The sequence below is a fragment of the Xenopus tropicalis genome, chromosome 8 (genome assembly GCF_000004195.4).
Source record: "Xenopus tropicalis strain Nigerian chromosome 8, UCB_Xtro_10.0, whole genome shotgun sequence".
Taxonomy (NCBI): domain Eukaryota; kingdom Metazoa; phylum Chordata; class Amphibia; order Anura; family Pipidae; genus Xenopus; species Xenopus tropicalis.
This window is the reverse complement of record NC_030684.2, coordinates 95,437,026-95,570,066: the sequence shown is the minus strand read 5'-3', so window position 1 is coordinate 95,570,066 and position 133,041 is coordinate 95,437,026. Positions and strand designations below refer to the sequence as shown.

Here is a 133,041-nt window from a genome sequence, read left to right as displayed (position 1 = left end):
ATGTCATGTGACTAAAGTTCTGGATAACAATGTTTTTCTTGGGATACACTGTAGATGCAATCACTTCCAGTGTGCCCATAACCACAAGGCCAATTTCAGAAATCATGGAGCCCCATACTACTTAGCAGAGAGCCCTTCTAGTGGGCCCCCTGAGCATTGTGCCCTGACAGTCAAAAGGGGCCTGCAAAAAAGAAAATTTGGCATTTAAAGTTATCAGAAGTAGCTTTTTGTCCACCCCTTAAATGGCTGCTCACTGCTTAGGTGGAGGGTGAATTTTTTGTTTGGGGAGGCTAAATATGGGCCGTACAATGACTGACCTAAAGCTAATGTGAGCCTTAGTGGATTCGCTGGTGTAAAAAATGAATCTCCCAACTACCTCTTGCGGTTCCCACAGACTCCCAGGAATACTGTGCAAACTACAGGAGGAAGAGGTTTTTTTTACCCTGAACTGCTTAGGATGTAAAAGTATCCACACCTGCACTTCTGTGAGGGGTTCTCCATCCATTTGTATTTGTGATCAGTTAGCTTAAATGGGTTCACCTTTAAATTAACTTTTAATATGATGTAGACATTGATATTCTGAGACATTTTGCAATTGGTCCTTTTATTTTTAATGGTTTTTCAGTTATTTAGCTTTTTCTTCAGCAGCTCTCCATTTGGTATTTCAGCAGCTATCTGGTTGCTAGGGTCTTATTTACCCTAGCAACCAGGTAGTGGTTTAAACAAGACATGGGAATATGAATTGTTAAGGTTATAGGAATAGATACGTAACAAAATATTACAATAATAATAAAACTGTAGCCTCACAGAGCAATACTTTTTGGCTGCCAGGGTCAGTGACCCCCATTTGAAAGCTGGAAAGAGGCAGAATAGAAAGGAAATTTTTTAAAGAACTATAAAAAAAAATGTAATTAGGAAAACCAAATGCAAAGTTGCTAGGCCATTCTATAATATACTAAAAGTTAACTTAAATGTGAACCACCCCTTTATATGTGTTTAAAGGACAAGGCAACTCAAAATATCATTTTTTTGTCTAATAAAAGAAACCAAAATTCTAAGCAGCTTTGCAATATACATTTATTACAAGTTTGTAATGGTTTTTGAGTTATTTGTATTTATAATTGCTATTAGAAGCAGTGTTTGCCTGTCCTTTTCTATTTTCTGACTTGGGGGCTCAGACTGTTGAAACATTGTAACACAAGGCTGCAGACTGACAGACCTGTATTGCTGGAGAAGTAAGTCCTTTGCAACATTGTTTAAAATGTAACAACCAGGAGTTCAGCAAATGCTGCTTTCAATAGCAATTACTTTAACAAATAACGTTTAAAGCGCTACAAATTTTTAATTATTTCATATTGAAAAGTTGCTTAGAATTATGTTTTCTTTCATTATGCAAAACATTATTGGGGTTGACATGCCCTTTAAGTTAGTTTTATAAAGAGAAAGGCAGTGGGTACTGACATCCCAGGCACATTATATACTGTACAGTGAAACACTGTCTGTATTTACAAAACACAGATAAGTGATAGGGATATTATAGATGTCAGGTGACAAAAAACTATTTAATTTCAGCTATTAGAACTGTATAGTACCTGTGTATTGTACCTGTGGGAGTGGGATGAAATCTGCAGCAAACGTGCAGAGTTGGTGAGGTTCTTAGGTAAAGTTACAGTCTGCAGATTCTTCTTTTCATTCTTCATTTCTGCGCTGCCTTCAGTTTGTAATATCTCCCGAGCCCTGTTTGCACCTGTGCCTTGATTTGTCGCTTTTACAGTCAAGAAAGCTGTGCTCTGATTGGAGAATCCACAAGAAAGATACAATCAGAGCACAGCCGATTACAGCAGAACCGGAGCTTTAAGTTGCCAAGCAGGTTTGGGGAGGCTTAGCCTCCCCTAGCCTTATTAAAAATCCACCTATGGCTCACTGTCACCTAAGGCAAGGTTCTCACTTTGTGTCATGGTGGTCCTGACTATGCCCATTACATCCAAAACATACCCCTGATAAGAACAAGCCACACCCACTGCATCACAAGCCCATCGCATTTTCAGACTGCAAATGATACTTTTGCATTTTTCAAGGCCACCCTCTGCAATGAAGTCCCTGACCCTGAAAAGCTACACCAGTTTTTTTGGTCAGTTGTGTCCTTAGAATTACTGCCTGGTCCAGTTGGTGGTAGTTCTAGGGTTCTACAGTACACATGTTCCTCATCAATGGGGTATAACATGCTCTCCATAACTTACTAGAAATATATATTGGTGGGGGCGTGGCCAAGACGCGGATGAGACTGGACGCGTGAGTGGAGCTCCGCTTCCTGAACCGCTAATAAACCGGCTATGACGGAAAGGAACCGGCGAATTTGGAGCGGTCCTCTTAAACTTAAATTAGCGATGCCTGGGAGAGGGAACAGAAAACCGTCCCAGCCCGACTTGACTCCTTTTTTGGCCAAAGCAAAACAGACGCTGCCTAAAACACAAGATGGCGCCGAAGCTGCTGAGCTTACTACACAGGAGAGTAATTCTGAACCGGAAGACACAGCAACAGTAAACCTGGTTCCAGTAACTGTAAGTGTTATGAAAAAGTTACTCTCTGACTTCAAAAGCTCACTGAATGCTGATATAAATGAATCCATCCATCTATTACGCACGGATGTGCAAAGTATTGGCCATAGAGTAAATAGCCTGGAACAAGCTGTAGATGAGGTGCGTGGCACCCAAAACCAATACTCTGACTGCTTAAATTCATTTAATAAGCAACTACTAGCCATGAAAGATAAAATGGCTGACATAGAGGATCGCACAAGACGGAATAACGTGCGCATAGAGGTATCCCGGAACAAATAAACCAAGAAGAGTTACCCTCATATTTTCATACTTTACTATCTACAGTATTGCCGAATCTCACTCCTACTGAAATTATGATTGATCGAATCCATAGGATTCCTAAACCAAAAAATCTCCCTGTGGACACTCCAAGGGACACGATTGTCAGAATCCATTTTTATACAACTAAGGACCTTCTACTTAACCATTTCAGGTCCAAAGCACAATTGCCTTCGCAATTTCAAAATTTACACATATACGCTGACTTATCAGCCCATACCCTGCTCCGCAGGAAAGAATTTTCAATGGCTACAAACATACTACGTAGCCATGGTATATTTTACAAATGGGGTTTCCCAGTAAAAACTAATTATTCTCAGGAATGGATCCCAACACTGGTTTTCAACCCCCAAAGAAACCATAGCGGCCCTAGAGGAATGGGGTTTGACAGACCTGCAAATGGATACCTCTACACCAAAAATACCTAAAAAAAGGCCGCTGGACTGGTCAACAGTTTCTCCTCGTAAAGATAAGCAACAGCAGAGACCAGCTCCAACTTGAGGAAACCTTTTAGCTTCTATTGTGCATTGTTTAACTAAAATGGGTAAACCTCTCTCATTAAAAGATAACCTGAACGATGTGATTTTAGTAACAGGGTTCAGGTAGCATTCTCGGTTTTATATAATATATAATTGTGCTTGGTTCCTAACCTTCCCTATCTGTTTGGTTATTTGGTTTTATCATTTATTTGGATAGGTATAGGTTGGGCCTAACTTGGATTTCTCCCCCCACTGGCTGGATTGTGCAGCTATAACACCAGCCTGATTTGGCTGTATAGAGCACCCGAGCAAGCCCTTAGTGCTGCAGTTGGGCAGTTATTTACCTGTTTAGTGTTTATTTTAAAGTCTCTTTCCTCTCCTTTCATTACTTTTCTATTCTTTTCTTGTTACTGTTTTAAGAGGTTAATTGTAACGCTAGATCTCTGAAATATTGTGGGGTTTTTTTCGGTTTCCCCCTTTTTTTTACCCCATACCACTTCTCCTGTCCTAATAGATATGCAACTTCACATAGTCTCAATAAACGTTAAAGGACTTAACAGCCCTGAGAAAAGGAAAACCGTGCCTAACTGGGCAAGAGATTCAAAAATCGATATCCTCTGCTTACAAGAAACCCATTTTAAAGCCTATGCACACACGGTGTTTAAATCCTCTCTCTATACCGAAGTTTACTATGCTAATGCTCCAGTTAAAAAAAATGGTGTTGCCATATTAATAAAAAATTTGATCCCGATTTCAGTTAAGGAAACATTTCAAGACCCTAATGGTAGATTTCTACTGTTAAACTTTGAACTATATACACATAAGTATTCCATTCTCAATATATATGCACCAAATGCTCACCAAGTTAAATTTGTAAATAAAGTGCTGAAATTACTCCCTGATGCTTTTCTAGATCACAGACAAGTAATAGTGGTAGGAGATTTTAATATAGCTCCAGACCCCTACTTAGATAAATCTCCAATCCCTAGAGGTCAAGCATTACGTACGCCTCTGAATTTGGCAACAGGTTTAAAGCAAGCGATCAAAAAATATGGCCTATACGATGCATGGAGAGCGGGTCACCCCGCTGAAAAAGATTTTACCTATTTCTCTCATGTACATTTATCCCACTCACGTATTGACTTGATTTTGTTAGATCCTTTTCTTTTACAAACCATGGACAAAGTGTATATAGGCATTGCCACCTGGACAGACCATGCCCCTGTGGGTTTACGTCTCAATTTATCAGCAGTTCCCTCTCCTAACATCGCATGGAAACTAAACAATTCAATTTTATCCAACCCAAAAAATTTAGAATACCTAACTAAACTCACTGAGGATTTTAAATCCTTTTACCCCTCATCGGATTACAGTCCTGACTTATTATGGTGTACTTATAAAGCTTTTATAAGAGGTCATATTATTTCCCTAACCTCCAAACAAAAAAAAAAGAAACAAAAAATACTATTTGATCTTAATACTCAACTTTCTAAAGAACTATCCCAACTCAAGAAAAAACCCACGGAGGCAAATTCCCAAAAGGTGACAATGCTAAAACGAAAAATAAATGACATAAATGCTGAAAAAATGGCGTTCCAACTTCTGATACTGAAGCAAAAATATTATTCAGATGATAATAAATGTGGAAGACTGCTGACCAATAAACTTAAAGAAGCAAGAGCAAAAACAAGAATAGAAGCTATCAAAACTAAAGATGGCAAGATATTAACTAACCCAACACAAACTGCACAAGAATTTGCTAATTATTATTCTACCCTTTATAATCTCAGCAAGGATTCACATACCCCTCAACCGACACAAACAAACATTGATAATTTCCTAGCCTCTTTATCTTTACCAACTCTTACGCAACAACATAAAGATTTTTTAAGCCAACCCTTTTCAGCAAATGAAGTCTTACAAGCAATTAAAATTCTGAAAAATAACAAGGCCCCTGGTCCTGACGGATTTACTAATAACTTTTACAAAAAACTAGTACCCAATATTTCCCCATTGTTTACACAATTGTTTAACAATTTAAGTACTAACCGCTCTCCTCGTCCAGAACTATTTCAAGCAACTATAACTACGATACCAAAACCAGGGAAGGATCCTAACTTAGTAACCAATTATAGGCCAATTTCCCTATTAAACTCAGACATAAAAATTTACGCAAAAATACTAGCCACTAGACTAAATCCTTTATTAAAGACACTAATAGTAAACAATCAGGTAGGGTTTGTCCCAACTAGGCAAGCCCCTGACAACACAAGGAAAATAATTAATATTGCCCTTCATGCCAACGCTAATAGAACACCCTGCCTGCTGCTATCATTAGACGCTGAAAAAGCGTTTGACCGAGTAGCTTGGCCCTATCTTAAAGCGGTCCTAATTAAATTTGGATTCCCGGATTTTTTCCTAAATAGTACTCTGGCCTTATACACCAAACCCTCCGCTAAAATAACTACAAACGGTTTCAACTCTGTCCCATTTTTTCTAACCAACGGAACCAGACAAGGTTGCCCACTTTCTCCACTAATATTTGCCCTTATTATGGAACCCTTAGCGGAAACCATACGTAATTCTCCACTGATCCAAGGATACACAATTGGCACCCATGTTTGCAAAACTTCACTATTTTGATGATGTCATTATCACAATGACAGACCCTATTAATTCCCTACCAGCCCTATTCCAAATACTTCAACAATTTTCTCTTATCTCTTACTATAAAATCAATACTACCAAAACAGAAGCTCTCCCGATATGGATATCAAATCATATCTTGGCAAAATTGAAGTCATTATACAAGTTTGAATGGCAGCAGTCTTCCATTAAATATTTGGGTATTCATGTCAGTTTTTCTGTGAAAAATTTGTTTAAAGACAATTTTACTCCCATGTTCTCCAAAATACAAAAACTCACCCAGGATTGGATGTATAAAGATATCTCATGGCTAGGACGACTAGCAGCAATTAAATGCAACCTGTTACCCAAAATTTTATATCTATTCAGAACTATACCAATTCATATTCTGGCTAAATTTTTCACATCACTACAAGGTCTACTAACCAAATTTATCTGGCAAAAACGGAAACCCAGAATAGCATATAGTTCTATGTCAAGCTCAAAAAGGAATGGCGGCTTAGCATTGCCCAACTTTAAAAAGTATTACCAGGCCTGTCATCTTAATTTTCTGCAACGATTTTTTGACACAAACAATCCTCCTCAATGGATATCTCAAGAGCTCTCAGTCATATCTACTACAGGTATTCCAATTGTTTCTGCCATCTGGATCCCACCCAAACTTCGACAGGGGAAACAAAATTATCTACCTGCTACAGAAGCTTCACTTAAAATTTGGGACTCCTTAATCCATAATGATAATTTGAAGAACGGTCTTTACTCTCATTTCCCTATAATTGGGTTTCAACACTTAATAGATAATTTGAACTTAAATGTATGGATGCAAACAAATATTATTACCTTCGCAAACCTGTTCCAAAAAGGCGTATACCAGCCCTTTTCCTATTTACGGAGCAAATTCAAAGCCCCGAATACTACATTCTTCACCTACTTACAACTCTCTAGTTACTTAAGATCCAACTCGTTACCGAAACTTAAAGCTTTTTCAATAGACCAAGAAAGACTTTTTACCCTACTAAAACATCCCTCAAAAATTTCGCAATATTATGCTTTGGTTCTGGAAATGAACCCCCAAGAGACAAGTTCCTATATGAAAAAGTGGGAATCTGAAATCAACACAACAATAGATCCTATTGACTGGAATAAAGCCTTCTCCACCCTTTTTTCCTCAATCAGCTCAATCCGACTTCTGGAATCCAGTGTGAAGTTAATGTACAGATGGTACATGACCCCAGCAAAACTTTACAGAATTTTCCCGGCCACCGCATCTAACAAATGCTGGAGAAATTGCAACCAAACTGGAACGTTTATTCATATATGGTGGGACTGCCCTGAGATATCTCAGTTCTGGTTAACAATATTTCCCGTCTTATCAGAGCTATTCCAAGTCAACATCCCAATTTCTCCCAGACTGGCCCTCCTTAATCTAGATTTGGACCATATTTCCTGGAATAAAAAACGACTCCTAATACATATCTTAGCAGCATCTCGACTAATGAAAGCAAGAAATTGGAAATCGACGACGACTCCTTCACTAAAAGATGTAATATTAATTCTCAATAACCACAGCATATTGGAATACTTCAATGCTAGAAATAATCACATCTTACACAAGTACCACGCAAAATGGGATTTATGGAACAACAACAAGTATGCAGGGGAAAACCCAACTAGTAATTTTATTTGAAAAATGTTTCCGTTGTTAGGCCCTGAATGTAGCTAAATAATTTAAAAGCTAATTGTCGGTATGCTTTTTTCATATGCCGTGATAACCTCTTTCTTCCTCTCCCTTTCACTTTCTTTCTCACCTTTTTTTTTCCTTTATTATTTCTTTTCTGTTATCTACCTGTTAGAGCTTTTTAGTTGTAGATAGTTATAAAACTGGTGAAACCACAACTATTGTCAATTTACTTGTCCTAGGAATGATCCAACAATGTTTCTCCATATACTAGTGCTTTAGGCATTTATTGTATCTTTTTTTTTGTTACCTTTATATTACATATGGTACAATGTAAGACTATTGTAACATTATGGATGTTAATTTCATTTTATTCACCAATAAAAACATTTAATGATAAAAAAAAAGAAATATATATTGGTGCAAGTACCATCAGTGCCCACTCAATTTGTGTCAATTAGTACTTGCTTTTATAAATAAGCTCTGGGTTCTTTTAGTCATTGTGGAGGGGGAAGCTCAAGCCTTTTTTTATGTGTATTTTGGCTACATGTGCCTGCACCCGAGCGTATTCCATTCATTCGGGTGCAGGCACATGTAGGAGGCGTAGGGCGGTATTTTCAGCAATCGCTTTTCCGCTTGCTGAAAATATCCGCCCTACACCTCGTCTGGCATCAGCCTTAGCAGTTTTTAAATAATATAATGAATTGGAAACAACTTTGCCATCTGCTGGTAATTAAATATCCTGAGAAAAGGAAAATGATGTTGCTCTGATCAAAAATTGAAGTTAGTGTTCAGAGAAGAGTCATCTGACAATTCACCTGATATGTTAATAGGTTATACCGGCCTTAATTCATGACTTTACACACTTCCCATACATATATTATACAATTGGGCTTGGGGCTGAGAATCAGAAGACTGTACATCGTTTAGCATGCCTGCCGGGATGCAGAGAAAGATATCCAACAGTCACAGAGCTGGGATTTACAGTCATGGCCCAGTTTGTTGGAAATTTTTCCAGAAAATCAAGTATTTCAGAAAAGTATTGCAGTAACACATGTTTTACTATACACATGTTTATTCCCTTTGTGTGTATTGGAACAGAACAAAAAACGGAGGAAAAAAAGCAAATTGGACATAATGTCACACAAAACTCCAAAAATGGGCTGGACAAAATTATTGGCACCCTTAACTTAATATTTGGTTGCACACCCTTTGGAAAAAATAACTGAAATCCGTCGCTTCCTATAACCATCAATAAGCTTCTTACACCTCTCACCGGGAATTTTGGACCACTCTTCCTTTGCAATCTGCTCCAGGTCTCTCTTATTGGAGATTTTAAGCAATTTTAAGATCTCTCCACAGATGTTCAATGGGATTTAGATCTGGACTCATTGCTGGCCACTTCAGAACTCTCCAGTGCTTTGTTGCCATTCATCTCTGGGTGCTTTTTGACGTATGTTTGGGGTCATTGTCCTGCTAGATCTCGGATGCAAACCCAGCTTTCTGACACTGGGCTCTACAGTGCGACCCAAAATCCTTTGGTAATCCTCAGATTTCATGGTGCCTTGCACACATTCAAGGCACCCAGTGCCAGAGGCAGCAAAAAAAACCCAAACCATCATTGAACCTCCACCATATTTCACTGTAGGTACTGTGATCTTTTCTTTGTAGGCATCATTCCATTTTCAGTAAACAGTAGAATGATGTGCTTTACCAAAAAGCTCTATCTTGGTCTCATCTGTCCACAAGATGTTTTCCCAGAAGGATTGTGGCTTACTCAAGTACATTTTGGCAAACTGTAGTCTTGCTTTTTTTGTCTCTGTGTCAGCCAGTAGGGTCCTCCTGGGTCTCCTGCCATAGCGTTTCATTTCATTTAAATGTCGACGGATAGTTCACGCTGACACTGATGCTCACTGAGCCTGCAGGACAGCTTGAATTTCTTTGGAACTTGTTTGGAGCTGCTTATCCACCATCCGGACTATCCTGCGTTGCAACCTTTCATCAATTATTCTCTTCCGCCCACGCCCAGGAAGATTAGCTACAGTGCCATGGGTTGCAAAATTCTTGATAATGTTGCGCACTGTGGACAAAGGCAAATCTAGATCTCTGGAGATGGACTTGTAACCTTGAGATTGTTGATATTTTTCCACAATTTTGGTTCTCAAGTCCTCAGACTGTTCTCTTCTCCTCTTTCTGTTGTCCATGCTTAGTGTGGCACACGCAGACACACAATGCAAAGACTAAGTGAACTTCTCTCCTTTTTTATCTGCTTTCAGGTGTGATCTTTATATTGCCCTCATCTGTTACTTGCCCCAGGTGAGTTTAAAGGAGCATCACATGTTTGAAAAAACAATCTTATTTATCCACAATTTTGAAAGGGTGCCAATAATTTTGTCCAGCCCATTTTTGGAGTTTTGTGTGATGTTATGTCCAATTTGCTTTTTTTCCTCCCTTTTTTTTTTTTTGTTCTGTTCCAATACACACAAAGGGAATAAACACGTGTATAGCAAAACATGTGTTACTGCAATACTTTTCTGTGAGAAATACTTGATTTTCTGGAAAAATTTCTGGGGTGCCAACAATTTTGGCCATGACTGTATTTAGTGAGTCTCCATGATAGTAAAATGGTGCAGTATTCTTAATGGCACAATTTGGATTTACTGTCCTTGAGCAGCATATTTGTAGGGCTTCCAAAACTGCAGGAAGATGAAATAGAAATTGTCTGCTGGGCTACATTTTGGAGCCCCTAAATGTTAGTATGCAGGAAGTGGAGTGGTTCAGTTGCAATATCTCAGCCCAGTAGAAAATTGGCAATTTTAAAGCTGCAAGCCTGCTGCAATTATTACACCACAATAAGTGAGATTTACAAGAAGGCCAGCAATAAATGCACTATGATAATATTAAATCAATATTGTTTATGTTGTAAAAACCAGGGCTGTGGAGCGGAGGCAATTTTGGGTACCTGGAGTCGGGAAAAAAAATGAACCGACTCCTACTAAATTTAAATTGGAATAAAAAAAAAAAAATCAAGTTTAAATGTCCCAATTCACAAACAGTCATAATTAATTACTTCTCTGTTATAAGAATAAAGCCCAATGCAGAGCCAGTAGTTCTGTGGTTAAATGACATGTAGGTCTCCTTCCTTTCCTTCAATGAATGTATAAAATACATTAGCATATTAAAAACAGAGGAGTCGGAGTCGTGGAGTTGGAAGTATGAGAAACTGAGGAGTCGGAGAATTTATCTACCGACTCCACAACCCTGGTCAAAACACCATTGCCTTTATTTGGTGGATAAGGGTTCCTATTTATTTACTATTTCTTACACTCTAATGGTCTCTGATTCAGACTAGCAACCTACCAGTCAATAAAACGTATCGATACCCAGTATAACCGTCACTTTATCCACCAGTTTCACCTACTTTGAGACAGTTTGAGTAAATTTATCCATATCTGAGAAGTTTAATCTTCAACTTCTATTAACTACTTCTTGAAAAGCTGACGGAGATCTTCCTGCCTTATACCAAACCATGGGAAAAGGAACTTAATATCACCCTTACAGAGAAGACTTGGTCCTATAGGACTCTACTTCTCATAATTCCCTCAATGTTTTACTTTTGAAAACCTCAAGTTTTTTTTTCTCTCTGGCTATATTGATTGTATTGTTCTTTCTTGAGGATCACCAGGAATGTCGATACACTTAATATTTATTCTGTATTACCGAAAATGTTAATCAAATTACTTAAAACAAAACCCAAAAAAAACTTTTATTGATAAAATTTAAAAAAGAAATGGAAAAAACAATCTTGCAGTCTTGGCACACATTTAATACAGTCTTCAGGTCATACCATACTAGATGAAAAATATCAACTGGGGTCCTCCACTCAAAATCAGTTTTTGCCTTTCCAATATTCATTAAGTAAAACTCTCAATGGTTTTAAAGTTATTTTTACATAATTGCAACTGAAAGCAGTATTTATTCCACCCACTGCTAGTTCTGACCCTTAGAACAATGTAGAAGATTTCTGTTCTTTTTAAGATCTGTTAATCAGCTGGTTTCTGCTACATCGTTTTAAGAGTAAGAACCAGTGGTGTAAGGTTAATGTCAGACCAGGCGTATGGCATATATTTTCGGCAAGCTGAAAAACGCTTGCCGAAAATACCGCCATACGCCTCCTACCTGTGCCTGCACCCGAATGAATGGAATACGCTCGGGTGCAGGCACATGTAACCAAATCCGCATAAAAACGCGAGACTTTGCATTCTCTTGCACGCCATACGCCTGGTCTGACATTAGCCTAAAGAATACAATTAGACAGACAGATACTCCTTTTAAAAGCAATAACATGCACAAATAACATTAAAAAGTTTTAACATTTTCAATACATAGGAAAGTTGCTTAAAATGATTGTATAGGTACATTTTTTTTAATTATACAAAAACATTTATTTGGAGAAACCTGCAGCCTGTATGTAAAATTGGTGTGGAGGGAAAACAAAATCGGTGAATGTAAAATTGAGGTTTCACTGTATATAGTGCAGGGAGCATAACAATAATCTCTTTCCTAAGGGAAGAGGTTCAGTACCCAAAGTGTACATGTGTTTATGCATAGACATCAAAGTTTTAAATTTATTTTTGATCACTAGGTGGCGCTACACACTACTACTGCATCAAAATAGTGATAAGAAACATGCTGCTGCTCAACAAAAGAGGAACATGTTTGGTTTACTACAAGGGCAATGGTGCAAATTCCAGGGACAGAGCACGATAAACTCTCTCAAATTGCTTTATGGGCCAATATTGTACCATAAGCAACTAGCACCCAAAATCAAGCAGGGCAGTTTCCCAGTGCTCAGACATGGCACATAAATAACATTTAATAAGAAGATATTTGAAACAGTTCTAGAGATTTGTTGCCTGTTTTTTTTTTTGTTTTTTTAACCATGGAAGAAAATAGAGTTAGAAACCCTGCATCAGCTATTAGGCTAAACAAGATTTTGCTGGTCCTGGTTTTCATGAGGTTGAGGCAGGATGTTTTAGTTGGTGGTTACTCAATACTTGCCAAACAGTTTATAGTGGGCTACAGTAACTTACTTGTTTAGCAGGTGCTAAGACTGAGACTGACAACAGGGGTTGACAACATAGATTTCCCACAGGAATTCATTATTGCTAGAAAGCAGTATGCAAGAGAAACACAATGTTATCATTCATTTACACTTAGTATTTCTTTGGTTTGGCACAGTCCTATAATTCTTAATTTAGTCATGCAGTTATGCTTTAGGTTAAGTTACCTTTGCAGAGTGTTCTACTCTTTTTTCATCTGGGTCAAAGTGGAATCCAGCACTGTTAAATCAACAGTAATGGAAATATTATACTATATTTGCTGGTCCTTGAATGACTATGGAATTCTATCATTTGCTAATTGTTTGTATTATATATATATTTTTTTCAAATTAATCTGATTTATAGCTAATTAATAATTACAGCTAGTTTGGTTTGCCAAGAACCTTGGCATATTGCTATTAGGTTTTGAGTCATGGTACTTTATAAACCCTTTTCAGTGCCATGCTCTGTCTGGCATGAAAAAGGTTAAAAAGGATCCTTAATGTGCTTATGGTTTATAGCAGTGGTTCTCAACCTGTGGGTCGCACGACCCTTTCACAGGGGTCGCCTAAGACCATCGGAAAACTCATATTTCCGATGGTCTTAGGAATAATTTTATGGTTGGGGGTCACCACAACATGAGGAACTATATTAAAGGGTTGTGCAGCATTAGGAAGGTTGAGAACCACTGATTTATAGAAACAGAAAATGAATTGTAAATGCTTTGCCTAGCTATGGCAGACACAGGTGATGTCATGAGGGGACCGGACAGTAATGCAATTGTGAATGTTTCCATGCAGTCCCCTCCTTACATCACAAGAATCTTGCTACAGACAGAGCTTTTACAATTTAAGAGTATGGGAAACTGTTAGGCAGGAAAAGTAGTTTTGCCCACCATTATGCTCCCTGAGAGCACTGTGTGTACCACAGGCATAAAACTCATGATAGTGCATCCAAGCTATCTTCTGAACGTTTTTTTTCAGGCATTTAATGGTAAGAGAAGCACTGTTTCTTTTTCTTTCTTTCTAGGCTATTACCAAATTAAAGGGGTTGTTCCTCATTGCTTTTATCTGACCACACCCCAATTAGTATACAATGACATGCTTTTTTTTTTTTTTTAACTTGTAAAAAGATTTTTACGCTGACAGTTGGGTTTTTTTCAAAGATGTAAGCATGATTAAGAGAATGCAAGCAAACAACTGCATTTATTGCAAATATCACTATAAATTATTAATAGTATTTCTATTATTTCCATTAGAAAAATTCCAAATAAAGGTTCAGACTGCATGATACGTCTGTGTTTTTAAAGAACTACAAAAAGCATTCACAAGGGGCAGGCCTTGACAGGTTTAAAAACTAGGTATTTGGCATAAGGTCAGAGGCATTTTGGAAGAAAGTGCTTAGCACCTTATTAAAGGTCCAATAGAATATTTACCACAAAATTCTCTGAAGAGAACTGCAAAATCCTATACATGAAGGAGCTGTGGAATTTTCTTTCTGAGAATTCTATTGGAAAGTTTTTGGCAGAAAATAAGAAAAGCATACACTTAATGCCAGCAATTATTCAATATTAAAGGGCACATTGTTAAAATTATTTTAGTATGCGATTATGTATATTTATTTCCCATCTTATGTGAAGAGTGCAGCAGAAGCAAAATGTCCAGAAAGCAGATACACAAATATAAATCAAAATAAACAAAGCCTTACATAGCCAAGAACTGTGCATGTATACAGCATCTTGCCTAAAATACAAATCTCAGAATATGGTTCTTTACACAAAAAAAGGCTACAAGAATAATTCAGGCCAATTTGTTGACTATTTATCCTAAATCTTTAAAGCCAAACACTCTTTAAAATAACAAATATGAAGATTTTCAATCCCACAGCGGTATAAGAATAAAGAAACTTGTATATGTTTCTAAAGAAAACTTGAATCCTCGATTAGGCACTCTCTTCTTCCAGCATTTCTTGATTAAATAAAGATGACCTATAAAACAAAGAAAGGAATGGAAGCATAACCTAAATGAATGTGAATGTACTCATGATACTTTGATAGCTACTTAGCAAGAAGGCTTAAAGGAACAGTAACACCAAAAAATGAAAGTGTTTTAAAGTAATTAAAATATAATGCACTGTTGCCCTGCGCTGGTAAAACTGGTAAGTTTGCAACAGAAACGCTACTATAGTTTATATAAATGAGCTGCTATGTCAACACGGGGGCAGCCATTGAAGCTGGGAAAAAGGAGAAAAGACACAGGCACATAGCAGATAACAGATAAGCTTTATAGCATATAATGAGGTTTTATCTGTTATCTGCTAAGTAACCTGTGCCTATTCTCCTGTAAATGGCTGCCCCCGTGGCTACACAGAAGCTTTATTATATAAACTATAGTAGTCTTTCTAAGGAAAACACACCAGTTGTACCAGTGCAGGGCAGCATTACATTATATAGTAATTACTTTTATACACTTTCATTTTTTGGTGTTACTGTCCCTTTAAAATCTACCTCCCTTCTCTCAATTATAGGCACATTGTCATGAAATCTAGACAGCTGCTGGGCTCTCATCACCAAATGCCTGATGGAAAAAGATGTTTTATAGGAAAGCACATACTTCATTCATCAGAGTAAACTAGATAGGCTAATACTTTCAAGGGAATAAGCCACGATGAATAGAGATTACGCTATGAATAAAAATCTTGCAAAAACAAAAACATGCCATAGACTTAGTTTCCATCTAAACTTAGTGCATAGTTTAAGCCTTTGCGGCTCCTACTTTGAGCTCAGCCAACATTTTTAACATTAATTCGATATAATTGTGGAATCCTAAATCTGTTGCACATACAAACAGATTAAGTGTGCAAGGTTAAGTGTGCAAGGCAAAACCTAGCTCCAGAACATCACTAGATAAGAGAAAAGCTTATGATTAAAAATGCAAACAGTGGCAATTAGCTTTATTTTTTAAAACTACACACAACTAGAATGGACAGTTCATAAGACATATTGATGCAATAATTTATGGATATATGTGCAAAATGTTATTGCACGTACAAATCAAACATAATAATCCATGTCTTCCCTACCATACGTCCCTAAGTCTTACAGGCATGAAAAATTAATCTTACAAAGAATTTACTTACACAATAACATCCTGGTCCCAGAGGTCCATAACAGACACTGGGGCATGTGTATCTTTAGGGATAAGAGCCAGGAGCTGGGTATGATCCAGGACCTCCAGAGAATGGAACAGAGGGGCCTGGTCCCCACTGACCTGGAGGCACAGTTCCCCATGGCACTGATGGTAGGGCACCAGCACCTTGACCAGGAGATGCATATGGCGCACTTGCTGGATATGGCAAATTTGGTGGTGCTGGGTACTGCCCACCTTGTGAACCCCATGAGCCAGACGCCCAAGGACCAACAGGTGATGGACCTGATTGGCTATATGGAGCAGAAGGTCCAGGATAGGGCATACTGGGTGCAGGGTATGGACCACCAGGAGCAGGAGTAGGGCCAGAGGCACCAGCAGGGCTTGGATATTGTGATGGCGTTCCAGATGGTGCTGAAGGATAGGATGCAGCTGGATACTGCCCAGAAGGTGCTGTTGGGTATGGTCCTGTAGGTGCTCCTGGGTGCTGTCCAGGAGGAGCTCCTGGATAAGGCCCACAAGGAGCATTAGGTGCTGAAGGGTGCTGACCTCCTGGAGCTCCTGGGTAAGGTCCTGCAGGTCCAGATGGGGCATTCGGTGCTGCTGGGTACTGACCCGCGGGTGCTCCTGGATAGGGAGCAGCTGGTCCAATTGAGGCATTTGGCGCTGTGGGATAATGCCCAGCAGGTGCTCCTGGAAAAGGCCCAGTGGGACCAGATGGGGCATTTGGTGCTCCTGGGTAATTTCCAGCAGGAGTCCCTGGATAGGGTGCAGTAGGGCCTGATGGGGCATTTGGTGTGGCAGGCTGGGGCCCTGTAGGGAAACCTGGGTATATTCCTCCTGGAGCTTGTCCATATGGTGCATGAGATGGAGCAGCACCAGGAGCAGAAGGTGCAGGTCCTGAACCCGGAACAGAACTGGGGGTTGAACCCCAGGTATTAGACTCTGGCCAATTGCTTTGCTGCTGGGCAACTTTTGGGTTGCTTACATCTGGTTTCTTGGCAGGTTTAGTGTCCCCTAAAGCATCTGCCAACTGAGAAAAAACACACAGAAATATAAAGGTAAATGGCACAGAAGGGGGTGAAATATTGGCACCTGCATAAGAAACCATATTTATAGTAAAGCACCTCAATGCAATGTTCTTGAATCACTTTAATGTATTTCTGAATTATCAATGAGCTCTCTCAATAAAGAAGATACCACGTTTGCGGGGAGGGACTCCCAGGCAGTAAACAGTAAAAATCTATATATTTAAAACAGCATGCTGCGGTCAAATAAAATACTTATATGAAGTTCCTGTATATATATAGCCAAACTGGGAAATCTAATGCAAAGTAAAGTTTTTCACAAATAAGGAAGCCATCTGTTATTTTCATAAAAGAGCTTTAGAGGCCCAACAGTAATCCAGCACTGGGGTGCCCTATAGAGCAGTGGTCCCCAACCTTTTTTGCACAAGGGACCGGCTTCAAGCAAGACAATTTTTCCAAAGACCGGGGATGGGAGGGTGACACAACTAGTGCATAGTATATAATTTATTTGTTATATATATAGAAAATGTAAATGTAATTATTATGCACTTTATTATTAGTATTATTATTACATACAGCTTAATAAAGTGCTTTGGTCCTTGTCATGATCAGTAGAAAGCTTCCTGGGTGGCGCATAGCTGTTGTCATGGCTGTGTAACACATCAGGGAGTTGGGATCACAGGTAATTGGGACCAGAGGTGGCCGGTTCAGCACAGGCCACGGACCGGTGGTTGGGGACCCCTGCTATAGAGTATATTTCGGCCACTGTACTGGTGTCAGTAGTATTAATTTAAAAACTTCCACCATATCATGAAAGATTCAGTATGTCATGTTCAAAGGAAGGGGACTATAGGGCACGGAAACTAACTTATGCTCTGTAGTGATGAAGAAGTGGACTTACCGAAAAGTCATCATCTCCAGACATGGTTCTGAAAACCAAAAGGAAAACAGGATGAATTTCTTTTTATCTTTAAATATGAGAAACACGTCATTTGCTACACCCCATACTGCACAAATGAAGGAACAGCCAGGCTTTTACATGTACTGGCGGGTTACTCGCTCGGCACCAATCTGTTAGGGGCCCGGCCCAAAAGCAAAGAAATCAACGAGAGCGGAGGTGCGATCGAATCGCTTATTTCATGATAACTAGGCAACTCGCAGTGTTTGGACTCTAGCAGTTAATAAGTATGCGCCCCTCGCTGCGTACCCTGTCCTACCTGCCACTCGATTTACCTTCGCGTCCTGCTGGCTGCCGCGCCTCTCCCAGCACCAATTGCGTAGCTGCGTGCGTATGACGAACTTTAGGGGAAGGCGGGGCACTTGGGCTGCTACTGGCAAAATCAGGCACAACGCTCAGTACGTACGAGGGTGGACTCCTGGAATAAAAAGCACGGGTGCGGCCGTCAGTGGGCAACTGGGCACTCTGCGCGAAGAATAGCAAACTGCGTAGCAAAGTACGCGGCTCCAATTGAGCTGTTCAAGGTGCGGCCTTGCTGGCACCAAAAACCTTTTTAATAATAATGGTGCAATTAAATAGACAGTGGCAAATTAAATAGAGATTAGATTTACACAGACATATTAGCAGTGTCTTTGACAAAAATGGTAACCTGGAGCCTTTTTATTTTAGTTTTTAAGTAAGTTATAGACTTTTGACTGCTAGGGTCCAATTTAACCTAGCAACCAGTGGTTTGAAAGACAGGAATATAACTATAGAAGGGCCTAAATAGAAAGACAAGTAATAGAAAGTAACAATAACCAGAACTTTGCAGCCTCACAGAGCAATTGTTTTTTTGGCTGCAGTGACTCCCATTTGAAAGCTGGACAGAGTCAGAAGAAGGCGGCAAATAATTTATTGTATAACATACTAAATTAATCTGAAGCATTATTTATTCATCAGCACTTTCTGAACAGCTACACTACAAAGGGTTCTAGTGTGTTAGTAGTAGTAGGACACAGTAGGCTCTGCATTTGTGCTACCAGGGCGTTATAATACTTTTCCTCTGAGGATTCAGGGAATTTTGCAGCAGTGTATTATTACAATGTTCCTTCTAAGTAGTTGCGCTCTCTTCACTAGTTATGCGGCCCCCTCCGGTGCTGTAAATGGGGGTGGCAAATTCACTGGAGATCTTGAGCATAAAAAGCCCAAGAACCTTTTAATACAGTGGGGCATAACACAAAGCAGATCAACAACAGAACTAGTGTTATGAAAAATAAATTTTACCTTTATTTAGACCATGCACATTAAATAAAAAACCTAAATATAATGTTGCAAATGGGCACCTATCATAGGAAAATTGTTTCCCCATCTGAGGTAGGTGCTAATAAAGACTGCATTCCAGTTGGGGGAAATCATACTATTTTGCTCAAAAAACGCTTGCGTGAGAGCTATGCAGCCCACATTGGGAGGGAGCTCCCATGGTGGGTGGCTTTGTTGGGCTTCTGGTCAGGTCAGTGTGAACTGGGCTTATTACGGGCATTTGTGTCACCAAACGTGGTAAAGCAAGGCTCTATTATCCCGCACTTCCAGTGGGGAAAACAATTTTCCTAATATAGGTGCCCTCAAAACTGATTGCAGACTATTGTGAGATTACACTCTCCACCCAACAACCACAAGGGTTTACATATACACAAACCAAAGGTCTGTGGATTATATTAATGTTTTCTCTGAATTCCAGTAAGATTACTCATCAGCCTTAACAGATATTGCCAGCATTTTACGTAACATTACTCTGCTAGGGTGTTTTTGCATTGATGAGAAACTTTCCCTTAGGCGGAATTTTACCAGGGGTAGTACGCTTATAACTTTAAGAGGGAATTTCATGTTACAATAATAAAAATTACAATCTTTTACTCCAGAAAGAGAAGTCAAGAAAGTATGGGCAGAGCTGTCAACCAACCCCATGTCATGAGGGAGATAATAATCCATTCTTGTTTTAGGCCTGAATTCCTCTTCACACTAAATGATAACATGAAATAAAGTCTCAAAAAGGCCTGGAGTGGATCATTATCTCCCTCATGACATGGCGTGGTTGAGAGCCTCGTGTGAGGGCGACAGAGGGCCCCCAAACATGCTTGTTCTTTACATTATACATACCAGAGTCAAGAATATTTATTAGCAATAAAACAGTAATTAGCTCTAAACAGTCTGCTACAGTTAAGAAAATTAATGTAAACATCTGACTGGTTTTCTATGGATAAAGGCTCTTACAGACTGATACTGTATGTCTGATAATCACAGGAGCAGTGTGAAGCCTGTTTAGCTCTGCTCATTGCCTTCATGGAAGTTTACCCAGGATAATGCTCCCTGGGCTTAGAGCAAAAGTTATTCAGTGACTAGCGCAGAAATAGATTTCATGCAGAGATTGCTTAGGAAAAAAGTGCCATATAGGTACACCCTTTAGGAATTATAAGTGCGTTGTTTTAAAAGTAAAGAAGGTCCTAAAGTAAACAATCTATTTTAACAACCTAAAGATAATATGAGCGATAAGCACTTAGACACAGTTTACAAAGAATGTCTTTCCCTGTTATTTATTCATTGTCAGGTATTTTTATAGAGCTAGGGTTGCCACCTATCTGGTTTTGACCTGGACAGCCTGGATTTCGTAAGACCCCGGTGAAATGGAGCGTTTGCTCCGCTTCTCTCTCCCTGCGGTTTTCAGTCAGGCAGAGAGAAGCAGATCTGCTTTAATATGCATCGCCCTATAGCTGTATTGACAATCACAGCTTCTACCCACATGCAGCTACACGGAGCAGAAGTGGAGATCGGTCCAAAAACACAAAAGAGGTCATTTCAGGCCAATCTTGCTTCCATTCCGTGTAGCTGCTTGCACACCGAAGCTGTGATTGTCAGAGACAGGAATGAATATGATCCACTCCTAGTGCCGCTGGCCTTATAAAGGTTCTATATGGATTTTTATGGTGTGCATTTTCTTTCTAAATTAGACTGTTTACATAGCAAATAATTCACTCTACCATTTAAAATTTTGTTCTTGAAGCAACAAATGTATTTTTGTAGTTGTAATATTGGTGTGTAGGCGCCATCTCAGTACATTGTGCCTGAGTCTGAGCTTTCAGAAGAAGCCAGTGCTACACATTAGAACTGCTTTCAGATAACTTATTGATTCTCCTACTCCCATGTAACTGGAGGAGTCCGAAACCAGACTTGTACAGGGAGCTTCTATCTTGCTACCTTCCCATTGTTCTGCTGATCGGCTGCTGGGGGGGAGGGTGATATCACTCCAGATTGCAGCACAGCAGTAAAGTGTGACTGAAGTTTATCAGAGCTCAAGTCACATGGCTGTAGCACCATGAGAAATGAAGAATATGGTTAGCCCCATGTGAAATACTATAAATTAAATATAAAAAAATCTGTTTTCTTTTTGAAAAATTTATTTCAATGCAGGGTTCTGCTGGAGAAGCTCTATTAACTGATGTGTTTGAAAAACACATGTTTTACATGATAGTATTCCTTTAAGCTTAGGATTCCCAATGGTGTGGGAAAAACAGGACTTTTTGTAAATCTGCTGTATTGGGCAGAATACGTTTGTGCGCTTAAAGAGAAGGAAAGGTTCATGCACTATTGAGTACCCCCAAGTGATTGTAATCACCTAACTGATACACTGGGCCGTGCTCCTATTAGCAGAAAACTGCACCAGTCTGTTGTATATGCAAACAGGATCCTCTTCTTCCCTTCCCAGGGCTGATGCATGTGCATGTGCAGTAGAGTGAAAAAACTTTTCACTCTACTGCACAAGTGCACCAGCACAAAGAATGAAGCAGGAAGAGGATCGCTAGTTCACATTGGGCACTGGTCCTAAAGTTTGGCACCCACAAGTGATTGAACCTTCCATAACCCTAAAAAAATACATTTTTAAGAAGCAAAAATCCTGCATTACCATCCACAAATTAGCATAGTCGCATTTATACATAAAGATAAGAGCTACCATGCTGCTTGCCTTCTGTCAGGAATGATTCAAAGACTTTAGATACACAACAGTTGTTCTGGCCAAATAAAGATTAAAGTTTTGTGTTTAATGTTTATGAAGTATAGCATAAAGCAGCTCTTTAACGGAGGTGGTTAAACTCTGATGGTGGTTAAACTCTGATGGTTAAGGGCAGTAGCACATGAAGTTTCCTCTCAAGACAACTTCAGGGACATTGCAGCGACGCATATGCCATCCCACCGGCGATTTACATTCTAGCCGGTGGGATGGCATTGCGGGGAGATTAGTCACCCGCGTCAACGAAGATTTGTTGCGGGGCAACTAATCTCCCCGTCTGCCACTGCCCTAAACAATGGCATAACTGCAAAGGAAGCAGACCACGTGGTTGCGCGGGCGTGGGGACTTTCTCTGTAGGGAGGTCCTGCTGTTTACCTGTCACCCATGATAAATGTCATACCAGTCAAGTTTTCTCCTCTTTAGGGCTCTGGCACACGGGGAGATTAGTCGCCCACGACAAATCTCCCTTGTCACGGGCAACTAATCTCCCCGAACTACCATCCCACGGGCGAAAATGTAAGTCGCCGGTGGGATGGCACACGATGCGCAGGCGATTTCGGCACAATATTTTGTGGGATGCTACAAAATCTGATCTCTGCTGCTGTTATGTAAATCAGATGGTTTTATTCCTGTATCTACATCTGACAGTCAGTGTACTTAATGAGAAAAATAGTCTGTCAGACTCCATCAGATTTTATCTTGTCAGATGCAGACGCAGCATTCTATTTCAACAGGCGTGTTGTGTTGGATAGCATTTTTTTTCATAGCGTTTACACAATAGCGATCAGTCGCTTTATGCTTTGACAAATGCAAATTGAAAGATGCAATCTGTTGATCCGATACCATCCTTCAAAACCTCCCATGTAGTTTAGCCCTTAGCTACCATAGGCAACTAACCTCCCCAAAATGCCTTTCCACCAGCAACAACGTGAATTGCTGGTGGAAAGACATACTCATTGCTTAGTTTTTCCGAAGTCCCGCAAAGTTTTCCTCTGCAGGCAACTTCGGAAAACTCCACGGGAGATTTTGTAGGATTGTGTCGGATCGACAAAACGCATCCTACAAGTTCAATAGAGTCGCATGGGTCAAAATATAATAGGACTAATAGAAAAATCTGAAAGACTACATGAAAGACACCAGAGGATAGGATAGGGTGGCCACCTTTTGTGGTCGCTATCTCCAGGCAGGTGGGTGGGGCACGTTGTCACAGGGCTGGGGCTATGACTCAGAGAGTCCTGCCCAGGCAGAGAGTTTTGACATGGGCAGCCCTAATGCAGGAACAACACACACAAAACACAACCTTATCTGATCTGACTTTACATTACAGGCTATGGAGTTCAGATTTTGTAGGATCCTGCAAAATCTTGTGCTGCTGCATGGTGTTGCTTTCTGATGCATGACAAGATCAGATGAAATCTGCCGGACAAAATCTGATCAAAATCTCCTGTGGACTTTAGGCCTTAGGGCTCTGGCACACGGGGAGATTAGTCGCCTGCGGCAAAACTCCCTGTTCGCGGGCGACTAATCTCCCCGTGTGCCAGAGCCCTTAGACTTGGGCAGAAATGCAAGTATTGCGCAATGCTGCTCACCTGTTCCCTCCTCCCCTATCCAGGTAGTGACAGTTTTAGCCCCAGCTGGGTGTAGCTTGGTGAATCTATTATGCAAACAGTAGAGAAAACTCACTAGTTCTTCTATAACACAGGATATCTTACAGTGTCACTTACCTGTGTTACGCGTGTTAGCACAAGGTGATCTGATCTAATACACAATCTAGCGAGCACTCCCCACAGTTCAGGGTTCAGAGGCTCAGCCCCACCCTCTAGGGGAGACCAATATTCTTACAGGTAGAAGGTGCGGGCTGGGCTGCTGCAATAGTGCTTTGAGCAGCCTCAGTGACAGTACATGCTGATGGCACCCCTGCGTGACTTTTCCAGCATTCATCATATAGATTACTGGATTCTGTAATTCATCAACAAAGCCACATCACTAAATAACTTTTAGGTTTAGGGCTGTGGCACACGGGGGAGATTAGTCGCCCGCGACACATCTCCCTTGTCACGGGCAAGTAATCTCCCCGAAATGCCATCCCACCAACGAAAATGTAAATCGCCGGTGGGATGGCATACACGGCGCCAAAGTTGCCTTGAGAGAAAACTTCTGCGATTTCGGGAAATCCCGGCACCGCGTATGACATCCCACTGGTGATTTACATTTTCGCCGGTGGGATGGAATTTCGGGGAGCGACTAATGTCGCAGGTGACTAATCTCCCCATGTGTCACAGCCCTTAGTGTATAACTGTATGGGTGAAGACACACAGGGCTACTAGTAGCAGCTACTTTTTGTCTAAAATAGACAATGCTGATCATTTACTGATAATTGTCTCTGTGTGTTTTTACAGGGATAATTCTCAGTATTCTCTATGGCAGGTTATTTTCTGGCATTTGGTAGTCATGAAAAAGTAGCTGCTACAGGTAGCTCCATATGTCTTCAACCTAAAACAAGTCAGAAATATACAAATGCAATTATACAACCATTTTATCAGCTAAAAATGCTTATATATTTGTAGTACTGCTAGCCGCCCTACAGCATTTTTGTGTGTTAAACTAACACGTTTAAAACTGCACATTGTTTTCAGGCACAAACATAACAAATACAATAGTTACCACCAGGGGTAGGCAGAAGAGGCACCTGCATAGGGTGTAAGGTGGGGAAGCACTAGGCACATACCTCTTCTGCCTACTCTATTCCAGGCTTGACCCACCTCTGTTCAGCACTTTATATATCTCATTGTAAAATGAGTGGGTCCTAGGAGGCTGAAACTGATAAAAATGATCTTTACTCCATTGGACCATGCAGACTTATGTATAGTATTCAGCCCCTTTGGTATTTTAAGTGGGGTAAAACAAAAGGATGGAGGGATGCATCATATATATGCATCATATATATGTATATTCTGCAACATTTATATAGAAAAAAAACTCTTAAATAAAACCCCAGGCAGTCGTTGCTGGCAATAATGCTGTGGGGGAGGAGGGGTACCACTCTCTGCAGTCAGCACATGTGTGCATATGCATCGACTTGTCAGGGGCAGACATTGGTCTGGTGCTTAGGGCAGTGCCAGACCTAGATTCAGCCCTGAATTTAATGGTTGCATATATCCATACCTACTCTGTTTTGGTCAAACTTCTGAGACTCTGATTTTTAAGCAATAGCACTTTTTTTAAATAAGATGTGTAACAGGTTTGTGCACTTCAGAGAAATGTAGAGAGATGCAAAACAGGCAACACCCTTGTCAACTCACCCCAGTCTTTCAGAAGCCACCCAGTCTTGGCACCCATGTCCTGCTGCTTCCCATCATTTTTACTGAAATTTATTAAAACCCCTGAAACTAAAAGGCTTAAAGGGCATGTCAACCCCAAAAATAATGTTTTGCATAATGAAAGAAAACATAATTCTAAGCAACTTTCCAATATGAAATAATTAAAAATTTGTAGCGCTTTAATCGTTATTTGTAAATGTAATTGCTATTGAAAGCAGCATTTGCTGAACTCCTGGTTGTTACATTTTAAACAATGTTGCAAAGGTCTTGCTTCTCCAGCAATACAGGTCTGTCAGTCTGCAGCCTTGTGTTACATTGTTTCAACAGTCTGAGCCCCCACGGCAGAGAATAGAAAAGGACAGGCAAACACTGCTTCTAATAGCAATTACAAATACAAATAACTCAGAAACCATTACAAACTTGTAATAAATGTATATTGCAAAGCTGCTTAGAGTTTTGGTTTCTTTTATTAGGCAAAACATGATATTTTGAGTTGCCTTGTCCTTTAAAGGCATAGTTTACCTTCAAACTAACTTTCAGCATAATGTAGACATGGATATTGTAATTAGTCTTTTTTTTTATTGTTTGTGTTTATTTATTTAGCTTTTTGTTCAGCAGCTCTCCACTTTGGCATTTCAGCTAGTTCAGTTGACTTTAGCAACCAGCAATTGATTAAATAAAATTGTAGCCATACAGAGCAATAATTTTTTGGGTGCCAGGGTCCATGCCTCCCCCTTTCCATATAAAAACTGGAAACTATGAAAAAAATTAAGATGAAGGTTGTTTAGAATAAGCTATTCTATGTACTAAAGTTAACTTAAAGGTGAACACCCTCTTTAAATTCCTTGGCATGGCCGGGACACTACCTTAATAAGTTTACATCTCTGTATTTTGCAAATATGTTTTTCAATATCTTTTTTTTTCCTTCTTTGTTTTACGTTAGCTTTATGTTGGAACAAATATGAAAAGCTGTCATTTTTTGCAGAGGTGTCTTTTTCTTGTTCAGCTAAAGCACTGAGCTCTGAGAAAGTCTGTGGGATGCTTTCTGTACATGATGTAGGAGTTACAGCATGACCGTACATAGTCACTTTATCACTCACGTCAGAGGCAGACTTTACTCCCTGACAAAAAAGTGTAGTGTGCTACATTTAAAATGAATAAAGTGAAAAGAACTGGGATGGAAAAAGCACCTCATTGAGTGATGAAATGACTCCTAAAAAATAAGTAATGGTGTGGATCATTACTGTCTCTGTTCTGTAAACTTACCCAAAAGCAACCAAAATATAAGAAGAAGATAAGAAAAAAGCAACCAGAGTATGAGAAATCTGTGCTACAAGAATTTGAGGTCTTCTTGGGGATGTATTCATTCCACCATCTATTGTAGAGGCCCTAAAGAGTTGTCCTTGATTCCTCCCATCATAAAAAATATGATTTGTGAAGAACTCTATACGCCTCCTCCCCTTGGAGAATGCAGAGTTGCTAAAGGAGGGTTTATGGTTCAGATATTCTGAATTAATAGTTCTATGCCTATTTTCTTTTATTGCTGCCCCAGCTCATCTTACTATTATGTTTATGCACTGCTATAGTTTATTCTTACATCCTTAACAGAATAATTTACATTATAAATAAACCTTTGCGCCAAGTTTTCATTAACACTGGCTACTACCTAGTCGGGGTTATAGGTCCCATTTTCTGCCATTCTGGGTACCTGTATTTTAGAAAATTTAAAAAAGCACTAGAGGTGCAAATGAAATTTGCTTTCAGGGCATGCTTAGAAACATACATGGTTAGAGTGATGTGGATGTGATGTGGAAGTTAATGTATCATCAAGGAAAGACAATTGAGGCTTTGTACAAATTAGCATTTTCTGTTTATGTGCAATCAGACTTACCACTCATATTGAAGGTAGGTCTGCTTTGAGCCATGCTACAGAAATCAGGTCTGTTTAGTTTTGATTCTCTTTTTGTGTAATTGAATGCATGCTAACTTGCACTGGCATTCATGCTACTGGCAATAAATAGAGTTTGTCAGGACTTCTGGATTACTAGTAGCCAAACTTATAATAAGTCTAGCCAAGTTGTCTCTGGGATTTTAGGCCATTTATGAACTGCACTAAAAGAAAGCATAATGTATAACACTATAGAGTGTACATTATCCTCTCTTAGTGCAGTTCTTATATGGCCTAAAACATTATGGGCCTAATACATTATGGCCTAATACATTATGGGTTAATAGCAAGTTATTCTTTCTCACGTAATAATAGTCACTAAAGGTGGGCATACATGGGCTGACGCTAGCTGCCGATATCGGCCCTTAAGACTGATTCGGCAGCTTATCTGCCGTGTATTGGCACAAATAAGGGGCCTGCCGACCGACATCTGGCCTGAAATCGGACTGTTCTCAGGCAGGTTTGATTCTTCTGTCGGATTGACTCGTTGATGCTGTCCCCGAACCGACAGGTGAAATGATAAACACAGATCATCTGATTTCCACTTCCAACAAAGTCTGAGCAATATATCAGCGAGTTTATAGAAGGCAAGAATGGTGTAATCTGGAAATGAAAGACTACTCTGACACAGTGTTGCTTTATTAGGCCTAAATGAACCAGATCCTGCAGGCACTGACAAGCACCAACCAGAGCTCTGACTGGTTTACCTTTTCCTGTTTGTTTTTGCAACATACATTTAACCAGTTTTGTGTTTGGTGTTTGTATACATAGGTCAAATAAAAGATAACTATTATGGAAACTAAGGCTGTGCAGAGCAGCCTTGTGGTGATTCACATTATAGTGAATGGAAATCAATTTGTGTCATTTCCCCTAAAACTGCTATGCCTTTATGTGTCTTTACACATGTTAGGTGACAACCTTACCCACAAACAAAACCTGTCTAAAAAAAAAAAAGCCAGTAGTAGGGCAGGTTTGCATACAAGTTTATTAGTAGCTACATCTTTAAGGGTGTGTAATCACAAGGGATTGTCAATGTATTTGCCATGTGATACAGCCCAATCCTCTCCATGACGACAACCCAGGACTAAGAATAATGTTTTATGCACAAGACAAACAGGTTAAGCCATTTTTTAGTGCTGTTCTTGAACCTGATGTTTACAGACACATGCAAAAATTAGGCCAATTAATACATGTTTGCATCAAGCTAAATAAGCAGACCCATACAGTAAATGCATTAGGAACCATTTGCATGCATATAAACTTAATTCCAAATAAGTAGCCTTACATTTTGCACATCTTGGTACAACCTTTCCTTACAGAAAATTGCACAAGGTAAGAGTGTGGTGAAGGTGGGGTGACTGACTGGGGATAGCAACGGGGTTGCTGTAACAAAGCTTGTTACAAAATTCTTCTGGTCTTTGTGACTTATTTTAAAGAAAGTTACTGTAATTAAATGCCAAATACAACACAAAGCTGCAAAATATTACTGTGTTACAAGAAGAACCTGAATTACTGGGCTACTGATGAGTCTATTTTTACAGCTTAAGGGGTGGAGTGGGTAGTGGTTAAGGGATGGGTTAAAAAAAGGGATAGGGTAGATATAAGTTTAGGGGAAAGGAAGCATACCCTGCAACATTTCTCAGAAAATGGTATACAGGTATAGAATCTGTTATCCAAAAAACCTGGGATCTGTAATTTGGATCTCCATACCTTAAGTCTGCTAAATAGTTACCTTGAAGTACAAGGTACTGTTTAATTATTACAGAATTAGAATTATTCACTTAAATGGACTCTATGGGAGATGGGAGCCTATCTGTAATTCTGAACTTTCTGTATACTGGGTTTCCAGAAAAGACATCCCATTAAGTTAGTTATAAAAATATGATAGACAGGGCTGTGACAATCTGCACAAACCCCCTCATTAAAACGTGTTACATATCTCATAATATAGGTATGGGACCTGTTATCCAGAATGCTCGGCACCTGGGGTTTTCCAGATAAGGGATCTTTCCATAATGAGGATCTCCATAACTTAAGTCTGCTAAAAATAATTTAAATATTAAATAAACCCAATAGGCTTGTTTTGCCTCCAATAAGAATTAATTAACTTTAATTATCTTATTAAATAATCTTAGTTAGGATCAAGTACAAGGAACTGTTTTATAATTACAGAGAAAAAGAGAATCATTTTAAAAAATTAGAATTATTTACTTATAATGGTGTCTGCGGGAGATGGCCTTTCTGTAATTTGGAACTTTCTGGATAATGGGTTTCCAGATAAGGGATGCAATACCTCTATTAACACAGGGACTTTAACCAGCTGAACTTCCTGAAATCCCTATAGCCATATCACTTATTATGTTATTTATCACTGCTTCTTTCTATTTACATAAAATAAAACAAACAAAATAATGTAATGCTATACACCAGGGGTCCTCAAACTTTTTAAACAGGGGGCCAGTTCATGGTCCATCAGACTGTTGAGGGGGCCCAGACGATAGTCCTCAAAACTACGGCCTGCTCCAGCTCCCTGCTGCTTCCTCAAACTACGGCCCGCTTCCTCCCTCTCCCTGCTCCCCGTGGCACCCCCCCACTTCCTTCTCCACCGCTCCCCGCTGTGTCCTACCACTCCCCGCTGGTAGTAGCCAGGGGTGAGGATGCAGCAGGGGCTGGGTAAATTATCTTGGGAGACAGATCTGGCCCACGGCTGTAGTTTGAGGATCCCTGCTATACACCAACATCTCTAATTTAAGAGGTATTCAGAGACTTTGTAGTCAAGCATCCTACTCCCTCTACAGACAGAATATGGTTGAATCCCTTTGTTCAAGATTACTGATATATGAAAACATAGTTCAACATATCCTTGATACAAGTATGGGATCCATTACCCAGAAAGCTATGAATTACAGGAAGTCATTTTGACATTATACTGCCAATAGATTTGCCACGTTAGTGCCACCTAGAACAATATATTTATTCTGCAGAAAGTGTGCTTATAGCTGTATTTACATAGACCTTTCTGATAAAGCTTACTTAGTTTTTACATTTCCTTCTCCTTTAAAATCAAATCTTAATTTTTAAAAATGATTTCCCTTTTCTCTGTAATAATAAAGCAGTAGTTTGTACTTGATTCTAAATAAGCTGCTTGAATCCATATTAATGTTTAAATTATTTTTTTGTATAGAGATCCAAATTACAGCAAGACCCCTTATCTGGAAAGCCCCAGGTCCCAAGGTAACAGGACCTATACCTTTATATATCCTACTAAAAGCCACACAAAAAAAACTCAATTTTATTCCAGTTTAACACTGTTGGGAAATCTCTGCTCTTTCTCTGTTATTATAGACCAATACCAGTACTTTATGGCCAGTTTGGTTGATGTCTATGGACTGTACCCATATGAACCAGCAACCAACAAATATGGCAGTTGTATGAATTTAGATTTGCTGAGAATAATTGCTTTTTGGCACACAAGCAACATGCTCAAATGTTATAGGTAACAGAAGTGGAAGATTACTTTTATAAATAGTTCAGATTGCTTGCAAACAATTTATAATGTAACTTTCTATAACACAATTCTTATGTCAATCAGAAAACAAGTTCTGCTGTTATCTTCCAAAAACTAATTAAAACTGGACAATTTAATCCCAGAATATAATACAAATATATTACGCTGACTTATCTTTATCAGTCTGCTATAGCAAATGCACATGTTAAAGCTTGTAATTTTTTTTAGATCTATAGAAAACAAAAAGTGCTTTCCAATCCAATGTATAGATTATTAGAGATGGGATTGTCAGAAAGAAAAATGGCACAAGCCTGCTTTGCGGTGAAAGGAAATATGCCTGCATTTGCAATGGCTAGGTCTCTAAAGGTCACTGTTTCACAGGAAGAAAGGAAATTGTTATTATATTACTTACTCCATAAAAACAAGTGGAGCACTGGCAAGGCAGGAAGCTGATAATTTGATTTATCATCCTAAGGGAAGTGGTTCATAAATAAACAATTGCAGAGGCTATTAATCTTTCCTGTAAAACAACTGAAAGAGAAAGAAAATTCAATGAGTCTATAGAAGATGTCCTTTTCTTTCTGTATTTATTTGAAACAGACAACGGCTTGACATATCTGAAAGTAAAGCCTTCCAGCAGATGTGAATCTCTGGCTCCATTGATTCTTCTGTGTCCCTTGTATTCTCTTTAACTGTGCTTTATTTATGAAGCACCAAGTATTATTTTCTAGTGTTTGTACAAGTAGCAACCCAAACAAAAAATATATGAATCCACAGAGCAATGGTTAGACATGAGGGAGCCAAGAGCAACTAATGAAGACTGGGCCATTAATTTGAAAAACAGGAATACCCAGTTCCAGAATAATGAAGGTTTGGATCGAGTTAGTCTCCATAAAGAGAGACCACCTGCCATATGTGCATATATATTAATGATATATGTAAAAACAGTAGGGGAGCAGCGTAAACATAAAAAATGTTCGGGAGAGTGCCAAATAAGGGCTGCGGCTATTTGGTAGTCCCTATGTGGACTGGCAACCTACAGGAGTCTATGCTTGGCAGTACATCTGGTTTTTATGGAACCAAAAGCCTCCAAACCAGGAATTCAAAAATAAGCATCTGCTTTGAGGCCACTGGGAGCAACATACAAGGAGTTGGTAAGCAACATTTTACTCCTGAGCCACTGGTTGGAGATGACTGATCTAGAATTTACAGTTTTTACAAAACAAGTAGATATTTTACACTACATCCCTAATATCTGTGTTGCACTCCATGATATTCTATGATACCCAGCACCAAAGGGATGGTGTGAGGGTTGCAGTTTCACAACATCACAAAGGCTACAGACAGCCTATCCCTGATCTAAACTTTTTCAGGACTGCTTCTCCCAATAGCTAAAGAAAGACTAAAAGAAATGCAGTGTTTCCACTTTATAGAAATCATTTGGAGACATCTTGTCTGAGATAGGGCTTATGACGTAATGCCGATTTGCTTCCTCTCTGATGGACAACAGCTGCAACTCTTTTTAAATCATTAAACAAAGACATCATTCTTAAAAGCCACAATTGCTTAATAGGTTTGAATTCAGGAAAGAATTGCTCACTGGATCAATAAATCCATTGCTCAGGGAGAGAGAGCATTTCCTTCTTTTGAACGATAGGGTTTCATTTATAGATTACATTCCAGTCAAATTCAGTGAGCCTCATCCCTGAGAGTACATTTCTGTTGTGCATATAAAAACTATGGTAATAAATGTGATCAAGGCACCCTTTCAGTGCTCTTCACATGGAGCTGGTAGGTGGAATCATTTATCCTTTTACAAATACACATATGTTTTTTTTTTTTTTTCAAACAGTGTTGAAGATGCCCCTGCTACCTACTATTGACTTCAATGGGAAATGGCTGGCCTTTGGCCCGAAAATGTTGTTATACACAGACTAAAAACCCATTGCACCAGCAGTGACAGACAGCTAGCTTTCACTGATGCAAATGGAAGGTGGCAGGGGAAGTTTTAGGCACTTCTCTGCTATCAGCCAAACACCCAAAAATTATAGTTCACTGTGATAATGCATTGCCAAGGGGATATGCACTTTCTGAATGGATGATTTGTTGAGACCGTGCCCACTGTTTTGCACTAAGAAGTGCTAATACTAAGATCAGCCTGATCACTGATGAAACAAGATTTTTTTTTTGTGGTGGCATGGCCAAAATTGCACTCTTGTAGCCCAGAATAACCAACATTTTTATCTTACTAGTATAGGGCCTTAGGGCTGATCTGCATGTTCCAACAATGAGGTCTTCACTGAGCTCTTGATTTTTCATTCAGCATCCAGTGCAGGGCCCAGTGTCAAGAGAGGCCTTGTGGTCTTAAATGCCACAATGCATTATTACAGTCTGGATTTGGATCTCATTAGTGCACACACCAGCTGGCATGCAATATACTGTATAATACCAGCTCATGCAGTTGGATTTATGTAGAAGAGGTACATAAACACCATCTATATATTTATTTTTTTACACAGACATATATCACAGAATGAAAAGGAAGCCATGACAGTCTGTCAATTCTTGCTGGAACCAGTTTCCCTTTCCCCTATGCTCACAGTGTAATGCAAGCTTTTCCTCACCTTGTTCAATTTTGAAGTGAGACACTCTGGGACTTGGTGCACAGATTTTTTTGTTAAGCAGATTGTCCCAGAATCAGTCACTTTACAATGAAAAAAGTTGAGGGAAGGGTTGCATTTCACTTTGAGTGGGGTCGGAAACTGGTCTCATAAAACATATCATAAAAATATCATAGTATCCTTTAAAAAAATATATTTTTGGCTGTTCAGATAATATTTATGCATTTTTTTTTTTACAAATGTCTAACTGATTTAGCTATATGTTCCCTTTAAGCGTTGGTGTAGGACAGAGCTATAAAAATGTTTTTTAATGCTTTATATTTATATAATTAAATAAGCATTTTCTAGATATTGGGCTTATGATGAAGATAGTGATAATGGCAGTCTGTAGCTTAGCTGTTCTGCCCTCAGTTAAATAAATTCTACGTATCTGCCCTCTAAGGGCGATGGGATTGGGATAAAGAGTAAAACACCAGATGCTCTGTGCTATAAACTAGAGATGCACCAAATCCATAGTTAGGCTAAACCCTGACAAACATTAAGCTGACTAATGACAGAATGCAAAAACCAAATTTGCATGGTGACATAAGAGCAGCACTGTTTTATTCAGCACTTCAAAATTATTTGACATAAAGGGTTTGCATTTAGATTGACCAAGATATAATTTTGCAATAATATCCTAGGATCAGGTTCATCTTCATTTTAAAAGTTAATATATTTAGCATTAATGCACATATTCGTTTGAGATGTCTACATAATTATAGGCATGCCCCTCATCTAGTTTTTCCAGGTTCTACCAAATACTAGTGATGTGCGGGCCGGTCTGATATCCGCGGGACCCACGGGTTCGGGCAGACCTCGGCACATGACTTGTGGGACACGCTGTTCCACTCAACTCCCCGCCCTAACACTGCCAAGGTTAGACACAGGCCATATAAGCTTAGCCAAGAAATATATTAACCAAGGCTATAGCACTTGTGATGAATTTAATTGCAGCTAAGAAGACTTTTGTAATGATTATCCTCCCCTTTGTAAAATAATTGTAATTTTCCTTGTAATTTTTTGCAAAACTACTTTTTTCCCCATAAAGTGTGAATTTTCTTAGAGTTTATGTTTTTCAAATGTGTGCGGATGAGGTGTAAATTATAATCTATGCGAGGGAGTAAATATATTTTAGCCCAATTTATAAGCCCCTGAGGAAAACACAGGTGATGTTAGTACCTAGATAATTTGCACCAGCTTCTTTCTTATATAAACAACACAGGTATGGGACCTGTTATCCAGGGTTCTTTCCGTAATTTGGATCTCCATATTTTAGATTTACTAAAAAATAATTGAAACATTAAATAAACCCAACAGAATTGTTTTGCGTCCAGTATGTATTTAATATAATACTGTATGTATTTGTGTCCAGTATATATATCTTAGTTGGGATCAAGCACAAGGTACTGTTTTATTATTACAGAGAAAAAGGAAATCATTTTTAAAAATCAGATTAATATGGAGTCTTTGGTAGATGACCTTTCTGTAATTTAGAGCTTTCTGGATAACAGATCCCATGACTGTACAATAATTAAATTGGGTAATAAAATTTTGGTTTATCTACATTTACAGAAAAGTAGTTACAAAAAGCTATGGTAACTGCCAGTTACAAGGTTAATTGCCAGGAAACAGGTAAATCTGTTGAGATTGTTTATTTTGTTCTGCTTTGGAAAACTACATGTTATACACTGCTATAGTGTTGATGCATCAATATGTATAGAAACTGTGAATATTGGAAATTAAAGTGCATAGGTGTTGGAAAAGAACATTGTAATGGACAGTGCAAAATAGCGTCTTTAAAAGTCCGACTTGTACAACTGTCATTTGTAAACGGGTAACAGAGTCTTTCATGACGGTTATATTTGCTAACAAGGATGCCAGCATATATTTTGCATGTTCCTCTCTAAAAAAGGGGTTTTAATTTTGAGTAACATTAACTACCACTTGGGTAAATAACAGTGTGAAAATAAGGTAACAGGTACAAAGGATTAAGGGAAGACCGCTGTAAAGCAGAATTCCAACAAGGCTGAGAAATGTATTTAATAAACCCATTTGCTATTTCGGAAGCTGGCATTCACAGGCTTCCCTAGCAACGGGGTTGGGTTAAAAAATTAAAATAATATATACTCATACATCTTGTGTTCCTTGTTTATGAAAGTTCTAAAATTGTTTCATGTTCCGTTGTTCTGGTGCATCCACTCGGCGAACCCGCACTTTGGACTTATAGTGGTACTCCTTTAAATATAGTTTCATGGAAGAAGGGACAGGGAGAGCATCAATCCCATCATAATTTGTAGAAGTACAGATGGCTGCTCTGCATATATGCTGAAGGGTAAAGGGGAAAGTTCTATTTAAAGGGCTAGACAGGAGAGGTTCAAAAAACATACAAGAGCTTGGGTCTTTATAATGCTCTAACAAGCCAGTAACATTGGGAGCATGAAATACACATGGATCATGAGCATCAAAACTAAAGTTATGATTCCACTGTTCAATCCGAGCATGTAAAGAGCGACTGTAACGTCGGAAACTAACAGAAAATAAATAATCTTCCTGTGCCGAATCTCGAAGTAAAAAAGTGCCCTCTGGTTTTCCTTCCAAGAGAGCTTCAGCTGCATACCTATCCATTACTCCCCAATAACATGGATTGTTATTGATCTGAAACAGGTCTGGGACAAGACAATGGACATAGTCAATCTGGGTATGGTATTTAGGGGGAGTTTCTGCCTGAAAGCTCTCATCGTCTGTTTCCCACTTTGGCTTGTTCCTTTTTCTCGAACTGGAGCACAATGTGACAGCTTCATCGTCTGAATCAAGGTCACTGTCTTCCTTGCTGCTTCTAGACCCTTTGGTGCCAAGTGATTCTACATTGCCAATATTCACTTTACAAGGTGTGGCATGTCCATCTAACAAACAGTCCTCACCACCATCAGAATTCTTGTCTTTAACCTGGATTTCTTTGCCATCAAGATCTAAGCCATCATTGATTACCCACTCCCCCTTAGTCTGACTCACTGGTGCTGTGTGCCTTTTAATTAAATGCCATCGATAAGCCAGGTCTGACTTGGGGGGAAATGGGCATTTGTCTAGCATCAACTCACTTATATGAATTTTTCGTTTGGAAGACAGTGTAGAAGAGTGTCGATTGCTGCAAGTTTTAATAGGAAAACACTGTCCCACAGCATCCTGCAACTTTTGTTTCAAAGAACGCCCTAAAATTTTATGTCCACATGAGCGATCCAAGTCAAGTTCAATAGAAGAGCAGCTGTGCTTTCTTTCTTGGCTCTGAGTGGCACAATCCTCATCTTCTACCACATTTATGGTATCCCCATCAGACGAGTGTCCATTCTTATTCAACCAAGTAAGTTTCTTGCCACTCCAGACATACCCATCTTTTCTGTCTGCACTTCGACTGCGGCTACTCTTTGGTCTGACATCAAGCTCACCCAGTTTATCCTCAATATTTTCAGCCATAATTACCCAGGAGTTCTTCTCGTCTGATGTATGGGTAATTTGCTCTTCTGCTCTAGTTTCAGTAAGTGCACTGGAAAGAGAACATTCAGAATGTAATTGGATATGATACAATACATATAAACATATTTATAGGCTTTAACTTAATTTTTTTTTTTTTTTTTTTAACATTACTGTGTTTCTAATATATTAAAAAAAGGGCTCCATAGCCTCCATAGCATGAAGCTGCATTGAAAGACACAGCCTTGGCCTGAGTGCAGCTACACAGAGTGGAAATTTCCCCCCAAAACTATGAAAGCATGCATTTGTAGGCATATCTCCGCTCTGTGTAGCTACACTTCAGCGAGGCTGTGCCTTTTAGTGTAGCTACACGGTGCTGCAGATGAGAGCGGAGTCGCTTCTCTCCGCCTGCCTACCAAATGTCGACAGAGAGAAATAGTTCCACACATGACTGTGGTCTTAAAGGTAGAACAGTACAGTTTGGCAACCTAATCATGCCTCTGTATTGTCTCACATTGTGAGATGTAGAGTTTAGCTGGATGTCTTATACTGGCAAGTAATAAGACCTAAAAGACATCAGCTAAGGCTGATGCCACACGTGGGCGTAGGGTTGATTTTTTCGGCAAGCGGAAAAACGTTTGCCGAAAATTCAGCCCTACGCCATGTGTGGCATCAGCCTTAGTGACATTTACAACCTGACCCCTGCTAATCAAATGAACAAATGATGCAGCTGCACACTAATAAGACTTAGGTCACCCGAGACGCAGCCTTGGCTTCCCTGCGTCTGCGTTTTTTCTACAGGCAGAGAGAAGCCAATGTCTCTTTATTATAATTATCATCATTATTAACATGTATCTATAAAAAAAACTTATTCAGCAGCACTGTATGAATGGATGTATACAATAAAATACAGATCACATACAGAAAACAACCAATAACTGATACAAGAGGTAAAGTAGTCCTGCTTCATCTGCTATGTTTTTTATAACCCTTTAAGGTGGCCATACACATTCAGATTTTAGTCTTCTTCCAACAAACATTTGGATATTGGTTGAACGTTTAAATGCAATGATCTAAAACTAACATTCAGATTTAAATTGTAGGATAAAGCCCTTAAAATACATCAGAGGATGAAATAGCTGGCATACACCAATCATACGAAAGTGACCAAGGATATCGTCTGATACACAATACATGTGCAGATTTTATTGTCATCCGACCAAAATTTTCTAACCTGTCCAATCAACCGATTGCCATGGTATGAAAATTATCAGGACGATATACAATTTTATTGGTACGTGAATGGCCAGCTTTAGACCGATGACAGGCTTACTCAGAACACAATACAGTAAGGCAAGATTTGCTGATTCACCAGTCTCTGTACCCCCCTCAGTTTGACTCAGATATGGCCTTGGTTAAATATCTGATATGAGTACATTCTCACCTGGGACAAGCTAGAGTGAGGCAGATGAGTGAATATTTAGCAGATTACCGCTTAAAAATAGATACACCCTCCAGTCTTCTGTTCTGCTACAATGTCTTTGCAGCTCTGTTGGGCATTCCAATAATGAAGCCACTCATATCAGCAGACATGATAATAGAGGCAGCACAGATAACTATCTGATCACTGGGGAATACACCTATAAGAGCAGTACATTTTAGTTTTTCACTAAATGTAAAACAATGTGGAAATAAAGTGAATATTGTCTTTCAGCCTAATGAAATCAACACCCCAGCACAGTGGTGCAAATCCTCTGAAAGGAGAGAAAGCTCATGAAATATTAATAAGAGCTGAGCTCATTCATAAAAATGTCCTGAACCACAATCCATTATCAGCTTTCTAATAAACTGCTTTGGTGCCTCAGTTTTTAATCAACTAAGAGTTTTTATCTTTCTTTTTAGTCTTGCTTTTTTTGCTGACTGTGATATTTAGCTAAGAATGAACAAACCTGCTGATCCATTTGGCTTGTTCTATCACTACATTTATTGGATGTTACCCAGTTTATTACTGAAAGAGGAGAGACAGCCATTAGATTCCCCAGTCTGTGCCATTGTAAAGCTGGCAGGTAATTCTGGAATAGGTTAGGAAACAGCTGCTTAAAGGAGAAGGAAAGGCAAGGTCACTTGGGGGTGCCAAAATGTTAGGCACCCCCAAGTGACTTTAATCGCTTACCTTGTACCCCGGGCTGGTGCCCCTGTTAGGAGAAAACAGCACCAGCCCGGGGTAGCTGCAGCGCTTCCTCCTTCCTGCTTCCGTTTGCTGAAATGCCAGCGGTCGGCGCATTCTCGGTAGAGTGAAAAGCCGACTTTAATGTTTAAGTTCGGCTTTTCACACTACTGCGCATGCGCGCGCAGCGAATAACAAAGGAGGAAGCGATCGCTGCTACCCCGGGCTGGTGCTGTTTTCTGCAAACAGGGGCACCAGCCCGGGGTAAAAGGTAGGCGGTTAAAGTCACTTGGGGGTGCCTAACATTTTGGCACCCCCAAGTGACTTTTACTTTATTTCTCCTTTAAGCCAGGCTGGAAATCCTTATGTGGCAGTTTATTCAAGAAAATGGGAGAGGAAAAGATGAATTCTGTACCATAAAGAGAATTTGCTTGGACTAAAGAGTCACTTTTCATTATTGTGATGACTTTATGGATTTAAAGGGGCGGTTTGCCTTAAAATGAACTTGTTATGGAGCACTTAAAGGGCACCTCCCCTATATTGTTTCCTCAACCAGAGGTGCAGTGGATGTAAATTACCCTCCTACATCATGCACATGTGCATAGTGAGCACTCGCTCATTATATGCATGTATGTGCCCCAAGATGGCTGCCCGAACTAGGGGCTCCCTCATGGTGCTGGTAGCCCAGCGCTGGCAGGGGCAGTTTTATAAAAAAAAAACAAAAAAAAAAAAACTACTATTCTTTCCCCTATCTAGAGTGCATGCTCAATTAGCCTGCACCTCTGGTGGGGGAAACAATATAGGAGTGATAGATGTCCTTTAAAGGAGACATATTCTATAAAAATTAAGAATGTACTAGTGAATTATACTCCTCTAGATATAGAAGGATTGTGCTTAAAAAAGTTGTGTTTCAGACTGATTTATTAAAAAATTCCACCAAAACCCCACTAGCCCCGCCCATCTGTTCCACTTCCTGCTGGCTGAATTCTCTGGATGTGCAGGGGAGTTGGCGGCTCTCAGTACACTTTAGGATAGGAACTAATCAGCAGCTAGGCTGACCTGATAGGGAACTGAAGCCTGTCTTTGCTTGTGTAAGTGCAGGGCTGTGATTGGCTCTCCCCCTTCTACTGTGCTTCTGGCAGGGACCATTAGGACACGCCCACTCTTCATTTCAAACTCGGACAGAGAAGTGATAGGGTCTATAGGGAGCTCCAATAAAGGGGCCATTTTTACAGATAGGATTCATTTTTAGCCCAAAGTGAAACCAGCACCGTATATTATTCATAATTGCCTACAATATTAGGGTTTTTCCCATTTATCCAATATGTCTCCTTTAAACCCTTACACATAAACCAACACTTGTACAGCCCTGTAGACAGAAGCATTCTAAGAGAATCTGCAGTTATTTGTTTTTGTGTTTTTTAAATTATTGACTTTTTTTTTCAGCTGCAGCTTCCAGATTTAAAATATAAACTGCTGCCTTGTTGCTAGGGATTAACAGCCACAAAGCAGTCTAGAAACAAGAATGAAAGCTGAGATGCCGAATAACACGATTACCAATATGAAGACAGAGAACAGCAAAACAGAATCTAATTTTTGGTTCACAAAAACATCCTTATCCTATAAACTGGGAGCTTTTAATTATAACACCTGGAACCATAAAAAATGCCTAACCCTGGTATAGCTTATTAGACTAATGCCACACGGGCGTATTCTCGGCAAGCCGAACACGCCTCACTACTGTTAATTCGGCCTACCTTGTGCCCCGAATGAATGGAATATGCTCAGGTGCAGGCACATGTAGCCGATATTCGCCAAAAAACGTGAGATTTCATATTTTTGTCGGATATCAGCTACATGTGCCTGCACCCAAGTGTATTCCATTCATTCAGGCACAGGCACAAGGTAGGCCGAATTCACAGTAGCGGGGTGTATTCTCGGCAAGCCTTATTAAACCCACCTACATACCTCCAAGTTGGAACTGCTCTAATGCTTGATTTTGCAGATACATTTACCATAAACTGTGGCTACTGAAGCAGCGTCATGCAGCTGTGAAAACAGACTGAACAATTTGACTGAGGTTAAAGGAACAGTAACATCAAACAATGAGAGTTTTACTCCCTCAGCTTTCGGTAATAAGCTGGCCATACATATTTAGATTTTTAAAAGATCTTTTAGTTATCGTAGGATCAAGTTTATCCTGAAATGATTGTTTAAAAGTACCATTTGCCCAACAACAAAAACAAAGCTAGGAAAACTACCTGCTTGGTCCTGCATACAACTGGACAATGGGCAAATTTAATTTAACAACATAAATTTTCAAACCTGCACATGGGCAGTAACCCATAGCAACCAAAAAACAGTCAGTGACTGTTTTTTTTTCAGGCAAATGCAGGTTGAACTACAAAAGTAAACATTTGACTGGTTGCCATGGATTACTGCCCAGGGCAAACTTGCCCAGTATTTATAAATAAACCCCAGTATGAATAGAAAATGAATGTACTTTTGGTTTCTGCTGTTTATTTTCAGTTGTAGGGAGGATGGAGGATAAATATGATTGCTAATTATTCTAAAAACAAAAATACCAAAAGAAGAATTGAAAAGTTGCTTAAATCAGGACCATCTACATGTTAATGGCCCTTTAATAACTAAATTGGCCAAACATTTCTCCATTGATGCAATGCATGAGACAGAGGACACACATTTACTTCCTAGGCAAATTTATTGGTGCAATCTGATGCAATATGTGTGGCATCTAAGTGCAATCAATCCCTTGTATGGGAATTGGTCATCACATGGGCAGCTGGCAGTATTTAACTCTCTTATTTATTATACTGCTAACAAAGTACTACCCTCTTCTTAAATTACAATCAGCAAACACGAGGTCTATCGATTTCATGATAAGCGCCAAGTGAACTAGAAGACTCGCCAGCTCAGACATTATACTGAATGAAGTGTGGTGACTACTGATCACCTTAAGTAATACTCATCAATTAAAATAAGTACTCTCAGAAACTTTCTGCCTGCCAAAGAGCACATTTAATAGCTTCTGCATAATACATTCTCTCCTGAATATCTTCAGTCACATAAAAGTCCATCAGATTACATGGGGATATGCATGAAAACCCTGGTGCACATTTTGCATAATTTCATTTACTTCCAAACTTGTGGGGCACAGAATATGACTGGCAGTAAAAATTAATTTTCTCTTTATAACTGAACTGTAAACATTACAATTTTCTATGTAAGGATAATGATATCAGATAGTACGGTATTCATTGTATATATACTGTACATAGGCACCCTACATGTGTCAGGAATCTACTCCATTTGCAACCCTCCTGCTGCTGTTCTAGGTACCCACTGATGGCTGCAAGCTATTTAGAGGGTATGGTAACACATCCTTTATATACACTCCATCAGTTATAACATACAGGTATGGGATCTATTATCCAGAATACTTGGGAACTAGGGTTTTCCAGATAAAACGTTTTTCTGTATTTTGGATCTCCATACCTTAAAAGCTACTAAAAATATGTTTAAACATTTTATTTTGCTACCAATAACGTTTTATGCAGCTTCATTACCATCAAAAATAAGGTACTGTTATATTATTAACAGACAAAAACTGAATTATTAATAAATTAGAATTATTTGCATATAATGGACTCTATATATGGCCTTCCTGTAATTCAGAGCTTTCTGGATACTGTATTTCCAGATAAGGGATCCCTCTACTATATTGTAGTTCTATCATAGACATCAAAAAATACAAATTTTTGTTTCTAGCAAAGTGAAAGTTATGTTCTTAGCAGACTGTAAGTACAATAATAGCCCTGGGTATTGCCAGAGACACTTATAACACAATGACAATAAAATCCTAAGATCAAATAGTACACCTGATGTGTTATTTTCATTCAATTTTTGAAACTATGTATATTTTGATACAATAAGATGTAATGTTCATCTACCCACTGCCCTGCTGTATGGGTGGCTGCAATCAAGTCTTATCATGCCTGGGACACAAAGAACACTGCAGCTGGAGATGAGGATCTACATAAAAACAATAGCCGAACAGAAATGAAATTAAAAAGGCAAAGCAAATTGCAGCACAAAAGGACTGAGCCCAGCTGTGTTCCCAGGGAGCAGGGTAAAAAAGCCAACCCAGAAATGGACTTACTGACAGGCATGGGAGGGAGCCATTCCTTACCTTCCTTGGCAGCAGAACTGAACCTGGCAATCCCAAGCGATTCTATGAAGCCATAGAAACAAAGAAAGTCCTAATTGTGGCAGCAGAACGGGAGAAATAGGAGAAGTCAGCCGAGGCAGCAGCCATTTCCTGCCTGCACAACTACATTACCCAGACTCCGGCACTTCCCGGCATGCATGGCAGCGGCTCTGCTGCTTAACTCCTTAGTCACTCTCCGAGCTGCCGGCTCTGGTTTCTCTCAGCGCTTTCTGGTTCCACTGCAGCACAGTCAGGGTCAGGGGAGGAGCGGCCGGGGGGGTGTCTTTAAGGCAAGAAAGCAAGACATAATAAAAACCATCGGTTATAATATTGTTTCATCACTGGGGAGGGGTAGATATTAGCAACAGACGGAGTTTGTCAGCTGCACACAGTTTATTTGTGAGCAAAGGCGTATTAATCATGTCAATAGAAAATTCAATTATTCGTAGAGGTGCAAAATAATACCACATCCAATTTTATACATCAGTACATGTATGTTTACATACACACACAACAAAATACAGATACCAAGTGAATCATATGAATACATGATCTGGGTTTGACCCCATAAAGGAATTTTGGAATGTTGTAATGGAAGCCCTGGCCACCAAACTGGGTGCACCACAGATAGTTGATCCAGTGGTCCGCTTACTAGGAGTGGTTGATGACTGCCAAGAAGGCAGTTATTATGCACTGGACTTCATAACTTTCTGGAGGCAGCTAGTGTATGGAGCGCTCCAGCTTATTAAACTAACGTACAAAACAAGATGAGTCAAAGATAAGTCTGACAAGGCCTGGTGTGATCCAGACTTCCTGCAGCTGTAACCCTACCTCTACCTGTACCTTACTGTTATCTGCAACCACCAGTAACGATCTCCATCTGTCTGTATTACACTTTACCAATAAACTTCACTGTATCTGATTGTAAATATCTGTTGATTTGCTCTTCCTTACTTTGTATTGTTTTGTCTGTTTTTTGTTTTGTTAAACCAATAAATCTTACATTTGAAAAAAACAAACAATGCACAATATCTCAGTAGAGTGTGCACTACGGGAGATACAATATGTTGTAGGACTTTAGAGGCAAACAGTAGAAGAGAGACAAGACAGTAATTAGAGAGACAGGACGGGTCCAGCTTTGCCATTTTTTGTGTTAGTAGAGGTGAGAATCTGATTTCAGTTGGACTCTACTTTGTTTTTGTATGGTGCTTAGAGATGTCATCAGTTAAAATTGGCACTTACCCATGTAATTCCTATTAAATGATTCACTGAAACCTGTTAATTATAATAAATAAAGTACCCCTTGTTATGGTCATGGAAATCCTCGGGGACTTATAATATCCCCATATTTTACAACAGGGGGTACATTATTCAATATATATATAATACATTGGAAATCCAATTGTATATATGAAGGAGGAATGTGGTATGGTATAGTTTTGTTACCGAAGTTAAACAGGCTATGTACTTGCCCATTACTGATTATGCAGACATGCTGCGCCACTGGCTTACAATCTTGGCAGTCGTGACATCACAGAGCCAGTGGGGCAATTAAAGGCAATGTGGGATAGCACGCCGTGCTACAAAATCCAGACCTGTTGTGTGAAAATGCATCTAATGCAGTAAAATATTTACCAAAAATTTCAATTTATCGGTAGTTTCAAAACTTATGTCTAATTGGCTGCAATGGGTTATTAGAACAGGTGCACACTTATTCACTTTTTCACATTTATCATGCAGACTTTTGATCCAGTGACAGCTAAGCATCCCATGGAACCTGCATGGCTTCACTATCTTCACTGCTGCAAAAAGTTTTTGAACCACACACTGAAACATGCCCATCTCTACTAGTATCTATTCTGCATCTATGTAAATATAATATAGGGACTTGGATACTAAGAAGGTCCTGAAAAGCAGCAACATGTGCAAATCTGTCATTCTGCAACAAACTGCATCTTACTGACACCTACTGCAAATGTTGCAAGTAATCCTCATGTAGATGTAAGAGAATTGCAGTCTTGTATAGCAACACCTTTGGACCAATGCATGTACATTCATATACAGTATCTGAGCAAACACTAGTCTTGCACAATATAGTGTTTAGCAAGAGGTGGATCTTCCTCTTTGGCCTGCAAAACCATCTGTTAAACCAGGTGGATGTTCACTGAGCCTGGGTTCAACAAGACCCCAGTAAAACTGTTCTGCCCCAGAGGAACATTTACCTCTAGAGAAGTTGGGGAGCAGGGACCCTGTAAACAAGACTTTAGTCAAAGACAGGTTACTATTTATTATAGCACTTTCTAGGAAATTGATAGGTCTAGCTAGTAAGAGCAGCAGGGAGTAGCTCTCCCCTAGGCTCTGCTTGCCTAAGTACTAAGGGACCACAGTACTGACGAGGGAATCAGGCTTAGTATTAACTCCCTAATCCATGTCTGCTGTATGATATCCAGACTACATGAGGCATTAAAAACCCTAGTGACCAATAAACAGGTAAAACCAAATACTGCAATAAAGTGCTTGGATGTAGCAAACTTCTGTACTTTGGTACACATTAACAAATAACATATTTTACCAGTTAGCTTTATTACATGATTATTAATAGTTTAAAGTTACATAATCAAAAATAAAATTAGCATTTCTACTTAAAAGCAATATGGAGGGTAATAATGCAGGACGGTGTTGGAAAGATTTTTTTTAAAGTGATTTAATAGGGGTGTATTAATAATTTAAAGTCATGGCAAACAGGGAATTTGAGCATTTTGTAGGTACATGGGGGACAAGATTATTTCTTTTTAAGTTACAGATTCCCATCATTGCTTGAAAGTGATTCACTTTCACTTTGAATGGCGCGAGGTGTTATTTCAAGACTTTTGTCTCCATCCCATGGAACTTCGGCAATAAATGCTCAAAATCACCATGTTATCTATTACTGTTAAATGGTTTAGTCAGGGTAACTTACTTGGTTTCAAACTTCATACCGTATAATATAAGTACAGAAGTATGAAAAGATTTTGGTATCAGTCATCCCATTTTATTGGCCTAAGAATGCCTATAACAGCAAGTAGACTTCCAATCTGTAACTCTTAGCTAAACTGGTCTCCGGGTGACACCCCTCATACTATTTGCCACCTCATTTTCCCCCAGGCAAGAGGCCCACAGTGGTTGGTTCAACATTATATTATTCATCCTGGGAATCTAATAGCTTTGTTTTGACGCTTAACTTATCAAAATATTTATATGTACACACAATAAATGGTATAACACAATTTAGTGTGTTGGCAGAAAACATAAGAAGTCTTTCCGGTCAGTCTAGACTTTTTCAAAAGAGCTTACAGTTATATTTAATCTTGTGTAAACTTCAAGTGACTTAAAGGACAAGGAAAGGTTAATAGAAATTGAAAGTAAGTCTAAAGGCATCCTTTTTAAGTACTTACTGCATATCTAAATTCCCAGATCCCTGCTTGCTTCTCTGAGATATGGTGCTGGCAGCCTACAGCAGTGTGAAGACTACAGTGACATCACTGAAATCTCTCTCCCCTTCCTGTAGGTGCCAGCGGCAGCCTTCCTATTCTCTGAGCTGTGTGTAACTTGATCCTGTCTCCTGTTCTGAGCTACACATGCCCACCAGCCAATCAGAAGCGGATCTGCCAGAGGATGGGGGGAGGGAATGAAACACATGTGCAGTATGAAGCAAGGAGGGAAAGGAAGGGAGAAACTTTTTTAAAGATAGCTGCCTGTTCTAAAAAATGTGAAGTAAGTGTGACTGAGTAAATATTTGATTAGGTGAGCCAAAAGTGTAGCGTTTTTACTAAACAATAGGAGGACTATTGGGCAGTATGCTTTTTAAATTTTGACTTGCATTCTCCTTTAATGATCACACGCAATACATACTGGAGTATATTTACTTACCTTTGCCACACTTCATTCAACTACGTTTGTGGCGATTATGTCACACGTGGCCAAAAAAAACCACATTTTTTTATGGCCCCTAGTCTGCCCAGAAGCTCCATACATTTCACTGTGTGACATCATCATTCTAATAGAATCCCAGCCCTCCCAACATGCTGTATAACATATGATCAACCCACTGATATATGGATTAGTGGATTAGTACATGTAATGCATTTGAAAATCTTTGTATCTATCTTGTTACCATCAGTCTTCAGAGGAAGATGTGTTATCCCAAAGACAATAGTACAAGGATTTGTATAAAATTAATTCACAGCCACGTTTGTGATGTGGCCCTGCTGGTGGCAACCAGAGAAAATGCCTGGGAACCTCTGATGACATTGTAAGGAAAACTAGAAAGTAAATATTACTGTGGGCATCCATTAGATTCTCCTAAATTAGCCGATATATTGTCACTAAATGTTGAAAAATATTGCCCTTGTCTTCCCATAAAATACTGGACCAGATCTCAAAATAACCAAGTCTGTTTATTGGTAACTATGAGTGATAGCAGGTGTGGTCTCACTTTGCTATAAGAAAGTAGAAACCCCTGCCAGCACCAATACCCTTTTAGGGCCCCTTAACTTTCTGCTGCAGAACAGGAAACTCCACACATCACAATTAGGACCAGAGAAAACAAAAAATAAAAGATTACTTTTGGTCATTTTCACCAATTGTCTTTTTCTAAATTAAAGGGACAATTTCCCTTGAAACCTGGCCCAAGTTTGCATAAAAACTTTACTTTACAGTCAAACTGCAAGAGGTGACAGGTAAAGTCAGCAACCAGGAAAAAGTCTTCCTTCTCCCAGGTACAAATCAGAACTCTGAACAGAATTTATAAATTACTTCTGAAGCAATACTGGAAACTGAGGCTGGTGATGAGCATAGCCCACAACCAACACAAATGAAAAATCTATTTTTTTATGTTATCTAACAAATGCAGGAGATACGAGCAGAAGAAAACCATAAGCGGTCCTATGTCACTCTCACAAGGCGCCTGCGTGATGCGTCACCGCGCTTACGTCCAGGCGTGAGGGCAGTCTCGCGTGATGAGACTGTGGCGCCGGGATTTTGTGAAAGACAGGCGGCAAAGCGCTTGCAGTGAACGGCTTTGCGGAAGGTGTAAGTAGCGAATAGGGACTGCGTGCTGTGTTAGGAACATTGGCAAGGACTTGATTAGTGCTGCATGTACTTGTATTGGTTGGGCTCCCTGCTGTCAGTGAGCTGCAAGCTGTGGTAGGGATGGCGGGAGCTAGGGTTCCTTGCATGTTTCCCCCTACACAGCTTTCAGTACTGCTGCTTTTGTCACAGAAGTTTTAGTCCAGGTAAAGCTTACAAGGATTGGATGGGCTAGGTGAAGTTTATGCTGCTCCCTGCCTATCCTATCCTGAAATAAAACTTCTGTGGCAAAGCAAGTAGTAGAGAAAGCTGTGTGTCAGCTCACTGACAGCGGGGCTGCCCTGTAATTCTAGTGCAGAACATACAACCCACCTGCTTCAGGATGATTGTCTCCTCCCAATGGCGGGCCTGGTGTTTTAATGTTATTGAATTGAGACTCTGCTTTGTCCTTTTCCGTGTAACTATTATTTATGTATTAGTACTAATTTATGTATTAGTATTGTATATGTATTAGTCTTGGTTTTGCTATTTTACCGTGAGCATGATACCTGGGTGTCATCTGTTTACTAAACATAGTTAAATCTATCTCTAACTCATTGCTTATTGTTGGTGATATTTTGCACCAAAATGAATGCATCACTTTGAATATTAACCTGCAGTGCACCTAACTTGTCTCTTGTTATGCTAGCTAGCTGGGATTAGTTGCAAGGCACTTGCAGGTGGTTTCATGCAACTAATGTTTTCTATATAAATCTTGTCTTGTAAAATACAGCACTGATCTAATCTTTCCCAGTTAGAGGCACTATTAGACGCTGGACATGTTCAAAACTTGACATCCTACCCTATTCCTTTAGACCGTTTTGTGTTGTATTTTAAATAGATGTACATTTTTCACAGTTATGTGTTCCTTTTGGTGCTACACAGGTGTGTACATAGGAAATATCTACTTCTCTGCTTCCTGTAACACTGAGCCATAGAACTGAGTAGGGAAGCGTTAGGAGGCGCTTCCTCCATTAGTAAATTAAGCTTTTGTCCCACCCCTGTCTGCAGAGAACAGCAGTGCTCCTATTTCACAGGATCTTTGCAATGTAGAAATTTGCTAATATGGTCAGAAGAGTACTTTGAGCAATTTTACATTCTTGTAGATTGTAAGCTCTTTTGGACAGGGCTCTCTTCGCCGTTAAGACTTGCGCGAATTGTCGCGACTTTTTCGTAGCCGTTACGACTTGCTCGTATATTGTCGCAACTTTTTCGTATTGATCGCTCGTAAACGGCGGGCAAACCTTTCAGACTTTGCATGATTTTGGAAGCCTCCCATAGGACTCAATGGCTCTCTGCAGCTCAACCTGGCGCAAGGAAAGTCACGATTATTACGAAAAAAATGCATTCAGACGCTTTTCGGACGTTCGTGGATTAGAAAATGTGCCCCTTTGTGTTGAGCTTATATACAAAACTAAATTAAATAACAGATAAATCTTTCATGTGATGGAATTGGAATTACCACAAGTCCTCAACCCGGCCACTTGTATACTGGGCACCTTAGACACCCTGGTACCTAGGAAAAATACAAAACTACTAATGAGACTGTTATTCTTCTATGCTAAAAAAAACCATCGCCTTACACTGGATGGGCCCGACACCTCCATCCCTTCGCAAATGGATTAATCTGGTCAATTCGCAACTGGAACTGTACAAACTTACCTACCTCGCCATAGGCTGTCCGGCAAAATTTGAATATATTTGGTCCCCTTGGATAGACTCGCCAGCTACAACAGCACAATGACTGTTTACTCTCCAATCCCTCTCTTACTTTCCCTTTCTCTTACTTTTTCTTCTATTCCTTCATAGTTATAAAACTAATAAAAATAAGCTTTAATAAATAACAGATAAACCTACTCAAAAGAAATGTTTTCACATTCACAGTGTGTTATGAAATGTGAAATAAAGTAAAACTAAAGGCATATTGTTTGCTATATATATTAAAAAAAAAAAAGAAGGTTGTACATACAAATGTGATAATATACAGTTTTTTAAACACAAGACCTTTGGTGCTGGCTGTGATTTATTTCTTGTATGCTGCATTTCCATGCACAAGGTGGCTTCATGGTAGCTTCACCGAAAATAGATGCTGTTCTTGAACACACTCACACATACATTTTTTTTTTAGAAGATGCCAGCTATAAAGAAGAACATGCGATATGGCCATCCAGAGGGTCATACAGATGTATGTTTTGCTGAAAGTGGAAAGTAAGCATTATTTTTTTATATTTCTTTATTAGACAACAGCATACAGACTGTCTGAATAACACAATGGGGCTCATTACTCAACACTGGGCAAATTTGCCCATGAGCAGTAACCCATAGCAACCAATCAGCAATTGGCTTTTTGTAGCCAGCTATAGGCAGAACAATGAATGCAATTATTTGATTGATTGCAAATGGGCAAATTTGCCCAGTGTTGATAAATGACCCCCAATGCGTTATACAATTGGTGTTCTCTCTGAATGGGGCATAATAATGACTTAGAAGGGGCATTGGTTGACTGGGTTTCATAGCTATATCAGCATTGCTGTTGAAAATGATACAAATGTCTACTGTGCTGTTATTTGTTCATAATTGTGTTTTCTTTTTTCAGCTTTTTAGTAACTTGCGGCAGTGATGGAGACATACGGATTTGGGAAAGTTTAGATGATGATGATCCCAAGTCAATTAGTATTGGTGAAAAGGCTTATTCATTTGCTTTGAAAGTAAGCTCAGTTTATGTTAAATATCAATTTCCATCAATATCTGGTTATTTGCAGTCTCACTTTTAATGCCTTATATTTTATGCACTGCACTGGTTCAGTTATAGTTAGAGAAGTCTCCACCAGTCACCTATTCCTTGCATACAACATTAAATGAAATGTACCGTATATACTCGAATATAAGCCGAGTTTTTGAGCACTAAAAATGTGCTCAAAAACGTACCCTCGGCTTATACTCGAGTATATGGTATGGATGTGCCCGCGTACCTGCGCCCGCGCTGTCCCTATTCCAGCTTCCCAGAACCGCCATCCTAACTGTGCGCTCTCTTCAACTGTGCGCTCTCTTTTCCTGTGTGCCTTTCTGATCTGCTTGGCGCCGCAGTCGCGCCAGTGATGTTACGCGCCCCCTTCAGTTACTCGTGGCCTGATCTTAGACCTTGTAAGATCAGGCCACGAGTAACTGAAGGGGGCGCGTGACGTCACTGGCACGACTGCGGCGCCAAGCAGATCAGAAAGGCGCTAAGGAGAAGAGAGCGCACAGGTAGCAGGATGGCGGTTCTGGGAAGCTGGAAGAGGCAGAGAGTATGTTTTTTCCCATAGTTTCAAGTTATAATTATAAATTCATGGAGGGATATCAGTAGCCAATTTCAATAAAAAAAGAAAATCATTTGGAATAGAAACAGGAAGGAGTGGAAAATGGCAGGTACATAATCTGTGTTTCAGTACAAAAATACACAATTGCCATTGAGAAAAGTCACAGTGTAATGCTTGTACTGCTCAGTAAACCGCATTTAATTCCTTTGTGCCTACTGTAATAGTGGTTAGCCCTTTATATAAAAATAGTAATGGTCTGCATGTGATCTATACTCACTTGACTAATTGAGGTTTTGCCATAAAGCTATATAACTCATTCCCCTCCTATCCTTTCCTTTCTGGTCCTGGTCTGTGTTGCAAATGAGCAGATTAGCCTTAAATAGCTAAAAATATTGATCTGCAGATTGGTCCCACAATCATTGCATCTCATTAGTTATACGAACAAGTCATACTGGAGTACAGGCCCAATGTTTGCCCTGCCTATGTTATTTAAGGTCCATATAAGTCATTATGGTTGTTACAAGATGAGGCATGGGCATTTATATAAAGTTATATATATATATATATATAAAGTAGTGGTAAGAATTCAATATTTCTCTTGCGTCCTGGGGGACACAGGCACCATGGGGTTAAATCCCTCCCATCAGGAGGCAGGACACTGTATAATTTTGATTTCTCTCCCCTATATAACCTCTTCCCCCACCCAGGTACCTCAGTTTTTTTAGTGTCCTCGCAAACAGGAGGTTGGACAGAAGAGTCTCTAGGAGACACAACTTGAAAAGATCACTACGGTTCAGGGCTTAGCCCTAACACCCGGGGTGGTACCTGAGGCAGCCTAGGCTGCACTCGCTGCGTCAGCCCCCTACGCTGGACGGCTCCTTGAGCCTGCTGCCTAGAAAAGGCAATGTACCCGACGGCCGCCCCCCCTTACAACGGGGGCCCACGGCACAAACCCGGGATTACAGAGGAGCATGAGGTCCCCTCGAGTCTCCTCTAACCCTCCGCACCGATCACAGGTAGCGAGAGTGAACAGGGGTTTACAGCCCCTCCTCACACACGGGAGATCCCAACCTCTCCGGCAACCGCCCCTACACTCTCACACGGCAGAGGGAGCCCGGCGGGTAAATGGATCGTACGCGCCTTCCGCACCCTCAATAGCCGCACCGAGACTTCCGGCTGTACCGCCGGAAGTGCGCGCGGCTCACGTGACTTCCCCACATTCGCGCCCTCAGTCGGCTCCTCCCCTTCCGGCATCCGACAGAGCGCGCGCTCGCAGCTACGCTACACGGCAGTCCTGCTCCCAACGCAGACAGAACGCCACAGGTCTCTCGCCCTCCATCTCTCCTCTTCCCTCTACCAGGCACAGATACGGTAAAAGGGTCACTAAGCCAACATGGCTGAGGGGTCAGGGGATGCACTGTTCCTCAGAGGGGGGAAACAGGCGTCCAAAGTAACTTTCTTTGCATGTACTCAATGCAAGAAAAAGTTTAAGGTGGCACAAAAAGACCCAGTTTGTAAAGCTTGCACCACTGCTACCATGGATGCAGAGCAACCCACGCCACAATTAACAGACCAGGGGGAGAATGTACAGGCAGCACTACCCTCAACATCGGGCAATGTGGCTACAGAAGCCCCTGAGGCTCCAGCCTGGGCAGTTTCACTATCTAATTCCCTAGCTAATCTGCAGGGAATCCCACTATTAGCATCATCTCTGGATAAAATCCTAGACAAACTAGCATCACCTAATGTAGTTAAGAGCACATCTAAACGCAAGTGCCCATTACCTAACGACTCTACTGCACCCTCCTCACCTGAGTCCCACTCGGACCAGGAAGGGCTCAGCGAAGGGGAATTATCCCACTCCGCATCAGAGGGCGACTCTGCCTCAACCGCCCAGGACTCTGCCAGGTCACCAAATGACCTGATTGTGGCAGTCCTTCAGGCCCTTAACATTGAGGATACTGACAAGGGGGCTAAGACCTCTAAGGGTCTATTCCGCAGAACGGCCTCGCACGAAATAAATTTCCCAGCCCATGAACAACTCCAAGCCATCATCCAGGAGGAATGGAACCTCCCGGAACACAAGTTCCAAGTCACCCGAAAATTCTCAAAACTTTATCCCTTTCCAAAGGAGGATCTGGGAAAATGGAGCACCCCACCTCTAGTGGATGCTCCGGTATCGCGTTTGTCAAAAGCCACCGCCTTACCCGTTCCAGACGCATCTGCTTTTAAGGACGCCACCGACAAAAAACTGGAAGGCTTCCTTAAAGCTATCTTTACCTCTGCAGGTACAGCCTTTAGACCCATTCTTGCCATGGCATGGGTAAGTCGGGCTCTGGAAGTGTGGTCCGACGCCATCCTCACCGGTCTACAGAGCGAAACCGCCATCGAGGACGTTGAGTCCGTCGCACTACACATCCAAGAGGCGAGTTCCTTCCTCAGTGAGGCTTCACTGGACGCCCTGAAGCTGCTGGCCCGCACATCTGCTCTCTCAGTAGCCGCACGCCGCTCCCTGTGGCTTCGACTATGGTCGGCTGACCTTAGCTCAAAAAAGTCACTTACCTCTCTTCCCTTCAAAGGTTCCCGCCTTTTCGGCGAAGAACTAGAAAAAATTATCTCACAAGCAACGGGGGGCAAAAGTACACTGTTGCCCCAGCAAAAACCCAAGAGCAGACCCTCTACTACATCTTACAAGAGACAGCGCTTTTTTCGAGGCCAAGGTACGCGTTTCTCAAAAGGATCACCTCCATCCAGATCCTCCTCTTCTGCCAGAGGTGGGCCCACCTCCAGAGGCAGAACAACCTGGCAGTCTCGCAAGACATTTACCAAGAACTCTAACGAGAAGAGCTCCTCAGCATGACTGGCCGCACGACACTTGGCCAGACATTCAGGTCGGGGGACGTCTCAAACACTTCGCCACCACCTGGGCCGAACTCATAGACGACCCCTGGGTCATAGACACAATATCTTCCGGTTACAGGATAGAATTCCCTAGAACACCTCCACAGAGGTTCTTCATGTCTCGGGTTCCCATAGAACCCCCAAAACAAACCGCCTTCTTATCCATCGTACAGGAACTGGCAATGGCCGGAGTAATAACTCCGGTTCCCCCACTTCAAAGGTTCCAAGGGTTCTACTCGAACCTCTTCGTGGTCCCCAAGAAAGACTGCTCATACCGTCCTATCTTGGACCTCAAACTTCTCAACAAATGGGTGTACTACCGACGATTCAAGATGGAATCACTGAGATCGGTAATCCGGGCACTAGAACCCCGGGAGTTCCTGACATCCCTGGACATGAAGGACGCATACCTTCATGTCCCAATCCATCCTCTTCACCAAAGGTTCCTGCGATTTGCTTACCACAATCACCACTACCAGTTTGCGGCCCTCCCCTTCGGCCTATCATCGGCCCCACGTATCTTCACGAAAATAATGGCCACCATGGCAGCCTTTCTCCGAGTCCGTGGGGTGTATATCACTCCATACTTGGACGACCTCTTGATCAAGGCGCCCTCACTGCACCAGGCACAAGAGGACCTGGACCTGTCCATCCAGGTCCTTCAGAGCTTCGGCTGGACGATCAACATGACCAAGTCATGCCTTTTCCCATCACAACGAATTCAGTTCCTCGGGCTCCTTCTCGACACCCACCTAGGGAGAGTTCTCCTACCAGAGGAAAAGGTCCACAAGACTCACTTGCTGGTCCGACAACTCAGATCTATCCCCAAACCATCCCTCAGGTTTTGCATGAAGGTTTTGGGGGTCATGGTCGCTTCCACAGAAGCGGTCCCATTTGCACAATTCCATCTGAGGCCCCTTCAAAGGACCATTATCTCAGAGTGGCACAAACATCACCTTCTCAACCAGAGGATCTCCCTACCGACTCAGACGATCGACTCTCTGAATTGGTGGCTGACCCCACCTCACCTAACACAAGGAAGACCCTTTGCGGACCCGGACTGGCAAATCATCACAACCGATGCCAGTCTGTCGGGCTGGGGAGCCACCTTCCAGAATCTTTCAGCACAAGGCCTATGGACAACAGCGGAATCCAGACTGCCGATAAACATATTAGAGATCAGAGCCATTTTCAAAGCCCTGACCCACTGGGAAACCCGACTGACAGGACTAGCCATCAGAATCCAGTCCGACAACGCCACTGCTGTGGCGTACCTCAATCGCCAAGGGGGAACCAAGAGTGTGGCAGCAGGCGAAATCAGCAAGATCCTTCGCTGGGCAGAGAACAACGTCCCACAGATCTCCGCAGTCCACATTCCAGGCCTTCTGAACTGGGAAGCGGACTATCTCAGTCGCTACAGACTAGACCCGACGGAATGGGAACTGAATGCCGAGGTTTTCGACATCATAGCGAAACAATGGGGCAGACCAGACTTAGACTTAATGGCGTCTCGCCACAACAAAAAGGTTCCACTATTCATCTCCAAGACCAGGGACCATCTAGCAGCAGGGGTGGATGCCCTGACTGCACCGTGGGGGGTCCCGCTGGCCTACGCCTTTCCCCCCCTTGCCATGCTACCACGTCTCATCAAGAGGATGAGGAAGGAGAGCGGCACGTTCATCATAATCTCTCCAAATTGGCCACGGAGGTCGTGGTTCACAGACCTGGTAAATCTCTCCATCGATCCGCCCATGGCACTTCCTGTTCGGGCAGACTTGCTTCACCAAGGCCCAATCCTCCACCACAACCCTCAAATGTTCCATTTGATGGCGTGGCACTTGAGACCGCTATTCTGACCCGGAAAGGGTTTTCGATAGTAGTGGCTCAGACTATGATTAGGGCCAGGAAGGCGGTATCCTCCAAGGTATACCACAGAATCTAGAACCTCTTCATCCACTGGTGCGCACAAAAGCAAGTAGTTTATCAGAGTGCAAACGTTCCTCTGATCCTCCAATTCCTGCAAGATGGCCTGGACAAGGGCTTGAGCCTAGGGTCCCTTAAAGTCCAGGTATCAGCCTTGTCCATCTTACTACAGAAGAAATTGGCAAGGCTAGGAGACGTAAGAACATTCTTACAGGGAGTAAGAATGTCCCTGTCACCGGCCTGGAGACCCCCGGTGCCACCTTGGGACCTCAATCTCGTCTTGTCGGCACTCTTGGAGGCCCCCATTGAACCTATCCACACCATTGAGCTTCCCTGGCTTACCTGGAAAGTAGTCTTCCTCACGGCCATTTCTTCAGCAAGACGTGTTTCGGAACTAAGTGCACTGTCGTGCGACTCTCCTCACTTAATTTTCCACGAGGAAAAAGCAGTCCTGCGCACAGTTCCTTCCTTCCTACCGAAAGTGGTATCACCCTTTCACCTAAACGAGGAGATAGTTCTCCCTTCCTTCTGTAGCTCGCCCAAAAATCCCAAAGAAGCCAAACTACACAAACTAGATGTAGTTAGATCAATGAAAGTCTATGTAGACAGGACAGCTCACTTCCGCAAAACCAGGAATCTCTTCGTGATTCCGTCAGGCAGCCGTAAGGGCTGTTCGGCTTCAAAAGCCACAATTGCTCGCTGGATCAGGGAAACTGTTTGCCGGGCGTACATATCCCTGGGAAAAACACCCCCCTTCGGGATAAAAGCACATTCCACCAGAGCACTAGGGGCATCCTGGGCATGCAGGAACCGGGCTTCCGTGGAGCAGCTGTGCAAAGCGGCAACCTGGTCTTCCGCGCACACCTTTACAAAATTCTATCGCTTCGATACCTTCGCCTCGGCCGAGGAAGCCTTCGGGCGTAAAGTTCTGCAGTCGGTAGTTCAAAGCTAGACTGCAATAAATTCTAGTTCAGTTTCCTCCCTCCCAGGGGGGACGGCTTTGGTATGTCCCCATGGTGCCTGTGTCCCCCAGGACGCAAGAGAAAAGGGGATTTATACTTACCGTTACATCCTTTTCTCTTAGTCCTATAGGGGACACAGGCCACCCTCCCTGGAAACTTAGGGATCATGCATACCTTCTCACTCAGCTGTGTTATAGCTTATAGTTATTAAGTTAAGAGCACTGTTTGCTCGGTCTTGTTACATAACTGAGGTACCTGGGTGGGGGAAGAGGTTATATAGGGGAGAGAAATCAAAATTATACAGTGTCCTGCCTCCTGATGGGAGGGATTTAACCCCATGGTGCCTGTGTCCCCTATAGGACTAAGAGAAAAGGATGTAACGGTAAGTATAAATCCCCTTATTCCTGGTATTAGCAATGTAAATGCTATAATGCTGAGTAGGGGATTATCTAAATGTTCCGTCCTGCTTTTGTCTGTCCTGTTTTATGCCTGTTCCAACTTGCTCCTACCTGTCTCGCACTTGCCAGGCCAGTTGTTCCTATTCTTTGCCTTTTCCAGTCTCTCCTCATCTTTGCCAACTCCACCATGTCTAGTACCTTTCTTAGGCCACCACTGTCTAAAACACTCCTACCCTATACCTCATACCCTATATATATTTCTTAAGCTAGACAGGGGGCAATTTTTAGGATACTCAATTAAACCAAAGTGTGAGCACACTTTGTGTGCTGGCTCGCTCGCTCGCACCAGCCCTACTGGTGACACCCTAGGCTTATACTCGAGTCAATAGGTTTTTCCACTTTTCTTAGGTAAAATTAGGTACCTCTGCTTATATTCGGATCGGCTTATACTCGAGTATATACGGTAAACCCTAAATAATCTAAGCCCCCAATTTTGTGATTTTCATAAACTGTTTTTTCTAGTTTTAACGATATTTGTTTATCTATGGAATTTGTAACAACATTGCAATCAGTTGGTCATTGAAAATTAATTTAATGACAAAAGGAACATCTTGGGATATTGCACTGACCAGAGGTATGTCAGATAAATTCTTCTTTGATCACTAACTACATTTTTAAGCAGTGTAGTATTTTGGTATATGAATAGGACATGGACTGCATTGAATAGAGAAAAGTTATAAAAAGTAACAATAACAATAAAACTGTAGCATCACAGAGCAATAGTTTTTTGGCTGTCTGGGTCAGTGAACCCCATTTGAAAGATACAAAAAAATTGAAGAAGTAGGGAAATAATTAAAAACAAAACTATGAGAAATAAAAATAAATAATTAAGAACTATTAAAAAAGTTGCTTACTAAAAGTTAAATTAAATGTGAACCACGCCTTTAACATATATATATATATATATATATATATATATATATATATATTATAATATAAAACTTGCTCTGTTTTTAAGATAATGCTATGGGAATACTCAAGACCCAGGTTTTTCCAAAGAAGGATTTTTTCCTTAATTTTAAAAGCTGTACCTAAGTACATTAAATAAACCCAAAAAGGAAGTTTTGCAACTAGCATGAATTAATGCTGGCTTTGTTAGGATCAAGTTCAAGAATCTGCTAGTTTCTGGCTTAATGCTTTTTTTCTTTTGTAGAATGGAAAAGTAGTTACAGCTGCTTCTAACAATGCAATTCAGTTGCATACATTTCCGGATGGAGAACCAGATGGAATTCTGACCCGTTTTACAACCAATGCTAATCATGTTGTTTTCAACAATGATGGCACCAAAATAGCTGCAGGTTCTGGGTAGGTTTCATGAGCGCTAAATAAATCTATTTGGAATGTCACATATGTATTCTTATAATTGTAAAACATTTCCACGCCTTGAAATTTGAATTCATCGTAGGTTTAACCCATAGTATAATGTTGTAAAGTGGTAGAGCTGTGGGACCCATACATGGGTAAATTCTTATTTGCTGTCTAGTAACCTCTTTAAGTTGGGCCACAGATTGTGACCTGAACCCAAAAAGTGTAGACACTGATGTCTGAGGTATTGCATTTGTCCTTTTTTGTGTTTATGAGATTGTTATTATAATATGCCTCTCTTCAGGCTAAAATTTAGGATATGTCTGGTTGCTGCTAATCATACAGTCATGGCCATAATTGTTCCCACCCCAGAAATTTTTCCAGAAAATCAAGTATTTTTCACAGAAAAGTATTGCAGTTACACATGTTTTGCTATACACATGTTTATTCCCTTTGTGTGTTATGGAACAGAACAAAAAAGGGAGGAAAAAAAGCAAATTGGACATAATGTCACACAAAACTCCAAAAATGGGCTGGACAAAATTATTGGCACCCTTAACTTAATATTTGGTTGAACACCCTTTGGAAAAAATAACTGAAAACCGTCTCTTCCTATAACCATCAATAAGCTTCTTACACCTCTCACCTGGAATTTTGGACCACTTTTCCTTTGCAAACTGCTCCAGGTCTCTCTTATTGGAAGGGCGCCTTTTCCCAACAGCAATTTTAAGATCTCTCCACAGATGTTCAATGGGATTTAGATCTGGACACATTGCTGGCCACTTCAGAACTCTCCAGCGCTTTGTTGCAATCCATCTCTGGGTGCTTTTTGACGTATGTTTGGGGTCATTGTCCTGCTGGAAGAGCAAAGATCTCAGACACAAACCCAGCTTTCTGACACTGGGCTCTACAGTGCGACCCAAAATCCTTTGGTAATTCTCAGATTTTATGATGCCTTGCACACATTCAAGGCACCCAGTGCCAGAGGCAGCAAAACAACCCCAAAACATCATTGAACCTCCACCATATTTCTCTGTAGGTACTGTGTTCTTTTCTTAGGCCTCATTCCGTTTTCAGTAAACAGTAGAATGATGTGCTTTACCAAAAAGCTCTATCTTGGTCTCATCTGTCCACCAGACGTTTTCCCAGAAGGATTGTGGTTTATTCAAGTACATTTTGGCAAACTGTAGTCTTGCTTTTTTATGTCTCTGTGTCAGCAGTGGGATCCTCCTGGGTCTCCTGCCATAGCGTTTCATTTAAATGTCGACAGATAGTTGGCACTGACACTGATGCTCCCTGAGCCTGCAGGACAGCTTGAATTTCTTTGGAACTTGTTTGGGGCTTCTTATCCACCATCCGGGCTATCCTGCGTTGCAATCTTTCATCAATTTTTCTCTTCCGTCCACGCCCAGGAAGATTAGCTACAGTGCCATGGGTTGCAAACTTCTTGATAATGTTGCGCACTGTGGACAAAGGCAAATCTAGATCTCTGGAGATGGACTTGTGACCGTGAGATTGTTGATATTTTTCCACAATTTTGGTTCTCAAGTCCTCAGACTGTTCTCTTCTCCTCTTTCTGTTGTCCATGCTTAGTGTGGCACACGCAGACACACAATGCAAAGACTTTCCCTCCCTTTTTTGTTCTGTTCCAATACACACAAAGGGAATAAACATGTGTATAGCAAAACATGTGTTACTGCAATACTTTTCTGTAAGAAATACTTTATTTTCTGGAAAAATTTCTGGGGTGCCAACAATTTTGACCATGACTGTATATAAATAGATTGGATTACTTGTGAAATATCGCTGAATTTCCTGTACCTTTACTGCTGCTTCTGTGCTCACTGAAGCTTAAATCATCAGAAATAGTAGGCTACGTTCATACAAGGTACATTGATTGCAGAGACTGTGCTGCAGCCTTTTTATTAATATGTTCTGTGAGGTTTTAGAACACGTAAGCACATGAGCTAATTGTTTTCATTTTATTTTGTTTTTCTTTGATAATTTGTACTGCTCAAAACCTAACTTTCTTTGGTTTAAAAAAAAAAAAAAAACAACACCATGTGACCTGTGCTCTAAGGGCAGGGGTACACAGGGAGATTAGTCGCGCCCGCAATGCCATCCCACCGGCTAGAATGTAAATCGCCGGTGGGATGGCATACGCGGCGCCGCGATTTGTCGAAGTCGCCGAAGTTGCCTTGAGAGGGATGGCAGCCTTGGTGGGATGGCATTGTGGGGAGATAATTTTTACAAATATAAACAAGTGCAATTTTCAGTGTATGCTCCTCACTTCAGATACCTCGTGTCCCAGGCCAAATACAGTTCAATTAAATACTCCAAAGTGCCCTCTTTTGCTTTAGACTTAGTGATGAGGTCTTATGAGGAAAAAAAAATATATATAGTGTAATACTGTTATTCCTTCACAATGTGCACTCTCATGTGCTTTTTAACACCAGTGATGACTTTTACTTATATCACCCTTTTGTGCCCAGTTGTGATATCCCTTTCCAATTGCCAATCTACTTACAGTCTCCCTTGGGTTTATATGGCATACAGTTGGTTAACTTGTAGCTCACGACTCTCTGCTTTCCCATCTCTTAATTTCAGGCAGTGTTAGGAACCACTTCACATAAGTAAATTAGCAACTTTAGGTTAATTCCACGACTTTTCAGTTTCCCTTCCCCTTCTGTGCACTTACTGTGGGATAAATGCATACGCCATATGTGTAAAAACTTAAATACTTTAATACAAATAAAACTTCCCAATACACTCACAAACAGAGTATAGGATGCGCGCTGACGCGTTTCGCCACTTCCGGCTTCCTCCTGAGATCAGCGACTTATCTCCCCATATGTGACTGCCCTAAAACAAACTTCAGTTACTCTTCACTGCTGAGCTGCAAGTTGTAGTGCTAGCACCCCCCTTCCAGCAGCCGATCAGCAGAACAATGGGAAGGGAGTAAGATAGCAGCTCCCAGTAGATATCAGAATAGCACTCAATAGTAAGAAACCCAACTCTGGCTTGGGACTCTTCCAGTTACATGGGCATAGAAGTAACAATAGGTTACCTGAAAGCAGTTCCAATGTATAGTGCTGGCTCCTTCTGAAAGCTCAGACTCAGGCACAATGCACTGAGATGGCTGCCTACACACCAATATTCCAACTACAAAAATACATTTGTTGCTTCAAGAATAAAATTTTTTAAATGGTAAAGTGAATTATTTGCTATCTAAACAGTGTAATTTAGAAATAAAAAGTACACCATAAAAATCATGACAATATCCCTTTAAGTTTTAAATCAATTATCGAACAGACAAGTTTATTTACTTATTTGTTTTTTCTTTATTTAAAAGGGATTTCTTGGTAAAGGTATTGCAGGTGGAGGACAGCAGTCAGCAGAAAACTTTCCGAGGACACGGGGCACCTGTATTAAGCGTTTCATTCGACCCAAAGGATATCTACATAGTAATTATTTTTATTATTTTTTTTTTACCTGTACATCATACTAAAAGTTAACTCAAAGGTGAACAACCCCATATAATGACAGATAGATATTAGAATTCTGTAATTAATCTAATTTGTTAATCAGTAGTGTGATTTTAATTATTTTTTTTTTAGTTTATTGAGGCATATTCTTCCTCAAAAAGTTTGGGGCTATAACAAGGTAAAAATAGGCAAGATTTTGCTTTATAGAAAGTATGGATGTCTGTTGCTACAAGGTACAAGCTGTGAAAAGAACGCAAAGAGGTAGAAATAAAATTATGTAATCCGCATTTGTTAAATTATTTTCGTGCCAGTGCCATAAATTTGCTAGTGTTGTCTGTTTTTTCCTTTTACAAGGCATCTGCAAGTTGTGATGGATCAGTCAGGATCTGGAAGATCACAGATCAGGTATGACTAAGGCTTACAAATGTATTAAATGGTACGCAGTGGTAAATGGTTACTTCTAGCCTGTTTTTACTTTAACTTTTTAACTATAAGACTTCATTCGTCAATTGCTATTACAAAAGAACTTGTGTGCCCCTTTCTTTGTGCTAGTGCAAAAAGTTTTGCTTTCAAGAATTACTTAAAATAGGTTTGATTGTATTGAGATTTGCAGCTTCTGTAAAGCCATTTGGTGGCAAATGAGAATAAAATAGGGGGAAATTGTTTTATTTTTTTTCCTGGCTTTTTCTTCTCTAGACCTGTGAAGCAGTCCTGCCTCTATTAGAGAAGTGCAATGATGTCTTTAGCGCAAAGTCTATATGTCGTCTAGCTTGGCAAACCAAAAGTGGAAAGGTAGGCAATTGGATATTTGCACTTTAATTGTTACCAACTGTAAATAAACAAGGCAATGTTAATTTAAATAATGTATGTATGTATAACTTTATTTATAAAGCGCTACTTATGTACGCAGCGCTGTACAGTAGAATACATTAATATGCACGGGTATTAAAATAGATAAATACAAAGTATTACAATAAGCACAAATAAATACAAGATACAGTTGCAATAAGTTAAGAGTCAAAGACACAAGAGGATGGAGGTCCTATCAGTCTCTCACTCAAATTACTTGTTAATTGCTAAGATAATTTGGACCCCAGCAAACCAGCTGCTAAAACTCCAAACTGGAGAGCTGCTGAACAAAAAGTGAAATAATTAAAAAGAATATAAATAAAAAATGAAGACCAATTGCAAATTAGAATAATATTCTCTACATCATACTAAAAGTTAACTCAGAGGTGGACAACCCCTTAAATGCCACCCGTGTTTACAGATTTTAAGCCTTCGTCCATAAAAATTTGAACCAGAGGGTGCTAATAGGTTCTTATTATATTTTTTATACTTATTCTTATGTCTTATGATGGATTACCATCTATGGGAGTTTTGCTGATGACTTGCTCTACCCTGATTGAATTGCTCAGTATTTTAAATTCCTAAATATTTTAAACCTTTACTTATGGTCTTACACTTGTATAAGGTTGGAAGAGAGAGATTCAGGTAGTAAGTAAATAGAGAATTCACACTTGTTTCTGAATTTACTTTTTACAGTGTAAAAATGGTTAGGCACCTAAAAAGCTAAATGTTACATGTTTCATAATGTCTGCCAGTCCTTTTCTTTTCTGCCTTAAATACATTGTACAGAAAGCAGAATGGCATTTAAGAAAGCTCTAAACTTGCCTTGATAATTTTGGTGGAAGAACAAACAAAAGACAAGCTGCCCTGGAATGTAACTTACATCAGTTTTAAGATTTTTTATAAAATGTTCTTTGCCTGATGCTATAACCATATGTCATATGTGATTTGTATTTAGTGTATGAAAGAATAGTTGCTGTTTTCTTAATTCGAATGTCCTTTTGTCTCCTTACAGTTTCTTGCTATTCCTGTTGGAAAAACAGTTCACCTTTATGAGAGAGACAGTTTAAAGAATAGCTGTACCTTGTCAGATGACTTTATAACACAGGTAAAAAAAAATAAAAATCATGATATAGATTTAAAAGCATCATTATCTTAGGATGGTGCATATTTTTCATAATGTGAGTTTTGCTTTCACACTTTCATTACTTGTCCCTTAAAAATCCTGAACAAGTAAAGGTGGCCATACACGAGCAGATCCGCTCGCTTGGCGATGTCGCCAAGCGAGCGGATCTTCCCCCGATATCCCCACCTACGGGTGGGCGATATCGGGGAGCATTTAGGTTAAAAAAAAAATAATCCGATCGTTTGGCCCTGGGGCCAAACGATCGGATTATGTGGGCGGCAATGGGGCAGTCAGATCGGGGACCGCATCAACGAGCCGATGCGGTCCCCGATCCGACCAGATTTTCTAACCTGGCCGATCGAGATCTGGCCAATTTCAGGCCAGATATCGGTCGGCCAGGCCGCTCTGCTCTCCCCATACACGGGCCGATTAGCTGCCGAATCGGTCCAAGGGACCGATATCGGCAGCTATAGTCGGCCCGTGCATGGCCACCTTTAGAGTTCGCCTCTGGAGGAATATTTTCTCAGATAAGATGTCCTGACATGAATCGCATCGATTCCATTTTTGGTTTGCTTTGACATCAGAAAAACTTGCCTACAGTAACAGATCATTCTTCTCTTGTCCTTCCAGTAGTCAGGACATAATAAGTATTCTGTCTCTGAAATTTTACTATTTACACTAAACTAAAGCATTGTTTGGCTCATTTGACTTTAGATCAATTTAAATTTTACTAATTACACTAAACTAAAGCATTGTTTGGCTCATTTGACTTTAGATCAATTTTACTCTTTTCCTGCCTACTAGAATGAAAATTTTTCAATTACCTTATTATAGAGTGGTATTGAATTTGTGTATTGCATCAAGAGTAAACACTCTACATACTCAATCCCCTTATTAAAGGGTAAGTGTACACAGTGAATTTTTATGTCAGCCATGCTTTATTTTATTTATTTTTTAAATATTAGCTAAGTAAACTTTTGGCCATTGGGTTTATTCTCCCAAATGTGGCTTTGCAGACTATCATTGACTAGACATTTCTATTCAGGTAAATGATAGGCTGTTCTGATTCATTTAGGCACTTCACCAATAGCTTAGAAACACCAGCAGGCAATGTCTCATGCCGTGGACCTTAAAGCAGTGGGGCAACCATTGGCCAGTAATGACAGAACATGAAATAATCTTAAAGTAAAATAGCAAGTACTGTGTTCATTTGGTGTTATGAATGGCAATAGGGTGTGTGTGTGTATTATAGCCTATATCTGTGTCATTACACCACCTCTCTCCCTTCCCCACTCGGTGAGTAAGGTTTACTCAATCCTTTCCCTTGATTTACTCTCCCTAAAGCAGGGGTGGGCAAACTATGGCCCGCGGGCCACGTCCGGCCCATTGGTCTTTTTAATCCGGACCGCCTAGGATTGGTGTGTCTCGCTTTTCCTAACAGAGACCGCAGTCTGCAATTATCTGTCTTTCGGAAAATTCCGACTCCGCAAGTCTCATCACAACAGACTTGGTGTCAAGACTGCATGTAAGTGCAGCGACGCAAAACCTAGGGGACTGACGAGCAGAGACGGCGCTGGCTGGCCCGTCTGTCAAATTTTAAAAATGAACATGAGGTTTAAACTAGCTTTTTAAAAAATTTACTACTTTTAAGGACTTCACTTTCATGTTCCAAAAATAATGTAAATGAAACAACCAAGGAAAAAATATGTAACTGTATGCAAAGTAGTGGGTTTACAATTCACTGCACAATTGCAGCCATTGGCAGGTCACATTCTCGTCTGGGATTGTTTGCCCTGTGAACAATCATTGTGTCCCCTCTGGTGTACCTACTTCTTTTTTCAGGTACACACACTGCCCATCCACCTTTCATTTGTTCTTAGGCAGAGGTCCCCAAAATATTAGGGCTCTAGCACATGAGGGAGATTAGTCGCCCGCGACAAATCTCCCTTGTTGCGGGCGACTAATCACCAGGATATGACATCCCACCAGCGAAAATGTAAATCGCCAGTGGGATGGCATATACCAGTCGCCTGCAACAAGGGAGATTTGCCAGAGCCCTTATATGTGTACATACATATATATATATATATATACATATATATATATATATATATATATATATGCATAAAAAAATAATAAATAAAATAATAAATAAACTAAACTGTTTTATTTTTTTAAGAACAGCTACAGAACAGATACATTTTAGTATTTTCTCACAGCCTCTGTTCAGTAGTTGATTCCTGCATTAGCACCATGTTCTGTACTCTGTTTTAATTTATGGATCTATGTCTTTCAGTACTGTTAATTATCTTTATTTCTCCTAGCCCGTCAACATTGTGGCTTGGTCTCCATGTGCACAATACCTGGTGGCTGGAAGTGTGGATGGTTGTATTGTGGCCTGGAATGTAGCAACCAAAGCATGTTTGGAAAGGTAATTTAGTGTTTCTTTCCTTGGTATGATAAGTTCAAAAGTTCTATAGGGTGCTATCCTGTCCGCTCAGGGGTTTTACTTTCTTCACATCTTGACTCTTCCTATCCTGTGACTACTGGGTAACTTGTTCTTTAATACATTTTATTTTTATTTTTGCCACAGAATTAAACATGAAAAAGGTTACACGATTTGTGGTCTTGCCTGGCATCCACATATGTCACAGGTTGCCTATACAGACAATGAAGGGAACCTTGGGCTGCTGGAAGATGTCTGTCAAGGAGAGGGAAAACAGCCCAGTGCCAAAGTATTTATTTTTTCTGTTTTGTATTGCAAGCTCAGCTTAACATTTATACTTGTGCAACTGGGTGTCTTGAAACTCATAGCTGCAATAAAATGCAGATGTTCCTTACTGAATCACAAGATATTTCCTTACTTCTGTGCACAGATTTACATAGAATGCAAAGGTCTCAGAAAATAAAAATATTGATTAAAATGTTTCCATGTAGTTTAAAGCAATGGTTTTGTTGTGTTAATGAGCAGTGGTGGTATAAGCCTTCTTATCCTAAACAAATGTAAAGCTTTATCAGTTATACTGTTGGTAATGTTCTGTCTACTTGTACTTACTATTTCTGCATCTAAAATATGTCCAATTTTTGTAGATTTCGAGTTCGGATACCAAAGATTATGATGAACTCTTTGATGGTGATGGTGATGATGAAGATTTTCTTAATGGAGACATGATTGGTCATGAAGGAGCCATAAATGATGAAGATGATGATAATTTCACAGCCTTAACTGGGCGCCAGCGAAACCGAGGAGCACTATTTGATGATGATGATAACTCATCAGGTAGAAAACAACTGATGGGTGTTCAGTCAGAATTTTTTTTTTTTAAGATTTTAAAAAAGACATAAGAGCATAAGTGCAGATAAATTGATTACCTTTCTACAGTATATAACATTTTATATATAACATTTTACATTTTTAACAGCTGCAATTTCAATACAATTTCTGTATACTTGCTAATATTTATTTCTGTGTATCCTTTTTCTTTTACTAGATGTTCCTTCTCTAAAACCCACTGGTAATGAAAATCCAGAAGTGGAGGATGATCAAACCAGTAGTGTACAAAACTTTACATCAGTTGCTTCAGTGAAGTCTTCTTATAATGGCCCAATGCCCACACTTCAACAAAAGCCTTTCCAGTCTGGCTCTACCCCTGTACACCTTATGCACAGATTCATGGTAAATTTCAGATATCTTGATCACAAAATTTGGACAGGTTACTTTAAAGGAGAAGGAAAGGCAAAAACTAAGTAAGCTTTATCAGATAGGTCTATGTAAATACAGCCATAAGCACTTACAGAAACGCTGCCAAAAGTTCCCTGTCAAAAGATTAGTTGTGTCTGTTTTCCTCTGCCAGAGACACGCAGCTCTTTGCTTTCTGCTCTTTCCTGCCCCCCTCTCCCTCAAGAATGCTAAGAACTCACTCCCCCCCTCAGGAATGTGGATCTGAGCCAATCAGCAGGAAGCTTACTCAGTCTTACAGACTGAGCATGTTCACTTGGTCTCTGTGTTTGTGCAGGAGTGAGGCTTTATGGGAACTTTCTTTACACAGCTCAGCGTTTTTTCTTCCTGTTTGGCTTCTGATCATCTGAACGGGAGAAATATGGGGAGACTTAAGGGCACTATTGAGACAACTGAAGGTATGCCTGCAGCTTGAGATTAACACTTTATTAGCCTTTTCTTCTCCTTTAAGCCATAGGATTTAAAACCATCTAATGGAAGCATGAAGCTGTTTAATCTTTTTGGTGCTTCTGAGCACTTTTACTGATAGCTTATGTTTTTAAAAAAGGCTTAAAATAAAGTAATTTTCTTACTGATATAACCTATTCATGTACTCAGCAGCTCTGTTTTCTTGCTGACTGGAGTTAAGCTAATATGCAGATGGTTTTTCCATTAAGGTGCCACTCTTTTTCTTGGATTTTAGCACTTCTGGCGGAAAGTTGCTTTTCCAGAGCTAAATATGCAGGCACCAATATGTGGGTCATTGAATTAATACTGAGAAGACCAGACAGTTTGATTTTGGAGACTTCGAGAGCTGTGCTAAACTTTGTTGATGAACTATCCCCATTCAAACTACTTATCCATCACAAGAATATAAAACCTTGCTTTTGGTTCCCCTGAACCATAGCTTTTAAAGGCACCCTTATAAAACATTTTATTTTTCCTGTCTCATGGGGCAGATTTCAGTCTGAAAACACTTGTGTGCATTTAAGACAGTAAACAGTGACAGCTAAGTGCCATTGATATCACTGCCTACAGACATTGGGTGATATTGATACTATCTCTTCTTTACTCTTGAAAGCGCTGTGTGTGACCTTGGAATTAAGTAATTTAAATGGAAAAATGTAATGTTTTTATTATTAGATTTTTTTCTGCCATTCTAGGAAACAACAAATGCCAAGTGTGACTTTGGCCTTAAACAGAGTAGTACCTCTACAGACTGAAAGCTGGTCTGAGCATATAGAAGTCGAATGCATGTAAGAGAAGTCCAGCTGCTGTGTTTCAGGCAGTTAGGCTGCTATGTAGGCAGGTCCCATTTAAGCAGGATAAAACACATTTTTGTAATTTGGAATAGAAAGGCTTTTGTATGTGTAACATTTGTTGGTCACCTGAAAGAAATCTAATATTGAAAATAAATGTATGTCTTTTTAAAAAAACAACTGTTAATCTCTCCTAGGTTTGGAACTCTGTTGGTGTTATCCGATGTTATAATGATGAACAAGATAATGCAATTGATGTGGAATTTCATGACACTTCCATACATCATGCCATTCACCTGACAAACACACTAAACCATACCTTAGCTGATGTCTCTCAGGAAGCAGTACTCCTTGCTTGTGAGAGCACAGAGGAACTAGCCAGGTAGGTCATTATTAGCAGTAAAGTACCAGCTTATGACAATGCAAAAGTAAATTTAACTTTAAAAGTGGAGTTACATTTTGTGGCAAGCCATATTTAAGAATTTCCATTTTAATGCAGCAAACTGCAGTGTTTGCACTTCAGCTCCTGGGACACTAGTAAGGAGTGGATTGTGGACATGCCAAAGGGTGAAAACATTCAAGCCATTTGCCTTGGACAAGGTTGGGTGGCGTGTGCTACAAATGCACTCTTACTTCGTATATTCTCAGTCGGAGGAGTTCAGAAGGAGATGCTCAGTCTTTTTGGCCCTGTTGTCTGCATGGCAGGTCATGGTGATCAGCTGATTGTCGTTTATCAAAGAGGTTAGTCCAGTATTTAAATTTACTTTATAAGGTCCTAGTAATGGTTTACACACCCTTTTTATCTTCTAGAATTTTGTATGCACTATAATGGGATGTATGGCTATTTAAACATATATATATATATATATATATCAAAATAAAACAGCCAGCACCAAGGGTCTTTGTGTTTCAAAAAATCTCTCGTGTATTAAAATTGCATGTACAACCGACGTCGGTTGTACATGCAATTTTAATACACGAGAGATTTTTTGAAACACAAAGACCCTTGGTGCTGGCTGTTTTATTTTGATATTTATATGATATCCCGTGCACAGGGGCAACTGCAGAGCAGCAGATTTTGGAGTGTGGTGCTGTCGTGTGGACTGTTTTATATATATATATATATATATATATATATATATATATATATATATATATATATATATATATATGTATAATATATCTAGCTTAAGAAGCCAGCACTCACCTTAAATCTGTGTATTTCGCCTGGGTGCAGTCCCCGAAGATATGAAGTAAATACGTTCCAAGGATTATGTACCGCTTACACAGGACTTAAAGTTCATTTTGATATTTTTATTCATGTGAACAAACCACTAAAGTTTCGGCTGTGCCACCAGCCTTCATCAAAGTTTGATAAAGGCTGGTGTCACAGCCGAAACGTTAGTGGTTTGTTCACATGAGTAAAAATATCAAAACGAACTTTAAATCCTGTGTGAGCGGTACCTAATCCTTGGAACGTGTGTATATATAAGTATGACTTATTGCCACTTACCTTGTGCAAAATAGTTAATTTATCTTAGTAACAGTACATGGGGGAAAAAGTAGGAATATTGCAGTAAGTTGCAATATAGGTGATGCTGTACTATCAATCATGTAAATTCAAGTTGTCATTTCTCCAAAAGTTAACATGCGCCATGTATTCCTCAGAGAAAATAGACTAATAGTGTTCATTCTGAGAAAAGGAATTTTTGCCTCTCCTAAATTATGTTATACTCACATACATCTTATATGTGATGTAGCACATTATTTTACCTCCAATCTTATATGGTTCCCCTTTCCATAAAAGGAATGCTTCCATTGTGGTCTTATACATCTATACTATCTCTGGCCCAACATAATACAGACCTGCACCCTGTTATCCTTACTATTCAAAATCTTTCCAAGTCCAGTATTCCAGTTCAGCTACCTCATTCAAGCAGGCTATCACTCCTGTGCTCCTGTTGTAGCACTAATTGCATGTAGACATCATATAAGGTAATGGAGGACACCTGACACTGCAGGGCTTTGCTGCAATTAGTGTTTAATAGTGTGTTCCACTACATGTTTCGGGCAAAGCCCTTTTTCAAGTGAACAACATAATAATCTGAACAAAAAAAAAATTTAAGTGGTTACAAGACCCAAGTCCAACCTCCCCCATCACCGCATTGGTTCCAAGCAGTCCAAAGGGAGGGGTTACTGCTCCAGGGTACTCAGGAGCCTGACCCCAAGGAAACTTTTTGTATTGCTGGCGGAACCTTCTTTAAAATTTCTAATGTCCCCCTTATGTTCCTTTATCCTGGTCTTGACAGGTCTATTAGCATTGATAACCCTGGGGTTATGGAAGCTTTTTACAGTTAACAGGTTATTCCTGTCCGTTGGCTTTCTAAACAGGCCTGTGGAAATCTGACCATTCTCAATGGTAAGTAGCACATCAAGGAAGTTTACTACTTCTGGTCAGATTTCCACAGGCCTGTTTAGAAAGCCAACGGACTCCAATAAGACTCTAGCCTTATATTAAGCTTGCTGCAAAGTAGAACATTTCTTAAGACCCAGATAGTACTAGCATGACTGAAAAGCTGCTGTGGTTCTACCACCTGGGTTTAATCATTGTTTTGAAACAATACAATTATCTTGAATGTAATAATGCTATCTATGCAGGGCTGTATTTAAGCCTGGGGCTTCCCTACACACCCAAACGCGTTGCCCCTTTTCCCACGATTGGTGCATGTACAGGTGTTCATTCGTCCTGTACATGTGCTGATCAAATGAGATACAGGCACAGACAATGTGCTGTCCAAATAGGGTATCTTGTCTGCCACTGCCTCCCACTGTGTTCCTAGGAAGAAGGGGCATTGGCACATTCTGTATAAAAAAAAAAAAATAGCCCCTTCCCCACATGATGTTGCTTCCTGTTCAAATAGGACACACTTTGCCTATGGTAGAGGCAAGAAATGTCAGGCAGGGGCTGCTTGTAACCACTTATTTCAGCAAAGCAATATCTGATAAGGAAAGGCAACTACTGACCACTTTAGTTCTTTCTCTGAGCATTTTCTGTTCTGTTCAATGCACACAATGTTTGATGTGCTTTAAATAACAGTTTCCACCCCTTTATTCTGCTTCCTTGAAATCTATTCATCCAGCTGAATAAGAAAATCACTGCCATCAGGTCAACCATGTGTTCATCCAAGTTATGTAGCTTCTGTCATCTTTGCCTAATTTCTAAAAAATTACTTTTGTGTGGCTGCAAATATAATACCCTTGTAATAAGAAATCAATAATATGTTTAAGATTCTTCCTGTATTTTAGGTCATGCCAGAGTTATACTACTGTCAATCTATTTACAGGTATGGGATTTGATGGAGATCAGTGCCTTGGAGTCCAGTTATTGGAGATGGGTAAAAAAAAGAAACAGGTCTTGCATGGAGATCCACTTCCTCTCTCTCGGAAAAGTTATCTCTCGTGGCTTGGGTTCACTGCAGAAGGTAATCTATTGCACTTCAAAAACCTTCACATCAAAGTAATATTTGATGCAGTATGGTATGTGTAATTATAGTTTGGGGGTTTTTTGTTTTTTTTTTTAAATAAGATGTATTTTTTCTTTGCTGGTTGGCAGTTCCTATGAATGCATCAATTGTCAGTCCCACTTTATAAATATCTTTGTATGACTTTTTGTTTAAAAAAAAAAAAAAAGCACACTTGTTCGATTCAGCCAGCACATACACCTAGTATTTAGGCTAGTTCAGTGGGCAAATATTGCAATGCTTTCTAGCAAATATTGCTTGCAACGCCTTCTGTATGGTACCTTTTCATAAGCTCTGTACAAAAGGAGAAAGAAAGGTAATAATTAAGTAAGCTTTATCAGAAAGGTCTATGTAAATACAGCCATAAGCACTCACAGAAACCCTGCACTGAGTTCTCTGTCAAAAGAAACGGGTTTTGTTGTGTCTTTGTTTTCCTGTGCCAGATACATGCAGCTCTCTCCTGCTCCCCCCTCTCTCTAGAATGCTAAGAACTCCCTCCCCCCCTTAGGAATGTGTGATCTGAGCCAATCAGCAGGACGTTTCCTCTTAGTCTAACTAACTGAGCATGTACACCGGTCTTGGTGCAGGAGCAAGGCATTATGGGAAATTTATTTACAGAGCTCAGCATTTATTTTTCCTATGAGGCTTCTGATCATCTGAACGGGAGAAATATGGGGAGACTTAAGAGCTCTGTTGAGAGGACTGAAGGTATGCCTGCAGCTTGAGATTAACTCTTTATTAGCCTTTCCTTCTCCTTTAATGTATTTATCCACCTAAGCCTAAACTTTCTTTTTAGCAAGAGGAAGTATTATTAATCTCATCAAAGAAATTTTATTTCTTAACTTCCAAAATTATGCAAAGCATAAGCATCAAACTTAAGTATCTTAACTTACCTTAATCTGGTGGTGTTGCATTACTGATTAGGAATTGGAAAAATATTTATCTCTCAAGGGAGCAGAGGATAATTGAACTGACTGAATGGAGATGTCTAGGTGTATATGGACTTGCTGAATAGACATGAGAGCTTGGATGGTGTTACTAACTACATAGACTTTTTTCAGTCTTGTCATTCTTTTACTCTGTTGGGCCAAGTACTTGACTGCTAAACTGTATCATAACAAAGACTAAAGTGACCATTTCATTTTCATTAATTCTATTTTATAGCCATTTGCCTTCCATTATAATGATAAACTAAGGAAACTGAAATTTCATGCTTTTACCTCATTTGGTTATGGAATTTTCAAAGCATAGCAAGCCCATCAATGACCTTTTGCTTGTCAAATGTCTTAAAACTCTCTTGTGTAAATTCCATTTTGGATTTTTTGTTTAGGTACCCCGTGTTACATGGATTCAGAGGGCATAGTTCGGTTGCTGAACCGAAGCCTCGGAGACACATGGATCCCTGTATGTAACACCCGGGAGCATTGTAAGGGAAAATCAGATCATTATTGGGTTGTTGGTATCCATGAGAACCCTCAGCAGCTGAGGTAGGTAATAAAGTAACTTTCTATAAGAATGAATAAAAGAACATGATACTGACTAAAGTACAAAATAGACTGATATAGCCCTGTTAAAGTACACATTCCTTATTAGCATTTCAGATGCCCTTCTATTTAATAAGATAACTAGACATTAATACTTTTATTTATATTTTAAGGGCTCTTTTAAATTCACATTTTATAGTGTATATTGTGTTTAGCACAGGGGTACAGGTATTCTGACATAGATATGTTGTATTTCACATTACAGGTCATGCAAATACCTAGACTATGAAGCAGTTGCCTCTAAGCCTTCTTTCCATGCAAGTGTATGTAAGGTTTGACAAGCTAGTTCCTACTTATAGTAAAGCCACACCATTTGCTCTGGGCTACCCCCTTTAAGGTCAAAACCCCTAATAACACCATCTAATGGCCCCTATGACATTAAATCCAGTAAATGGACAGTATATATCCTTTCAGCTTATTTGTTCTAATAGGAAAAGCTCATCTCTATTCTTTTTATAATTAAAATGTTCATCATTTTTACAAAATAACATTATTATCCATGTGTAATGGAGGTCTAAAATAGTCAGTGGTTTTGAGTATATTACAGTTCTAGCAGCCATAAAAATTATGAATTGGGTTTTCGAATGTGAACACACTTCATCTGATGAAGCGCCACATGGTGCGAAACGCGTTAGGAGATTAGGATGCACCTGGTCATGTTTTGGTATAGTATGCTTTTGTTATGAGTTATGTTTATGTTTATTTGAGCCAATAAATGTTGTTGTTTTTATTCCACTGAAAACTTTTTGCAATTTATTCTTATGTCTTTCATTTCCCAGGAACATCTGAGTACTGGGGTGTTTTTTGAACGAAGATTTTTAGTGAAGTAGTATTTAGTTGTATGTTATTCAAATATGAAGTACTGGCTGTGCAAAAATGTGGGTACCCTTGTAATTTTGCTAATTTGAATGCATCTAACTGCTCAATACTGATTACTAGCAACACCAAATTGGTTGCATTAGCTTGTTAAGCCTTGAACTTCATATGCAGGTGTGTCCAATCATGAGAAAAGGTATTTAAGGTGACCAATTGCAAGTTGTGCTTCTGTTTGACTCGCCTCTGAAGAGTGAGAGCAACTCTCAAAAGATCTGAAAACAAAGATTGTTCAGTATCATGGTTTAGGGGAAGGCTACAAAAAGCTATCTCAGAGGTTTAAACTGTCTGTTTCAACTGTAAGGAGTGTAATTAGGAAATGGAAGCCCAAGGCACAGCTGCTGTAAAACCCAGGTCTGGCAGGCCAAGAAAAATACAGGAGCAGCATATGCGGAAGGATTGTGAGAATGGTTATAGACAACACAAAGATCACCTCCAAAGACCTGCACAAACATCTTGCTGCAGGTGGCATATCTGTACATCGTTCTACAATTCAGCACAATTTGCACAAAGAACATCTGTATGGCAGGGTGATGAGAAAGAAGTCCTTTCTGCACTCACAAGAAGAAGAAGAATACCGCATTCCAAGAAAAACACCTGCTACCTGCTGTCAAATTTGGTGGAGGTTCCAATATGCTGTGGGGCTGTGTGGCTAGTTTAGCACATGTTAAAGTCGAGGGTCAACCCAATATCAACAAAGTTGAAGTTATGCAGGGGTTGGATATTCCTACAAGACAATGACCAATTAATCCAATAAACTTTGTCACTGCTGAAATACTAGTGTTTCCATAAGACATGTTATATTTTAAAAAGAAGTTGCTACTTTGAAAGCTCAGCCAATGATAAACAAAACTTCAAAGAATTAAGAGGGGTTCCCAAACTTTTTCATATGACTGTATATGATATTGTGTCAGTGGACAGAATGTGCATTACACTTGTCCTTTATCAATTTATATAGGATATTAAGAAATTAACCTACTTAAAAATGCCCTCCCCTTGCAGTATATGGACAATCACTCTGTTTTGTTTTAAGGGGAGGATGTTTTTTTAGTAGCTTAATGCACAAACTGTCCTCAAGGACAAGGAAAGTCCAAGTCCATAGCTACTTCCTAGGCGTTGTTTTGTTTTTTGTTTTATAATTAGAAAACCCATACTCTTTGATAAATTAGTTTGAAGAAGATCCATTGCAATGTAAAGCTTTTGGCTGCCATATTGATTTTGGCGACAACATCCAGGTTTCCCTTCATTTCTGTCCTGCGTGTGGACGCATAGCCCTGCCTTTCATATGAGCATTATGCATGTGTCACTGTAAAGCAAAGGAACATTTTATGCACATTTGCAGAATTTTAAAAGAATGTTTTCTTAGCTGCATTTGACAGCAGGGTAATCTGTTTGCAATTGAGCTTTTTGGGCACCCTAACATATGGGCACATTTGTTACTGAGGGTTTCCTTGTCCTTTAACATTGCAACCATTAATCATTAAGAATGAAGTGGGTGATTGTTTTATTTATTGTCAGGGTGACTATATATTGTGCTGCCCTATAGTACCTTACCTTGTGATTTGCTACATTCTTGCGACCCCTTTACAAGCATTACATATTTAGTGCATGCCAACATATATAATTTTCAGAGTATTTACTTTTTGTTTTTAGATATCCATTTTTGACAACCCTTGGGCAAATAATTATAACACAATGGTCATCGTGGAAATGCATGTAAAATAAAACAAATAGAATGCAATCTAGTGAAGTACGTTAAAATACCAACAGCACCAAACGTGCAAAGTGACAAAATATTTTATCGTATATCAGTGTACACACAATCTGTCAATTCAAATGCTCACCAGATGTATGTAGGATAAAGCCCATAGAAACCCAGATCAAATATTGATTGCAGTCATTGCCCGATTCTCAATGGGTTAAATAGAAGAGAAGAGAACATGGATAGTGTAATACAGTTTATTAAGACAAAAAACCCTGCACAATGCAGGCTACTCACACTGTACAGGAGTAATGGAGGCAGTAACAATAGCTCAATGCATTTCGCATGCTACACAGCCTCTTTCAAATTTAGTTCATATGAAACTTAATAATATCCCAACTGACTGATTTAAATTCTGTATTATAGTAATTAATTTCCTGTATCTGCAACTCGCACTGTGGGATCTTATTAAAACTGAAATCCATTAAAGGAGAAGGAAAGGCAAAGTCACTTGGGGGTGCCAAAATGTTAGGCACCCCCAAGTGACTTTAATCGCTTACCTTGTACCCCTGTTCGGAGAAAACAGCACCAGCCTGGGGTACCTGGAGCACAGCTTCCCTTTCCGAAAATTCCAGCGGTCGGCGCATGCGCAGTAGAGTGAAAAGCTGGCTTCTCTGTTAAAGTTCGGCTTTTCACTCTATTGCGCATGCGCGCGCAGGGAACCAGGAAGGAGGAAGCAATCACTGCAGGTACCCCGGACTGGTGCTGTTCTCTCCGAGCAGGGGCACCAGCCTGGGGTAAAAGGTAGGCGATTAAAGTCACTTGGGGGTGCCTAACATTTTGTCACCCCCAAGTGATTTTGCCTTTCTTTCTCCTTTAAAGGGGTGGTCTACATTAAATTCACTTTACGAATGTTGCAGAATAGGTAATAGTTTTTTCTGGTTTGGACATAAAAACATATTTTGATCGGGTGCATTGGGCTAAATAGATAACGTTATCTGTTTGGAATTTTTTTCATTTTGGACAGTAGTTCATGTGGACTTGTTAGGGGATTGTTGCTGGAACACTTAACTGCTACATTCCAAAGTGACAGTCACTTGACAGGTGCTTGGACATAGCTTGAAACACCTTGTGTCATTGCCCTTGTACATTAATGTATTTAGAATTGATTTTTTGCGCAGTTTTTGTTAACAGAACTTGGTTTTTAAATGTAATATGTATGTGAAAATTTGTACAGGAGTCTGATTTAAAGATAACTTATTGAATGACCTGTAGACATTTTACATGTTATCTTCCTTGCATACACAGGTGTATTCCATGTAAAGGGTCAAGATTCCCCCCAACACTGCCTCGTCCAGCAGTAGCAGTCCTGCCCTTCAACCTTCCGTACTGTCAAATCACAACCGAAAAGGGGCAAATGGAGGTAATCATATTAATAATAAAGCTGCTTTATTCATATGTTAAAGCTTCTGGAGGAAGGATTACCTGTTTAGCCATATCTAGAAATAGTTTTCTGTGTTACTGCAACACCTGGTCGCCCATTTGACAGCTTGGTATGCTTTTTCTTGCATCATGGGAGTTATGTTTGTAGATAAGCCTTTTCCCCACCTAATCTGTGGTTTTGCAATAGTTAAATGCAAACAGTAAGCAATTAAAATATCACAACATTTTACAATGTATTTAGATGTATAATATAACTTATAGGGATCTGCTATTGAATTGCAAAAAGTGTTCTTTTTATTGTTGGAACACATAATGGTCAGTTATTGCAAGGTAATCTTACCATGTATAATATGCTCAAATACATTAAATCACTCCCATGGCCCGCCAGTCTTTCATTTTTACTCATGGGAAATGTTTTTCAGCTTAAACAAACAGGCATAGTGTTTATACCAGAACCTAATTATAGCCTCATTCCCAAAAGATTACGAAACTTTGTGTGAATCAGCACTTTATGACCACCATTCCTGCGTGTATTCTATGTGGAAATAATGTGCTTAAATTAGACATATTCTTGGGTCCACAGCCTTATGCTGTACATCAATTCACTGGTGCACAGTTTTCACACATTCCAATGAGCCATTAATATAATGGCACAATCTGAGTTAAGAAAATAAATAGCAATTCTTTAAAACCTGTAAATGGTCATTTACGACCACAGTGAGGAAAGTGTAATTTTGTGCATATTCTTCCCATATTGCAGCATTTCCCCCCAGAATTCCAGCATCGTTCCACATGCCAGGGGGCACGTTGGCAACAATATTGCAATTGCATTTGTACTTCTTAAATCAGATACAAGTTGCATGTATCAACCAGTCATATCACAATCCGTAACTCTTAGTGATTCCCGTTTTAGTATTACTGTTTCTTTTGTTTTGTTGATTCTACAGCACTGGAAGGACAAAGGTTTTTTTTTTAAATTTATTTACTTGGTGCTGTGGTAGGGGCTGCACTTGTTTCACAAAACAATCCACCAATGGCGAAATGCAGAAATTTGCCACAAAGGCATGCCTGCCGACAAATTTCGCACATCAGTAATGGGGACCAAATTTTTTTGAATTTTGTTGTGCACCCACTCCTCACTCAATCGTTGACTGACTTGTATCTAGTATAAATAAATATAAAGCAACTGGACTTGTTAAGAAATCATTGAAGACGTTTCACTACTCATCCGAGCAGCTTCTTCAGTTCAACTGACTGAAATGGGAAGTCCTCAGCATATATACTCTTCCACTAATCCAATCACAATGGCACTTTGTAACTCTTCAGAAAGGTGACATCCGAAATTGATTGACTTGGTTTTCCCAAAATTGTATGGATGGGGTAGAATGTGCCTTCCATTTCATTGTTATGAAATTAGATGAGAGCTTTTTCAGCAAATGTTGGTGCTAAGTCAGCGACTTGATTTAGTAATATCCCGGAGGGGGTTAACGTAATAGAGATACTGATCAAATCAGAAATTTATTCTGCCACCTCTGTCTGTCTATTATTGGCTAGTATTTGGCACACACATGGTTGTGTGCTTGCTCTTCTATGCGGGAGGGGGAGGTTTGTATGGGTGTTCCCTGAAATTGAGAGTGTACTGCATGTGTCAGTTGAAGGTATCAAAAGATTATCCTGTTTGGCAAGTTAAATTTAGTTTTGAGAGTTTGGAAGCCCAGCAGTTTCCCTTTCTGGGAGATATGGTATGGTGGGTTGGCGATTTAGATTTAGGGTTGCACCAAAATGTAGTGAGTTCTGAGCAATGATTTGGTGGTTTAGGGAAAAAAAACTTGCAGTAGTACAGGCCCACACTACCTCTTTTATGGGTTGAGTAGCTTTTGTATTATATGAGCAACCTCTGTATAGGAGGTTCTTTAGTTCCTTGTATGATCCCACCGTGCCCTATTGTTTAGTTGCACGATTGCTGCATCCTTTGACGCAGGATGCTCAGGGAACCGTGGAGCTACCACCAAGTCCAGAAGTGATGTCAGCTCCAGGGTTTCTCTGCACCAGTTGGTGCTCAAATTATAATTGGAGGAAGGAAGGACGGTCTTAACTTACTTTAAAAAATATGTTAAATGGTAGCTCACCTTTAGGGTTAACTTTTAGAGGAAAATTTATTTTTTCGTTGTAAAAAAAAAAATCTCACCAGGATTTAGGTGGTGAATTTTTATTGTATATAAAGTACAATTGTAGAAAACATTAGTTTATAAAATGTCTATTCTTGGAAACATCTTATTTTAATAGTGAATGTTAAGTGGTTCCTAGCCAAAATATTTGTTCTTGTTTGTATGTTACTGATACTGTAAATATTTTAACAAAATGTAGATTTAGTGCAAGACAAGTAATGCATCCATTTTATGCATCTCTATAAATTCTGTAAGTAGGGTTTTTCTTTCTGCCTTTTTGCCTTTATCTTCTAGAGTACATGCCTAGCCATAGATAAATTGAAATAGCTACATGGTCCTTATTATAATTGCATATGTACATACTTGTGAACAATATATTTTAAGAGTGCTTTAACCCATATTTTGTGTGAATCTCCCTTTTTTCCTTAGGAACAATACTGGCGCTCTCAGATATTTACAAATCACTTAGATTATTTGTCTAAACATGGCTATGAATGTGATGAAAATGTTAAATCTGAAGCACAGAAAATGCAGCAGGAGTTGCTAATGAAGATGTTTGCTGTAAGTTGAGATTCATTATTGAAATGTATATAGTGCATTTAATAGGTTATCTTTAGTTTTTGATGTATTCATGGAACTGTTAAGCTTTAATATCCATAATGCAAATGAGATTTGAAGCAAACATATCTAGGTATCCCTATTTTATATTCATACATAATGAGGAAGAATGCATACATTGCCCTTTGGGCCTACCAATTTCTCAAATTACTTAGCGTTAGTGACTTAAGCATGCTCTCTGAGCATTCCACAGTAAATTTGTTTGTATCACCACATTATGACTATATGTTAACTTAAAGGGCATTTAAGGGTTTTTTTTTTTCAAATGAATGTTAATTTACATTACTAACGCCTTACAATTGTAAAAATTGCATGTTGCGTCAGATGCTACAGTTATAAATGGATGTAAGGCCTACATTTGCATTGCAGATGAGCTTTCTAGAATACTATGTTTTTAGGGTTACGGCATATGAGGCGTGTTCTACGCTGGCTGAAAGATGCCCAAATGTGAGTGCATGGGAAACATAATTGTAAATAAGCTGCTGCCCAGCCACATTGGGGCACTTCTTCACAACAGGGGGCCAGTTCATGATCCCTCAGACTGTTGGAGGGCCGGACTATAGTCCTCAAACTAGGACCCCCCCCCCCCCCCCCCCCCGCGTCCTCAAACTATGACCTGTTCTCACTGCCTGCTTCCTGCTGCAGGCTAAAACTATGGCCCACTCCTGCGCTCTCCCGGCTCCCCTGCTCCGCCTCCCTGCTCCATCCTCTCTCTCCCAGCTTCCTGCTGTGTCCCCCCGCACCGTCCCCCCTCTCACCGCTCCATCCTCCCTCTCCCAGCTCCCCCGCTGCCAGGGGTGAGGAGACAGCTGGGGCTGGATCTGGCCCGCGGGCTGTAGTTTGAGGATCCCTGTTTTACTAGTGGTGATAAACAGGAGGAAAATGTTATTTGTACTTTATTAGTCCAGTTGATCTAAATACCTAAAACCTGAATCTTAAACCTTTTTGCAAGTGGTAGACAAACATCTACAACAGTTATGTGTAAAAATACAATATTTTAACTTTATCTGTCAACTGTGCTTTGCAAAGGCGAAAAACCATCCTATGTTTGCACTGACAGGCAGATACCAGTTTATACTAAAGCAAGGCAGTGGATCAGCGAAATGCTCCTTGTGACACTAAAACTAAACTAGGAAAATATGTATCAAGCAACAGTTATAAAATTAGATCAGTTTAGCAACTTTATTTCAGAAGAACCATTTACTTTTCCTTTAAATAGGAATTGAAAGAGCAGCCCATCTGACAGGGCACTACCTATATCAACTGTACTAACGTATACTATGCTGATGCACCACAGATAGAAAGAAATAAAATTATTAGCCAGCTCTATTGACAGTTTCTCAAGTAGCATTTATCTTTTTATATTTTTTAATTAGGAAATACTTCCTTAACTGCAATAATTGTTAAGGGTATAGAGCTTTGACCAGAAAAGTATATTTTAAAGCAAAATGTATTTTTCGTCAACATGAATTAACGAAGCAGAACGAAGATTTTACTTTTTTTACTAAAAATGTAAAGAAAATTTAAATGTAATTTAACATTTTTGGGATCTAGAAAAAAGTCTAATTTGTAGTAAAGCTTAATCTTTAGAAACAACGACACAACAGAATAGCTAAACTGCTAAAGTCAACCTAGCTGTTTGGTTTGGCTTTTTTGAAAAAGTCTTCTTTAACAGGCAGTGCTATATATTGCAGATTTTGTGCACAAAAAATGTTTCTCTGAACCTTCATATTTTCTCCTTTCTCTTTCCTAAAGCTATCTTGCAAACTAGAGCGTGAATTCCGGTGCATGGAGCTGGCTGAGTTCATGACTCAACCTGTGATGAGCCTGGCTATAAAGTATGCCTCGCGCTCCAAAAGACTAATACTGGCCCAACGGCTCAGTGAAATGGCTCAAGAGAAGGCAGCTGAACTGGCATCTGCAGAACAACAGGATGATGCAGAAGACGAAGATTTTCGACGTAGACTTAATGCTGGGTAAAAAAAAAAAAAATATATATATATATATATATATATATATATATATGTATAAAAAAACATTCATCAATATGGAAATGTAACCAGCTTTGTGTCAGAAACACACATTTTGTTATACCTTCCAGTTAATTTAGTTTCCATACAACTGCTGCATTATTGCCCCTGTACAACTTCTGTAGTTTTAATGTAATTTTCCTAACATTTTTATCCTTTTTACATCAGTTACCATTTGAATATCTACTAGAGTAGCCAGAATCTGTCTGAACTGGACAGTATGAGAAGTACACCTGAAATCAGTGGTATTATTTTTTATTATTATTGTTTTTGCAGTTAGTCATTTAAGCTGGAGAGAGCACTGGCAGGCTGGATGATAAGTAAGCCTAATGGCCTAAAATAGAAACTGGTAATTAAAAACAAACAGTTACTACTCCGAATATAGTCTTCCTCTCATATTGCTTTGCAGGTGCTGACCCTACCAACCAGAGAGAATTTTAATTTTTTTAAATTTTTATACTAGGTTTAATCGAGAAGGGAAGGTGTACTCACTAGGGGGAGCCAAAATGTTAGGTACCCAGCCCAGGGTACATGCAGGCCATCGATCCTCTTATGTCTTCTTTGCGCTGGCTGTGCATGTGCAGTAGAGCGACAAGCCGCACTTTAACAAAAAAAAAAGTTTTTTTTTTTTTTTACTCTACTGTGCATGTGCGGGCCAGCAAAGGTAGAAGAAAGGAAGAAGATCACTAACCTTACATATTCTATATTTTTAACTTGTATGGATTTTCTTGGCAACACAACATGCACACACTCTGATTAGTTATGTAATTTGTCTTGCATAACTCGTTGAAACTTGTATATTATAAAGAATAAGGTACCCTGTATTATAATTTGAGGATATTAGAAATGGTCACTTTCACCTAAGGGATGTTTCCAAAATCCAATCATTTATCACCCAAGATGCCACTAAAATTCCTATCCACTCCCTGCCTGCTTCTCTCAGCTTCTGATAATATATGAAGTGCGCTGTGGCTGATGCACATGAAGAGGTGACGGGCGGAGGTCCAACTTTCACTGCTTCGTGGTTGTCACTCAAGGTGCTTTTCCTTTAATATTATCAGGAGTGATAATGGGGCATTTTTGCTATCCTGACCGCTACCAGACAAAACACCACAGCCCTAATGGCTAATTATGCTCGTACAGGTGGTTATTAACACTCTGTGACATGCAGCTCTCTCGTCTCCTGCTCCCCCCTCTCTCAAGAATGCTAAAAACTCACCCCCCCGTTAGGAATGTGGATCTGAGCCAATCAGCAGGAAGCTTCCTCATAGTATAACTAACTGAGCATGTACACCGGTCTGGGTGTCTGTGCAGGAGCGAGGCATTATGGGAACTTTCTTTACACAGCTCAGTGTTATTTTTCCTATGAGGCGTCTGATCATCTGAACAGGTGAAATATGGGGAGACTTAAGGGCACTATTAAGAGAACTGAAGGTATGCCTGCAGCTTGAGAGCCACCAGGGCAGGGAATAGAGAGGGACAGGCAAACACTACTTCTAATAGCAATTATATATACAAATAGGTCAAAAACTGTTGCAAATCTGAAATGAATGTATACTGCAAAGTTGCTTAGAATTAGGTTTTCTTTTATTAGGCAAAAATTTTTATTTTGGGTTGACTTGTGAAACAACAATAGAATAAGTGAGGCAAGAGCTTCCTAAAAGGACTTTCATTGTGCAGTGCTAGCTGTTAATAAAAACCATAGCAAACAGTAAAATTAATTATTTGTGTATCGTGTTGTATTAAAAAAAACAACTGAAAAAAGCTGAAGTTTTTTTTAATGTAAACCAATGAAGCTTGACTAGCTGAAACTCTAATTAGAAGAAGCTTTTCACACTTGCTAAGATCAGCTTCTCAGATTCTTACTTTGAAACGATTGTAGATTAGTAGTAATCTCTACTGTAGATAAGAGACTGGTCTTATAAGCGATCGCTAACTAAAGCTGTAAATAAATAGGGAAGGCTGAGCAGAGCAGGTGTCTTCTGTCAGGGACAGATTTAGCCCTCTGAAACTGACATAAGACGACAGAGTGGCACTAACCAAAACCAGAACATTAAAGGAATACTGTCTTGGGAAAACATGTCTTTTTCAAAACGTATCAGTTAATAGAGCTTCTCCAGCAGAATCCTGATTGAAATCCCTTTTTTAAAAACCCAAATATTTATATTTACTTTTATCATTTCACATGAGGCTAGCCATATTCTTCATTTCCCAGGGTGCCACAGCCATGTGACCTGTGCTCTGATAAACATCAGTCAAACTTTACTGCTGAGCTGATTGAGTGTTATCACCCCCTCCCACCAGCCAATCAGCAGAACAATGGGAAGGAAGCAATATAGCAGCTCCCAGTAGACTGTCACTGGGCATGTGCGTGTTCTGTAGCCAGACAGATCTTCAGTAGAAATTTAATGCTTTATTTTTAGCAAATGCAGGAAAAACACAATGTGTTTGCAAAGGTGCAGTATGCACTTTTACCAGCAGGGAGTCAACAGTAACCCTACAAGCACAAGCTCTAGAACTGCCTCTTACAAAGGCTTAACAGACTCAAAAATAAACCAGTCTTCAGCTTTGTATAGCCTCCAAACTGCTCTATGCTGCCACCAGGTGGTCAGCATCTATCTGCCCACCCCTTCAGGAAGTGGCTTCTCTGAGAGCTCTAGGAAAGTGCTTCATAGAACCTTACTTTGTACAAGCAATTGCAATGTTAAATATAAAAACAACATTTTGTATGCACTTGTGGCAAACATAGCTTTCAATAAGCAGTTGCTTCAGCACGATTTTAGACATACTCCCAGCACAGCTGAAGCACGTGGTAAACAAAGTAAGCATCAGGTTCCACTTTTAACACAAATATATATACACATAGCTATTTATACAAATTACTGGCCAGTAAAATAAACATTTAAGGATTAACAAAAACGAACAACTTTAAGCTAAATTCACTCCATTACGCATACATTACAAAATTTTATTTAGTGATCCGAATCTATATGCATTTTTAAAAAATGACTAGATCCTATTTAAAGGTTAAAGTGCTTGTGCTTCCTTGTTTTGTTTTTATTGGTAGGCTACAGTGTACAGAATTTGATCTGATAAAATATATGAAAAAAGGATTTGCTGCTTGGATGCTTCTCTACCTTTCTACCCCCTGCTGATCGTTTTGGAATTCTAAAGCTGGCCATACACGCACCAATACTATCGTACGAAACCTCGTTTCGTATGATATTCGGTGCGTGTATGGCATGTCGGTGAGTCGACCAATATCGCAGGAAGCTGCTGATATCGGACGACTCGCCGATCGGCCAGGTTAGAAAATTTTGATCGGGCGCCATAGAAGGCACCTGACCAAAATCTGCTGTCAGGGCTGAATCGGCAGAAGGAGGTAGAAATCCTATTGTTTCTACCTCCTTATCTGCTGTTTCAGCCCTGACTGTGTGTGGCGGATCTGACGATGTTTCGTGCGACCATCGGTTAGATCGCCACGTGTATGGCCAGCTTAAAAGCTGATTTTTTTTTAAGCAATATCACTGGTTTTCCTACCATTTTAACCATTGTAAAAGGGATTCTGTCATGATTTTTATGGAGTACTTTCATTTCTAATTTACACCGTTTACACAGAAATAATTCTACCATTTAAAATATTATTCTTGAACCAACAAATTTATTTTTAGTTGTAATATTGGTGTGTAGGTGCCATCTCAGTGCATTGTGCCTGAATCTGAGCTTTCAGAAGGAGCCAGCACTACACATTAGAACTGCTTTCAGAAAACCTACACAATATAATACACTGCAGTCTGACATTTAAATTATTATTTAAATTATAGTCTGGACTGCTCACATTATAGTGTCTTAACTTTCAGTTACAGCAGAACAGCAACAGAATGGGGTGATTCAAGAGCAAAACCAGTTAAACAAGACCAGTGTGAGGAAAATAATGAGGAAGAGGAGGAGGAAGAAGAGGAAACAGAGCAAGAGGAAGCACTAGAAAGCAATACCTCTGGTAGGTATCTGTGAATGTCATATGACAGCAGCCTATATATTTTAAAATTGTCATTTATGATTGCTCCTCCTCACAGCTTTTTGTATTTGCTTTATGTTAACAAATGCCTGTTCTTTGCCATCTATAAACAGGAAACCAAAGACTAGTATAAAATTAAACATGCCTTTCTAAAAAATGGTTCATTTAAAGTAAAGAAAGAGAAGTTGCATGTTGTAATAATTGAATATTTAAAGGAAAACTATACCTCCAGAATAAATACTTAACCAACAGATAGTTTATATTATGTTAAGTGAACTATTAAAGAATCTTGCCAAACTGGAAAATATATATATTTATATGTGTGGGGTGTTACCATCATGCTTTGGGGCTGTTTTTCTTCAGCTGGAACTGGTTAAGATAGAGGGAATTATGAACAGTTCCATGTTCAGAAAGCTGAACATGAGGAGGAACTTCATCTTTCAGCATGACAACGACCCAAAGCATACATCCAAATCAACAAAGGAATGGCTTCATCGGAAGAAGATTAAAGTTTTGGAATGGCCCAGCCAGAGCCCAGACCTGAATCCGATTGCAATGCAACCACATTATTTTAGTTTTTTTGGTTTTCTTCCCTCCACCTAAAAGATTTTAGTTTGTTTTTCAATTGAGAGTGGTACAGTTTATAGGTAACATTAAAGGTGGAAAAAGTTCTGAAATGATTTATCTTTGTCTTATTTTTGTACAGCACAGGAACCTGACATTTTATCAGGAATGAATAGAACGTGGGCGCACTAAGCTTTTTATATACTAAGCTCTAATCTCTTTTGATAAGTCTGCCCCTTAATCACAATTTAACAATACTGGGAGATCCAAGTAATATAACTAAACAATTAAAACTGAAGAAAATCTTCTGTAAAAAGGAATTCTACAAAAATGCAATTTCTGGTGAGGAATAAATCAGGACACCCCCACATTTAGACCCACTTAAAATGGCTCAGATAACACACAGGTGGATCACATCAGGTGCGCATGATTAGGACTCAGTATTTTGAAGAAGGTTTGCCTATTTAAACCTCAGACATTTAGTTTGGCGTGCTCCTGACTTGAGGTAAGAAGGCTGTAGCAGTCTGTTAAGGGATTTAAAAAGATCGCAAAAGAATTTGAAATCAGCCATTCCATTGTCTGGAAAATAGTCTACAAGTGGAGGACTTTCAAAACAACTGGCAACATGCCCAGGTCCGGCCTTTCAAGCAAGTTCACCCCGAAAGCAGACAGCAAAATGCTAAAATTTAATCTCCAAAAACCCTAAAATGTCATCATGGGATCTACAGCAGGCTGCTTGCTACTGTTGATGTGAAAGTGCATGCCTCTACAATTAGAAAAAGACTGCATAACTTTAACTTGCGTGGGAGGTGTGCAAGGAGGAAACCTTTGCGCTCTAAGAGAAACATCAAGGCCAGGCTGAAGTTTGCCAGAGAGGATGTAGACAAACACCAGGACTTCTGGAATAATGTTTGGACAGATAAGTCTTAAATTGGATTATTTGGGTACCAAAACAAAGGACATGTTTGGCATAAACCAAATGCAGCATTCCAGGAAAAGAACCTCATACGAACTGTGAAGCATGGAGGTGGAAGTGTCATGGTTTGATGCTTTGCTGCAGCAGGACCTGGCCAGCTCACCATCATAGAATCCACCAGGAACTCTACTGTGTATCAAAGGGTGCTTGAGGAACCTGCGACCATCTGTAAGGAAATTAAAGCTGAAGCGGAACTGGAACCTGCATCATGACAATGTCCCAGAACATACCAGTAAATCCACCAAGGGCTGGCTGAAAACTAAGAAATGAAGAGTCTTGGAGTGGACTGAAATGGGTTGTACATGCAAGAAACCCTTCAAACACCTCAGAGCTGAAAAAAGTCTGCATGGAGGAGTGGGATAAACGTTTCCTCCTCAGAGACTTTTGAGTAAATCAAGTTGTTTACCAGCAATTAAATCCAGAGATAGATAAACAAGATTAAACATCGATATGTGAACATTTTTTAATAAAGCACTGAATATTTACTGGGGTGTCCTAATTTTTTCACATGACTGTATGTGTGCCTTGGCTTGTTTGTGTGCACTGTGAATCCTATGATCGCAGGAGGCGGTCCTTAATTCTTAAAATGCCAATTTCCTATTTAGGATTACCCAATAACGCATACAATTAAAAAAATATATATTTTTTATGAAAATGGTTTATTTAGATGAAGCAGGGTTTTACATATATTTTTAAAGAGACCTACAATGTTTGGTGGTATAGTTTTCCTTTAAAAACCAGGTTTCTTATCTTACATACATACAAGTAGTGTGTTTGGCTCTTCTTCCCAGTCCTACTCCTATGGTGAAAGTTGACAGACTTGATATGGCCCTGTAATGACCTGTTTGAGCTACAGCGCAGATCATATCATCAGTTTAAAGCAGATCTGCTGCCTTCCCCTACCTGTATGTGTGCATGCTGACTGGCACAGATTAGCCCCTCAGCACAAACACAGAGGATTTCCCAATGAGTATGCATTTTCACAACAAAATCCACCCTGCAAGTGTACTCATCGTATGCTTATCCAGGTAGCAGAAGACAGTGAATCAGTTTGCCATTAACTGTGCCATTAGCCTAAGTCCCTCTCCAGAGGTTGGAATTAAACGAAAGTTCACCTTTAAACTAACTGGAATTAAAAGGAAGTTCACCTTGATATTAACTAGGCTTAGTTTTATTTTTGTCTTGCTGTTCTAATAACTTGTTTCAAGTTTGCCAGTGTATTATTCTTTGTAAATGTGATCTCACTTGATTTACAGCAACAAATCCCTTCAACAAAAGTGCAAAATCGCCAGATATTTCCAAGTCAGGTAATTATTTACTTTGTCCTTTCTCTGTGTTCATTGCAGTTATTATACAAACATAATATTTCTTTACCTTAGTTATACTCTTTATGATTTTCCCAAGGTGCAATTCTGTCCAGCAACCAAGGCAGAGTTAATCCTTTCAAGGTACAGTTATGTTTTTTTTTTTGTCATGTAGAGCTGGGCGGTATGACCAAAAATTTATATCACAGTATTTTTCAAAATTATATCGGTGTCACGGTATTTGACGGTATTTTTTTTTTCCATGCATGATTAGGTGTTAACCCCATTTCCTAATAAATTAGAGAATAATTACTGCAGTATTGAAAATCAGAGTCAGGCAAGCGAAGGATCGGCAACAGAAAGTCGTAAGGTAAATCAGGCAGGCTTAGTTTCCCAGGCAAGGCCGCAGACAACATAGCACAGGAGGAGGCGTTTGATAGCTTTAAATACCCCCCACGCATGCGCAGAACCGGCGCCGTCAGCGCGTCACGGACGTGCACGCTTTGACATGTACGTGCGCACGCACGCAAGGAGGCGCGCGAGACCGGGCCGCACGCGTGAGTTCCCTGACACCCCGATATTACGGTATCTGAAAAATGAATATAGTTTAAAAAAAAATGTTATGTCTGATTTCTTTACCAACCAGTCAGTGTCTTATATTAATGCTTTTGCATCCACATTGTCTAGGTAACTAAATAACTGAATAGTATTTTTTTGCCAAATGCATGAATGTCATCCTTGTGAGTCCAGCCATAGAATGACTGATTTACCTATTGACACATGCAGTGTTTTCTGAATGAATAACTAAACATGACCTATCTATAGAGAATGAGCTATTCCATATTGAACATCTCATTCTTAATGTCAAAACTTCATTGACTACATCTAAACTTACATGTTAGCTTATCTTGATAAAGAAAATGGCAAAATCTCATACTGCATGATACTGCATTACTGCACTCAACATTAGTGAATATCTTTAGATCCAGATAGTTTTGTTCTGAAAAAAAATACCCTTACTTTAATTACTGTTGTGGAACTTTACTATTTGTTTAATTTTCAAGGTTTCTGCTAGTCAGAAAAGCCCTGCAATTGCTGGCAGCTCTTCCCGTTCTACTAGTATCTTGGATAACATGGGCAAATTTTCAAGGAAGCCATCATCTAGTGGAAGTCCATCCACTACCAAAACCGACTCTCTTGTTATAAAACCTCTGGCTCCAAAAGCCAAACCCAGACAGGTACTAAACATAGTTTTTGTTTACAGCTGTTTTTACCTTACGCCTCTACAGTAGATGTAGATATATATATATATATATATATATATATATATATATATATAATATATAATTTTTTTTTTCAACTCTGTAATCCTTGTCTTTCCACACAATAAAAAATAGTGTATAGTCCTTTATTAAAAATATATTAGTGTGATAAACTCTGATCTGTGTCTTGTATAGACCTCCAAATGCAATTTGGTTCATTGCTAAAATGACCAAATCCAATACTTGTGTACACGCTCAACTAACTGACATACATAATAAAGAGGTATAGAGGTTGCTAAGTTGCAGTAACACACAGCAACCAATTTAATTTGGATGTTAAACGGGCAATAAGACCGGTAGCATACATTTATTACAATACTCCCTTGGTATAGAAAAGACAGTGTTCCAATCTTTATGCAGCTAATATTAAATCTTGTTACACTTGTCTGTGAGCTTCCAATTCACTTACTGACATTTAAGGTTATCCAGCACATCACAGAATTTTTTGTGTAATCGACCACTCATTGTATTAGACCAAGCAATGCAGGTATGTAGGGAAGAACACGACACGACATTTGTTTTTGTTTTGCATGTTTACATGCTCAGTAGGGGCAGAAGCTGTTGCTGAAAAATGGCTTCAACCAATGTATCAATGTGTGATTGACCTGTGTATTTATCTGCCACTGAGAAACATGGGTGGTGGAAAAGAAAGGAATTTAATTTTTAAAACATACATTTTAGCAGCATGGTATAAAAATAGCCAAAAAATTAAGATATGTTGTATTTGACAGAAGAAAGGTTTGTGAAGATAAAGAACCAGTCAACATATTCACAGCAACATAGGTTTTTTTTTTTTGTTTGTTTGTTTTTTTTTTACTCATTATTATTTGAAGTTCCCATGGACATGTGCATATTTTCTTTTGTATTTGGCTACAAAATGACTGTTTTATTTCATGAGTCTTGTGTAGGTAACATTATAATCTAGGAAATTATACTCATTAAGAATGTTCTGTTCTTGTCTTAATGAAGGGAATATTTTTCAAGATTCAGTGTTCTTGGCTATTAAAGGTAATGCTGTCCTCAGTAGTGGGGAGGGGGAAAGGTTAAGTTAACAGCTAGTATGGACAAAAAAGTGCTAAATTAGTGTCATTTGTAAAATAGGTTAAATGTCATTCATTTGGACCAAAGTGTGAAGATGGTCATACACTGGCAGATATATTCTGCTAATTTGGGTCTTTCAGATTCGGCAGCTTATTTTGCCCTCCGATGGGTCTACCTGGAAACCAGCCAGATGTCTTTCAGGCAGGTTTGATTTTCCTATCAGATCGAGGGCCACATTGACTCATCAATGCGGTCCTTGCTCCGAAGGCTCTAATTCCCATTGTTGTACTTTGATCATTTGGCAGTAGGGTTGAACGATTGGGTTAGCACAATATCACCCACCTTAGGTGGAAAGATCTGCTTATTTGGCGACCTCGCCAAATGAGTGGATGTTATAGTGTAGGGCCACCTAAAAAGCAAAGGAGAGCAGGAAAATATATTAAAGTATGGGTAATGGGCACTACTTTATCAAGTAATCTTGACCTTTTATGTAACTTCTTGGTGTGACATTAAAGTTCTTAAAGGGCAAACCCTACAATGACCATTAGAGAGTACCTCCAAAATCATTTTACCCCCTTGGCTGCAGGCACATCTAAGCTTTGGGGAAAAAAAAATTGTTGGTTAATTTGCGTTTTAGAATAGTTTGCCTTTAAGTAGTCCACTCAAGATTTTGTACTAGATATGTCATTACAGGGTGTCCAAGACGTTTGTAGTTGTGAATCCTTCAAATACGATTTTACAGAATTTCCAAATATGAGGTTTATATGTTCAGTTGTCTTCAGTTAAGGTGGCCATACATGTTGCAATCTGCTCGTTTGGCGAGGTTGGCAAACAAGCTGATCTTCTCCAAGGTCAGCGATATTGGGCTAATTCAATTCAATTGTTTGGCCGTAGGACCAAATGATCAATTAAAAACAGAGGGCATAGGCCTGTTGGACCGATTGATGCAGTCTCCGATCTGACGGAAGTTTAAACCTGCCCAATTGAGATCTGGCCAATTTTAGGCCAGATGGCAGTCAGGTAAACCCATCACCCCCATACAGTGTAAAAGACTCGAATCGGCAGCTTAAATCTGCCCATGTATGGCCACCTTTACACCCAGTCTGCTCGGAATGGAATGCAATTGTTCCTGACAAGTAGAAATGCATTTATTTAAAAGTGCATGTCTTGCATTTTATATTTTGAGGGCCAAGCAACTTTGTTTCAAAGTGTCCAAGCTAAACCTGCTGCAAAAAAAACAGAAGAAAAAATAACTGTTCCCACACCACCCAAAGCTGCTGCCGACATTACAGAAAACAAAAAGTGAGTATTCATTACTTGTAGTATTTCCGTATTTAAACTTAAAGCCAATAATGGAAAGAAAATGTAATTATGAGGGCCGTGTAACATGGTGTTTCTCCACTGGAGAAAAACACCAGCAGAGAGACACCTCTACTGCCCCGTACTTGCTTAATGTTGACATTAATGGCATCAGGGAAGATGTGTATTGGGACTGAAACCTCATAGGTGAATGCTACTGCTAGTCATTACTGTACAGACAAGGGGTCGTAGTGGCATCTTTGTTAGCTAGCAACTTTACACTAAACATTAAAGGAAAAGCTTATTTACTAAGAGGGGTGGTAAATTGCTAGGCACCTTCCAGTAGTTAGAATTTCGTACCTAAGACCCCTGGCTAGTGCTCCTCTTCACCCGTTATCCCCACCTACGGGTGGGTGATAGCAGTCGGTTCAGGTCCCCGATCCGACTGAATCTTTTAACCTGCCTGATCGATATCTGGCCAATTTCAGGCCAGATATCAGTCTGGTATGGCCGTTGTTTCTGTCCCTACACTGGCCGATAAGCTGCCGAATCGGTCCAAGGGACCAATATTGGCAGCTACAATCGGCCCGTGTATGGGGACCTTAAGATTCTCACAGCTGCTCTGGGTTGTGCACATACAATACAGCAAAATCATCTGCTTTTAGTTTCTAACAGAGTGGAACTCCCTAGGCAACAGTGAGGAAGCAAGATTCTCTACAATAGTACCCTGGCCTGGGGCACTTTTTCAATGAAGAAGGGCACTAGCCCAGGGTCTAAGGTTAACGATTATAATCTCCAATGGGATACAACAAATTGGCACCCCCAGTTATTTGGACATGTTGAAAGTAGGTCCTTTTATTATGTGCAAGGCAGGGTACAATATGCAGAAAAATGGATGCAAACCAATTTTTTTGCGTTTTGCTTGCTGTGCTGCATTTTAGAGCGTGTGTATCTATATCTACCGGTCTGTCTATTTTTAGTTATATATCACCATGGTTTGTCACCATACTCTTATAGAACTATATCAATCTAATCTAATAATTGCATTATGTCTTGTGTCTATATCAGGGGTCCTCGAACTTTTTTTAATGGGGCCCTGCCCCTAATGTGTCCTTACCCATGGCTACTACATGTCTGCCTTCAGTGTTTTCCTTGGCAACGTCACGTCACTGTATCAAACTGGCCGATGCTAATGACACCGTGGAACAACACTGAGACAGACAGGTAGTAGCCAGGGGTGATGACGCAGCAAAAGCGGGGGCCAGGTAAATGACCTTGGGGGCCCTGGCCTATAGTATCCTTCATTTAGTTGTGCTTTGTATTACTTCTGTTCCTCCTTTTTCTTTCATGATTTTCAACAATCACACTTCCTCATTCTCTTGGAAATGAAGAAAAGATGTTGTCTGCATTTAATTATAGCTCATATTATTGGAAGCAGCACTAAATGGATTCTGCTGTCCAATTGGCCAGACAACACCCCCTCAGGGACCCTCCCTTTCTACAGTGAACCTGATATTAATTAAGCAGTCATACGCATTACAGGTTTGCAGCAAAATGTGTGTGTATGTATATATATATATATATAATTTTTTTTTGTTTGTTTTTTTTTTTGTTTTAGACAAAGTAGTGATCTCTGTAATATGACAACCTTTGAACTTTTACTAACATAGTAGTGACCCCTGTAATATATGAAAACCTTTGAACTCTGCCTCCGTTTAGAACTTTGTAGTTTTTTAAACTTTACATGCATTAGAATTGCACTCTCTATAAAAATTACACAGAAATGTAAACACTTCTGTTGGTTCTAACTTTTAGCCAGTCTTTTCTTAAACTGAATACCACCATGTCTGCATGTGTCTGCCTCCATTGACCATTAAAGGAAAACTATATTTATATATACAAGAACAAACGGAGCACACCCTATTGAAATTCAAATGCCCAGGGTGCTAGCAAAAAAAATATAAAGCAAGAGAATGAGCTGCACACACCAGGACTTGGCAAAAATATAATAAGTTTATTTAAGAAAAGAGATCCAACGTTTTGAGCACTAACTGTGCTCTTCCTCAGGGAAAAAACATATATATTATCCCTTATCAATGCTTATTAGCATATGTATAATACATAAAATGCAATATTATTATATGGGCAGTGTTAATATTTATTACTTTACTGCATACATGTTTGATTTTCTGTGTATTTACTGGATATAATGAAATATTGTGTTCCAGGGTTTCTTGTACTGTTATTTAGGTTTAATGCATTTCCTGAGGACTCTTCTGTGCGTGGGGTTCTCCATTGTTCTCTTCCCTGTTCCCATGAGTCTCTGCCTCTCTACACTAAAGCTGGCCATACACATACTAATGATATTGTACCAAAGTGTTGGTATATGTATGGTGGCTTGCTGATCCAGGACCTATATCCATGTCTTATTGATATTGGTCAGTTCATCTGCCCATGCACAATTGCAGATATTGTGATTATTTATATCTTTTGCATGAGTAATTGGAATAATAGCCATGTGTAGTTTTTCCTGTGTTCACAATCTATGGGCTAGAAACAGTCACCTTTTTAGACATAGTAGCCCGATGGATGGTATTCAATTTGAATCAGCACTTAAAATTTATTGATAGGTAATGCTGCAGGTTTAGTAGCAGAAGCCTGCTTGTTGCCTGTATTAAGCACAATTTCTGCTGGAACATGTAACGTTATAGTGGCACTTCTGGGGCTTTTAAAACCATCAATGAAAACAAAAGTAGCTTAAGCACTTTTAAAGTCTATTGCAGGAATCTTCTTTTTCCAAGGAAGCACAGTTTCTACATTCTTTTACAAAGCCCACATTTTCTTATATGCTTGAATTTGTAGCAAATGCTCATAATACAAACCTTCTGTTGGATTATGTTAAAACATTGAAACATTACCACCCTTTCAGTGGCATGGATTACAGAGTCTCAGGTATGGCCTTTATTAGTAATTAAGGGACCCTATTCTAAGTTAATTGAGCCCCCCCGAGGAAAAGTACATGCTAATAGCCCACAAGCCATCCAAGTCATGGGCCCTGCCAAAAGATTAGAATGGTGCCACAATGCAAAAATGGCCCATACATCATCACATCACTGATTCACCCTGCTACGCCCCATTATGCCAAAACCCAGCACACACCAAGGGTTGTATAATAATTTATTTTTAATTTTCAAAAGTTTAAATTTCCATGGTTCTAAAATTAAATATTTGGAGAAAGATTATCGGAATGTGAATGGCCCAAGCAATTCAGCATTTTTGAAAGCATATTCATGAAACGGTCTAAAATTGACTCTCTGGACCATATTACACAGTCAGTTTCCCATAAATCTAACTGGTCTGTAAGTTAGAGGGCAAATCAAAAACAATTATTGCATTTGATTGGTTAACCGGCAGGAGGATTATCTCTTGTAATTGCAGGATTGCTGAACTGTCCGTTTTCTTAAGGGGCTGTCACTGGTAGAGCGCTTACTTTGCTTTTCTTTAGAAAGTGATGATGGGACCAAGGGCTACAGCTTGGTATGCATTTATCCTTAAAGTCATGCATATCTTTGTCATTCTTTCTTAGACAGTTTCCCTTAAATAAATTATATTTTTTTTGGCTGGCAATTTCATTGGTGTACATTAGTGATCCCCAACCAGTGGCTCATGAGCAACATGTTGCTTGCCAACCCCTTGGATGTTGCTCTCAGTGCCCCCAAACCAGGTAGTTATTTTTGAATTCCTGACTTGGGGGCAAGTTTTGGTTGAATAAAAACAATATTTACTACCAAATAAAGCCCCCTGTAAGCTGATAGTGTGCATAGAGGCTGCCTAATAGCCAATCTTAGCCCTTATTTGGCACCTCCATTAACTTTTTCCGTGCTTGTGTTGCTCCCCAACACTTTTCTCTTACAGGTGTCTGTGGGACACAGGGACCATTGGTATAGTATCTACCAGCAGGAGGCAGGACACTAGAGAGGAAGAAGAGGAAGAAGCCCCTCCTCCCTGGTACTATACCCCCTTTCACTTCCTTAGTGAGCCAGTTTTTTCTAGTGTCCTCAGGAGACAGGATCTACAGCTCCCTCTGAAATCTACGGCCAGAGATTCTGGCACCAGGGGTTGTCCTATAGGGCCTCTTCGGAGCTCCCTCCACAGGCTTCCCCCTACGTGGGACCCAAGTACCGGGGCCAATAAGACTCCTATGGAGCGGGCCACACAGAGTTTCCTGCCTATACCTTCAGTGCAGAAGCTGTCCGGTGCTCCCCTCCATGTGCTCAGGTTAGTCCCTGTCTGCTCCCAGCCAGCGCTCTCTCCAGCCCGCCTGTCTGCCTTCAGTTCCCTCTACAGCCTGCCCTGTCTGCTCCTGTAGCCGGCGCTTCCCTTACCTGAACGCTACCATCATTTTTTCCTCCTTGCGTTCCATTGCGCCCATGCGTTCCAGTGACGTCACCATTCGGCGCCATCTTGTGCGCGCCTTCTACTCGCGCCTCTCAGAGTTTCGCGCCATTCCTCTCCGCTCTCCATCCTGATCGGTCGGGTCTTCAGCGCTTCCCCACAGGAGCCTCTTCTTCCTGGACACAGGGACGGTATTTCTAGCAGGCAGGGGCACTACTAGGGGGACATTAGGAACGGGCAGAGCAGGGCTGGAACTGTGGCTGGGAGGGTGTTTGTGACAGGACTGCCTTTACATGTTTTTTGTATTAAAAACTTGTTGGGCACTGTGAGAGTTATTTCTCAACCGGGATTATATACTCATTCTCCCCTTCTGATATTTAAGAGCACTTGTTTATTTGGAAAAAAAAAAAAAATCCTTACTCCATTGCATTGCCTATTGCATTAAAGTCCTCTGTCTTTTTTGCTTAATACCTGCTATTGTTTGTTAGAAACTGCACTGCTGTTGTTTTTTCTGTCATGGCAGAGGGCATTCCAGAAGGCCCCTTTTCCAGGGGGGCGTCTAGCTCCTCAAAAGTAAAATATCTAGCATGCGCCAGATGCTGCAAACGTCTCCCATCTGGCAGAAAGGAACCTCTTTGTTCCTCATGCTCCAAGCTTCCGGCTGAGACTTCTTCCCAGGCTCCGGTCGTGCCTCCTCCCCCCTCCACAGATATAGCAGGGGGGGACCCTTCTTCCGCTCCGGCACTGGATGCTCAGGCGCAGGCCTCCTCTTCCAACCAGGACCCTCCCCTCTGGGCGGCTCAGCTCTCCTCAGGCATCCCCAAATTGGCGGCCTGTCTCGATAAGCTACTAGACAGACTGGATAGGGAGGATCCACAACCCTCCAGATCTCTCAAGCGGCAAGCAGCACTCCGTCTGGAAGACTACAGTGACTCTGAGTCCCTGCACGCCTCAGCCACTTGGGAAGATCATTCCCTAAGTGAGGGAGAAATCTCCTCTGACGGCCCGGACGAGCCGGACGACATAGCTAAATCCTCGACTGAGGCCATTGATTCCCTTATTTCCTCAGTTATATCCTGTCTTGACCTCAAGACTCCGGAATCTACTCTAGAGGCTTCCTCCTCCCTTTTCAAGCGCCAGAAGAAGACCTCTTCCGTTTTTCCTTCCCACGACCAACTGGATTCCATCATCCAGTCAGAGTGGGACCACCCTGAAAGACGTTTTCAGACCTCTCGGCGTTTTCAACGCTCTTATCCATTTCCACAGGATGCTCTGGAGAAATGGGCGACTCCTCCGTCGGTGGACGCCCCGGTATCCCGTCTATCCAAAAACACGGCCCTTCCCGTCCCGGACTCCTCCTCCTTTAAGGATCCGATGGACAAGAAGATGGAGGGGTTCCTCAGGGCCACATTCTCTTCCGCAGGGGAGAGCCTCCGGCCGGTTCTGGCCTCCGCCTGGGTTTCCCGGGCCGTCCAGACCTGGTCCGATTCCCTTATGGAGGGCCTCGCCTCCGGCGCCTCCAGACAGGAACTCTCCCTCTTAGCATCTAAGATTCGCGATGCTAACGAATTTCTCTGCGAAGCCTCTCTAGACTCTGTTCAGGCCATCAGCCGTACTTCGGCTCTTGCGGTAGCGGCTCGCCGCTCGCTTTGGCTCAAACTTTGGTCAGGCGATATGTCCTCCAAGAAATCGCTCACAACTCTTCCCTTTAAAGGCAAACTCCTTTTCGGGCTCGAGCTCGACAAAATCATCAGCCAGGCTACGGGAGGGAAGAGCACATTCCTCCCACAGTCAAAAAATCGCCCTTCCTTTCGGAGGGGCCGCTTTTTTCGTTCCAGGGGCTCCAAGTTCACCTCCTCCAGAGATTCTACGGCCTCAGGAGAAAGGTTCCAGAATCCCTCAGGAAAACCTAAGTTTCCGCCTCGTTCCAGGTACTCCTGGCAGGGCAGGCGCCCCCAAGCCAAGCCTGCCGACAAGCCTTCCGCATGACTACCCCCACAGGGTAAGTCCGCCGCCCGTAGGAGGCAGACTTCGTTTCTTTCACGAGGCCTGGCTCCGACTCACTTCCGACCCGTGGGTGCACAGGGTAGTGTCTTCAGGCTATCGCCTCGAGTTTCTCTCCGCGCCACCCAGCAGGTTTTTCATGTCCCGACTCTCCCAGGACTCTCTCAGACAGTCCGCCTTCCTCTCCATTGTCCAAGGCCTTTTGGACGAAAAAGTGATCACGCCAGTCCCTCCGGGAGAGAGGTTCCGGGGTTTTTACTCCAACCTCTTTCTCGTTCCAAAACGAGACGGTTCCTTTCGGCCAATCTTAGACCTCAAGCAACTCAATACCCACCTTCGCTTCTCCCGTTTCAAGATGGAATCGCTCAGGTCGGTAATTGCAGCCATGGGCCACAACGAGTACCTAGTGGCTTTGGACATAAAGGACGCCTACCTTCACGTCCCCATTTTCCCTCCCCATTGGAGATACTTAAGATTTGCCGTCAAGAATCTCCACTATCAGTTCACAGCTCTCCCATTCGGGCTCACTTCAGCACCTCGCATATTCACCAAGATCATGGCGGCGGCGGCGGCCTCCCTCAGGTCGCAGGGGGTTTCCATCACCCCTTACCTGGACGACCTCCTCCTCAAGGCGCCATCCCCCTCTACAGCAACATCTCAGCTGAATCTGGTCACTTCAACCCTAACCTCTCTGGGCTGGAAGATCAACCTGGAGAAGTCGCGACTCACTCCCTCCCGTCGAATGCCCTTCCTGGGCATGATCTTCGATACAGCACAACAGCGAGTGTTCCTTCCTCCGGAGAAGATCTCCAAAATCCAGGACTTGACGCGCCGGTTGATCCAATCCCCATCTCCTTCCATCCGATTTGCGATGCAGGTGCTAGGATCCATGGTGTCCTCCATAGAGGTCGTGCCCTTCGCGCAGTTTCACCTGCGCGACCTACAGTGGAACATCCTGGATCAGTGGACCCGCTCCAGCCTGTCCCAACGGTTCCGGATTCTTCCCAAGACACAGGCCTCCCTGACATGGTGGCTCAATTCATCCCATCTGGCCAAGGGACGCCCTCTTCTGGAACCACACTGGCGCCTCCTGACTACGGACGCCAGCCTCACGGGCTGGGGAGCAGTTCTGGACCGCCTTTCGGCCCAGGGGACCTGGTCGAGAACCGAAGCCCTTCTCCCCATCAACATCCTGGAGATCAGGGCAGTCCGCCTAGCGCTGCTACATTGGCAGCATCTCCTAAAGGGCCAGGCCATCAAGGTACAATCCGACAACGCGACTACAGTCGCCTATCTGAATCACCAGGGCGGAACCCGAAGTCGTCAGGCCCTCAAGGAGGTCAGCCTTATCTTGACCTGGGCCGAGACCCACGAGTCCCGTTTGACAGCGGTTTACATTCCCGGCCTCGACAACTGGCAGGCCGACTACCTCAGCCGTCAACAACTCGACCCAGGAGAATGGGCCCTAAGCCCAAGAATCTTTCAGGGCATCGTCGCACGATGGGGTCTCCCAACCGTGGACCTCATGGCCTCCCGCCTGAACAGGAAGGTTCCCCAATTCATGGCCAGGTGCAGAGATCCCCTAGCCTTAGCAGCGGACGCCCTCACGGCCGACTGGGACTTCCCCCTCGCCTACATCTTCCCTCCTCTCCCTCTTCTACCCAGAGTCATCAGGAAGATCAAGGCCGGTTCCGGGCCAGTGATTCTAGTGGCTCCCTTCTGGCCAAAAAGAGCCTGGTTCTCCGATCTGGTCATCCTCAGCAGGGCAGATCCCTGGCGTCTCCCACAGGATCCCGACCTTCTGACTCAGGGCCCCATTCGCCACCCAGACCCGACCTTCCTGAGTTTGACGGCCTGGCTATTGAGACCCTAGTGCTTCAGCGCAAAGGGTTCTCTCCAGACGTCATTCGCACCATGGTGGCTGCCCGGAGGCCTATCTCCTCCAAGACCTACCACCGTGTCTGGAGGACCTTCAAGGCCTGGTGTGACGTTGGGGGTCACCCCTTTCAGGTCTTTTCCCTTCCCCGACTGTTGTCCTTCCTGCAGTCGGGGCTCTCCAAGGGTCTCTCACTGGGATCTCTTAAGTCCCAGATATCGGCCCTTTCGGTCCTTTTTCAACGCCGCCTAGCCATCCTACCAGACGTAGCCACCTTCCTTCAGGGAGTCCTGAGGCTTCACCCTCCCTTCCGTGACCCCATTCCCCCTTGGGACCTCAACCTGGTCCTCACCGTCCTGCAGGGCCCGCCCTTTGAGCCCCTGGCCACTATTCCCCTAATGTGGCTCACCTGGAAAACTGGTTTTTCTGCTGGCTATTTCCTCGGCACGCAGAGTGTCTGAGATCTCGGCCCTATCACACCTTCAGCCCTACCTCGTTTTCCACTCCGATCGAGCAGTGCTCAGAACTGTGCCCTCCTTCGTTCCTAAGGTTGGTACCTCCTTCCACATCAACCAGGACATCACCATCCCGTCCTTTTGCCCTCAGCCATCTTCCCCCAGGGAAGTGGCCTTACATGCGTTGGATCCGGTCAGGGCGCTAAAATTCTATCTGAACCGGACTAAGGACATTCGTCAGTCCTCGTCCCTCTTCATCTTGCCCTCCGGCCCCCAGAAGGGTTCCCCGGCCTCTAAGGCCACCTTGTCCCGTTGGATTAGAGAAGCCATTCGCAGAGCATACATTGCCAGGGGAAAATCGCCACCTCTCCACATCAGAGCTCACTCTACTCGGGGAATCAGCACCTCCTGGGCCTTTAGGAACAGGGCCTCAGCCGAACAAGTCTGCAGGGCTGCTACATGGTCATCCATTCATTCCTTTACCAAATTTTACAGATTTGAGGTATTTGCGGCATCTGACGTCCACTTCGGGAGAAAGGTACTGCAAGCTGCAGTTGCCTGAATTCGCTTCTCCCACCCTCTTTTAATGGGACAGCTTTGGTATGTCCCCATGGTCCCTGTGTCCCACAGACACCTGTAAGAGAAAAGGAGATTTTGTGACTACTCACCGTTAAATCCTTTTCTCTTAGGACGTCTGTGGGACACAGGGCTTCCCCCCCGGAAGCGGTCCTTCTGGAAGGGTTATTCTGCTAAAGTTTAAAGTTATTCAGTTATTCTGTTAATCTGTTATATGCTTGACAAAACTGGCTCACTAAGGAAGTGAAAGGGGGTATAGTACCAGGGAGGAGGGGCTTCTTCCTCTTCTTCCTCTCTAGTGTCCTGCCTCCTGCTGGTAGATACTATACCCATGGTCCCTGTGTCCCACAGACGTCCTAAGAGAAAAGGATTTAACGGTGAGTAGTCACAAAATCTCCTTTTTCCGTACTTGTGTTGCTCCCCAACACTTTTTCCATTTGAATGGGTATAAAAGGTTACATGGTGTGTGCTATGCTTTAGAGAACTGCAGTTCAGTTGTAGCCAGTTATTCACAGGTTATAAGTTATTATTTTAAGGTACAATTACTCTTTTATGAAGTTGCTTGGCGGATGTTGGATAATCTTTCCATTTGCTATGTTCTAGGCCCAAAACCGGTTTTCAACTTTGGCTGGATGAGAATCGACAAAGTATCTTGTCTGAAAATTCAATGCTTGAAGAGTCTGAAATAATTAAAGAAGGCATGAGTCGGTTTCGAATGCTTGCTCCTGAAGAGAGAATGGTAAGCAGAGACCATGCCTTTTGCAGATTAATAAGGCACTGCACTATGATTTTGTGATTAGTGCAATACAAGTTGACAACATATATTAATGGTGCTTATAAAGAATCTAGAGAAACATAAGAAGTGCCACCTGCAGTTTTAAAACATGCTTTGGATAAATAGTGCATTTTATAACTAGAAAAAACTTTTCATCTTGGGTGCATTTATTATTGGTGCATTCTTTTTTGTTGATTTTATTTGTCTGTGATCATAGTTATAACAAGTGGCCTCTTCCCAGTCCTGTCAATTTAGTTCTGGGATTCCATTAACCCATCTCACCCTTGCGAGTTCAGTTGATTTAGGATTAGTGGGTATATGGATTGGGTATAGTTTGGTACCACTGCTCTTGAATTGGAGGAGTGCTCCCCCAAATATAAAGTTTGGGGTATATTTGTGGTGGATGGAGGTAAAAAATATGTTGTGCTATACTTGATGTAGTTTATGGGGTATGGATGGAAGAATCAGTAGGTCTACATTGTGCCAGTATGGAAAAATAAGCAACTTTGCAGTAAGTCTTCTACAACTTAGTAAGTATAATTTGTTCCCTATTAACCAGAGTTGATTGTATGTTGATCTTTTTAAAGGTGAACTTAACCCTAGAAATGAATGACTAGAAATCCCATATTTATATACTGAACTTACTGCACCAGCCTAAAGGTTCAGCATCTCTATAGTAGCAATGATCAAGGTCTTTACAGTTGTCACAGAAGCACCCTTTCTTGGATTTTGTAAGAAGTGTCAGTGGCACGCACATGCTCAGTGTGCTCTGGGCAGCTGTTGGAAAGCTTAGGGCTTGTTGCAAATTGTCAAGCAGAAAATGAGGTTTGCCTCTCATAAAAGCTGAGGCTACATAGGTGATTATTACATGCTAGTTGCACTGGTTTCACAGCTGCTATGTACTAATAATCTGTATTAGTTACTAATCAGCCTTATATTGTGACATTTATATTCTATATATACAGTATATTGTGCGTCAGTCCCTAAGCTCAGTAACTGCTAGCAGCACAGAGCATGGGCAGGAAATCAGCAGAAAAGAAGATGGGGGCTACTGGGGCATCTTTGGAGGCAGAAATCTTCCCTGCTAAAGGACTGTGGTTGCCTTGGGCTTGTACAGAAGCCCAAAACATCACATACAACATTTCTAGCCTACTTATTTAGTTAGGCTTTAGTTCTCCTTTATTAGATCAACCAAACTGCTTATATTTGACATCCAATGTGGTAATCATTTTATTAATTAAGCATTTCTAAGTAGCTTAAATAGTATTTGTATAGTTTATATACTTAAAACCTTTTTATTTTTCTCCACCCCTCCTTTTCCTTCCTGACAACAAGCTGTGGACCGAGAAAGCCAAAGGTGACCCCTCTGGAGAAGATGGTGCTGATGCAAAGAAGAGGAAACGCCAAGAACAAGAGAACTTGGCATCAAATGGTTGTCACCAGGAAAACACAGATAGCATTGTTGCTGCAGCAAAGAAACACAAACCAGTAGGCCAGTCAGCGAATAACAAATTGTCCGCATTTGCCTTTAAAAAGGATTAATCCTGTTGTAAGTTTGGTTACTAAGTATTTAGCTATTTCTGTTGAGCAGTTCTTAAGTTCATTATTATATTATGGGGTTGTCTATGCTATCAGTCCATACAGTCTTGTTTGAATGGACTTCAACTCTTAGGGCGAAGACACACAGAGCTACTTAGTAGCAGCTTCTCTCCACAGCTACAGAACACAAAAAAAAACCCTGCCATAGACAATACTGAAAATTGCCTCTGCTAAAACACACGTAGAGACAATTATCAGTAAATGGTCAGCATTGTCTATTGCTGTAGCCGTGACAAGTAGCTGCTATTATTAAAGGAACAGTAACACCAAAACATGAAAGAGCTTTAAAGTAATAAAAATATAATGCACTGTTGCCCTGCACTGGTAAAACTGGTGTGTTTGCTACAGTAACACTACTATAATTTATATAATAAGCTGCTGTGTAGCCATGGGGGCAGCCATTCAAGCTGGAAAAAAGGAGAAAAGGCACAGGTTACATTGCAGATAACAGATAAGTTCTGTAGAATACAATAGTATTTTATCTGTTATCTGCTATGTGCCTGTGCCTTTCCCCCTTTGAATGGCTGCCTCCATGGCTACATAGCAGCTTATTTATATAAATTATAGTAGACTTTCTGAAGTAAACACACAACTTTTACCAGTGCAGGGCAGCAGCACATTATATTTTAGTTACTTTTATACACTTTCATTTTTTTGGTGTTACTGTTCCTTTAACTCTGTGTGTCTTCACCCTAAGGGAGCTACTACTTTACTTGTGTTTTAGCAGAGGCAATTCTCAGTATTGTCTTTGGCAGGAAATTTTCTGGCATTTAGTAGCCATGATAAGTAGATACTATTAAGTATCTGTGTTTCTTCACCCTTACGGTGATGTCCAAAACAATGAAAATAGTTTTCTTCTTTCCTTCTGTCTAATCCTAAAAGCTATGTTGATAAAAAAAAAAAAACATTAAAACTCCTCATTATCCCATTGGATATTTAGAATTGGAAGTTATTAGACCTGTAAATAAGCTTGTGTATCAGTATTTTTGTTATAGATTTGTTCAAAGTTACATTATTTTTGTTTCTCTACAAAAATGTATCTTGTAAATAAAAGTTTTGTTACTTATATGTTGCTTTTCATTTTATGAACTACACTCCATATGCATTTTCTTTTCTATCAGTCTCATCAGCATTCTGTTTTAACTGTTTTCATCCGCTTTCAGATTTGTTAGCTATATTAACATGAAAAATGCGTGGGAAGCAGACTGGACCTTTCAGTATGTCATTGATACCATGTTAGTTTGAATTGGAGAATTTAGTTCCTATTCTACTCTTCCAATTAACAGGCATGTATCCCTCATCAACAAATAGGGCTTTACCAGCCACGTCAGGCAGCAGCAGCATCTGTAAAGGTATTGCATGGATATATAGGAAACTCTTTTCCAGATCCCTCTGGGAAGGACATGAGGATGCTATCCAGGACTTTTACCGATATTGGTCGCCTCATCTCCCTCCATACAGGCACCAATTAGATATCGACACGTGTATGACCACCTTAAGAGAAGTATAGAGAGCATGTTGGTAATACCAAAAAAGGATTTGGGAAATGTTGTTTCCATGCAGTTTTCTAAGGTGCACTATAGAAATTCTATTGGCCTAAAATATTGGGGAATAGAAAGATGGGTTATCTGGTAAAATGAGACTTTAAATGAAGTGATCATTTCTCTAAAGCCTTTGTAATCTTACTCATTATGAGTACTACTCATAACGGCTGCTTTCAGTTACCTTATCTTAGGGACTGACTCACAATATACTGTACATATAGAATATAAATGTCACAATACAAAGCTGATTAGTAATTTAGATTCTGAAGTCACGGCAGCTTTGAAACCAGTGCAATTAGCATCAGAAATAATCAGCAATTTTGCATCAGCTTATATGACAGGAAAACCTAATTTTCTGCTTGATAATTTGCGACAACCCCTAAGCTTAGGTTCTCAGCAGCATCTCATAGTCCACTGAGCATGTGAATGTCACTAACACCTCTAACAAAATCCAAGATGTTGAGCTCCTGTAACATGCTTAAAGGGATACTGTCATGGTTTTTATGGTATACTTTTAATTTCTAAATTACAGTGTTTACATAGCAAACAATTCACGCTACCATTTAAAATGTTATTCTTGAACCAACAATTTTTTTGTAATATCATCTCAGTGCATTGTGCCTGAGTCTGAGCTTTCAGAAAGAGCCAGCGCTACACCTGCTTTCAGTTTCTCCTACTCCCATGTAAATGGAGAAGTCCCAAACCGGACTTGGATTTCTTAAGGTGGCCATACACGCACCGATATTATCGTACGAAACCTCGTTTCGTACGATAATCGGTGCGTGTATGGCATGTCGGCGAGTCGACCGATATCGCAGGAAGCTGCTGATATCGGACGACTCGCCGATCGGACCAGTTTGAAAATTTTGATCGGGCGCCATAGAAGGCGCCTGACCAAAATTCTCCCTTCAGAGCTGAATCGGCAGAAGGAGGTAGAAATCCTATTGTTTCTACCTCCTTACCTGCCGATTCAGCCCTGAATGTGTGTGGCGGATCTTACGATGTTTTGTGCGACCGATGGTCGTACGAAACATCGTCAGATCGCCACGTGTATGGCCACCTTTTTTTTTTTTTTTTTTTTATTTATGCATTTTTCAGATTAACATAAAAGTAAAACAGCAAAAAGGGAGAGAGAGAGTAGAGAAGTAAGGGAGGAGAGGGGGGGGGGTAGGAAGGGGAGAAGAGGCAGGCTGTAGAGTTGGGGAGATGGGGACCAGTTTATTTCCGTTGCTATGGTATATTGTCCGCGGTGTTTCCTGGGGTTTCGTGGAAGGCAATCCAGGGGCCCCATATTGCATCAAATTTTTTAGGACAGCCCCGTGCGAGGTAGGTCAGTTTCTGGTTAGAGTGTTGTTGACTAGAGTTCTCCAGAATGGGAGGGTTGGGGGGGCTAAGCATTTCCATTGCAGTAGAATGGCCTTTTTGGCATAGTAGAGGAGCTGGAGATAGCAGAGTCTAGAATGATGTGAAAGCCCCAGGTCCTCGGCCACTCCCAGTAGGCAAACAATAGGTGACAGAATCCGGGGAAAGCTTAGGGCATCTGAGATATAGTTGACAATTTCCTTCCAGAAGACCTGCACGGCTGGACAGTTCCAGAACACGTGTATGTATGAGCCAGTTTCTCGATCACATTTTATACAGGGGTCTGGGGAAACATCTTGGACAGCCTGTATGGCGTAAGGTATACCCGGTTTAGAAACTTCATTTGTATATACCTGTCCGCTAATGATATTGTCAAGTCTGGAATTTGCCTTAGAGCATCTACCCAAGTTTCTTCAGTTAAGCTAGGTATGTCTCGCATCCATTTCTCACGTACCTTCGCCAGTGGGTCTGGGTTGGCCTGCCATAGGATGGTGTAGTACCAGGACAGGGGCTTGGTGAGGTTTTCCCTACGTATGTATTTTTCTAGGGTGGTTTCTTTCAACTCTACTGGTCTGGTGGGAAATTGGGAGTGGAAAGCGTGTCTGAGTTGAAGGTAGTTAAAGTGCATTGTTTGGGGGATTTGGTGGCTTTCTCTAAGCGTTTGGAAATGTGTCATATCTCCATTTGTTAGTATGTCTTGTAGGTGTTTAGTTCCATGGGAGGCCCATTGGGCGATGTTGGGTAGGGAGGTGAAGTTGGGTAAGGAACTGTTACCCCATAATGGCGTCCAACGTGACCACATTTGTTGTGGGCCTTGGACATGTTTGAGGGCTTTTTGGAAAGCAGTGATAACTGTGCGCATAGGGGTAGTGATTGTGTAATGTTTTGAATTTCCTCTGTATGGTAGGTTTGCTAGGGCTTTGAGTGAGCCCAAGATATTAGCTTCAAGTAGCGTGGATGTATTGTCCTGGTGTGGGGTTAGCCAGCAGTGCACATAAATTAATTGGCTGGCCAGATAGTATAGTCTCATATTAGGTAGGGCCAGGCCTCCCTGAGTGACAGGGGCTTGCAGGGTTTTTAAGCTTATGCAAGGGTGTTCTCCTGCCCATAGAAACCTTAGGATCAGGGAGTCAATGCGTTTAAACCATTTGGCACGGGGAGGTACTGGCGAGTTATGAAAGATATATAAGAATTTTGGGAGAAATACCATTTTTAATAGGTTGATTCTGCCTGGCAGGGTGAGGGGTAGCTGTGCCCATGTATCTATTTTATTGGATAGGTTTTGTACTATCGGGGTCAGATTTCCTTCTTCAAATTTTGTATGTTGTTTGTTAATAACCACCCCCAGGTATTTAAATGATTGTACCACTTGTAATTGTCCAATCTGCCTTGCTTGGGGTGGGGGAAGTGGGTCTATAGGAAAGATTAGAGATTTGGATTGGTTCACTCGTAGACCTGAATAGGTACCGAATTCCTCTATCAGGGACAATGCGTTAGATAGTGCTTCATTTGGGTTGGCCAAATATAAAAGCATATCATCCGCGTATAATGATACCTTTTCTATTAGTCTGCCGGCCTGTAGTCCCGGTATATTGGGGGAGTCCCTGAGTAGTGTTGCTAAGGGTTCTATCGCCAGTGCAAATAGCAACGGTGAGAGAGGGCACCCCTGCCTCGTTCCGCGTTCAAGTGGGAGGGGGTCAGTTAATCTCCCATTAACCAAGACCCTTGCTTGAGGTTGCCAATAAAGTGCTTTTACCCAGGCTCTGTACCTGCCACCCAGACCAAACCGTCGAAGAATTTCCCACAAATAGCCCCAAGACACTGTATCAAAGGCTTTAGCTGTATCGAGGGATACCACTATTCTGTTCCCTTTGTTGTCGTGGTCATATTCTAGATTATTAAATAGCCGCCTGATATTTATGTCTGTAGCGTTCTGTGGCATAAATCCGGTTTGGTCGGGGTGGATTATTGATCTTACAATTCGTTTTAGCCTGTTAGCTGACACTTTTGCAAAAAATTTTGTATCACAGTTTAGTAAGGATATGGGGCGGTATGAACCGCAGTCGTCTGAGGGTTTGCCAACTTTAGGGATGAGTGTAATATGTGCCATGTAGCATGATTCTGGGAGAACATTGGTGTCTGTTATGTTATTATATAAGGTGCATAGTTTGGGGGTCAGTATTTGGGAGTGGGCTTTGTACCATTCAGCTGGGAGGCCGTCTGGACCCGGGGTGCGGCCAGGTGGCATATCTGCAATTGCTTCTTCTATCTCCTCTATAGTGATATCTCTGTCTAGGTGCGTTTTACTATCTGGTGGGATAGATGGGAGTTCTATGCTGTCTAGGAAGTTACATAATTGTTCTTGTGGGAGTGGGGGGAGTGCTGCGTATGTATATTGGAAGTATTGTTTGAAGCGTTCCGCTATGTGTTCTTGTTGTGAGAGTGTATTTCCATTATCATCTTTGATGTTTGCTATTACATTGTGGGGGTTATCATCTTTAGCTAGTATTGCGAGTAGTTTCCCGTTTTTCCCCCCTTTCTCAAACCAGAAGGCTTTGCGGTATAATGGCCACCTTTACTATTACTGCTATCTTGCTCCATTCCCATTGTTCTGCTGATTGGCTGCTGGGAGGGGGTGATATCACTCCAACTTGCAGCTCAGCAGTAAAGTGTGACTAAAGTTTATCAGAGCACAGGTCACCGTATTCCTTTAAAGGCTTTTATTACTGTTATTGAGATGCTGAACCTTTAGGCTGGTGCATTAAGCTCAAAATATAAAATTACATTTGTAGCCATATTTGTTTTTATTGTTCAGTTCTCCTTCAATGGCCTGTTGCTCTTTCTCTCACATAATCAAGAAGGTAAAGCAACTTTGGCCCACTTCCTGGCCATATTAATAGCCCTTCTTGTTTTGCTTTTAAAAAGATGCTCTGTCCCTGATGAAGAAAAGCATCCCCACAGCATGATGCTTGCCACCACAGTAAGTCAATGCTGATATGGTGTTTTATGAGGCGTGGGCAGCGTTACCTATCAATTCTATTACAGCCACAGAAGGATAACAAATTCAGAATTTCCATATAATGATAAAACCATCTCTTAAAAAGATTTTCATATCAACTGTCATGCCATCATTTTGCCATTTTTTATTCTATAATACTTTATTCTTTTACTTATCTAGAAAGGCTCTTACATTATCATTTATGTTTAGTCCTTTAGGTTTTTCCATTTTCTGTTTATCTGTCCATTTATATTCTTAGGTGTCAATTTGTCAGGTTTTAAAAAGCAGTAGGGTTGGCAGCATGGTTTCACTCTGCCTCAGTTCTCCCTACAGGAGCATGCACAGTTGATGCTGATCCAAACTTGTCTTTTAGCTGTGCATTCCCTGGGTCGGGAGTGGGAGAGTAAACAAGCTAAAGTGGCACAAGATGGGGCCCTTCAGTCTGTGCTAGGTATTAGGCAGGCTTTTGTACCTTAAATTTTGAAGAAAGAGCTCTGTCTTGATCTCATCTAACCACAACAAAACTGTTTTCACATCAACTTTTAGATATATTTTTGTATAATTTTGTAGTAAATTCCACGTGTGCTTTCACTTTTTTTTTAATTTCAGTATTGCCTTCTTTTTTGCCACCCTTACAAAGAGGCCAGTGTTATGCAAAGCCCTTAAAGGGGAACTAAACCTAATTTGTGGATTCTGTCAAATGGCAGAGGGGCTGCTGTAAGATGCCATAGACAGTTATTATTAAGTGGGCCGGTTGGAGCAGTTAAGGCCTCTGTGTACTTGAAATGCCAGGGCCTAGTTTGAATCTCAGTCCAGTCCTGTGTTGATCTCTTAAGGAATCCCCAGTATTCCACCAGAGAAGTTTTTTTTTTTCTTTTTTTCTTTTTAACCCTTTGGCCAGGCATTCATAATGTCCCCCTGGGGAGTGTAACAACCTGCTTATTTTATCAACGCCCATATCCTGAATAATGCACTGGCAAGGGGAAAATGATATCTAAGCAGATGTGCAATATATGTTGTAGTAGGATTTTCCAGGCATTGTACTCTAACATGCATGTGCAAGGGATGCCAAGGAAATGCAGGTAATATGGTGTTGATTTGATAGAACCCCAGGCCACTGCATTTTTCTTTCTTACTTTCTCGATACTAGAACCCATCCTATTTAATGTTATTGGTGAGTTAAAGAATTCATGGGGTCACTAAATGTTAAGGATTTTCTGATCGCATCTCTTTTAAAGTATAATCAACTACAAAAAATAAATGACCTCACATTATCTGTATCGTTTCCCTAGTGCCTCAGTATCTAGTATGACTGGCTTGGTAAAATACCTGACAGGTCTTAAATGTTGCTGTATCCTAGGTTGCTCCAATAAAGGCATTTTAAAGAAAACACTTTGTTTACAGTGCTGTAAGTGAAAAATACAGGTGGACATGGCCACCATGTGACATGCATTAAACTACATTCCTCCTGCGCTCTCGATAATGTCCATTTCATTTATTCCATTTTTTGTTGTCATAAACAAAATGTGCATTGTAAATCATTAGAGTACTCTACATCACTCAGTAATGAACAGCCAGTGAAATGACGTAAATCTGTATATAGTATCCCATCATAGCAGTAGATGACTTTGCAGAGTCAAACAGGTGAAGGGTGGGCATTCACGGTCAGTGCACCTTGGACTGGCTACTAACTGCTTTATAATACATTTAGCGTTGCAGTTACAGCAAAACAACTTGTGGTTAAGTAACTACATATTCTTATGTTTTTCTAAATGCACCAGTGCAAGACAATCAGCCTGAGGAGAAAATTGCCTTTCTTCTTGTTTCCCTAAGCTAGTCATTTAAAATGGGGATGGAAAGCATTTTCTGTTCTGCTGGAGATGTGCAAATTGATATTGTGGCATGTTTGTTTAAACTGCGCATTTAAAATGTATCAAAATAGTCTGACCTTGTTAAAAGAGCAAAACAACTAGGAAAGAAGCAGAATTAGAATATGTGTAATTCCTTTCCATGCTCAAGCATATTAAATTGGGTTTGCTTGCGGTGGAAGTAAATGTTCCCATGGGTAGAGTTCTGTGGGGGCAGGCTGTGGAAAACTACAGGTATGGGACCTGTTATCTGGAATGTTCGGGACGTTTGGTTTTCTGGATAAGGGATCTTTCCATAATGTGGATCTTTGTACTTTGTCTATCCTATCATTTGGCCTGAGGGTCGAATGATTGGATCAATCCAATATTTCCCACCTCAAGGTTGGCATTTCGGGGGAAAATATCCACTCATTTGACTACCTCAGTAGCTTTGAATCAATAAAGTGAATCTTAAGCATATCTTAAAGTGAACAGGATTCCACAGGATTCTTGGTGAAGCCGTTGGTGCCCAGAAAAGGTAAGAGACCTATTGAAACCTTTATTTTGGTTTGCACTGTCACACTGCTTCATAATGTTAGATAGCCCTCTGTTGTCCAGAATAAAACAGATTTACCTTATGTTAGATCTATGTAAATATATAAGATGTGCTGTCAGTTGCACTGAACTTTTGATCTCTATAATATACTACAGGCATCGTTATGTCTACACAGGCAATTGAAGCAAATTAATTCTGCAATTCAGTTTGCAAATTAATTCAGACGCTGAATGCTTGTAAATAAGTACTGTTTCTTTTGGGATTGCCAGACAAAGCCTTGTTAAGGTGACTATCCACAGGCAAATCTCTGGGGAGCTGGTGGTTCACACATGGTATGACCACCTTTCTATTGTTTTGAACAGCAGAAAGTAACGAACAGCTTCATATTGCTTAATAAATCTCTTAGTATAAGCATCATCTCATCAAAATAACAAAATTTCTAAATGCAACAAATGTAAAAATATATAGTAACTATAATGAAGTTGCTTTTTGCTATCCCCCTCTCAGCAATCTGCAATTAGAAAAAGAGACCGCAGACAAATAACTGCATTAAAATTGTACAGCAATGCAGGGAATGTAGAGAAATAGATTGCTGAGGGGGAAGTAACGTGATTGTTTCAGAAACGGTACTTCATAACAATAAATACACACATTTCCTATATTCAGTTCTATTATAATTCCCTTTTAAAAGAGAAGGAAAGGTAAAAACTAAGTAAGCTTTATCAGAAAGGTCTATGTAAATACTGCCATAAGCACTCACAGAAATGCTGCACTGAGTCCTCTATGAAAAAAACACAGGATTTCTTGTCTCCTTTTTTGTAAGCATGTTCTTTGGTATCTGAACATTTGGGCAGCAGCCCCTTGCCCAACAATGATAATTGCAGCTGATCTTGAAGGGTTTCTTGTTTGCTGTTCTCTGGATCAGCTTGTAGATAGTTATGGAAAGTTTATTTCAGTGTAACTGCACAGTATTTGGTGGGTATCTAGATGCTTGACTGGGAAACCAGTGGCATATTGGGTTTTGGCTCCTAAAAGTGCTTTAAAGGAACAGTAACACCAAAAACTGAAAGTGTATAAAAATAATATATTATATACTATTGCTCTGCACTGGTAAAAGTTGTGTGTTTTCTTCATAAACACTACTACAGTTTATATAAATGCCCTGCTGTGTAGCCATGGGGGCAGCCATTTAATTTGAAAAAAGGAGAAAAGGCACAGGTTACATAGCAGATAACAGATTAGCAGATTCCCATTGTATTCTACACAGTTTATCTGGTATCTTCTTATGTAACCTGTGCCTTTTCTCCTTCTTTCAATTTAAATGGCTGTCCCCATGGCTACACAGCAGCTATTTCTATTAACTACAGTAGTCTTTCTGAAGCAAACACGCAACTTTTACCAGTGCTGGGCAACAGTACATTATATTTTAATTATTTTAAAACATTTTTATTTTTTAGTGTTACTGTTCCTTTAAGGGTGAAAAATCCAGTTGAATGCACAGGTCATGCTACAGTGCAAGTGTATTTTTGAGCACACTATTGCACTTAAAATATATAATGAAGAAATGAGATATTTTGCATTCCCTCCTGCATATATTTTATAATCAGAAATTGTTTGGAAGCAGACACTAGACTTTGTTTTTTTCCAGTATACGCAAGTCTCATGGAACTGGCAACATTTTCTCCAACAGTGGTTTTCTGTTCAAATTTGGTGTTTCAAGCCAAAATCTTTCTGTACCTGTGAATCCCAACAACTTACTGTGCCTATTATTTCAATGCAACAAATTAGGGTGTAAACAGGGTTAGACAGCTGTTTGAATTTAGCACCATTTCTCCAGTCTCTCCGTAGCTCCCTGCTCTGCAATAGCAGTGTGCTCCAAGATTGCCCAGGCCCAGCTTCATTGGCAAATTCTACTGCACGTTCTCCTGCCCTCTCCACAACACACAGCCCCCAGCAGCTTCTTAGAAGTTTGCTCTGCATATGTACTAATTGGTTCTAAGATATTACACATTACATTTATTCTGCATATGTACTGGTTATGTGCTCTGCGGCATTGTATATGATGTTTGCTGTGATCATGCACTGCTGCAATTTCTGGAGCATTGATGCACTGGCTACTAATTCTATAGGGTATTCATAATATGTAGTTTTTCTATAGGTGTTATGGGAAAATATAAAAAATGTTGCATTGACCGAGAGTGTGTGCGGTTAAAATGAGGGTGGGCAAATAAATGTTCTTTTGCTGTACCTCCATGCTTGTCCACAGATTTCACTTTCAAAATCTGGTAACCTAATGACAGGCAGTATTTCTCCAGTGCTACAATAAAAATACAATATTTGCCATGAAGCTTAGATTTCCTGTCCCATTTGATACATTTTATTTGACTGCAGGATCATTTTTGTCAATAAAGAGGAAGATGTATTACTGTTTGTTAGAATTCTGAACCTGCATTACAGTACCCATGTTTGTGCTAAAGCATTGACCTGTTTTTGTTTTTCGACCTTAAGCAATTGCCTGTCCTTCCACTTGAAGTAAATTCCCATCCAAATAAGCAATTCAATACAAATAAAGAAAACAGTGGCATAGTAACAGGAAATAGCCACTTAAAGACAGGTACAATTGCATCTAAATGATGGTAGATATTAGCTTGGCTGGATTTAGAAGTGTTGCCAGGATACCATGCCCAGTCAACAAGTTCTGGTATTGATTCTATGTTACAGGCAGTTCTGCTAAGTGAGCAAAGCGATGCAGAAACACAACAGCGTTTAATGAAATGTTTAAATTGTAAATAAAGAATTTACAAATATCTGATGTGAAAGGATGTTTGTAACAAGGTACAAATATCAGTATATGAGACTATCTAATGTTTAACCAAGCACGTGGCAGCACAGTTATGCTGTTCAGCAAGGATTCTCCTCCTTAGGCAAGACTCTGGCCCCTGTAAGGCAATGACTTTCTACAGGAAAAGGCCGGGTAGTGGGTGCATTATTAGCACTGTGCCTTCGTCTAATTAGGTCATGGAATACTCCTAAATGTATCTCTCCTAGAAAAGGAAGTACCAGTCATTGCTAGTCATTTTCTCTGATAATATTGGGACACCCAAGAAACACATATTCCAACCATAAGGATTTACACAGTTGTTCCCTATAATTTTCCATTTAGCACTGTCCTGTCTGGCAGGATGTAACGTGGACTTGGTATATAAATTACACACTGTTTGAAATATAACTAAAACCTTTATTTTATGATAGTAACCCTCTCCCTGTTCCCGCCAATCTTATCAAAATATCACCATATCAAAATATAGCTGAACATTGCTTGTTTTTTTAGGCCTTATTATGATTATTGCTGTTTTCAGCCTGGTGTGGAAATACAGTAAATGTTTGTAATATGGGTTATTACAAACGTTTTAGTGTACCACTTGCTATTAAACACCATAGCTCTTGCATGCTATGCCTCTAGAGCAGGAATAGAGACATTTTACCTTTTCTCCCTTGGGAAGAATGCTATTTAAGGGATTTTTACTAAATAGATATGTATATGTTTTAAATATCTTACACAGAGTTACTAAAACAATAAATAAAGATGCAAGCTGCATATTTACAGTTCTCCTTCCCCCATTATGGATGCTAGCTACAGAAATTGAATTACTTGCCTTACTCCTCTGCTTTTTCCCAGCTATCAAATGGGGGTCACTAACCCCTGCAGCAGACTGAGAGATTAGCAAAACAGGGGCAAAGACTGGGGAACACACGGAGAGAATGATGTGGGATAGTGGAGTAAGTGGCACCTGTGTGGGTAGGAGAACCCCCCCCCCCCCCCCCCCCCCCAGTTTGAACTGCTATAGGCAGTGTTGTAGCAGAGATGCACTATTTACCACCCAGCCAACCATCAACTACCCCACCAAAATGGCACGAATTGGGCTTTCAAGGGGTCATTTATGACTGCAAGTGCAATCCCATTAACACAAATCAGTTGTGCACAAAACGCGTTTATTAAAGGTACTTGCACCGGAAATTACTCCAACCAGGTGTTCAGCACAATTGTGCTAATTTGGCTGCATTGGCCGCAACTAAGCCAACTCTCCCTGGCGAGTTCAAGGGCACTGGAATTCTGAGGGGGATATGCTGCATTAAGGGAAAAAAGATGGGAATTGCACTTGTAAATTACCCGATAAGACTGGCTGGCGTTGGCAGCATGAATGTCACTTATTGGCCCTCGGCTGTGACTTTCACAGGCCTGTGTGAGTGTATTTTAGAGTTCCCATCTGTGCTTTTTTACCATTAGAGCCCCTGGCCACTAATGAGTTTTTTTTTTCAATTTTTTTTAACCACTAGGACCACCAGGAGGGGAAGGGCAGATAAATTATGTTGTAGGATGCCCCATGATGGCAGCCCTGATAGCAGCAAAAAGTTAAGGAGAAAAAGAAGTGAATAATAAGAAAGCAAAGGGTATAGAAAATTGGTGAAAGGATATACAAAACCAGGAAATTAGAACCAAACATGTTGGGAAAGGCAAACAATAGCTGGAGAAGTAAATTGAATTAAATATGTTCTCTCTTTCTCTCTTGCTCATAATAACATAATTTTCTCTGTCTCCCATTCATAATAACACAATTTTAGTCTACTTAAACAGTTACCAGCAAAAGCCAACTTAAAGGAATATTGCCATGGGAAAACATGTTTTTATTCAAAACACATCAGTTAATAGAGCTTCTCCAGCAGAATCCTGCATTGAAATCCATTTTTGGTGCAAATAGTGCAAACAGATTTTATTATATTTAATTTTGAAATCTCACATGAGGCTAGCCATATTCTTCATTTCCCAGGGTGCCACAGCCATGTGACCTGTGCTCTGATAAACTTCAGTCACACTTTACTGCTGAGCTGCAAAAAAGAATTGTTGTTTTTTTCTAAATTGTTGTAAAATGTAGAAATACAGGTATGGGATCCCTTATCTGGAAACCCATTATCCATAAAGCTCTGAATTACAGAAAGCCTCCCATAGACTCCATTTTAATCAAATAATTCAGAATTTTAAAACTGATTTCCTTTTTCTCTGTAATAATAAAACAGTACCTTGTAATTAATCCCAACTAAGATATAAATAATCCTTAATGGGGACAGAACAATCCTATTGGCTTTAATTAATGTTGGATTAAAAAAAAGGCACGTGTACATGCAGTCTATGGATTGAACTGGTTGCTCCTTTAAATGAAGTCTTGGCACTGAGTAAGCAATACCAAAGAACTCTTTTAAATTCAGATAGCTCTTTCATAATTTTACAGCTGAATGTGGTTCCTGTGTTCCATTATACATATATAAGTTTTACAGTGATCTAAGTCACTCTAGACCACACTCTAGGTTAAGGTGGCCATACAGGTTGTGATACGCTCGTTTGGTGAGGTTGCAAAATGAACAGATCTTCTCCCAATATGCCCACCTAAGATGGGCAATATTGGGCTAATTTGATCCTTTGGCCTTGGGGCCAACCAATCGAATTAAAACGGCAGTCATAGACACCTTTGGATTGAGGACCGCACCAATGGTGTGGCAGACATATTGCTTAATATTGTGTAGTCCAGATAATACAGGTGGCAACCCCAATGCTGACTTATTGCTAATTTGTTGTGACTACTATCAATACCTTGAGACATATCTGGGTGCTAACAATGCCTTACAGAAGCCATCAGTTTCTGGACAGGAATATTCCATTCCTGATATAAAAATATATCACTGCTGAGCTACTACAGGTATGGACCTGTTATCCAGAATGCTCAGGACCTGGGGTTTCCCGGATAAGGGAAAAATTTAATCAGTGAACAGCCTCTTTGAAATCTTTCAATACCTGCCACACTAGTTGTCCAGAGATTAATAGTAAGGCTGCAGTGTCCCCTTTATCACTTAGATTTGCTTCTCCTCCTCTAACCCACTCGGCCCCCACCCTTTGGCTGTTGGCTTGTGGGCATGCTCAGTTGTTCTAAGCTCAGATTACTAAACATGCCCCTCAGTCTAGCAGCCAGTAAAGAGATGGCACTGCTGGTTCCCATAGAAACTCAGCTCTAGCTGTCTGGGTCAGTTTTTTTCTCCCAACCAACTCTCCTGAGCTCAGCTCAAACAAAGCAGAACTTTTATCAAAGACATTTGTGCCTGTGTGAGCCTTGATGAAATGTATGCTGAATAAAGGTCTGTGTGTGTGTATGCTGTTTGCAGATTTAAATGTATCTGATTATGTATCAGAGGAAAAATGGCCACCACGTGAAAGCAGCTATTTGCTTTAGGAAAATGTGATGGTACTAGCAAACGGAGGGGATATATGAAGTACAAATGATGCCATTTGGGTGGGGGAGACATGCCCAACTGATATACACTGTAGGCAAATGTAGGCTTTACATGTCCTTTAAGGGGGCCCAGCTGTGCTGCACTCACTTGTTTGTTTGGCCCCCTTGCTGTCATTGAGCTGCACAATTGGGTAGGGATGGTGGGAGTTCTGGTGCCTGCCTGTTTTGTCCCCACACAGCTTTCCCTCCTGCTTGTTTGGTCACAGAACTTAAAGTCTCGGTAAAGCTTGGATTCCTTCCTTTTAGCCTATTCAATTCTCATGGGGCTTTATCTGTATTTAATTGAGCATTATGGAAAGCTGTGTAGAAGAAAGAACATCCAGGCAACTTAAGGTCCCCATACACGGTAAGATCCGCTCTCCGCCAAGCGAGCGGATCTTCCCCCGATATCCCCACCTACGGGTGGGCGATATCGGGGAGCTTGAAGTTAAAAAAAAAATAATCCGATACGGCTGAATCTTTTAACCTGGCCGATCGATATCTGCCCAATTTCAGGCCAGATATCGGTCGGCCAGCCCGCTCATTTCTGCCCCTACACGGGCAGATAAGCTGCCGAGTCGGTCCAAGGGACCGATATCGGCAGCTTCTTTCGGCCCATGTATGGGGGCCTTTAGCTCCTGCCCTCCCTTTCAAAGTATGCAGCTTACTGACAGCAGGGGACCCCAGCAATCCAAGTAAGTGCAGCACTTGTAACTAAAAAATTGTTTCCGCCATAAGAGTTGTAGGCTAATAAAACCAGCACTAGTGGGAAACAATAGTTTTTTCAAACATGCAACATTTCAGCCAAGTGCTTGGCCCTTCTCTAGAAGCGTATTTATCAATAGGTGATAGAACTCACAATTTGATAAATACACTTTATCAGCTTTTTATTTATTAAGCTCTAAATGCACATTTTGATAAATCTGCCCGTACCAGTAGCGAAGCTGGTTTTGAAGTAGTGCAGCCAGTGCCATCTAAAAATTTCTGCGGTCAGTAATCAGAGAGTAATCAGAGTTAGTGGAGCGTGTGGGGGGCAGGAGCGGGCCAAGCCGACCAGTCGCCCTAGGCAACCCGGTCGGCCACCTCGCCCCTGCTCCTTCCCCCTCCCCCTTACTTTTTGGCGAGCATGCGCATTCAGGGGGGGTGCGACGCGATAATTCATTGCCCCCACCTCGTAATCATAAGCGTCACGGGCAATGACAAAGGAACTAGGGGTAGGCAGGAGAGGTTCCTGCCCGGCGCCCGCCAATCATTGCGCCCTAGGCAGCTGCCTCTTCTGCCTACCCCTCGTTCCGGCCCTGGTGGGGGGAATCACAGTCAAGGGATCACTTTTTTTTATAAATGGTACAGATTTCTTAATTAATGTAAATTACAAATGAGTTTCTTTTTTAATGGAGGACCTAGGCGCATTAGAACCCCGGCCACCAATGTGTGTTTTGGTTTTTAATTATTAGGCTATGGGGCCCTATGATACCTGAAGGCAGCCCTGCCACTTAAACAAGCAGTATACCCTCTTGTTCAAAATTGAATAAATAGTACTTTTGCTGGACATACTTTTTGCCTATTGACAGTTTAGCACTCATAAATAGCAAGATTTCACATCTGGGGAGAAAACTCCCTACCTTCTGCAGATCGTAAATTTAACAATCTATGACACTTCTAAGTTTGTACATGAATAAGCCGGTGATATACCTTTTCTTGTCAGAACCCCTTGGTAACAAGCACAACAAGTCTGAATAATCAGTCCTGGGATCCGATCCTCCCAGAATCCAAAGTAAACAGCAGGCACACCCTGACACTCCCCTGGTGCCTCCAAGGCACCCACTAGCACTGCTGACCCCATGATGTGCTTTCCAAAGGTAATTGCACTACTTTCTTAGGATGGACAGTGCATCTAGGGTCTGAGCACTGACCGCTGTGGGCATTCAATTTTAGAATGTTTGGTTTTGGTACATGTGGGAACTAAGATACTGTTACATGGAGGCTTTGAAGTGATTTCGAGAATTGTCATAAAAATCACTACAATTAACAAAAGTTTGCAGTTTAGCTGTTTGGAGTAAAACAATGTCTTTACTCACATTAGATTTCCGCTCCTTTATCTGGAACAAAAAGCACCCTAGAATCAGCTTTATAAAACTACAACAACCCAAACAAGAAGGTGGACTTAATCTCCCCAATGTTAAAGAATATAATGAAGCGGCCCTCACTAGATATATATATAGGGTACTGGCATAGAGACACATACACCACGAATGAGCTAGATCATCTCCCCGCTACTGGACTATCTTTAAACCACCTTCTACATATGCCCCTCACTGAAATCCCACACACAATGCGAGAACATCCTCTGTTTATACATTCATACAAAGTATGGCAGATACTTCGGGAAAAATTCAAATTATCTCCTACCCACTCAATATATCAATCATGGAGTGGCAACACATTTTTCCCAACAGGCATAAATAACCCCACTCTACATATATGGGAAAAACAAGGCCTTTACAACATTAGGAACCTACTAGGGCCAAATCTCTCTCGTCTCCCACAAGATATACTAACATCCAAACACCATTTCACCTCACAAAACTCATTCCTCTTTCTTCAAATCCTGCATTTTACGTCATGCACACTTAAACACCTTTCGGAAGCAGAAAAAACTAACCCTTTTAACCTTCTGTGAAAAGACAATACAACAGTAAAATCCACTTCTCAACTATATCATATGTTAAGAATCTCAATCTTTAAGGGGAGCGATGATACAACTCTAGCTAAATGGACAAGCCTGCCCCCACAAAAAATGACAACAAGGATATAATGTATTTCAGCTACACAACCACTCAATGCAACTTCTCAACTCAAGCAAATTGGCACTCCAAATCTTGCATAAGTCCTATCTGACCCCACTTAATCAACACAAAATGGGTAATCTCCTGAATAACAATTGCTTACGATGCACTAGCCCTGACGCAGACTTAGAACACTGCCTCTGGACATGTCCAAAGATACTGGACACAAATCTGCAATTACTGGTCCAATTTAACAGGCAAGCCACTACACCCCTCTTTTGAATGGGCCCATATGCCAACCAGCTCCACTTACAAAATCTGAAAAAACCCTCACAGAACACCTTGCCGCAGCTGCATGTAAGACCTTACACCTCTGGCTAACCCCAGAACAACCATTAATAGATTTGGCCAAACAAAAATTACATCACATTTTCTATATGGACAGGCTGGAGACAATGGTACACAAAGAACAAAACACAACCAAACATCTCTCCCTGACCATACTAAATATCTAACAATACACTCTCTACAGAACACCACATGGTTTTATATGGAACTCATAAGAAACAACCGATTGTTAATAGAAACACAAAATTACATAAAGACATTACCACACAATGAGAGATCACAACAGACGGAGCCCCCCAGGAGTCACAGAATAACTAGGATGCTATCAATACAAGCGAATATCTACTAAATATGAAAACAGACTGGGCTTAAAGGTGGTCATTCTGTTTTATTACCGGTATCTTTTATTTTGTGAACTGAGTTAAACACAGGTGGCAAACTTAATTATCATATTTAAATTGCATATTACTGTAAGCAACTTACAATGGTGACTGTGAATACATCTCTGTTAATTATACAGAAAAATGCAACCAGACATGTAAATCAATTTTATGTGTAAAACTTAATAAAAACATTTACAAAAAAAAAATAAGAACTTGCTTTGAGCCCACTGGGAAAAACATCCAAGGGGCTGGGGAACAACATACTGCTTGCAAACCACTGATTGCGGATCACTGCTCTAGAGGATGCCTTTCCAGGTGCTTAAAGTGATACTGACCTGCTCCTGCCAAAGCAGATTAGTTTCGATAGAAACATATCTGGGTGTCCCCTGATACGCCCTATTTAACAATTAAAGTTGTCTAAAACCACAAATATCCACCAGCCCTATACCCAATGTCTGATTTACGAGAAACTCTTGATAGTATAGATCTATTTGCAGCTCAATGCTGTTATTGTGTTACAGATTATTAAGGAGTGGCTTTCTCCTCTAACTTGTTTTCATTATTCATGTTTCATAAGTAATACAGCACTTCTACCTTTTGTCAAACCACCTACTTCTGGTAAAGAGACCATCTTCTTGTTTAAACCTGCACTTAAAGTTTTACCTGTTGAACCTGCAAGTTTAGTAAGACAGCAGGAGCTGTTCCTTGGGGTACAATATAATATAGCCATTTGCACTTCAATGGAACGGGTCCATTGTGGAGTGTTTAAACATTGCAAGGGTGGGTGGATGAACTAGAGTATTATGGGGAAGCCAGTGGAGACCTGGCAGTCGGATTAGTAAGGGGTCATGGGGGAGGAGTGAGGTGGGCATACAATTTATCAGCTAAGGAGATCCCTCCATTACAAAGAAAGCAGCCTAATAGTAACCTCAGAGCTAACTCTCCTTTACCTAATATAAATGTCAGAGAAAAAAGTAGTAACCTCCACTGTATGCTGGCAAATGCACAGAGCTTGTCAAGTCAGGCAAATTAGAAGAGCTTGAGTTTATTGCATGTGCTGACAAAATTATGATATAATTGATATTACTGAGACCAGGTGAGATGAAACATGTGAAACATGAAGAGTTTGTCTTTATGTAAAGCCAGAATTAAAGCCATGCGCTAAAGAAATTACAAGGGATAACAATGAGGTGGGTGTGGAATCCCTTAAATGAGGAGAATGAAGCCCAGCTACTATTACAAATTGAAGAGGCTTCACACCTAGGTCAAGTTCTTATTATGGGGGACTACAGTTATCCAAACATTGACTAGAGTAATGTGGTGGCCAAGTCAGAAAAAGTTAGCAGGTTTGTAATAGGCTAAATGACAACTTTTATTTCAGGCAGTTTAAGAAACTACTAGGAATGATTCTCTTTTGGACCTGGTAATAACTAATAATACTGAACTCATCTCTAGCATTTGCATGGGTGAGCATTGTATAATAGGGAATAGTGATCCTATCATGGTTTCTTTGAGATTATGCTTCTTTGAGATTATGCTGCAAAGAGATAACTCAACTTGTAAGAAAAAAACATGCTTTCAAAACATTCAAGTTAGCTGAGACAGCTGAAACTTTCATCAGGTACAAGGAAGCTAATAAAGCATGCAAAAAAGCCAAGCTAAAATAGAAATGTAAAAGAATATTGCAGCAAGTAAAAAGAATGCAAAATTATTTTATGAGTATGTAAATGGTAAAAAAATGAAGCAAGAAGGGGTTGGACCCTTATTATCACAGGGGGGGCAAAAAGCAGAAATTCTGAAATATTATTTTTCATCTGTCTATACAACTGAGGAATCAGCTAATGAAGGTTTACTTTTGAATAGACCCAATTCTAGTGATATAACTACTGATGCATGGGTTATTCAGGAGAAAATTCAAAGGAGACTTCAACATGTAAAGGTAAATAAAGGTCCAGATGGTATTCATTCCAGGGTACTAAATGAGCTTAGCGCTGTTATTACCAAACCTCTTCACTTAATGTTGCAGGATTCTAGGATTCTTTTTGAGGTCTGGCATGGTGCTGAGAGACTGGCGAAATTGCTAATGTGGTGCCACTAATAAAAAAGGGGTCCCGATCTCAGCCTGAAAACTATAGGCTTGTTAGTCTGACAAAGCTTATGGAAGGGGTAAAAAGGCATAGGGTATTTGACTACATTGCAAATCACAGTACTGTGAGTTTGTGCCAGCATGGTTTTATGCATAACAAATATTGCCAGACTAATTTAATTGCCATTTATGTGGAGATGAGCAGGAACCTTGACTCTGGAATGGCAGTGGGCGTCATCTACTTAGCTAAAGAATATGATACAGTACCGGACAAAAAGTTAATGATAAAATGAAAAAAAACATTTTGGCCTGGGACATAATATTTGTATTTGGATAGAGAACTGGCTGGAAGAGTGGTGGTAAATGGAACATTTTCTGATTGGACCAGTGTTATTAGAGGTCCTTTGCTTTTTAACTTGTTTATTAATGATCTGGAGGTGGGCATTGAAAGCAATGTTTCTATTTTTGCTGATTATACCAGATTTTGCCAAACTATTAGTTTGGCCACTTTGCAGAGTGATTTGTAAAATAAGGTTCAATATTAAAAAGTGCAAAGTTATGCACTTTCGTAGAAATAATATAAATGTGAGTTATTCACTAAAGGCTCTGGCACAAGGGGAGATTAGTCACCCACGACAAATCTCCCTGTTCGCGGGCGACAAATCTCCCCGAAATACCATCCCACTGGCGAAAATGTAAATCGCCGGTGGGATGGCATACGCAGCGGTGCGATTTCAGTGAAATCACGGAAGTTGCCTTAAGAGGAAACCGTGTGCCAGAGCCCTAAATGGTAGTGTGTTGGGGGGATCCTTTAGTGAAAAGGATCTTGGTTTTTTTAGATAACAAGTTGTCTAAATCCAGGCAGTGTCATTCTGTGGCTACTAAAGCAAATAAAGTGCTGTCTTGTATTAAAAAACGCATTAACTGAAGGGATAAAAACATACATTGGTTCTGTACTGGGTCCACTTTTGTTTAATTTGTTCATAAATGACTTAGGGGAGGGTATTATGAGTAATGTATCAGTGTTTGCAGATGACACAAAACTCTGCAGACCAGTCAATTCTATCCAGGATGTGACATCCCTGCAGCAGGATCTTGACCAACTGGCAATCTGGGCAGCTAAGTGGCAGATGAGATTTAATGTGGATAAATGTAAGGTCATGCACCTGGGATGTAAAAATATGCAAGCCCCGTATACCCTTAATGGGACTGCACTAGGCAAATCCATAATGGAGAAGGACCTTGGAGTCCTTGTAGATAATAAACTTGGCTGTAGCAAGCAATGCCAGGCAGCAGCTGCAAGGGCAAACAAGGTTTTGAGCTGTATTAAAAGGGGTATAGATTCACGGGGTATATTCTTCCCCTTTACAGAGCGCTGGTAAGGCCCCATCTAGAATATGCTGTTCAGTTTTGGTCTCCAGTGCTCAAACGGGACATTATTGAGTTAGAGAGGGTCCAGAGAAGGGCAACTAAGCTGGTAAAGGGTATGGAAAGTCTCAGTTATGAAGAAAGACTGGCCAAGTTGGGTCTGTTTACACTGGAGAAGAGGCGCTTAAGAGGTGACATGATAACTATGTATAAATATATAAAGGGATCATATAATAACCTTTCTAATGTTTTATTTACCAGTAGGTCCTTCCAACGGACACGAGGGCACCCACTCCGTTTAGAAGAAGGGAGGTTCCATTTAAACATTCGGAAAGGATTTTTTACTGTGAGAGCTGTGAAGTTGTGGAATTCCCTCCCTGAATCAGTCGTGCTGGCTGATACATTATATAACTTTAAGAAGGGGCTGGATGGATTCTTAGCAAGTAAGGGAATACAGGGTTATGGGAGATAGCTCTCAGTACTAGTTGATCCAGGGACTGGTCCGATTGCCATCTTGGAGTCAGGAAGGAATTTTTTCCCCTCTGCGGCAAATTAGAGAGGCTTCAGATGGGGTTTTTTGCCTCCCTCTGGATCAACTAGTAGTTAGGCAGGTTATATATAGGCATTATGGTTGAACTTGATGGACGTATGTCTTTTTTCAACCCAACTTACTATGTTACTATGTTACTTTTGCTTCTTTATAGGTCCCTGGTAAGGCCTCACCTTGAGTATGCAGTGCAGTTTTGGGCTCCAAACCTTAAGAAGGATATTAATGAGCTGGAGAGAGTGCAGAGACGTGCAACTAAACTGGTAAAGGGGATGGAAGATTTAAACTATGAGGTTAGACTGTTGAGGTTGGGGTTGTTTTCTCTGGGCAAAAGGTGCTTGTGAGGGGACATGATTACTTTGTAAAAATACATTACTGGGGATTATAGACAGATAGGGGAGTTTCTTTTATCCCATAAAAACAATCAGCGCACCAGAGGCCACCCCAATTGATTAGAGAACAGAACTTTCATTTGCAGCAGAGTAATTGAGGTTGTAATGGCAGATCCTGTACTCTATTTTGAATTATAGAGAACTGGCACCCCCACCATGAATAAAAGGCTGCTCAAATTTGGAAGTGCTGTGTTTATACAGGGCAGGTGAGGGGGAGCAATGTAAATGCCTGGCCCCTACTTATCTCTTAATTTAAGGTGGCCATACATGCTAAGATCCGCTTGCTTGGCGAGGTCACCAAGCGAGCAGATCTTCTCCCGCCTAACAGTCAAATTAGGGTATAGGTGTCCGACGGTTTGGAGACCACATCAACAAGCCAATGCGGTCTCCGATCCGACTAAAAATCAAACCTGCCCAATCAAGATCTGCCCGATTTGAGGTCAGATCTTCTCCTGATATCCACACCTACGGGTTGGCGATATCGGGCTAATTTGGTCGCTTGGCCCTGGGGCCAAATGGTCAAATTAAAACGACTGGTATATGTGTCCGGCGGTTTGGAGACCACATCAACGAGCCGATGTGGCCCCCGATCCGACTAAAAATCAAACCTGCCCAATCGAGATCTGCCCGATTTGAGGTCAGATGCTGGTCAAGCAGGCCCATCATTAGTGCCCATACATGGGCTGATAAGCTGCCGAATCAGTCTAAGGGACTGATATCGGCAGCTAGAATTGGCCCGTGTATGGCACCTTTAGGGCTCTGGCACACGGGGGAGATTAGTCGCCCGCGATTAACTCCCTGTTCGCGGGCGACTAATCTCCCCGAGTTGCCTACCCCTGCCATCCCACCGGCGAACATGTAAGTCGCCGGCGGGATGGCAGACGCGGCGGCGCGATTTCGCGCAAATCGCCGAAAAAGACTCACGAGTCTTTTTCGGCGATTCCCTGAAATTGCCCCGCCGCGTCTGCCATCCCGCCGGCGACTTACATGTTCGCCGGTGCTGGCAGGGGTAGGCAACTCGGGGAGATTAGTCGCCCGCGAACAGGGAGTTTTATCGCGGGCGACTAATCTCCCCCGTGTGCCAGAGCCCTTACACTTGACATGCAAATAAGATAGCGTAAGTGGATGCAGGTTACAATGGGGCCCTGTACTGCCAAGGGCTGTTCTGACCAACACTGTAATTTGCACCAGACTACAGCTAGCCACACCTTGGACAGAAGTGCTTCTGGATCCCTTTTCTCTGTGGTACTGTGTATTTAGCTCAACATGTTCCTAAGTAGTTTTCCTCTGTCTTTCCAGTACATCACTTAACCTAACCTGTTTATCTAGAGCTTTGCATTTTTTATTTACTGATTACTCAATCCAGTATTTCTTGAACAGCAATATGCTTATTTATGATAAAATTAGGGGTGGGAGATATTTTTAGCCTGCAGTTTAGTAAGCACCAAATATCTCTGCAACAGCGGTATAAAATTTCTGTATTTAAGCCCTTTTTAACAGACTGGCATATGTCATACAGAAACTGGCCTTGTTGAGCTAATGCTTGGGCATCAGATACATTTTCTGCATACTGTATTACCTACCGGACATATTAGTCGCAAGTTGATGAATCTCCTTGTGTGTCAATGCTGTAATAATTTTGCATTTGATTCAGGGCAGCTGGGTATATTATCACCTGGCTGGCTTCTGGAAAAAAGATTGTGTTTTTTTTACATCATGAAGTTCATGTACTATCAGAGAAATTATCATTCCCACCAGCAATTTTGTAAAGCCTGTCAAACAAAGGAATGCTAGGAGATGATAGGTACATTGCTAAGGCTACAGTCAGATCATAGTGGAAATGCATTTATGCGCCAAAATCCACATAGCGCAGGTGAGCAGTCAGACTGTTTCTCGTCCTGCGTTTAAGCTGCAGGGGGCAGTTACGAGAATATATTCAAGTTACAGAAAGGGATCCATATAACTTCTGACTTGGGGTTCACATCCATATAAATAACATATTTTTTATGAGAAGATCACATGCTTCATAATAATACTAAATAGGGCCATCCTATATCCACCAGTTAGGAGGGATGGTTTCGGGGGGGGGGGGGCTGGAACATGAGAAGCCCCTCATATTATCATACTTATGGAACACAGCATGCCCATATTCTTTACTTGGTAAACTCCCTAGGAATTCTTAGAGTTTTGTTCCCTTTAATTTTATTTACTGTTGCAATTCCATTTCTTTATGTATGTCTTCTTTGGTTATGTTATTGTTCCTCTGAGAATCTTTAGCCTGTATGAACATTTGTGGCAGTGTGATATTAACTCTTTGTGTGTGCAGAAAGTTATTTATTTATATACTAACTAAACCTAACTGCTGCAGTAAGAGAGACTGTTTGATACACTGGTGTAAAGTGAAATATCACCTGTTATAGAGAGCAGGGAAATAATCAGATTAGGTATTTACCTATTTAGTTAAAGGAGAATGCAAGTCAAAATTTAAATAGCATACTGCCCAATAGTCCCCCTATTGTTTAGTAAAAACGTCACACTTTTGGCTCACCTAATCAAATATTTACTCAGTCACACTTACTTCACATTTTCTAGAACAGGCAGCCATCTCTAAAAAGGTATTCTCTCTTCCTTTCCCTCCTTGCTTCATACTGCACATGTGTTTCATTCCCTCCCCCCATCCTCTGGCAGATCCGCTTCTGATTGGTTGGTGGGCATGTGTAGCTCAGAACAGGAGACAGGATCAAGTTACACACATGCTCAGAGAATAGGAAGGGGAGAGAGATTTCAGTGATGTCTCTGTAGTCTTCACACTGCTGTAGGCTGCCAGCACCATCTCAGAGAAGCAAGCAGGGATCTGGGCAGTATTGGACTGAGATGCCAGGGGCCCTCCAGAAAACCTTGGACCATCGACCCACTTTCTAAACTATTAATCCTCCTCTCCTCCCTTAACCTCTTTATTATCCAAGCCTCTTTTCTCTATCCTTTTATCCCTTTACCCATACAAAAATAGGGAATGACCATTCAACTGACCAAATAGTTAGAAGCAAGAGGGCCCACTGACACCTGGGCCCACTGGGAGTTTTCCTAGTATCCTGGTGGGCCAGTCCGACACTGGATCTGGGAATTTAGATATGCAGTAAGTACTTAAAAAGAATGTCTTTAGACTTACTTTTAATTTATATTAACCTTTCATTGTCCTATAAGGACAGATGGTGTCAGTGAGTTCGTTTTGTGGGTGTTGATCTGTTTTGAGCTGTGTGAAAGGTGGATAAGATATGGAGTATGAACCCCTTATAGCCAAACCCCTAAAGTCATGCGCATCTGAGATGGTGTTTTCATGACACAGCCCAAGCAGCCACAATGTTCTGTTGTACAGATCCATGCTTAGAAGTGCTGTTGGTGATGGTTTTTTTGTGATTCCTGCTACCATTTTGTGTCCAAAGAAATGAACATAAATACAGTGGCCTAATGTATAGTCTTTGTAGTGTATTGATAATAAACTAGACTCTCGTAATTGTTACATAGAACAATACAAATTTCAAAAAAGTATTGAAAAATACATTTTCTCTGCATGCATGCAGGCAACATGTACAGATATTCCAAATTACATATATGCCACAATATTATGTGGAGCATCTTGCTGGGAATTTGGTGATGTATGAAGCCCTTTCTATTTTCCAGATTAGTTAGGGTACTGTGTATAACAAACCTATACCAAAATGAGGTTTGCCGACTCTAAATTTCCTAACCATGAAGCTATAGATTTCTGTGGCATCTCAGTAGAACATCTGATCTTTCATGTTCTGGTGAAAGCAAGATTTTATTTCGCCTATAGGTGAAATTGCCCATAACATTCTTAAAAGAAAACTACAAAACCATACAAAATGAAGATGTTAATGTAACAACTAAGACACAGACATCAGTAGTTATACAGCTATATTATTGTGATATCTGGGGCTTGCTAAACTTTAACTTTTTAACCTCTTATCCTTATACATCGATAAGTAGCAAATATTAGCGTAAAATACCGGCCCATGTATATAACTCGCTCAAGGCAAATGGAGAGCACTGGTTAAACAGATTGCATCAGGTGACATTAACGCCTTTCCTTTCCAGCTACATGTTGGTGTCATTGCTCCAGGGGCGGTAATTGCCCTTGTGCCCCCCTGAGTTGGCTCCTGCTATTCTGCCCCCCTGTGTTTACCTTTCCAGCTCTGGAGGGGGTCTGGGGGGGCAGTTTATTAAGTAAGTGCAGCACTTCAGGGCCCCCTTAGGCGGAAAGTATGACTGGGGTGGGGGCCCTTGAGGTGACAGCCCATTTATATCTGTAATTGTTTCTGCATTATGCTACACTAGCAGGCATTTAGTAGAATGAAATGCATTAGGGGAATTCCACTCACATTTGCATCATCACATGACTCACCTAAATTTGCATATTAATAAAAATATACTCCCTGTGCTAATATATGGGATTATTGGGATAGCAAATCACCTTGTGTGTAAAAAGGCACTAGGCTAAATCTTCCGCGGCCAAGTAATCTCCTTCTGACACTTGTATATTTTACAGTAATTATACATTGCTCCAAACATCATTTCAGCTGCCCCAACCAACCCCCGATCCAAATGAGTTCTGCACTCTGCCAGGCGCCACCTTAGCAGGTGTATAGACACTGATTCCCGCGGCTGCCTGTTCGACTGAAACAAGTCGCCACCGAAATCCAAGGAAATCCAAAGTCCGTTTCTGCCCGCC

General features: G+C 40.6%; 3 protein-coding genes across 9 annotated transcripts; 1 reads left to right on the top strand and 2 right to left on the bottom strand.

Annotated features, from left to right (window-relative positions):
* Nucleotides 1–11,423: 11,423 nt before the first annotated feature.
* MGC89226 (protein) lies at nt 11,424–23,709 on the bottom strand. Of its 4 annotated transcripts, XM_018096206.2 has the most exons (5): nt 23,683–23,709; nt 18,192–18,334; nt 17,860–17,887; nt 15,923–16,963; nt 11,424–14,771 (listed from the first exon to the last, which is right to left on the bottom strand). In XM_018096206.2, exons 4-5 carry the CDS (start codon nt 16,792–16,794, stop codon nt 14,726–14,728), a joined length of 918 nt encoding a protein of 305 aa, XP_017951695.1. In that variant the 5' UTR covers nt 16,795–16,963; nt 17,860–17,887; nt 18,192–18,334; nt 23,683–23,709; the 3' UTR covers nt 11,424–14,725. The 4 variants fall into 4 exon arrangements, with proteins under 4 accessions (XP_017951695.1, XP_031746208.1, XP_017951696.1 ...); XM_031890348.1 differs by lacking the exon at nt 23,683–23,709 and having other exon boundaries at nt 18,192–18,429; XM_018096207.2 differs by lacking the exon at nt 23,683–23,709 and having other exon boundaries at nt 18,166–18,348.
* An 11,324-nt stretch (nt 23,710–35,033) lies between these two features.
* socs4 (suppressor of cytokine signaling 4) lies at nt 35,034–44,038 on the bottom strand. Of its 3 annotated transcripts, none has more exons than XM_012968464.3 (2): nt 43,393–44,038; nt 35,034–36,938 (listed from the first exon to the last, which is right to left on the bottom strand). In XM_012968464.3, exon 2 carries the CDS (start codon nt 36,866–36,868, stop codon nt 35,558–35,560), a length of 1,311 nt encoding a protein of 436 aa, XP_012823918.1. In that variant the 5' UTR covers nt 36,869–36,938; nt 43,393–44,038; the 3' UTR covers nt 35,034–35,557.
* Nucleotides 44,039–48,223: 4,185 nt separating this feature from the next.
* wdhd1 (WD repeat and HMG-box DNA binding protein 1) lies at nt 48,224–105,778 on the top strand. Of its 2 annotated transcripts, none has more exons than XM_031890862.1 (26): nt 48,224–48,330; nt 50,495–50,574; nt 50,963–51,074; nt 59,063–59,214; nt 62,567–62,678; nt 63,054–63,104; nt 63,396–63,491; nt 64,564–64,656; nt 66,999–67,105; nt 67,268–67,409; nt 67,765–67,954; nt 68,166–68,350; nt 69,849–70,033; nt 70,151–70,392; nt 72,996–73,133; nt 74,503–74,659; nt 78,600–78,714; nt 81,332–81,463; nt 83,276–83,496; nt 87,411–87,550; nt 90,365–90,415; nt 90,513–90,556; nt 91,477–91,650; nt 93,962–94,077; nt 103,984–104,119; nt 105,491–105,778. In XM_031890862.1, the coding sequence occupies exons 2-26, from the start codon at nt 50,498–50,500 to the stop codon at nt 105,695–105,697; spliced, it is 3,375 nt and encodes a 1,124-aa protein (XP_031746722.1). In that variant the 5' UTR covers nt 48,224–48,330; nt 50,495–50,497; the 3' UTR covers nt 105,698–105,778. The 2 variants fall into 2 exon arrangements, with proteins under 2 accessions (XP_031746722.1, XP_031746723.1); XM_031890863.1 differs by having other exon boundaries at nt 48,225–48,330; nt 50,498–50,574.
* The last annotated feature ends 27,263 nt before the right edge of the window (nt 105,779–133,041 follow it).

What these genes read in the sequence shown, in the direction of transcription:
- MGC89226 (XM_018096206.2), bottom strand. Translation starts at nt 16,794, where the DNA reads ATGCACCATATGGACAAGCTCCAGGAGGAATATACCCAGGTTTCCCTA. An exon ending in TGGGACCAGGATGTTATTGT is followed by an intron (nt 14,772 to 15,922) that starts GTAAGTAAATTC and finishes TTTGTTTTATAG; the next exon opens with GTCATCTTTATTTAATCAAG.
- socs4 (XM_031890480.1), bottom strand. Translation starts at nt 43,235, where the DNA reads ATGGCTCCCTCCCATGCCTGTCA. An exon ending in GCTCCCTCCCATGCCTGTCA is followed by an intron (nt 36,939 to 43,212) that starts GTAAGTCCATTT and finishes TTCTCTTTCCAG; the next exon opens with TGCACTTACTGAAACTAGAG.
- wdhd1 (XM_031890862.1), top strand. Translation starts at nt 50,498, where the DNA reads ATGCCAGCTATAAAGAAGAACATGCGATATGGCCATCCAGAGGGTCAT. An exon ending in ACCAAAGCATGTTTGGAAAG is followed by an intron (nt 67,106 to 67,267) that starts GTAATTTAGTGT and finishes TTTTTGCCACAG; the next exon opens with AATTAAACATGAAAAAGGTT. An exon ending in GCAGAGTTAATCCTTTCAAG is followed by an intron (nt 90,557 to 91,476) that starts GTACAGTTATGT and finishes TTAATTTTCAAG; the next exon opens with GTTTCTGCTAGTCAGAAAAG.